At 56.4% G+C, this 138,302-nt stretch overlaps 1 protein-coding gene and 2 long non-coding RNA genes across 4 annotated transcripts; all 3 read right to left on the bottom strand.

Moving 5' to 3' along the window:
- Positions 1-115: 115 nt before the first annotated feature.
- LOC137453433 (uncharacterized) lies at positions 116-1,382 on the bottom strand. The gene is made up of 4 exons (XR_010990374.1): positions 1,267-1,382; positions 911-982; positions 363-558; positions 116-213 (listed from the first exon to the last, which is right to left on the bottom strand). It is a non-coding gene; the product is annotated as an uncharacterized lncRNA (long non-coding RNA).
- Positions 1,383-5,810: 4,428 nt separating this feature from the next.
- Positions 5,811-7,020, bottom strand: LOC137453432 (uncharacterized). Its single transcript, XR_010990373.1, has 4 exons — positions 6,905-7,020; positions 6,549-6,620; positions 6,001-6,196; positions 5,811-5,851 (listed from the first exon to the last, which is right to left on the bottom strand). It is a non-coding gene; the product is annotated as an uncharacterized lncRNA (long non-coding RNA).
- Positions 7,021-38,671: 31,651 nt separating this feature from the next.
- On the bottom strand, positions 38,672-131,941 carry FBLN2 (fibulin 2). Of its 2 annotated transcripts, none has more exons than XM_068162613.1 (17): positions 131,849-131,941; positions 99,653-101,106; positions 71,087-71,198; positions 68,951-69,080; positions 66,928-67,114; positions 65,031-65,237; positions 63,052-63,165; positions 62,550-62,651; positions 55,266-55,400; positions 53,600-53,737; positions 53,169-53,312; positions 51,696-51,824; positions 49,320-49,445; positions 47,053-47,169; positions 46,213-46,341; positions 40,827-40,950; positions 38,672-39,301 (listed from the first exon to the last, which is right to left on the bottom strand). In XM_068162613.1, exons 2-17 carry the CDS (start codon positions 100,989-100,991, stop codon positions 38,944-38,946), a joined length of 3,591 nt encoding a protein of 1,196 aa, XP_068018714.1. In that variant the 5' UTR covers positions 100,992-101,106; positions 131,849-131,941; the 3' UTR covers positions 38,672-38,943. The 2 variants fall into 2 exon arrangements, with proteins under 2 accessions (XP_068018714.1, XP_068018713.1); XM_068162612.1 differs by lacking the exon at positions 131,849-131,941 and adding an exon at positions 117,742-117,859.
- Between the last annotated feature and the right edge of the window lie 6,361 nt (positions 131,942-138,302).

Raw genomic sequence — 138,302 nt, 5'->3', positions numbered from 1 at the left:
GAGGCAGTGGAGAGCTGGGGGGTGATGGAGGGCTGGGAGGTGATGGAGGGCTGTGGGCTGGGTGGAAGCTGCACTGCTACTATCTCCAATGGCTGCTCTGGGATCTGCTCTGGGATGGAGCCTTGAGGTGTGTCAGGGCAGCTCCTCTGGTTCTCCAGGCGTGAGGAGGAGCTGCCCTTTTCCAGCTGGGCTCCTGACTCTGCAGAGCCTTTCCTGTGGAGAGAGGAGACTGCTGAAGTCCTCAGCTGCAGGTGGCAGCTTTTGCCCAGCCACTGCCCACAGCAGCCTGACTGGAAATGCTTCCTGGCTTTGAGCAGCCATGGAAGGGAGCAGTGGGGAGGACAAAGCCAAGACTCACTCACCCTTTGGCTTTCTTCATGAAGTAACAGCACACTACACAGCACAAAACAAATATAGATGCCATGATATAGGTGGCTGGTGCGTTGGCTACTGCTTCAAAGGTTAGAGCGCGCACGATGTCCTTCAGAGATTCCGTGTCCACGGCGGATGGGTTGTGCCAAGGGGTGTCAGCATTGCCACTTATGCCTGTGCCCGTATCTAGAGGAGCAATGGGAATGTTAGTCCATCCTGTGCACCACAGGCAAGTTTGCAGCACATTCTCTCTGCCAGGAAGTCCTCTTTTCGCCCAGTGCTGGTGCCTAGAGACACTCTGCCACCCTCAGGGAGGGTCACAGTTAAGGCAGAGTGAAGGGGATCCACCCTCCCTCCCTAGCCTCTCCCCAGTCCATCCAGCATTCTATGTAGAATTTCAGATGCCTGTGGTGACTTCTGTCCTGCCTCACTTGGGAGCTCTGCTCTTGGAGGAACTTAATGGGAACAATTTCACTGAGTTTAACACCACTAAAATACAGACAAGCAGTGCCTTGCTGTCAGGACAGCAGAGACTCACCCCTGGGATACCAGCCAGGCTGCAGTGGGAGAGGAACCTGAGCTGCTGGAGAACACCTCCGTGGGGGGACAGCTGTAAGCAAACACCCAGGGAAGATCCAGTCAGCAGGGACTGCCACCCCCATCTCCGTCCTTCCCTCTCTCCCTCCCTTGCCAGTGGCAGGGACCCAGGGCTGCTGCTGGGCCAATCACACAGCAGCTGCTTGAGACAGCAAGCAGGCAGCAAGGCCTGAAAGCCAGCAGGGCTGCTGGAGGCTGGGATCCAGCCCTTGCCCCTCTGCAGGCCACACTGTGGCCACACCTGTGACTGCTGCTGCTGCCCAGGCTCAGGGCTAAGGCAGAGTGAAGGGCACTCACCCTGTCCTCTCTCCAGATCCTCCAGCAGTTTCTTCAGGGTTTCCACGTCCTCTGGCAACTTCTTTGCTCCTCCACCTGAGTGTTTTCCACTTGGAGGACCTTAAGAGAAAGGTACAGCTGAGTTCCCCATGAATAAATCACACCAGCAGTGCTTGGTGTGAGGTCAGCACAGATTCACCCCTGCCATGCCCACAGGGTGGGAGTGGATGAGGCAGGCGAGGAGCTGGAGAAGTTCCCCCTGGGGGCACAGCTGTAAGCAAACACCCAGAGAAGCTGCAGTCTGCTCTTGTCATCTGCCTGGGCACAACTGAACCCCAGCAGCCAGCAGGAGCTCACCCAAGCAGAGGGCACCATGGGCAGGCCTGCATCCTCACCAGGCTGAGGTGCCTGGCTGCGAGTCCCGTGGGCTTGGAGCTGGCAGCTGCCAAAGGCAGGAGAAAGCCAGGACCTACCTGTGCCTTCTGCTGGAGCCTCAGTGCTGGAAGGCACGTGGGAAGCTGGGTGGCCTTGGCCTCCAGGCAAGCCTGCAAAGAAGCAGAGGGGAGAAGAGCTGCTGTGGCACAGCTGCAGACACTTCTGCAGCAGGCAGTGGCACTGAGGGGCATTCAGAGCCGGGCACCCCACGGCACTCAGCTCTGCCCTCTGCCCAGGAGCAGCCTGGCTTGCAGCTGTGTGAGGGCAGCTCCTCCAGGCTTGAGGCAGAGCTGCCTGTTCCCAGCTGGGCTCGTGCCTCTGCAGAGGCTTTCCCGGGGAGAGGGGAGCCTGCCCAGGTGCTGGGCTGCAGGGGGCAGGTTGTGCCCGGCCCCGGCACCTGCTGTAGTGTGAGGTGTCCGTGCCCATGGCAGGAGGGTTGGAACTCAATGACCCTTGAGGTCCCTTCAGACCCTGACAATTCTGTGATTCTAATCCCCTCCTGGCTTCAGTCTCCTTTCAGAGAGTTGTAGAGAGCTGGGGTGGGTCTAGTGGTACCAGGATGGATGAGGATGAACTAGAGGGCTCGGAGATGGTGGAGGTATTTGGGCTGGGTGGAGGCTCCACTGCTACTGTCTCCAATGGCTGCTCTGGGATCTGCTCTGGGATGGAGCCTTGAGGTGTGTCAGGGCAGCTCCTCCTCAAGCCTGGAGAAGCAGAGGAGCTGCCCTTTTGCAGCTGGGCTCCTGCCTCTGCAGAGCCTTTCCTGGGGAGAGAGGAGACTGCTGAAGTGTCTTCTTGCTGCCTCAGTTGGGTGCTTTGCTCTTGGAGGCAGCCCCCCCCACACCTTAGCAGCACAGCACTTGATTTATTTGCAGCACAGAAAGGAGGAGCCCCTGGCTGACTTGCTGGGCTCTCTGCCCGGGTGGCTCCTCCAGGGGGGAAACCAGTTCTTCTTGGGCCGCTTTGGAGCCATGATGGGCGTGTTGGGTGGCACCAAGATGGATGGGGAGGAACTGGAGACACTTAAGACGAGGGAGGGCTTGGAGGCAGTGGAGAGCTGGGGGGTGATGGAGGGCTGGGAGGTGATGGAGGGCTGTGGGCTGGGTGGAAGCTGCACTGCTACTATCTCCAATGGCTGCTCTGGGATCTGCTCTGGGATGGAGCCCTGAGGTGTGTCAGGGCAGCTCCTCCTCAAGCCTGGAGAAGCAGAGGAGCTGCCCTTTTGCAGCTGGGCTCCTGCCTCTGCAGAGCCTTTCCTGTGGAGAGAGGAGACTGCTGAAATGTCTTCTTGCTGCCTCAGTTGGGTGCTTTGCTCTTGGAGGCAGCACCCCCCACACCTTAGCAGCACAGCACTTGATTTATTTGCAGCACAGAAAGGAGGAGCCCCTGGCTGACTTGCTGGGCTCTCTGCCCGGGTGGCTCCTCCAGGGGGGAAACCAGTTCTTCTTGGGCCGCTTTGGAGCCATGATGGGCGTGTTGGGTGGCACCAAGATGGATGGGGAGGAACTGGAGACACTTAAGACGAGGGAGGGCTTGGAGGCAGTGGAGAGCTGGGGGGTGATGGAGGGCTGGGAGGTGATGGAGGGCTGTGGGCTGGGTGGAAGCTGCACTGCTACTATCTCCAATGGCTGCTCTGGGATCTGCTCTGGGATGGAGCCTTGAGGTGTGTCAGGGCAGCTCCTCCTCAAGCCTGGAGAAGCAGAGGAGCTGCCCTTTTGCAGCTGGGCTCCTGCCTCTGCAGAGCCTTTCCTGTGGAGAGAGGAGACTGCTGAAGTGTCTTCTTGCTGCCTCAGTTGGGTGCTTTGCTCTTGGAGGCAGCACCCCCCACACCTTAGCAGCACAGCACTTGATTTATTTGCAGCACAGAAAGGAGGAGCCCCTGGCTGACTTGCTGGGCTCTCTGCCCGGGTGGCTCCTCCAGGGGGGAAACCAGTTCTTCTTGGGCCGCTTTGGAGCCATGATGGGCGTGTTGGGTGGCACCAAGATGGATGGGGAGGAACTGGAGACACTTAAGACGAGGGAGGGCTTGGAGGCAGTGGAGAGCTGGGGGGTGATGGAGGGCTGGGAGGTGATGGAGAGCTGGGAGGTGATGGAGCACTGGGAGGTGATGGAGCGCTGGGAGGTGATGGAGGGCTGTGGGCTGGGTGGAAGCTGCACTGCTACTATCTCCAATGGCTGCTCTGGGATCTGCTCAGAGATGGAGCCTTGAGGTGTGTCAGGGCAGCTCCTCCTCAAGCCTGGAGAAGCAGAGGAGCTGCCCTTTTGCAGCTGGGCTCCTGCCTCTGCAGAGCCTTTCCTGGGGAGAGAGGAGACTGCTGAAGTCTCTTCTTTGCTGCCTCAGTTGGGTGCTTTGCTCTTGGAGGCAGCCCCCCCCACACCTTAGCAGCTCACAGCCATTTCTTTAGTGGCAGCATGATAACGAGCAGCCCACTGGTGCCAGGCTGCGGCACAGCACTGGCAGCTGCCAGGGGGAGACCATGTGGGTTGGGGCTGCCACTGGAACGTGCTGGGCTAGTCGGGTGGCACTAGGATGGAGAGGGATAAAGTGGAGAGCTTTGAGGGGGTGGAGAGCTGTGGGCTGGGTGGAGGCTGCAGCGTTAGCGCCTCCAAAGGCTGCTGCGGGCTGTGCTGTGAGACGGGGCTTGCAGCTGTGTGAGGGCAGCTCCTCCAGGCTTGAGGCAGAGCTGCCTGTTCCCAGCTGGGCTCGTGCCTCTGCAGAGGCTTTCCCGGGGAGAGGGGAGCCTGCCCAGGTGCTGGGCTGCAGGGGGCAGGTTGTGCCCGGCCCCGGCAGGGAGCGGGAGGCGCTGAGCCCCTGCCAGCCTCAGCGCGGGCGGCGCCAGCAGCGAAGGCGCCAAAGCCCCACACGCCCCAAGGCGCCTCAGGGCTGGCACCGCGCTCCGTGTGGCGCTGGGCGGCTTCGTGTGGCCGCAGCCAGGGCAGGGCCGCCAGGGGAGGCGGCGCCGCTCCAGGCCAGGCCCCGCTGCAGGCGCTGGGCTGCTGCTGCTGCTCCGAGCCCTGACCCTGGGGCTGCCCTTCAGCTGTGCTCCAAGCACCCCCCCGGGGCCGTGCTCCCCGGCTCCCCTCCAACGCCCTGGCAGCGCGGCGATGCGCTCCAGGAAGGGACATTGCAGAGGCCTCTGGGGACTTCTCTCCTGCCTCAGATGGGTGCTTTGCCCACCCCCACAAGCTCTGGGCTTACCCTTCCCTGGCCCTGCACAGCTGCTCAGCTGCCAGCCTCAGCACACAGAGACAAGCACCACAGCGCCACATGCCACACAGCACTTGATTTATTTGCAGCACAGAAAGGAGGAGCCCCTGGCTGACTTGCTGGGCTCTCTGCCCGGGTGGCTCCTCCAGGGGGGAAACCAGTTCTTCTTGGGCCGCTTTGGGGCCATGATGGGCGTGTTGGGTGGCACCAAGATGGATGGGGAGGAGCTGGAGACACTTAAGACGAGGGAGGGCTTGGAGGCAGTGGAGAGCTGGGGGGTGATGGAGGGCTGGGAGGTGATGGAGGGCTGTGGGCTGGGTGGAAGCTGCACTGCTACTATCTCCAATGGCAGCTCTGGGATCTGCTCTGGGATGGAGCCTTGAGGTGTGTCAGGGCAGCTCCTCCTCAAGCCTGGAGAAGCAGAGGAGCTGCCCTTTTGCAGCTGGGCTCCTGCCTCTGCAGAGCCTTTCCTGGGGAGAGAGGAGACTGCTGAAGTGTCTTCTTGCTGCCTCAGTTGGGTGCTTTGCTCTTGGAGGCAGCACCCCCCACACCTTAGCAGCACAGCACTTGATTTATTTGCAGCACAGAAAGGAGGAGCCCCTGGCTGACTTGCTGGGCTCTCTGCCCAGGTGGCTCCTCCAGGGGGGAAACCAGTTCTTCTTGGGCCGCTTTGGGGCCATGATGGGCGTGTTGGGTGGCACCAAGATGGATGGGGAGGAGCTGGAGACACTTAAGACGAGGGAGGGCTTGGAGGCAGTGGAGAGCTGGGGGGTGATGAAGGGCTGGGAGGTGATGGAGGGCTGTGGGCTGGGTGGAAGCTGCACTGCTACTATCTCCAATGGCTGCTCTGGGATCTGCTCTGGGATGGAGCCTTGAGGTGTGTCAGGGCAGCTCCTCTGGTTCTCCAGGCATGAGGAGGAGCTGCCCTTTTCCAGCTGGGCTCCTGACTCTGCAGAGCCTTTCCTGTGGAGAGAGGAGACTGCTGAAGTCCTCAGCTGCAGGTGGCAGCTTTTGCCCAGCCACTGCCCACAGCAGCCTGACTGGAAATGCTTCCTGGCTTTGAGCAGCCATGGAAGGGAGCAGTGGGGAGGACAAAGCCAAGACTCACTCACCCTTTGGCTTTCTTCATGAAGTAACAGCACACTACACAGCACAAAACAAATATAGATGCCATGATATAGGTGGCTGGTGCGTTGGCTACTGCTTCAAAGGTTAGAGCGCGCACGATGTCCTTCAGAGATTCCGTGTCCACGGCGGATGGGTTGTGCCAAGGGGTGTCAGCATTGCCACTTATGCCTGTGCCCGTATCTAGAGGAGCAATGGGAATGTTAGTCCATCCTGTGCACCACAGGCAAGTTTGCAGCACATTCTCTCTGCCAGGAAGTCCTCTTTTCGCCCAGTGCTGGTGCCTAGAGACACTCTGCCACCCTCAGGGAGGGTCACAGTTAAGGCAGAGTGAAGGGGATCCACCCTCCCTCCCTAGCCTCTCCCCAGTCCATCCAGCATTCTATGTAGAATTTCAGATGCCTGTGGTGACTTCTGTCCTGCCTCACTTGGGAGCTCTGCTCTTGGAGGAACTTAATGGGAACAATTTCACTGAGTTTAACACCACTAAAATACAGACAAGCAGTGCCTTGCTGTCAGGACAGCAGAGACTCACCCCTGGGATACCAGCCAGGCTGCAGTGGGAGAGGAACCTGAGCTGCTGGAGAACACCTCCGTGGGGGGACAGCTGTAAGCAAACACCCAGGGAAGATCCAGTCAGCAGGGACTGCCACCCCCATCTCCCTCCTTCCCTCTCTCCCTCCCTTGCCAGTGGCAGGGACCCAGGGCTGCTGCTGGGCCAATCACACAGCAGCTGCTTGAGACAGCAAGCAGGCAGCAAGGCCTGAAAGCCAGCAGGGCTGCTGGAGGCTGGGATCCAGCCCTTGCCCCTCTGCAGGCCACACTGTGGCCACACCTGTGACTGCTGCTGCTGCCCAGGCTCAGGGCTAAGGCAGAGTGAAGGGCACTCACCCTGTCCTCTCTCCAGATCCTCCAGCAGTTTCTTCAGGGTTTCCACGTCCTCTGGCAACTTCTTTGCTCCTCCACCTGAGTGTTTTCCACTTGGAGGACCTTAAGAGAAAGGTACAGCTGAGTTCCCCATGAATAAATCACACCAGCAGTGCTTGGTGTGAGGTCAGCACAGATTCACCCCTGCCATGCCCACAGGGTGGGAGTGGATGAGGCAGGCGAGGAGCTGGAGAAGTTCCCCCTGGGGGCACAGCTGTAAGCAAACACCCAGAGAAGCTGCAGTCTGCTCTTGTCATCTGCCTGGGCACAACTGAACCCCAGCAGCCAGCAGGAGCTCACCCAAGCAGAGGGCACCATGGGCAGGCCTGCATCCTCACCAGGCTGAGGTGCCTGGCTGCGAGTCCCGTGGGCTTGGAGCTGGCAGCTGCCAAAGGCAGGAGAAAGCCAGGACCTACCTGTGCCTTCTGCTGGAGCCTCAGTGCTGGAAGGCACGTGGGAAGCTGGGTGGCCTTGGCCTCCAGGCAAGCCTGCAAAGAAGCAGAGGGGAGAAGAGCTGCTGTGGCACAGCTGCAGACACTTCTGCAGCAGGCAGTGGCACTGAGGGGCATTCAGAGCCGGGCACCCCACGGCACTCAGCTCTGCCCTCTGCCCAGGAGCAGCCTGGCTTGCAGCTGTGTGAGGGCAGCTCCTCCAGGCTTGAGGCAGAGCTGCCTGTTCCCAGCTGGGCTCGTGCCTCTGCAGAGGCTTTCCCAGGGAGAGGGGAGCCTGCCCAGGTGCTGGGCTGCAGGGGGCAGGTTGTGCCCGGCCCCGGCACCTGCTGTAGTGTGAGGTGTCCGTGCCCATGGCAGGAGGGTTGGAACTCAATGACCCTTGAGGTCCCTTCAGACCCTGACAATTCTGTGATTCTAATCCCCTCCTGGCTTCAGTCTCCTTTCAGAGAGTTGTAGAGAGCTGGGGTGGGTCTAGTGGTACCAGGATGGATGAGGATGAACTAGAGGGCTCGGAGATGGTGGAGGTATTTGGGCTGGGTGGAGGCTCCACTGCTACTGTCTCCAATGGCTGCTCTGGGATCTGCTCTGGGATGGAGCCTTGAGGTGTGTCAGGGCAGCTCCTCCTCAAGCCTGGAGAAGCAGAGGAGCTGCCCTTTTGCAGCTGGGCTCCTGCCTCTGCAGAGCCTTTCCTGGGGAGAGAGGAGACTGCTGAAGTGTCTTCTTGCTGCCTCAGTTGGGTGCTTTGCTCTTGGAGGCAGCACCCCCCACACCTTAGCAGCACAGCACTTGATTTATTTGCAGCACAGAAAGGAGGAGCCCCTGGCTGACTTGCTGGGCTCTCTGCCCGGGTGGCTCCTCCAGGGGGGAAACCAGTTCTTCTTGGGCCGCTTTGGGGCCATGATGGGCATGTTGGGTGGCACCAAGATGGATGGGGAGGAACTGGAGACACTTAAGACGAGGGAGGGCTTGGAGGCAGTGGAGAGCTGGGGGGTGATGGAGGACTGGGAGGTGATGGAGAGCTGGGAGGTGATGGAGCACTGGGAGGTGATGGAGCGCTGGGAGGTGATGGAGGGCTGTGGGCTGGGTGGAAGCTGCACTGCTACTATCTCCAATGGCTGCTCTGGGATCTGCTCTGGGATGGAGCCTTGAGGTGTGTCAGGGCAGCTCCTCCTCAAGCCTGGAGAAGCAGAGGAGCTGCCCTTTTGCAGCTGGGCTCCTGCCTCTGCAGAGCCTTTCCTGGGGAGAGAGGAGACTGCTGAAGTCTCTTCTTTGCTGCCTCAGTTGGGTGCTTTGCTCTTGGAGGCAGCACCCCCCACACCTTAGCAGCTCACAGCCATTTCTTTAGTGGCAGCATGATAACGAGCAGCCCACTGGTGCCAGGCTGCGGCACAGCACTGGCAGCTGGCAGGGGGAGACCATTTGGGTTGGGGCTGCCACTGGAACGTGCTGGGCTAGTCGGGTGGCACTAGGATGGAGAGGGATAAAGTGGAGAGCTTTGAGGGGGTGGAGAGCTGTGGGCTGGGTGGAGGCTGCAGCGTTAGCGCCTCCAAAGGCTGCTGCGGGCTGTGCTGTGAGACGGGGCTTGCAGCTGTGTGAGGGCAGCTCCTCCAGGCTTGAGGCAGAGCTGCCTGTTCCCAGCTGGGCTCGTGCCTCTGCAGAGGCTTTCCCGGGGAGAGGGGAGCCTGCCCAGGTGCTGGGCTGCAGGGGGCAGGTTGTGCCCGGCCCCGGCAGGGAGCGGGAGGCGCTGAGCCCCTGCCAGCCTGAGCGCGGGCGGCGCCAGCAGCGAAGGCGCCAAAGCCCCACACGCCCCAAGGCGCCTCAGGGCTGGCACCGCGCTCCGTGTGGCGCTGGGCGGCTTCGTGTGGCCGCAGCCAGGGCAGGGCCGCGAGGGGAGGCGGCGCCGCTCCAGGCCAGGCCCCGCTGCAGGCGCTGGGCTGCTGCTGCTGCTGCTGCTGCTCCGAGCCCTGACCCTGGGGCTGCCCTTCAGCTGTGCTCCAAGCACCCCCCCGGGGCCGTGCTCCCCGGCTCCCCTCCAACGCCCTGGCAGCGCGGCGATGCGCTCCAGGAAGGGACATTGCAGAGGCCTCTGGGGACTTCTCTCCTGCCTCAGATGGGTGCTTTGCCCACCCCCACAAGCTCTGGGCTTACCCTTCCCTGGCCCTGCACAGATGCTCAGCTGCCAGCCTCAGCACACAGAGACAAGCACCACAGCGCCACATGCCACACAGCACTTGATTTATTTGCAGCACAGAAAGGAGGAGCCCCTGGCTGACTTGCTGGGCTCTCTGCCCGGGTGGCTCCTCCAGGGGGGAAACCAGTTCTTCTTGGGCCGCTTTGGGGCCATGATGGGCGTGTTGGGTGGCACCAAGATGGATGGGGAGGAGCTGGAGACACTTAAGACGAGGGAGGGCTTGGAGGCAGTGGAGAGCTGGGGGGTGATGGAGGGCTGGGAGGTGATGGAGGGCTGTGGGCTGGGTGGAAGCTCCACTGCTACTGTCTCGAATGGCTGCTCCGGGATCTGCTCTGAGATGGAGCCTTGAGGTGTGTCAGGGCAGCTCCTCTGGTTCTCCAGGTGTGAGGAGGGCTCCTGACTCTGGAGAGCCTTTCCTGTGGAGAGAGGAGACTGCTGAAGTCCTCAGCTGCAGGTGGCAGCTTTTGCCCAGCCACTGCCCACAGCAGCCTGACTGGAAACGCTTCCTGGCTTTGAGCAGCCATGGAAGGGAGCAGTGGGGAGGACAAGGACACGACTCACCCTTTGACTTTCTTGAGGTAGTAAAAGGCCACTGCACAGAACACGAGACATGCAAGTATCATGAAGAAAGTGGCTGCTAACACTTCTGCTCCACGGGCTAGAGTGTGCATGATGAAGTTCTTCAAATATTTAGTGCTGATGGTGCATGGCTGCTGCCAAGGAGTGTCAGCATTTCCACCTATGCCTGTGCCCATATCTAGAGGAGCAATGGGAATGTTAGTGCATCCGGTGCACCACTGGCAAGCGTGCAGCACATTTTCACTGCCAGGAAGTCCTCTTTTCCCCCAGTGCCAGTGCCTAGAGACACTCCCACCCTCTGGGACAGGTTGGCAGAGTGAAGGGCACCCAGCCTCCCTCCCTGACCTCTCTCCATTCCCCCTGCCTTATTTCAGTACTTTGCTCTTGGAGGAACTTAAGAGGAAGGATTGAGCTGAGTTTAACACAACTAAAATATAGACAAGCAGTGCAGTGCCTTGCTGTCAGGACAGCAGAGACTCACCCCCAGGATACCAGGCAGGTACCTGCGGGAGAGGCACCTGAGATGCTGGAGAAGTCCTTCCTGGGGGCACAGCTGTAAGCAAACACCCAGAGAAAGTCCAGTCAGCTCTTGCCATCTGCCTGGGCAGAATTGAACCCCAGCAGCCAGCAGGGGCTCACCCAAGCAAAGGGCACCACAGGCAGGTCTGCATCGTCATCAGGCCGAGGTGCCCAGCTGGGAGTCCCCTGGGCTTGGAGCTGGCAGCTGCCAAAGGCAGGAGAAAGCCAGGACCTACCTGTGCCTTCTGCTGGAGCCTCAGTGCTGGAAGGCACGTGGGAAGCTGGGTGGCCTTGGCCTCCAGGCAAGCCTGCAAAGAAGCAGAGGGGAGAAGAGCTGCTGTGGCACAGCTGCAGACACTTCTGCAGCAGGCAGTGGCACTGAGGGGCATTCAGAGCCGGGCACCCCACGGCACTCAGCTCTGCCCTCTGCCCAGGAGCAGCCTGAAAAGAGCTACAGCCTGCCTGCAGTGGCACCGTGCTGGCACCAAAGTAAGCTCTGAGCTCAGCCCCAACAAGCCTCCTGCCTTGGCAGCCAGCACCGGCAGCACCTCCTGCTCCAAGGGCCACCAAGAGCTTCTCAAGCCCAAGCACCACGGGGGCATCCCTGAGCCCCACTGGCTCCCTCCTTCCTGCCCAGGACTTACCTGTGGGGCTCTTCTCAGGCTGGAGGGCAGGGAGTGGCTGAGAAGTCAAGGAGCCAGCAGGCACAGGACTGTCACCACTTCCAGTTCTCCCCTTGGCCACACCTGCAGGAGCAATGGCAACGTCAGGCTGTCCTGGGCACCACTGCCAAGCGTGAAGCACTTTTGCTCTGGCCAGGAAGTTCTCTTTCCCCCCAGTGCTGATGCCTGCAGACACACTCCCAGCCTCTGGGACAGGTTGTGCCACCCAACAAAACTCAGGCAGCCAGAAGGAGAGCATGGGGCAGAGCTCAGCTGCCTGAGCAGTCCCTCCTTCAGGGCACCAGGACACAAAGCATGGCTGCAGCAGGGACTGCCACCCCCATCTCCCTCCTTCCCTCTCTCCCTCCCTTGCCAGTGGCAGGGACCCAGGGCTGCTGCTGGGCCAATCACACAGCAGCTGCTTGAGACAGCAAGCAGGCAGCAAGGCCTGAAAGCCAGCAGGGCTGCTGGAGGCTGGGTTCCAGCCCTTGCCCCTCTGCAGGCCACAGCGTGGCCACACCTGTGCCTGCTGCTGCTGCCCAGGCTCAGGGCTAAGGCAGAGTGAAGGGCACTCACCCTGTCCTCTCTCCAGATCCTCCAGCAGTTTCTTCAGCGTTTCCACAGCCTCTGGCAAGTTCTTTGCTCCCTCACCTGAGTATTTTCCACTTGGAGGACCTAAAGAGAAAGGTACAGCTGAGTTCCACATGAATAAAGCACACCAGCAGTGCTTGGTGTGAGGTCAGCACAGACTCACCCCTGCGATGCCCACGGGGTGGCAGTGGATGAGGCAGGCGAGGAGCTGGAGAAGTTTCCCCTGGGGGCACAGCTGTAAGCAAACAGCCAGAGAAGCTGCAGTCTGCTCTTGTCATCTGCCTGGGCACAACTCAACCCTAGGAGCCAGCAGGGCCTCACCCAAGCAGAGGGCACCACAGGCAGGCCTGCATCCTCACCAGTCCGAGGTGCCCGGCTGGGAGTCCCTTGGGCTTGGAGCTGGCAGCTGCCAAAGGCAGGAGAAAGCCAGGACCTACCTGTGCCTTCTGCTGGAGCCTCAGTGCTGGAAGGCACCTGGGAAGCTGGGTGGCCTTGTCCTCCAGGCAAGCCTGCAAAGAAGCAGAGGGGAGAAGAGCTGCTGTGGCACAGCTGCAGACACTTCTGCAGCAGGCAGTGGCACTGAGGGGCATTCAGAGCCAGCCAATGCTCCTTCCTGCCCAGGACTTACCTGTGGGGCTCTTCTCAGGCTGGAGGGCAGGGAGTGACTGAGAAGTCAAGGAACCAGCAGGCACAGGACTGTCACCACTTCCAGTTCTCCCCTTGGCCACACCTGCAGGAGCAATGGCAATGTCAGGCTGTCCTGGGCACCACTGCCAAGCGTGCAGCACTATTGCTCTGGCCAGGAAGTTCTCTTTCCCCCCAGTGCTGCTGCCTGCAGACACACTCCCAGCCTCTGGGACAGGTTGTGCCACCCAACAAAACTCAGGCAGCCAGAAGGAGAGCATGGGGCAGAGCTCAGCTGCCTGAGCAGTCCCTCCTTCAGGGCACCAGGACACAAAGCATGGCTGCAGCAGGGACTGCCACCCCCATCTCCCTCCTTCCCTCTCTCCCTCCCTTGCCAGTGGCAGGGACCCAGGGCTGCTGCTGGGCCAATCACACAGCAGCTGCTTGAGACAGCAAGCAGGCAGCAAGGCCTGAAAGCCAGCAGGGCTGCTGGAGGCTGGGATCCAGCCCTTGCATTTCTGCAGGCCACAGCGTGGCCTCACCTGTGCCTGCTGCTGCTGCCCAGGCTCAGGGCTAAGGCAGAGTGAAGGGCACTCACCCTGTCCTCTCTCCAGATCCTCCAGCAGTTTCTTCAGCGTTTCCATGGCCTCTGGCAACTTCTTTGCTCCTTCACCTGAGTATTTTCCACTTGGAGGACCTAAAGAGAAAGGTACAGCTGAGTTCCACATGAATAAAGCACAGAACAGCAGTGCTTGGTGTGAGGTCAGCACAGACTCACCCCTGCGATGCCCACGGGGTGGCAGTGGATGAGGCAGGCGAGGAGCTGGAGAAGTTCCCCCTGGGGGCACAGCTGTAAGCAAACACACAGAGAAGCTGGAGTCTGCTCTTGTCATCTGCCTGGGCACAACTGAACCCCAGCAGCCAGCAGGGGCTCACCCAAGCAGAGGGCACCACAAGCAGGCCTGCATCGTCACCAGTCCGAGGTGCCCAGCTGGGAGTCCCTTGGGCTTGGAGCTGGCAGCTGCCAAAGGCAGGAGAAAGCCAGGACCTACCTGTGCCTCCTGCTGGAGCCTCAGTCCTGGAAGGCACCTGGGAAGCTGGGTGGCCTTGTCCTCCAGGCAAGCCTGCAAAGAAGCAGAGGGGAGAAGAGCTGCTGTGGCACAGCTGCAGACACTTCTGCAGCAGGCAGTGGCACTGAGGGGCATTCAGAGCCGGGCACCCCACGGCACTCAGCTCTGCCCTCTGCCCAGGAGCAGCCTGCAAAGAGCTACAGCCTGCCTGCAGTGGCACCGTGCTGGCACCAAAGTAAGCTCTGAGCTCAACCCCAACAAGCCTCCTGCCTTGGCAGCCAGCACCGGCAGCACCTCCTGCTCCAAGGGCCACCAAGAGCTTCTCAAGCCTAAGCACCACGGGGACATTCCTGAGCCCCACTGGCTCCCTCCTTCCTGCCCAGGACTTACCTGTGGGGCTGTTCTCAGGGTGGAGGGCAGGGAGTGGCTGAGAAGTCAAGGAGCCAGCAGGCACAGGACTGTCACCACTTCCAGTTCTCCCCTTGGCCACACCTGCAGGAGCAATGGCAACGTCAGGCTCTCCTGGGCACCACTGCCAAGCGTGAAGCACTTTTGCTCTGGCCAGGAAGTTCTCTTTCCCCCCAATGCTGCTGCCTGCAGACACAATCCCAGCCTCTGGGACAGGTTGTGCCACCCAACAAAACTCAGGCAGCCAGAAGGAGAGCATGGGGCAGAGCTCAGCTGCCTGAGCAGTCCCTCCTTCAGGGCACCAGGACACAAAGCATGGCTGCAGCAGGGACTGCCACCCCCATCTCCCTCCTTCCCTCTCTCCCTTCCTTGCCAGTGGCAGGGACCCAGGGCTGCTGCTGGGCCAATCACACAGCAGCTGCTTGAGACAGCAAGCAGGCAGCAAGGCCTGAAAGCCAGCAGGGCTGCTGGAGGCTGGGATCCAGCCCTTGCCCCTCTGCAGGCCACAGCGTGGCCACACCTGTGCCTGCTGCTGCTGCCCAGGCTCAGGGCTAAGGCAGAGTGAAGGGCACTCACCATGTCCTCTCTCCAGATCCTCCAGCAGTTTCTTCAGCGTTTCCACAGCCTCTGGCAAGTTCTTTGCTCCCTCACCTGAGTATTTTCCACTTGGAGGACCTAAAGAGAAAGGTACAGCTGAGTTCCACATGAATAAAGCACACCAGCAGTGCTTGGTGTGAGGTCAGCACAGACTCACCCCTGCGATGCCCACGGGGTGGCAGTGGAAGAGGCAGGCGAGGAGCTGGAGAAGTTTCCCCTGGGGGCACAGCTGTAAGCAAACAGCCAGAGAAGCTGCAGTCTGCTCTTGTCATCTGCCTGGGCACAACTCAACCCCAGGAGCCAGCAGGGGCTCACCCAAGCAGAGGGCACCACAGGCAGGCCTGCATCCTCACCAGGCTGAGGTGCCCGGCTGGGAGTCCCTTGGGCTTGGAGCTGGCAGCTGCCAAAGGCAGGAGAAAGCCAGGACCTACCTGTGCCTTCTGCTGGAGCCTCAGTGCTGGAAGCCACCTGGGAAGCTGGGTGGCCTTGTCCTCCAGGCAAGCCTGCAAAGAAGCAGAGGGGAGAAGAGCTGCTGTGGCACAGCTGCAGACACTTCTGCAGCAGGCAGTGGCACTGAGGGGCATTCAGAGGCAGCCAATGCTCCTTCCTGCCCAGGACTTACCAGTGGGGCTCTTCTCAGGCTGGAGGGCAGGGAGTGACTGAGAAGTCAAGGAACCAGCAGGCACAGGACTGTCGCCACTTCCAGTTCCCCCCTTGGCCACACCTGCAGGAGCAATGGCAACGTCAGGCTGTCCTGGGCACCACTGCCAAGCGTGCAGCACTATTGCTCTGGCCAGGAAGTTCTCTTTCCCCCCAGTGCTGCTGCCTGCAGACACACTCCCAGCCTCTGGGACAGGTTGTGCCACCCAACAAAACTCAGGCAGCCAGAAGGAGAGCATGGGGCAGAGCTCAGCTGCCTGAGCAGTCCCTCCTTCAGGGCACCAGGACACAAAGCATGGCTGCAGCAGGGACTGCCACCCCCATCTCCCTCCTTCCGTGTCTCCCTCCCTTGCCAGTGGCAGGGACCCAGGGCTGCTGCTGGGCCAATCACACAGCAGCTGCTTGAGACAGCAAGCAGGCAGCAAGGCCTGAAAGCCAGCAGGGCTGCTGGAGGCTGGGATCCAGCCCTTGCCCCTCTGCGGGCCACAGCATGGCCACACCTGTGCCTGCTGCTGCTGCCCAGGCTCAGGGCTAAGGCAGAGTGAAAGGCACTCACCCTGTCCTCTCTCCAGATCCTCCAGCAGTTTCTTCAGCGTTTCCATGGCCTCTGGCAACTTCTTTGCTCCCTCACCTGAGTATTTTCCACTTGGAGAACCTAAAGAGAAAGGTACAGCTGAGTTCCACATGAATAAAGCACACCAGCAGTGCTCGGTGTGAGGTCAGCACAGACTCACCCCTGCGATGCCCACGGGGTGGCAGTGGAAGAGGCAGGCGAGGAGCTGGAGAAGTTCCCCCTGGGGGCACAGCTGTAAGCAAACAGAAGGTTGATGCCCCTCAAGGCCATACCCCAAGCGTTGTTCTCAGGCTCAAGGAGAGGCCAAGCTCTTGGGAAACTCTCAACCCTGAGAAGCTCTTAAGGCAATCTGTACATGAAGAAGCTCCTGGCACACTGTCGATGTTTGGCCCTTCCAGGAATGGGACATTGAGAACTCACCTCCAGGCTGCACCGAGGGCTCCACACCTATGTCCAGCTCAGGAGATGGAAGATGCCTGAGCTCCTGACCCCCAGCTGGAAGCAAGCAGAGAAGAGAAATGTTTCAGTGCATGTTGGGATCCACTCCTGCCTCAGGGAAATGCAGGCACTGCAAGGGGTCAGGCGACGAGGTGGCAGCCATAGGTGGCCAGCTCTGCCAAAGCTGCAGAGGGGCCTGGGCATCTCTTGGCTGGCACCTGGCAGCTCTCCAAACACACTTGCCAGCCCTGTGCAGCAGCCCTGCAGGAGCAGTGGATGGCCCTAGAGACGCCCCTGGGGGCTCTCTCCCCAGGAGAGCTCTCAGGCACCCAGAGGAGCCCTGGCTGAAGCAGGGGAGGAAAAGCCACCGGCCCCAGCCCAGGCTTCCCGGGGAGCAGAGGCAGCTGGCCAGGAAAGGCTGCAGCAGCGCCGCTCACTTACCTGCTCCCCACGCTTGCAGTGGAGCTGCGTGGAGAGGCCTGGCTTGGAGGGCCAGCAAGAGGAGGAGGAGGTAGAGCAGGGCCATAGCTCCTGCTCTCACACCACACCAAAACTGCTGCTGCTGCTGCTGCAAATGCCACCTCTGTGGTCTCTGCTGCCGCCGCTGTCGCAGTGCAGCCCAGGGGCAGTGTGGCTGTTTTTTAACAGCTGCTGAGGCACTGTGGGGCTTTGTGACAGCAGAGTCCCTGCTGTGACATCAGAACCCTCCTGTGACCTCCCTGCCCTGCTGAGATCCATGGGAGCTGCTTGCAGTGCATTCATGGAGAGCTGCTGCAGTACAGCTGGGCATCTGCCCTCCTGGGCATGGGAGCACATCTTGGTGACCAGCTATGAATGAGGTCACTCCTGCTCCTGTCTGCACCTCACTCCTGTCAGGGAAGGGTCTGTCTCTAGGGCTTAATGTTCCACAGGAGACAGAGGAGTCCTGTAAAACTTTATTGCTGCTGCTGCTCCTTGCTGCCCTTGAAAGACACTTTGTGACCTCAGGGATAGAGCCCTGTGGAGACATCGGTGATGAGGGTGCAGACAATTTGTGTCACCTGGAGTTTCCTCTAGAAGCCTTTTCCTTGGGAAAGACACAACTCTACCTTAATGCCATCCCTCCAGGTGCCTGCTTGCCTCACCACATGATGCCTGTACAGCTCTTGTGGCACCTGAGCAATGAGGCTGAGGCTTTCCCCCAAGCAGTTTAGGAACTGTTGGAAGAGGGACAGAGTTTTAGAAGAGCCAGGGGCACCCTCATCTTGCAGAGGACACCAAGCTGGCTGGGAGTGGTGATCCATTTGCTGGAGCCTACCAAGGCTCTGCAGACAGACCTGGACAGGCTGGCTCGAGGAGCTGAGCCCTACTGGATGAGACTGAACAAGGCCAAGTGTTGTCTATCTGGCCTTTGGAATAGCCTTTGGCACTGTTCCCCACAGAGCTCTCGTGGCCAAACTGGCTGCTCATGGCTTGGCTCAGCAATGCTCTCCTGGTTACTGAGCAAGGCCAAGTGTTGGGCCCAGCACATAGCTCCCAACATCCCCATGAATGCTTCATGCCCTGGGGCGGAGTGGCTGGATATTGCCAGGAGGGAAACACCCTGGGGTCTTGCATTGACACCTGGCTGAACATGAGACAGGCTGTGCCCAGGTGGCTGAGAGGCCACCAGCATCCTGGCCTGGATCAGCAATGCCCCTGCACTCAGCACTGAGCCACAAGTCCACCCCTTGAGTCCTGGGCTGCTGTGGGACCCTCACTCCCAGACCCGGCAGAGCCAGGCTGCGGTCGGGCAGGGCAGGACAGAGGCCAGGCGGCAGCTGGAAGGGTCACAGCAGACTTTAGTCGGTGCCAGACAGGGCAGTAGCACATCTCCAGGCAGCTCCATTCATTCTGCCACCTGTGGCCAGGTTCTCCCAGCCTCGGGGAGTAGAATAGCTCTCAGGAAGTGCCTGGGCAGAAGGGATGAGCCGCTCACCACGCAGTGAGCACCAGGTCCCTCTGGGTGCTGCACACAACGGAGCCTGAACTTTGGGACTGAGGCTTCTGGAGGCTCTCCTCTGTGATGAGCTGGAGAGCAGCATCCTAGGACGTCACTGCCAGGAAGTCCATCCCTCAGAGAAGAAGTGCTGGGCTTTGCTCAGTGGATGCAGCTGAGCTCGGGGCTCCTGGCAAGAGGAGCCTCCAGTCTTGCATGAAGTCATCACCATCTGGCATTGGATGGCTGTGGAATGCAGCAGAGCTGAGCTCCCCTGTGCTGGGACCTGGCCGGAGCAGCAGGAGGTCCGTTTGGCCTGGGTGAGTGCAGGGCTCTGGTGGACAGCAAGCTGCCTTTACTGGTTTGGAGCAGCCTGGCATTGTGGTGCAGAGAGGAGCCAGAGGAGTGGAGGATCTCTGGCTGGCACTTGTAGGGTGGGAAAAGGGGGCCAGGGCACTGCTGAGGGCTGGGCTGCCCCTGGCAGCAGCTGTGCCCAGGAGACTGCAGGTCTTCCGTCTGTGCCCAGCAGAACAGCGGTGATCTTCCATGGGAATGCAGCCTCTGTCGGTGACCTTGTGCCCTGATCTTTGGGTGGTGGCACTGCCCCTGTGCTGCCAAGATGGAGGCCAGCCCAAAAGATGGCAACTGCCTTCTGGGGCATAATTTTAATTGATGCTAAGGCCACCAAGCACCACTAGGTGACTTGCAGTGGGCCTGAGTTGTCTCTGTCTGCACTGTAAGGCCACCTTGCCCTGGGGGAGTGATGCAGAGTGTGAAAGATGCCTCCCTGGCCAAAAGGGCAGCATCTCTACAACTACCTGAAAGGTGGTTGTAGCCAGGAAGGGGTTGGTCTCTTCTCCCAGGCAACCTGCACCAGAACAAGGGGACACAGTCTCAAGCTGCGCCAGGGGAGGTTTAGACTCGAGGTGAGGAGAAAGTTCTTCACCGAGCGAGTCGTTCATCATTGGAATGTGCTGCCCAGGGAGGTGGTGGAGTCACCATCCCTGGAGGTGTTCAAGAGGGGATTGGATGTGGCACTTGGTGCCATGGTCTAGTCATGAGGTCTGTGGTGAGAGGTTGGACTCGATGATCCTCGAGGTCTCTTCCAACCTTGGCGATACTGTGGTACTGTGATACTGTGATCTCCAGACCCATGGAGGGACTTGACCCAAAGAGAGCTACTTTGGCTTGGACATTTCATGGGGATGCTCTACCCAAAGGACAGAGCCCAGATGTGGTGTGGGCACCTCCCTGGGAAGAGACCAAGGTTTCATTCCCTGTGCTGTGGTGGATTTCATGGGACTGGGCAGATCAGCTAAATCCCTCCTGCTCAGCTTCCTCTCCAAACGGATGTTGCTGTGCTTTAGCCCACACTGCAGGAACACAGAAGACCTGATTTGGTGGTTTTGTCCAGTGCTAGGAACAAATACATGCTCCCCAAGCACCTCCAGCACCTGGAGGCACCCATGGACCAACAGCAGTGGCAGTGACCTCTTTAGCTGCCACACAGTTCAAATGTAACCAGAGTCTTGCTGCCTCTGCTTGGATTCATTCCTGAAGAAGCCTCCTGCCCCAAGATGAGGCAGCACTGAGTGCTGCCAGCTCAGTGCCAGCCTGTTCTGGGCTGATGCCCAGCAGCATGGGCAGCAGGGGCAGGGAGGGGATTCTGCCCCTCTGCTGAGACCCCCCTGCAGTGCTGGGGCAGCTTTGGAATGCTCAGCACAGCACAGACAGGGACCTGTTGGAGCAGGGTCAGAGGAGGCCACAGCAATGCTGGGAGGGCTGGAAGCTTCTACTGTGAAGCCAGGCTGAGAGAGTTGGGGTTGTGAAGCCTGGAGAAGAGAAGGCTCCAGGGAGACCTTAGAGCAGCCTTCCATAATATGAAGGAGGCTCCAGGAGAGTTGGGGAGGGACTTATACAAAGGCCTGGAGTGACAGGACGAGGGGGGATGGCTTCAAACTGCAAGAAGCTGCCTTAAGATTAGGCATTAGGAGGAAATTCTTCCCTGTGGGGGTCGTGAGGCTCTGGAACAGGTTGTCCAGAGAAGTTGTGGAGGCTCCAAGCCTGGAAGCATCCAAGACCAGGTTGTATGGGGCCTTGACTACCCTGGTCTGGTAGGAGGTGGCCAAGAGAGCCAAAGGGACCGTGGGGTGCAGCAAGAAAAATGTGGCCAGCAGGGCTGGGGAGCTTCTTCTCCCACTCTGCTCTGCCCTGCTGAGACCACATCTGCAATCCTGTGTCCAGTTTGGGGCTCCCCAGTTCAGGAGAGGCAGAGACCTGCTGGAGAGAGTCCAACAGAGAGCTACAAGGACACTGAAGGAGCTTGGAACATCTCTGCTATGAAGAGAGACTGAGAGCCCTGGGGCTGTTTAGTCTGGAGAGGAGAAGGCTGAGAGGGATCTGATCAATGTCTAGCCATATCTGAGGGGTGGGTGTCAAGTGGAGGGGGCCAGCCTCATTTCAGTGGCACCTGGTAATAGGACAAGGGCTAATGGATAGAAACTGAACACAGGAAGCTCCACCTCAACATGAGGAGGAGAAACTTCCTTACTGTGAGGGTGACGGAGCACTGGAACCGGCTGCCCAGAGAGGTTGTGGGGGTGGTTTGGCCCTGGCTAGGGGCCAAATGCCCACCAAAGCCACTCTATGACTCCCCTTCTTAGCTGGAGAGGGGAGAGGAGAAAGTGTAAGCAAAGCCAGGAGTTAGATAGAAGCAATTTAATGACAGTGATGAGCAAAGCAACAGAGGGCGCGGCAGCGGGAGCAGAGAGCGAGGCTGGCCTCTGCTGGGCAGCAGCAGGAGGGCGGTTGGTGTCGGGCAGCAGGGCTCTCTGAGCTGCTGGAGGACAGACACCGCCGACAGATGTCCCCACACTGCCTTCTTTCACTCAGTTCTTGTAGCTGAGCTGAGGTCAGATGGCGTGGAACACCCCTTTGGCCAGTCTGGGTCAGCTAGCTCGGCTGTGCCCCCTCCCAAGATCTTGCCCACCCCTCGGCACACTCTTGGGGTGGGGAAAGGTTGGAAAAGCACAGCCTGGGTGCTGTGCTGTCAACACCATTGATCAGATCCCCTCTCAGTCTTCTCCTCTCCAGACTAAACAGACCCAGGGCTCTCAGCCTCTCCACAGGAGTTAGATGCCCCAGGCCCTTCATCATCCTCATAGCTTCTGCTGGACTTCTCCCCAAGAGTTCCCTGTTGCTCTTGAACTGGGGAGCCCAGAACTGCACACAGATGAGGCCTCAGCAGAGCAGAGTGGAGGGGGAGGAGAACCTCTCTCACCCTGCTGGCCACACTCTTCCTAATGCACCCCAGGGTCCCATTGGCCTTCTTGGCACCAAGGGCACATTGCTGTCCCATTCTTGTGGTGAAGGTAAAATCTCAGAGGAAATGTGGCTGATTGGAGTAGGGCTCCTAATTAACATCAGATCCTGGGCTGTATCAGGAGAAGTGTGGCCAGCAGGTCGAGGGAGGTGATTCTCCCCCTCTACTCAGCTCTGGTGAGACCCCACCTGCAGTACTGCCTCCAGTTCTGGAGTCCCTATTACAAGAGGGATCTGGAGGTGCTGGAAGGTGTCCAGAGAAGGGCCACAAGGATGAGCAGAGGGCTGGAGCACCTCTCCTGTGAGGACAGACTGAAGGAGTTGGGGCTGTTCAGTCTGGAGAAGAGAAGGCTCCCAGGTGACCTAATTGTGGCCTTCCAGTATCTGAAGGGGGCCTACAGGAAGGCTGGGGAAGGACTGCTCAGGATCTCAGGTAGTGATAGGACTAGGGGGAATGGAATGAAGCTGGAGGTGGGGAGATTCAGGCTAGATGTGAGGAGGAGGTTCTTCACCATGAGAGTGGTGAAGCCCTGGAATGGGTTGTCCAGGGAGGTGGTCGAGGCCCTGTCCCTGGAGGTGTTTAAGCCCAGGCTGGCTGAGGCTCTGGCCAGGCTGATCTAGTGTGGGGTGTCCCTGCCCATGGCAGGGGGGTTGGAACTAGCTGATCCTTGTGGTCCCTTCCAACCCTGACTGATACTATGATGCTATGAACATTGTGATGGCTGAGCTGTTGGCTAATTATCTTTGCCATCTGTGCCGACTTGAATCCTTCAGTGCTGGGATTTAAGGTTTGTCAACTTTTGCTCTCTTTCACTCTGAACCTGGACACTCCTGCCAAGGCCAACAGTGAAAGGAGCACATTAAGCTAATAAATCTCCAGTGAGCAGACTGAGTTATTTGTTTTGGATGAAGGAGGCTGCCTGTGAGAACTGGGGTGTGTTTTGGGGTCGGCTGGATACTGGAGGTGGGAGGGCTTCAAGAGTTTGAATGCTTTTATAACCAGCTGTAGTTGTGGGAATGTTTGAGCCTGAAACATGACAGAATGCAGAGCTTTCAAAACATGGGTGTGAGGAAAGCTGTGATGGAGTGTTCCATTGCCATGCAGGAAACAGCAAAGCTGTGCCTGAACCGAAGCACAGGATCCCAAAATGCCTCAGGTTGGAAGGGACCTCAGAGATTATCTCCTCCAAACTCCCTGGGCAAGCTTGGAGAGGAAAAGCCAGTGCCTTGAAGAGAACCAGAGAGTGGTTTGGGCTGGAAGGGACCTTAAAGATCGCCCAGTTCCAACCCCCTGCAATCCTGGAGCCCCTTCAGGTACTGGACGGTACTGGAAGGCTGCTCTAAAGTCTCCCTGGGTCTTTCCTCCAGGCTGAACAGCCCCAACTCTCCCAGCCTGTCCCCCTAGGGGAGATGCTCATGGCCCTCTTCTGGACCCACTCCAGCAGCTCCAGGTCCATCTTGTGGATGCAGAACTTCATGCAGCACTCCAGGTGGGGTCTCAGCAGAGAAGAGCAGAGCAGAGCAGAGGGGCAGAATCCCCTCCCTGTGCTGCTGCTCTCCCTGCTCTGGATGCAGCTCAGCACACAGCTGGCTCTGGGCTGCCAGGGACCATTGCTGGCTCCTGGGGAGTTTGTCACCATCTGACACCCCCAAGGCCTTCTCCTCCAGACTGCTCTGGAGCCACTCCTTGGTCAGTCTGGATTTATGCTTGGGGTTGCCCTGACCCAGGCTCAGAATTTTGCACTTGGCCTTGTTGAGCTTCATGAGGCTGGATTGGGCTCATCTCTGCAGCCTGTCCAGGTCCCTCTGGCTGGATCCCTTCTCTCCAGCTTGGTGTCAGCCAGGCCACACAGCTTGCTGTTGCTGGCAGACTTGCTGAGGGTGCACTCAGTTAGTTATCCTCTGCATCAGAAGATGTGCTGTCCTGTCTGCATGGTCACATTTCAGCCCTCCAGTCCCCATGTCCTCAGTGAGTAGCTTCCTGCAGCAGGGCCCAGGGGCTTTGGATTCTAACTGGGGGAAGCCTTTCTGGACTACATGTTGAATTTGGCTCAATTAAAATGTGATGAGTCTTTCTGTCTCCATTGCAGAGGCTGTAAGTGCTCTGGAGAAAGGCTGAAGCTTGGCCTGCTGGGTTTGGCTGAAATGTTGCTGGAAATATGCAATGCTCTGAGAAATCCCAGGGCTCCCCTGAGGTCAAACAGTCTTCTCTCCATGACAGCATTTCATCAAGCTGCCTGGTAACTTGTCTCTGTGCATCACAGTCCTGGCTGCTTGGAAACCCACCAGCTCTGCAACGAGCTGAGAGGCTTCACTACAGGTGCTGGGTGATGTGCTCTTGACAGAGAGGGCTGATGAAACTCTGGATTCAGGCTGCATTTGTGGGGCATGCTTTGGAAGAGATTCATTTAGTTACCTGAGTCTTTCCCTAGTCTGATTCCATTCACTGCAATGTTTTTCATCAATTTAACCTAGTGTAATATGTCAGGATCCAGGTCCTTAAGTCTGGGCTAAGGCAGCAGTTAGCTTGCAGAAGTATGCTTGGCAGGATTCAAAGCAGATCCTAACAATCCCTGAGCTGCTCACAGAGTCCCAGAATCCCAGCATGGTGGGGCTGGAAGGGACCTCTGGGGACTATCCAGTCTGCCCCCCCTGCTAAAGCAGGGTCACCCACAGCAGCTTGCCCAGGAGCACAATGTTCAGGGCTTTGGAATCTCTCCAGAGAAGACTCCACAGCCTCTCCGGGCAGCCTGCTCTAGGGTTCCAGCACCCCCACAGCAAAGAGGTTTCTCTTCTTGTTCAGGTGGCACCTCCTGGGTTCCAGTTTGTGCCCATTGCTGCTTGTCCTGTTGCTCAGGACTAAATCCCAGACACTGAGAAGACAATCCCCAGGTTACTCATTTATCAGAAGTGATGTCACTGCCTTCTGGCAGGTGCTTCTGGAGAGGTTTGTTCACGTCCCTTTTGCCTGGAATACAGCAGGACTGGGGCTCTGAGAGCCAGATCTTCCAAAGTGTTCTTGGAATTTCCCTTTGGATGAAGGGTTTGGCCTGGACAATGCTTTGGGAAAGAGTCCTGTGTCTGAACCTCCTGCAAAGCAATGTCTCTTGGCTTTCAGCCAGGGCCATGGGGCTGTGCAGAGGCTGGCTGTGAGCTGTGGAGTGCAGGCACGCTCAGACACAGCTTCCTTCCCCTGGGCAGAGCTTGTGTAAGGGAGGGGATTGGTGTGCTCTCTGGCAGGGCCAAGGGTACATTTTTAATGCATGATAGGACATGGAATCACAGAATGCCTCTGGTGGGAAGGGACCTCAGAGACCATCCACTCCAACCCCTCTGCCATGGGCAGGGACACCTCTCAACCAGACTCAGCTGCTCAAGGCCTCATCCAGCCTGGCCTTGAACACCCCCAGGCAGGAGGCAGCCACAGCCTCCCTGGGCAGCCTGTGCCAGAGTCTCACCAGCCTCACACTGAAGAACTTCTTCAGCTCCACTCTGAACCTGCTCTGCCTCAGCTCCAAACCATCCCCCCTTGGCCTGGCTCCACACACCCTCAGGAAAAGTTCTTCTGCAGCCTTCCTGCAGGATCCCTTCAGGTCCTGGCAGGCAGCTCTGAGGTGCCCCTGGAGCCTTCTCCTCTGCAGGCTGAACACCCCCAGCTCCCTCAGCCTGTGCTCACAGCAGAGCTGCTCCAGCCCTTGGATCACCTTTGTGGCCTCCTCTGGACTCTCTCCAGCAGCTCTGTGTCCTTCTGCTGCTTGGGACAGCAGAACTGGAGGCAAGATTGGAGGTGAGGTCTGAGCAGAGCAGAGCCCAGGGGCAGAATCCCCTCTCCTGCCCTGCTGCCCACCCTGCTCTGGCTGCAGCCCAGCACACAGCTGCCTGCTGGGCTGCAGGAGGGCACTGCTGGCTCCTGGGGAGCTGCTCAGCAACAGCATGACAGCATGAGCCAAATAAACTTATAGCCTTGCATTGATTCTGTCCTGATCAGGCACCAGGAGGGGGAACCGAAGTTATTGCTGTATATTCACTTTTTTGCCAGCTTACTGGTGGTGCTTCTCCTGCCAGGGTTTCACACTGGGTTGTTCAGCAGCTGTCCTGCAGCAAGCAAGGAGCAGAAGCCTGCTGGAGCTGGAATCCTGGTGCTGAGGTTGTGTTGGGCAAAGGCAAAGCAGAAGGAAAATCCTGCCTGACCAACCTGGTGGCCTTCTCTGAGCAGGTGACAACATCAATAGCTGAGGGGGGAGCAGCTGATGTTGTTTACCTGGAGCTGAGCAAAGCCTTCAACACTGTCCTGCCCCACATCCTGGTCTCCAAGCTGGTGACACATGGGTTTGATGGGTGGACCACTAGATGGATAAGGAACTGGCTTGATGGCCACACCCAAAGAGTGGCTGTCAATGGCTCCATGTCCCAGTGGAGGCCAGGGACAAGCAGAGTCCCTCAGGGATCAGTCCTGGGACCAGGCTTGTTCAACATCTTTGTGGGTGCCATGGACAGTGGCATTGAGTGCACCCTCAGCAAGTTTGCTGATGACCCCAAGCTGTGTGGTGCAGCAGACACGCTGGAGGGAAGGGAGGCCATCCAGAGGGACCTGGACAGGCTGGAGAGATGGGCACAAGCCAACCTCATGAGGTTCAACAAGACCAAGGGCAGGGTCCTGCATCTGGGTCGAGGCAATCCCAGGCACAAATCCAGGCTGGGCAGTGACTGGCTGGAAAGTAGCCCTGAGGAGAGAGACTTGGGGGTGCTGGGGGAGGAGAAGCTCAACATGAGCTCTCAGTGTGCACTTGCAGCCTGCAAAGCCAATCAGATCCTGGGCTGCATCAGGAGAAGTGTGGCCAGCAGGTCGAGGGAGGTGATCCTCCCCCTCTGCTCAGCTCTGGTGAGACCCCACCTGGAGTACTGCCTCCAGTTCTGGAGCCCCTATTACAAGAGGGATCTGGAGGTGCTGGAAGGTGTCCAGAGAAGGGCCACAAGGATGATCAGAGGGCTGGAGCACCTCTCCTGTGAGGACAGACTGAAGGAGTTGGGGCTGTTCAGTCTGCAGAAGAGAAGGCTCCGAGGTGACCTCATTGTGGCCTTCCAGTATCTGAAGGGGGCTACAGGAAGGCTGGGGAGGGACTTCTCAGGATCTCAGGTAGTGATAGGACTAGGGGGAATGGAATGAAGCTGGAGGTGGGGAGATTCAGGCTAGATGTGAGGAGGAGGTTCTTCCCCATGAGAGTGGTGAAGCCCTGGAATGGGTTGTCCAGGGAGGTGGTCGAGGCCCCGTCCCTGGAGGTGTTTAAGCCCAGGCTGGATGAGGCTCTGGCCAGCCTGATCTAGTGTGGGGTGTCCCTGCCCATGGCAGGGGGTTGGAACTAGATGATTCCTCTGGTCCCTTCCAACCCTGACTGATACTATGATGCTATGAAGGACAAGCTGTGGCAGCTCAAAAGTCCTAAGAGCAGCAAAATAGAACCCCACTGGGCAGAGGCCCTGGACTGTACAATGGAACTGGATTTCCCTGTCTCTCACCTTGGCTGTGCCTCTTACCACAAGAAGAACATAGAGGTGCCAGAGTGCATCCAAAGAAGAGCAACCAGCCTGAAGAAGGGCCTTGAACACAAGGTTTGTGAGAAACCTGAGGCATCTGGGCTTGTTCAGTCTAGAGAGAAGGAGGCTGAAGGGAGACCTCATTGCTCTCTACAGCTCCCTGCAAGGAGGCTGGAGCCAGGTGGGGCTTGGGCTCTTCTCACAAGCAACAAGAGACAGGATGAGAAGAAATGGCCTCAAGCTTTGCCAGGGGAGGTTCAGGTTGGATAGTAGGGAAAGCTTCTTCACAAGCACTGGACCAGGCTGCCCAGGGAGGTGGTGGAGTCATCACCCCTGGAGGTGTTTAAAAGCTGCATGGATGTGGTGCTGAGGGAGGAGGTTTAGTGGCAGTGGCTCAGCAGCAGTGGTGTCACTGTGAGCTCTGGGTGAGCAGCTGGCCTGGATGATCTCAGAGGTCTCTCCCAATCCCAACAGTTCTATGATGCCTCTAGTTCTGAAAAGGGGTGTCTGAGCTGTGCTCTGCCAGCTGCACCTCAGCAGAACTACTTCTGGTGTGTAAAACTGATCTCATAGAGCTACCAGGTCATGCCCTGGGCTTACCACTGTAACTGCAGTGTGGTTATTGGAGCCAGTAGTTCCCTGAGATGGGTGACTGGAAGGATGGAGTGGAGTGGTGGCTTGTGTTAAAGCAGCTGAGCTCTCTTAGCAAAGCCTGGCAGTTCTGGTGTGGAGCCTTTAGCTTGACAGAGGCTTCTCTGTCTTGGGCCTGACCTAAATCACCAGCACCAGAAATGAATTGAGCCTGGTCTTGATGCAGACTAAATCCCAGGGCTCTGCTGAGTGCAGCATGAACGGAGCCAGCAGTGCTGATGTCTCCCCTGCACACTGTCATCAATTGCATTTGCTGATGGCAGAGGGTGTAAATCTCAGCCTTTATCAGCACTCAGGCCAGACACCAGGCAGACAGCTGGCTGCAGTTCTGCCCTCAGATGGAGCTTGAACTCTGGTTTGGGGTTGAAACACTCAACAACAAAACAATGAGCTGCTTGGCTCAAGGGTGCAACCTGCTGCCAAGGCAGGTCTGCTGCCACCCACCTGGGGAGCAGCCAGCCCTGCCCTCTGCTGGGGACACTCCTGCCTCCCACCCTGTCCTGCTTACAGGGGAGGGAGGGTGAAGATGAGCGCTGCTGAGGAGGCTGCCCAAAGGCAGCAGCGTGGCTGGGAGGACTGGCAAGCAGCAGGAGCAGTGTGGCCAGCAGCAGGGACAGTGTGGCCAGAGCAGGAGCAGTGTGGCCAGCAGCAGGAGCAGTGTGGCCAGCAGCAGGGACAGTGTGGCCAGCAGCAGGGATAGTGTGGCCAGCAGCAGGGGCAGTGTGGCCAGCAGCAGGGACAGTGTGGCCAGCAGCAGGAGCAGTGTGGCCAGCAGCAGGGACAGTGTGGCCAGCAGCAGGGACAGTGTGGCCAGCAGCAGGAGCAGTGTGGCCAGCAGCAGGGACAGTGTGGCCAGCAGCAGGAGCAGTGTGGCCAGCAGCAGGGACAGTGTGGCCAGCAGCAGGAGCAGTGTGGCCAGCAGCAGGATCAGTGTGGCCAGCAGCAGGGACAGTGTGGCCAGCAGCAGGATCAGTGTGGCCAGCAGCAGGAGCAGTGTGGCCAGCAGCAGGATCAGTGTGGCCAGCAGCAGGGACAGTGTGGCCAGCAGCAGGAGCAGTGTGGCCAGCAGCAGGGACAGTGTGGCCAGCAGCAGGGACAGTGTGGCCAGCAGCAGGAGCAGTGTGGCCAGCAGCAGGGACAGTGTGGCCAGCAGCAGGAGCAGTGTGGCCAGCAGCAGCATCAGCATGGAAGGAATTGTCCCTCTGTAGTCAGCCCTGGTGAGGCCACACCTGGAGTGCTGGGTTCAGCTTTGGGGCCCTCACTCCCAGAAGGACACTGAGGGCTGGAGCAGGGCCAGAGAAGAGCAGCCTGAAGGGTCTGGAGAACAGGGCTGGGGAGGAGCAGCTGAGGGAGCTGGGGGTGATTAGTGTAGAGAAGAGGAGGCTGAGGGAGACCTCATTGCTCTCTGCAGCTCCCTGAGAGGAGGCTGGAGCCAGGTGGGGGATGGGCTCTGCTCCCTAGTGACAAGATGAGAGGAAATGGCCTCAAGTTTCAGCAGGGGAGGTTTGGGTTGGACATCAGAAGAAACTTCTTCCCTGAAAGGGTTCTAAACCAGGCTGCCCAGGGAGGTGGCTGGATGCCCATCCCTGGAGGTGTCTCCAGGAGGCAGAGCTGTGGTGCTGAGGGCTGTGGTTGAGCCCCAGCCCTGGCAGAGCTAGAGAATGGTTGTGCTGGATGAGCTGTGATGGCTTTTCCAGCTGGAACGAGCCTGTGGCTGTGTGGCTGCCATCCCTCTGCACACCCTGCTGCGCATCTCCTGGGCCTGGCTGTGCCTCACATCTGCTTCCTGGAGATGAGCTTCCCTTAACATCTGGCTTGCAACTTCCCCTCAGAAGGATGGGCTGTTTGCTGCCAGTTGCACAGAGGGGATTTTCCTGCTGCTGGGAAAAGCTGCCCTGCTCATGAGGTGCCCCTGCAGCAGGAGGGGTGGATGAGAGCAGCCTGCCCCTGCGGCAGCTCCCGGGGAGCCCAGGGCCCAGGGACGGCACTGCAGCCATGGTGCTTCACAAGAGCACAGGATGCCAGGGGCTGGAAGGGACCTCCAAAGCTCATCCACTCCAACCCCCTGCCAGAGCAGGGTCACCCAGGAGCACATCCAGGCAGGTTTTGATTATCTCCAGAGAGGGAGGCTCTACAACCCCCCTGGGCAGCCTCCTCCAGGGCTCTGTCACCCTCACAGGGAAATAATTCTTCCTCCTGTTTCCATGGAGCTTCCTCTGCCTCAGCTTCCACCACTGCCCCTTGTGCTGGCATTGGGCATCCCCCAGCAGAGCCTGGCTCCAGCCTCTGGGCACTCACCCTGCACAGCTTGATCAACAACGAGTCACCCTCAGGCTCCTCCTCTGCAAGCTACAGAGCCCTCAGCTCCCTCAGGCTCTCCTCATGAGGAAGATCTTCCACTGCCTGCAGCATCTTTGTGGCTCTGTGCTGGACTCTCTCAAGCAGTTCCCTGAGGTCCTTCCTGACCTGAGGGGCTCATAACTGGACACAAGATTCCAGATGCGGCCTCAGCAGGGCAAAAAAAACTAAAGCAAGGTCTTGAAATGTGGAGAAGGCAAAAGGCAGCATCCTCTCAATCTCCTGATTTGCTCCCACACTTCTAACTGAGGGGCACAAGCTCGCCTAGGATTGCTGTGCAGGAGCTTAGCCTGGTGACCAAGGCCAGCTCAAGAGCTTCCTAGCCAGCCTCTCTTGGTGATGCAGAAGGACTGGAAGCAGAAACTCCTTAAAAAGTCATCATGCAATGCAAATGAGTACCTGGAAGCACCCACAGCAGTGGCTGTGACCTCTTTAGCTGCCACACAGTTCAAATGTAACCAGAGTCTTGCTGCCTCTGCTTGGATTCATTCCTGAAGAAGCCTCCTGCCCCAAGATGAGGCAGCACTCAGTGCCAGCCTGTTCTGGGCTGATCCCCAGCAGCATGGGCAGCAGGGGATTCTGCCCCTCTGCTGAGACCCCCCTGCAGTGCTGGGGCAGCACTCTTTCTCTCTCTTTCCTGACTCTTTCAAGCAGCTCACTGTCTTTCTCGAGGTGGGGAGCCCAGAACTGGACAGAAGATTCCAGATGCAGCCTCAGCAGGGCAGAGCAGAGGGGGAGGAGAACCTCTCTCGACCTCCTGGTTGAGGGGGGCAGGGCAGCTCCAGCAAAGCTGCTGAGGAGAGCCTTTCTGTTAGCTCTCCAAGGCTTTTCCAAGTCCTGCAGACACCTTCAGCCATCTGCTCTTCATTACCCAACAACATAGCTGTCTTTCTGGGAAAGGAGCCCTTCCTCCTCCTGCAACTCACTGCTAAACAACACATTTGTAACTGCAAGGGGTTTGCTTTCAGGTGCCTGCAGCCCAGTCCAACTACAACACTCTTTGCTGTTCCACATCTATGTTTAGTTCCAGCTGAAAGCAGGCTTTTATCAGGGCTCCTGGGGTTGTTTTTCATTAACTGAACTCTTTGCCTCTCTCTGGATGGGTGGTGTGAAGCTCTGGCAGGGAGGCTGAGCCCCGTGCTGCTTCACGTACTGAGTGCGTTGGCAAAAGCCTTTTGTTTGCTCTCTGGAGGGAGAGCAGGGCCCTGCTGGGGGCTCTCCCCTCTCCCATCCCAGGTATCACAGCTAGTGTGCATCATTTAGACCCAAAGTGGGCAAATGTGGGAGCCTGGGTGGGTTATAAAATTAACCAGGTTGGAAAAGACCTTACAGAACATCAAGTCCAACCTCTCACCCAACACCACCTAATCAACTAAACCATGGCTCCAAGTGCCTCAGCCAGGCTCTTCCTAAACACCTCCAGGGGTGGTGACTCCACCACCTCCCTGAGCAGCACATCCCAATGGCCAATCTCTCTTGCTGGGAAGAACTTTCTCCTCACCTCCAGCCTGAACCTCCCCTGGCACAGCCTGAGACTGTCTCCTCTTGTTCTGGTGCTGCTTGCCTGGGAGAAGAGACCAACCCCCACCTGGCTACAGCCTCCCTGCAGGGAGTTGTAGACAGCAAGAAGGTCTCCCCTGACAATGTTTACATTGTCTCCCTCACTTTGCCCAGTTCCCCTCAGCTGCTCCTCCCCAGCTCTGTTCTCCAGACCCTTCCCCAGCTTTGTTGCCCTTCTCCAGAGCTGCTCCATCATGGGGGGGTCTCAAAGATGGCAGCATCCCTGTGGAAATGATGTTGGTGGAAGGAGAAGGAAGAGTCTGCCCTGCTGAAGGCTCTGCAGCACCTGCAGGCAGGGGCTGCACTGCTGCCCTCAGCTCCCCAGCCCAAACGTGCTCTGGGAGCGTCAGTCCTCCACGTGGCTGTGCTGAGCTCCTGGCCCTGTGCCACCCAGCACAGGACATTCTTGGCAGCAGTGCCGAGGGCACTTGTTCCACAGAAGGAGAGATCTAGGAACTGTTTTGTCTGGGCACTCTGGGAGCCAAGCAAACCTGCCAAAACTCAGGGGGCTGGACAGAGGAGGGAGGTGTGGAGGGGACCACAAAAGCCCCCAAAGAAGCAGCAGAATGAAGTTCTGCCTGTCTGCTGAGCCAGCTGCAGCAAAACCTCATTCTGGAGCAATGGTGATGCAATGCAGTGACACTGAGCGTGACAGAGCTGAGGAGAGACCTCAGGATGTTGATGCTGATCCAGAGAGGTTCAGTTTCACCTTCCATGCAAGCTTTCCAAACAAGAGCAGTGCCAGGAAGCAGGGGAGGATGAGCTTTGTTTCCCCTTTTCTGCAGTAAAACTGAACCCCAGGCCAAACCCCAGCCCCTGGTGCCCAGCTCCCCGTTACAAGCCGAGCAGTCTGCAGGACAGGCCAAGCAAAGGTTCTCCTTCAGCTTGCCTGTGAGACAAACCTGCCCTACAGCCCCAGGCTCCTCCAGCTCACAGTGAGGCCAAACCTGGGTGCAGAGTTTGGTCATGAGGGTGAGAATGAAAATTAGCCCAGCCCAGAGCCAGCTGGGGGCTTGGGAAACCACAACTGCAGGCAGGAACTGCTCTGGAGTCCTCTGGGGCCAGCAGGTAAGAGCACAGAAGGAATCTCCTTGGCTGCCTTGTGGCTGCCTTGTGGGCAGCTGAGGACCAGCCATGGCTGTGCTACTGCTTGCAGCCCTGACCCAGCTCTGGCTGTGCTGCTGCTTCCCACAAACCCCTCCACCTCTGCTGTCCTGGGCACTCAGCTGCAGCACCACTCAAACCCCAACAGAATAAACCCAAGCAGGTCTGCAGTCACAACAGGCCCAAAATCAACTCCACAACTTGAACAGCAGGTGTGGGTTGGGCCAGACACCACCAGGGCAATGCCCACCCAGCCTGGCACAAGCTGGTTCTTGTGCTGGCCCACAGTGAGGATGCTGCTGAGGGACATAAACACCTTCTCCAGGAACATGTCCATGGGGAACGTGTGAGAACAGCATTCAGCTCTGCAGTTACAACCCAGGTGTCAGGACAGGTTGGGGACTGACCTGTTGGAGAGCAGCATAGGGGAAAAGGACCTGGGGGTCCTGGTGGATGGGAGGTGACCATGAGCCAGCAATGTGCTCTGGTGGCCAAGAAGGCCAAAGGCAGCCTGGGCTGTGGTCAGTAGGTCAGAGAGGTTCTGCCCCTCTGCTCTGCCCTGCTGAGGCTGCATCTGGAATCTTGTGTCCAGTTCTGGGCCCCTCAGGTCAGGAAGGACCTCAGGGAACTGCTTGAGAGAGTCCAGCACAGAGCCACAAAGATGCTGCAGGCAGTGGAAGATCTTCCTCATGAGGAGAGCCTGAGGGAGCTGAGGGCTCTGTAGCTTGGAGAGGAGGAGCCTGAGGGTGACCTCACTGCTGTTGCTAAAGATGTGCAGGGTGAGTGCCCAGAGGCTGGAGCCAGGCTCTGCTGGGGGATGCCCAATGCCAGCACAAGGGGCAGTAGTGGAAGTTAAGGCAGAGGAAGCTCCATGGAAACAGGAGGAAGTTTTCCCTGTGAGGGTGACAGTGCCCTGGCACAGGCTGCCCAGGGGGGCTGTGGAGTCTCCCTCTCTGGAGATATTCAAGACCCACCTGGATGTGTTCCTGTGTGACCTGCTCTGGGTGACCCTGCTCTGGCAGGGGGCTTGGACTGGATGAGCTTTGGAGGTCCCTTCCAGCCCCTCACATTCTATGGCTCTGTGAAATGCTGGAGAGGATCTTTCCATCTGCAAGCAGTAACTCTGCAACCACAGGGAGGCAAAAGCCCTCTCTGGAATGCAGCCCAGTGGAGTCCTGTGCTGTGAGGCACTCTCACCCCCACAGGGAAAGGCATCTGCACCCTCCCATTCTCTCAGGGCAGAGGGAATGTGGCTCTCCATGGCTCTGTTTTGGAGGCATTTCCCTTGGCTCAGCTGTTGCTACCAATGTGTTTTGTAGAAGCTAAGGCACAGAGGACACTTTCATCCTCTGCACCTTTTGCTGCTGTTCCCAAATAAAGCAGGGCTTTAAACCCCACCAGGGGCAGCTTCATCCCTTGCTCAGTTGGGAAGAAGTGGTTAAACTCCAGCTCCTGCTGGCCCTCTCCATCACTTGGTGTTTCTCTGAGACTTGCTTGAATGCTTCAGTCATAGACTGGTGGCACTGAGCCACATCTCCTGTGTTCCCTGGACACAGCCAATTCCCATCTGCTTCTCATACACTGTGTGTAGACTAACCCAGCCCTGGGCCACTGGCATGTGCAGAGCATCTCACCTGAGACCAGTTCCTTACCTGGGCCAAACCCAGGGTTATTTCCCACTGGGCTGCTCTTGGCCTGTTAGATCAAGCCCAGCATCCCCAGTAGAGTTTTTCTAGCCCACATCACTACCCCAGCCCCAGCTCCAAGCAATCCAACCACCCTGCTGTGAATTTATGCACTTACCACAATCCTTGGCTGCTCCACAGAAGACTCCCTGCTCTACAAAGCTTCTTCCTCCCCTCACAGTATGCAGGCACTACAATAGAGCCCCCATCCCTCCAACTCCAGCTAAAAAAAGAAAATCCAGAGCAGATGTTAGAGTCTTTAGCCCCACCCTGATGGGAGCCTCAGCTCCAGGGAAGTCAATGTCACCATCTTCCTTGCAAAGCAGGGGCCAGGAGAGGCTCGGCACTGGGGTACAGCTGAGGGAAGCCATTCTTTGGGAGCTGGACTCCATCCTTCCAGGTTCCTTCCAACCTGAGGTGTTTCAGGATTCCCACACTGCCAGCAGTAAGGAGAAGAGCCCATGGGGGAGCCTTAGGACAAGGAGTGACACTGAGCTGTCCTGCTGCTGCCAGCCAGCTCCTCCAGCAGCATGTGCCAGGGGACATCAGTCACAGAATTGTCAGGGCTGGAAGGGACCTCAAGGATCAGCCAGTTCCAGCCCCCCTGCCATGGCCAGGGACACCTCACACTACAGCAGGTTGATCACAGCCACATCCAGCCTGGCTGCAAACACCTCCAGGCAGGAGGCTTCCACCACCTCCCTGGGCAACCTGTGCCAGTCTCTCACCACCCTCCTGGGCAACAGCTTCTTCCTGACATCCAATCTCAATCTACCCACTTGTAGTTTTGCTCCATCCCCCCCAGTCCTATCCCTCCCTGACACCCTCCAAAGTCCCTCCCCAGCTTTCTTGGAGCCCCCTTCAGATACTGGAAGGCCACAAGAAGGCCTCCCTGGGGTCTTCTCTCAGGCAGGAGCCCTGGAAGAGTGAGGCTTATCTAAAGGGCTGCAAGGCTCCAGAGCAGTCCTAGACCCTGGCTGCTGTTTATGGGGAACAAGCAAGCTGAAGAACTGTGCCTCAGAAGACAAGAGGCTCAAGGGTTTGTGCTTCAGTTTCACATCACTGTCACTGGGTGTAATTAAAGTCTGGCTTTCCTTAGCCACTTCAGAGTGAGTGTCTCTGATGCTGAGAACATTGTGGGGAGGGGGAAAGGGGAAGATACTTAAGATTTAATCTCAAAAATCTATTTTTACCCCAGAATCCTAATTCTCCCTGCTGGGACTTTCCCTTCCTGCTGGCAAGTGTGGGGGCAATGGAAAGATGAATGAAAAAATGAAAAGGAAAGGAAAAAGAAGGGGGAAGAGCAGCCAGAGCTGCAGAGAGGAAGGAGGGAGGCCAGGAATCACAGCATCTTGTTTGCTTGTAGCTGTCAGGAAGGGGTCAGGCTCCTTTCAGTGGTGTCCAGTGGCAGGGTGAGGCACAATGGGTACAGACTGGGGCCCTAGAAGTGAGGAGAAGTTTCTTTGGTGTGAGGGTGCTGGAGGCCTGGGGCTGGCTGTCCAGAGAGGTTGTGGAGTCTCCTGCTCTGCAGGCTTTCAAGGCCCACCTGGATGCATTCCTGTGTGACCTGCCCCGGGCCATCCTGCTCTGGCAGGGGGCTTGAGTCAATGATCTTGGGAGCTCCCTACTATTTAACCCCTATGATTGTGTGACAACATTATCACAGAATAGTGTGGTTTCCACCACAGGTCACAGAGTCACAGAATGTGAGGGGCTGGAAGGGACCTCCAAAGCTCATCCAGTCCAACCCCCTGCCAGAGCAGGGTCACCCAGAGCAGATCACACAGGAACAGAGGAGAAGAGAGGGAGACTCCACAACCCCCCTGGGTAGCCTGCTCCAGGGCTCTGTCACCCTCACAGGGAAATAATTCTTCCATTGAACTTCCTCTGCCTCAGCTTCCCCCACAGCCCCTTGTGCTGGCATTGGGCAGGGGGGTTGTGGAGTCTACCTCTCTGGAGATATTCAGAACCTGCTGGCATGCCTCTAACATTCTGTGATTCTGTGAAGCAGAGGAGATCCAGCTCAGAACTCTGGGTGTGCTCTTTTCTGAATGCCACCAACCTCATCAGTGTCCTCCTCTGGGTCACTTGGGAACACAACAAGAAGCCCTTGTCCTGGGGAAGAGAAGCAACTCCCCTTGTGGTTTACTTAAAGCTGCAGGTGATTCAGGCTGCCCAGGGTGATGCCACCACACAAGCCACACCTGTGGTGTCCCAAAAGGGTCCACCCAGTGGGTGGGCAAGGAAGCCAGATATTTCATCCCATAATGCCCTGCTCCCTTATAAGACATCAGTGAGGGGCCCTGCACTCTCTCTTTCTTCTCTCCCTGTTACCTGGCAATGGGGTGAGCCGCCTCGCAGCCTCTTGGGCCTGACTAGGCCCAAGGCTGGGGTGGGGAGAAAGAGCCCTGGGGGTTTTGGGTGTACCCTCAGGTGGGGGTGGGATGCTTCTGGGTATGCTTTGGGATCTCTCTTTCGTCACTGTGCTTGTGGCTCTCTGTAAAACTTCCACTGCTTTTCCATTTAAACTTTCCACCCCTTTTGCAGTCCCTTTGTCTGAGTCTCATTTTTGCCCTTGGTGGGGAGCATCAGCCTCAACCTACCACACCTTCCAACCCCTAACACCCTGTGGCCTCTGGTTCTCGGTCCGGCAGACGTTCAGCAGGTGAGCAGTCCCTCCCAAGCAAGACTCAGCCACAGGCTTTTCCACTGGTGGAGTTTTCCTTTATTTATACATATTTTTAGGCAACATATCATGAAAACTGGAGGGAGGGAAATAAAGTGGTAACATGAGGCGAGCTGCCCTGCCACACAGCATCGCAACATAGAGAGGCCTCAGAGAAGCCACGGGCTGAGCCAGACCGTCAGCTCGTGTCAGAAGGAGAGAGTGCTGCAGGGTCTTGGCGGCCCACTGCTGCCACGGGGATCCCCTTCCTCTCTGGTGCAATGCCCTGCAGCTGTGGCTGATGGGTGGGCCACTAGATGGATAAGGAACTGGCTTGATGGCCACACCCAAAGAGTGGCTGTCAATGGCTCCATGTCCCAGTGGAGGCCAGGGACAAGCAGAGTCCCTCAGGGATCAGTCCTGGGACCAGGCTTGTTCAACATCTTTGTGGGTGCCATGGACAGTGGCATTGAGTGCACCCTCAGCAAGTTTGCTGATGACCCCAAGCTGTGTGGTGCAGCAGACACGCTGGAGGGAAGGGAGGCCATCCAGAGGGACCTGCACAGGCTGGAGAGGTGGGCACAAGCCAACCTCATGAGGTTCAACAAGACCAAGGGCAGGGTCCTGCATCTGGGTCGAGGCAATCCCAGGCACAAATCCAGGCTGGGCAGGGACTGGCTGGAAAGCAGCCCTGAGGAGAGAGACTTGGGGGTGCTGGTGGACAAAAAGCTCAACATGAGATCTCAGTGTGCACTTGCAGCCCGCAAAGCCAATCAGATCCTGGGCTGCATCAAGAGAAGTGTGGCCAGCAGGGCAAGGGAGGTGATCCTCCCCCTCTACTCAGCCCTGGTGAGACCCCACCTGCAGTACTGTGTCCAGTTCTAGAGCCCCTATTACAAGAGGGATGTGGAGGTGCTGGAAGGTGTCCAGAGAAGGGCCACAAGGATGAGCAGAGGGCTGGAGCTGCTCTGCTGTGAGGACAGACTGAAGGAGTTGGGGCTGTTCAGTCTGCAGAAGAGAAGGCTCCGAGGTGACCTCATTGTGGCCTTCCAGTATCTGAAGGGGGCTACAGGAAGGCTGGGGAGGGACTGCTCAGGATCTCAGGTAGTGATAGGATTAGGGGGAATGGAATGAAGCTGGAGGTGGGGAGATTCAGGCTGGATGTGAGGAGGAAGTTCTTCCCCATGAGAGTGGTGAAGCCCTGGAATGGGTTGTCCAGGGAGGTGGTTGAGGCCTCGTCCCTTCAGGTGTTTAAACCCAGGCTGGCTGAGGCTCTGGCCAGCCTGATCTAGTGTGGGGTGTCCCTGCCCATGGCAGGGGGATTGGAACTAGCTGATCCTTGTGGTCCCTTCCAACCCTGAATGATACTATGATACTATGATCCTAGGAACCTCAAACCCATTTCTAAGCACAGGTGCCAGCATCCTCCACAAGGCAGGCACTGCCTCTCGGGCCCTTCCTCGGTCACGGTGCTCGGGCGGCGACGTCCAAGAACTGCCTCCAGAGAACAAAAACCCAACCCAGAGCAGGTCCCAATTAACTTAAAATTTACACAACCAATGGAAACAAAACAAAACAAAACAAAACAAAACGAAGCAAAGCACAGCAAAACAAAACAAAGCAAAACCAACCCAACCCAACCAAACAAAAATAAACCCCAAACCAAAAAAAGGTTTAAAGCAATGATAGAAAAATAACATCGAGGCTTAGAGCTACATTTAGATGCCAGTTCGAGAGGATTAAGCTTTGGTAGGACAGCTAGGGGAGCGTAGCACCAGGAGAGCCCAGGCTGAGGGCAGGCTTCAGTAGGCATGAGCTGTGATGAAGATGTAGATCTTGGCCAGGAAGGTGGTGTAGGTGCCCTGGCGCCACAGTTTCATCTCCACGTCCAGCAGGAAGTCCTTGGGCTCCTTGACTTGGCGCTGCAGGTAGACGATGCCGGTGTAGGAGTTGAGCCTGCGGGTGCTGAAGTAGCTCTCCTCGTTGCCCTGGGTGATGGTGAGGACGATGTTGTCGCCGGCGTAGGCGGGCGAGGGCCCGATGCGGAAGATGTGCGCCGGCACCACGATGTTGGTCTGGAAGTTGAGCTGGTAGTAGGTGATGCGCACCGGCGTGTTCTGGCAGTCCAGGTAGCTGAAGCAGCTGATCCGCTCGCAGCGCCTGCAGCGCGACACGGCGGGGCAGGGCAGCGGCAGCTCAGCCGAGGCAGCGCCGGCCGGCAGCCCTCGGCCGCCCGCCGCCCCGCCTGCCGCTACACAGCACACAGAGGCTTTGCAATGACACCACTCAGAGCGGTGCCACAGACTGCCCGCGGAGGTGGTTGTGGCTCCTCCCCTGGAGGTATTCCCGGTGAGGCTGGACAGGGCTCTGGGCAACCTGATCTAGTGGAGGATGTCCCTGCTGGCTGCAGAGGTGTCGGACTGGATGAGCTTTAGAGATCACTTCTATGATTCCATGATTCTGTGGTTCTATGATTCTATGAATCTGTGGTTCTATGATTCTGTGGTTCTATGATTCTATGGCTCTATGATTCTGTGGTTCTATGATTCTATGATTCTGTGGTTCTGTGACTCTATGGTTCTATGATTCTGTGGTTCTATGATTCTATGTTTCTATGACTCTATGGTTCTATGATTCTATGGTTCTACGGTTCTGTGATTCTATGATTCTGTGGTTCTGTGATTCTATGGTTCATGGTTCTGTGGTTCTATGGTTCTATGATTCTATGTCTTTATGATTCTGTGGTTCTATGACTCTATGATTCTTTTGTTCTATGGTTCTGTGGTTCTATGATTCTATGACTCTATGGTTCTATGATTCTATGGTTCTATGACTCTTTGGTTCTATGATTCTGTGATTCTATGATCAGGGACCTGGAGAGCTGTGTTGGGAAGCTCCACAGCAAGGCCAGATCCAGAATCATGCTGCTAGCAGCACAGGGCCTGGGAAAGGGCTCTGTGGTTCATCACCAGCAGCACAAGCCTGGGACAGTGCCCCAGGAATGAGGCACAAAAGCACTTTGAGGCAGCTAAGCCATGGGAATGGGAAGCCAGCTCCTCAGCTTACAAAGCTGCTCGGTCCTACCAGGCAGCACGAGTGTGTTTGAAGCCATAAGCAGCTCAAGATGCCCTCCCCAAGCACCAGCAGCCATGGGTGGGGAGGTGTGTATCCTGTAGCCTGGCAAGCTCATTATCCTCTGCCCCTTCAACACTTCAGCTCTGTCTGAGAAACTGCAAGCTGAATGTGCACCAGGCAGCCCCCAAGCCCCTGAGGAAGTGGTGCCTTGAGCAGCCTGCAGCCAGTGCAGTGACAGAAGCAGCACAGGCCAGCTAGGCTTTCTGCAGCTGAATCCTAAACACAGCCCTGGTAGAGCTGCAGTCAAGGCCACCTGCAGGTCCCAGAGCATCTCCTGGAGCTTTGAGCACTGAGACCTGACCACAAACCAAAGCACCACCAAACTGCCAGGGGAAGAAACCTCTTTGATGTGAGGCTGCTGGAGCCCTGGAGCTGTCCAGAGAGGCTGTGGAGGTCCTTCTCTAGAGAGCTTCCAACCCCACCTGGACGTTGTGATCCTGGGCAAGCTGCTGTGGGTGCCCCTGGTTTAGCAGGGGACCTGGACTGGCTGATCCCCAGGGGTCCCTTCCACCCCCACCACGCTGGGATGCTGTGTGCTGGAGATACTCACATGTCGGAGACCTTCCTGTAGTTGGAGGGGCACTCGAAGGACAGGCAGCGGAAGCTGCCCTGGATGTTGTAGCAGGTCTCTGCAGCTGAGCAGTTGTGGCTTCCTAGGGCACACTCATCAATATCTAACATGGACACACAGAAGGAAGAAGAGATGCTGAGGTCAGGAAGAAGCAGCAGTCACCGTTTACAGGCTGTGCTGAGCCTCTGTGTGCCTGAGGAGCAAGAGGAGCCTGGGGTCTGGCTTGGCAAGCTGAGGGCTCTTGTTGCCACCACTCAGCTGGTGTCAGCCCTGCAGGGCCTGTGGAGCAGGACTGTGAGAACCCTGGGGGACACACCTGGGCTGTGGAAGGCATGTTCAGGTGAGGTGTCTTGAGATGAGAAGGCTGAGAGGGAATCTGATCAATGTCTATCAATAGCTGAGGGGTGGGTGTCAAGTGGAGGGGGCCAAGCTCTTTTGGGTGGTGCACAGCAATAAGCCAAGGAACAACAGGTGCAAGCTTGAACATAGAAGGATTCACCTCAGCATAATGAGAAACTTCTTTATAGTGAGGGTGACAGCCCTGGCACAGGCTGCTCAGAGAGGTTGTGGAGTCTCCTGCTCTGGAGAGTTTCAAACCCCACCTGGATGTGTTTCTGTGTGATCTGCTCTGGGTGACCCTGCTCCGGTAGGGGGGTTGGACTGGATGAGCTTTTGAGGCCCCTTCCAGCCCCTAATGTACTGTGGCACTGCCAGGTTGTGCTCTGCACACAGACACTTGCTGGCATTTGGAGGGCTGGGGCAGATGCAGGGCACTCCAACTCCTGCTTTCTGTGGATCAAGATCTCCTCCCTTGAGGTCAGCAGGCAACAAGCAATGACAGCATCACTGGGCAGTGTCTGCAATGAACCAGGAGCCCACTCTGCCCTGCAAGCAGCTGGTGATGCTCTCCATGCTGTTGGATGGTCCTGCCCCTGCTTGGCAGAGTGTGGTCACTTGCAGCACCCAGCATGAGGCCAGGGCTGGGCTTTGCTGCAGGGCAGCTTTGTTTCTTCACCTGTGCTTGGCAGAGGTGGGCACACTGCTGTGGAGCCAGGTGTCCCCACTCCAGACACAGCCAGTGAAACACAAGGCTGAACCTCCAGGGAAGAATAAGACCTTACAGGAGCCTTCCAGTGCCTGGAGGGGTATACAAGAAAGCTGGGGAGAGACTTTTGACAAGGGCTTGGAGTGACAGGATGAAGGACAATGGCTTTGAGCTGGGAGGGGGGAGATTGAGAATGGAGAACTGTTGGGAGAGTTGGGGCTGTTCAGCCTGGAGAGGAGAAGGCTCAAGGGAGACCTCAGAGCAGCCTTCCAGTACCTGAAAGGGCTCCAAGGGGACTGGGGAGGGACTTTTGACAAGGGCTTGTAGAGGGACAATGGCTGTGAGCTGGAAGAGGGGAGATTGAGACTGGAGATGAGGAAGAAATTATTTCCAGTGAGGGTGGGGAGACTCTGACATAGGTTTTGCTCAGGGAGGCTGTGGCTGCCTCCTCCCTGGAGGTGTTCAAGGCCAGGCTGGTGGGAGGTGTCCCTGCCCATGGCAGGGGGTTGGCACTGGATGATCTTTAAGGTTCCTTCCAACCCAACCCATTCTATGAATCTCTGATTCTACAGTAAACAGGAGGAGGAAAAAAACAAACCCAAAGGATCCTCCACTTCCCACAGCAATAGATTCAAACTGAAGCATGTTTGGTTGCAGCCAAAGCTGAACAGTGGCCTGTGCTGCCAGTCTCCCTTGCTCCTGAGCTGGCAGAGAGGAGCTGTCAGTGACACTGGAAACTAAAAGTTCATCAACCAGGCTGACAGGAATCAGAACAAAGTCACTGGACAGCTGCAGTCGAAGGCAGTGGAATCCTGAACTTCTCAGACCCTGGGCATCCCTGCAGCAACTCTGGAAGCTCTCCACAGCTGTGCTGATTGAAGAGGGGTTTTTAATTGTCTCCTGCAAATTGTCTCCTCCTTTACAGCTTCATGGGTCAGTGGCACTCTCTGGAATCACAGTGCCATGCTTGCAGCTGGCCTGCACCATGTGAGGTGTTTCCAACCAAGCCTGGTGCTCAGATGCTGAGCTGGGGAAGTTTCTGGCTGGCAGCAGAGCATGTGGAGGGGATGTGCATGGTGCAGGCACTGCAGGCACTTAAGCACAGGGGACAGCCCCTGCTGGAAGGTGGCTACTGCTCTCAGACTCTTGTGGTCACAGTGGCTCCTTCTTCATGGACAAAGCTGTGGAGTGTCCCTGTATGCCAAGCAAACCAACCTTCTCCCAGCCTGCAGAGGGCCCTTCCCCAGCCAGAGCACACACAGCCTGTGGAGTGGAGGGACAGCCTCAGTCTGCCTGCACCTTAACCACTCACAGCCTGGTGTGCCCAAAGCTCTCCCTCAGGCACACACAAATCCCATCAGCATGAGGGGTGACCTCATTCCTGGTGATCAAGATGTGCAGGGCAGTGTGGGGAGGATGGAGCCAGGCTCTGCTCAGGAATTTCCAAGGGCAGGACAAGGGACACTGGGGGCAAGCTGGGGCAGAGGAGGCTCCATGTGAACATACAGAAAAACTTCACTGGGAGGGTGACAGAGCCCTGGAGCAGGCTGCCCAGAGAGGCTGTGGTCTCCTTTTCCGGAGACATTCAGTACCCACCTGGATGAGTTCTTGTGTGACCTGCTCTAGGTGCTCCTGCTCTGGCAGGGGGGTTGGACTGGATGAGCTTTCAAGGTCCCCCCCAACCTCTAACATGGTGTGATTCTGTGATCTGTAACCAGCCTGCACTAGCAGCCAAGAGGCCTCCTCCCTGCCCTTCTGAGGCTTGAGAAAGCTGGGCTGGCTCAGGAGAAGAATTCAGCTGTGCATGAGGGTGTGGATCCAAGCAGGGGGCAGCTACAACACAGAGCAAGCACTGCTGGCCAGCTGCAGGATGTGAGAGATGTAAGCTCCACCAGACTTAGGAAACACAGGAACTGAAGAACAACTCCTGAGAACAAGGCCACAGCTTTGAAATCTGACATCCAAATCCCTCCCTCTAATGAGAAGACAAACCCCCCCCCAAGCCTAACCACCCCCAAACAAATCATGTAAAGCTCAAAGGCACTTTATGGCCTAGAGCATAAACATGGTTACCAAAACAATCCATATGCACATACCCAAGCCATGGGCCTCAGAATGCTGAGAACCAGCTGCAACAGCAAGGCTCCAGCCTGAGCAGGAAGCCCTGGCAAAGGTCTCCCAGTCCCACTGGGTACTCCCCGGCGTCTAGACAAGGCAGGGAGGCTCTCAAGTGAAATAAATGCTAGCAGACAAAGTGTGGGGGCTGTGCAGGGCTCTGCCAGCTGTCACTGAAAGGAAACCTCCAACCCCTCCCAGCTCCCTGTGCTCCCCTGGGAGCAGAGCTGAGCTCAGACGCTGGCTTAAAAGCCTGGCAAAGGAAAAGCATCCAAGGGGAAGCAGGAGGGAATCAAAGCAAATGAAATCTCTTGCTGGTTCCCAGCAGTGCCCCTAGGTGAAAGAAAATGTCTTCCATATTGCAGTGGCAGCGATGAAAGCTCTGCCTGCACCAGCCTGGCTGGGCTGTAGAACACCTCCAGCAGCCTCTCCAAACACATCCAGATGTTAGGCCCCTGGTACATGAGCTCCAGCTCGTCTGCAGGAAGGAAGCTACACAGAATGTACCTCCAGTGTCTCCTAAGAACCTGCCAGGGGATGAGCAGCTGGACACAGAGCTTTAGGAGGAGGAGAGCAATGGCTTGAGTGCAGTGGTGAGTGGGGCTGGAACAGCTCTCCTGTGAGACCTGGGGCTGTTCAGTCTGGAGAGGAGAAGGCTGAGGGGGAACCTTATCAATATCTATCAATATCTGAGGGGTGGGTGTCAGGATGAAGGGGCCAGGCTCTGTTTGGTGGTGCCCAGTGACAGGACAAGGAACAACAGGTACCAGCTGAGACCCAGGAGGTTCCACCTCAACAGGAGGAGAAAGTTCTTTGGTGTGAGGGTGCTGGAGGCCTGGGGCAGGCTGCCCAGAGAGGTTGTGGAGTCTCCTGCTCTGGAGACTTTCAAGATTCACCTGGATGTGTTCCTGTGTGCCCTGCCCTGGGTGACCCTGCTCTGGCATGGGGGTTGATGATCCCCAGAGGTCCCTTCCAAGCCCTACCATTCTGTGACTCTGTGACTTCAGACTGCTTCTCTTTGTTTTCAGAGGGATCTCAACACACTGGCCCAGGCTGCCCAGGGAGGTGGTTGAATCCCCATCCCTGGAGGTGTTTCCAAGAGGCAGAGCTGTGGTGCTGAGGACCATGGCTTAACCCCAGCCTTGGTAGTGTTGGAGAATGGTTGGAGTGGATGAGCTTAAAGATCTTCTCCAACCAAAACCCTTCTATGACTCTCTACAATCCTGCCCAAACCTGTCACTACCAACTTGCTGAGCTCAAAACCAGACCCTGAAATGCAGCTCTAGGGTCTCCCTGGAGCCTTCTCTTCTCCAGGCTGAACAGCCCCAACTCTCTCAGCCTGTCCCCACAGGGGAGGTTCTCCAGCCCTCTGAGCATCTTTGTGGCCTCCTCTGGACCCTCTCCATCTGGTCCAGGTCCTTCCTGTGCTGGGGGCCCCATAGCTGGGCACAGCACTGCAGGTGAGGTGTCCCCAGAGCAGAGGGGCAGGATCCTCTATCTCTGGCCACATTGCTTTGGATGCAGCCCAGGCTGCCCTTGGCCTTCTGGGCTGCCAGTGTGCAGGGCTGCATGAGGAGTAAGAAAGGCAACCAGATCTTCAATCATCACCAGTCAGTGCCTCCCCTGGACATGGGGGCAGGATTTCACCTCAAAACCAAGCAGCTGTGCACCTGATGAAAGCCACCAGACACCCAGAGACCTTTGTATGCTTCTGGAGAGGAGGGTGTGTGTGTGTGTGAAGGACCCATGGCATTTACACTGACATTTGCTAACACCAACACCCTTCAGCTCAGGTGGCAGCCTTCTGGGTGTCCATCACAGCTCCCAGATTCACTCTGCCAGTTTTCTGGGGCAGGAAGCTGCAACTCCTGAGTCCCTGGATGTCCACCTCTGGCACCTCTCAGAGAACAGACCCCTCACCGCTGTGCCCAGGAACACACACAGCTCCTGCTGGAGACCCAGTGCCAGCCCTGAGGGGGGCTCCATGGAGACCATCAGCTCACACTGATGGCTGAGCTGCCCCAGCAGCTGTTCCACCATGGGATAAAGCTGACAGTGCAGAGAGCACTAATAGGCAGCTCTGTCATGTCTTGGCTTTTGAGCAGTGACGAAGGGAGCCTCGATGGAACAACCATCCTGGCTTAGCTCACTCCAAGGACTGGAGCTCCACAAGAGGCTGGCTGCAGCTCCTCAACTCCCCCTTACCTCGACAGGTTCTTCCATTTGCTGCCATGGTGTAGCCCTGCTCAGGACAGGCACACTGGTAGCTGCCAGGAACGTTGAGGCAGCGGAAGGTGCAAAGGATGCCTGCACTCTGGGTGCACTCGTCGATGTCTGGGGGAAGAACACACAGCAGCTAGCTGAGAAGGGAGGCTGCAGAGCACAGGGCAGCTCTCAGCTGAGGCACTTAGGTTCTCAGAGAAGACTGCAGCCACGGCAGTTTGGCACTGCTCCAGGCTGCTGGTGGCTCTTCTGAAGTGCTGAACACAAGGCTGCTCCCAGCGATGCTGGCTGCGGGCAGGATGGACTCATGGCAAAGAACAACTTCACAGCACACCTGAGTTTGGAGAGCCCTGCTACCTCTGCAGCTCTCCTAGGGTTGCTCTGGGGGCTTCCTTGTGCTGGGAAGCACGTGGGTTTGTTCAGCACTTCTTAAAGAGAGACCCTCAACATGTCAGTGTTGGGAACATGCAGAACAGAGGTGAACCCCTTCCGTTCCACTCTCATTCACCCACTGTGAGCAGAAGAGTGCTCCTGCTGAGTGGAGGCTTCCACTGATGCAATGTAAGGAAACATCTCTGCTAATGTTATCAGCTCTAGTCCCAGTGACACAACCACCTCCCCAGTTCTCTGGTCACACAGGTGTGTTCCACCCCAGGCAGGAGGCTTTGGCCAACAGCTGGAGGTAGCTTCTGGAACTTTTGCAGCAGGATGTAGCTCCCAATCACCCCCAGGCATCACGTGCAGCACTGGGTGCTGCTGAGAGCCAGGCAGCCCTGACTGCTGGAGGACAGCCCTGAAGTGACCCCAGAGCAGCAGCCTCACCTTTGCAGGAGTGCCCATCCTCTGCTAGCTGGAAGCCTTGCCTGCAGTAGCACTGGTAGGACCCATAAACATTGGCACACTCCTGGCTGCAGGGACCGGCGTCGCACTCGTTCACATCTGCAGCCAAAAACAAAGCCCCAGGCATCAGCACAGAGCTTCAGAGCAGCACCTCCCAGCACTCCCTGCCTCTGAGAGCAGCTACCAGGCCCTTCTGGTCAGAGGGAATGAGGATGGGCTAATGGGATCCAGGAAGAAGTTTCTGCTCCCCAGGCAGGTTGTCAGTGCAAACACAGACAGGTGCAGCAGCGGGGTTCAGACCTTAGATGTCAGCAGTGCCTGCCAGGAAGCTTGGAGGGCAAAAAACCAACCTCTGCAATTAAAAATCAGGGTTATTGCACATTCTGACAGGAACAAGTTCCATCCTTAGCAGCACTGGGCTTAGTTGTGTTCTCCTTTTCTCTCACCTGGATGGGAAGGAAAAGGTGAGTGAAGGAAAGGAAGGAAGAGCAGGAAGTGCTTGGCTCTCATCTGACACCTGGAGAGTTTGGCTGAGATCTGCAAACTGGAGCTCAGCTAAATTGTTGGCTTGCTGCATTGCTAGCTCACCTCAGCTCATTTTCTAAAGCCCCCAAGCTCACACTGCAACTTCCTGGCCTGCATTAGCAATAGTGTGGCCAGCAGGAGCAGGGAAGTCATTGTGCCCTGTGCTCAGCACTGCTTAGGCCACACCTGGAGTCCTGTGTCCAGTTCTGGGCTCCTCAGGTTAGGAAAGATGTTGAGATGCTGGAAGGTGTCCAGAGAAGGGCAACAAAGCTGGGGAGGGGTCTGGAGCACAGCCCTGTGAGGAGAGGCTGAGGGAGCTGGGGTTGCTTAGCCTGGAGAAGAGGAGGCTCAGGGGAGACCTTCTTGCTGTGTACAACTCCCTGAAGGGAGGTTGTAGGCAGGTGGGGGTTGGTCTCTTCTGCCAGGCAAGCAGCACCAGAACAAGAGGACACAGTCTCAAGCTGTGCCAGGGGAGGTTTAGGCTGGAGATGAGGAGAAAGTTCTTCACTGAGAGAGTTGTTAGCCATTGGGATGTGCTGCCCAGGGAGGTGGTGGAGTCACCATCACTGGAGGTGTTCAAGAGGGGATTGGATGTGGCACTTGAAGCCATGGTTTAGTTAGTCAGGAGGTGTTAGGTGGTAGGTTGGACTTGATGATCTCAGAGGTCTTTTCCAACCTGCTTATTGATTCTATGATTCTATGACTCTTCTGCGTGTCAGTGCTGCAAAGCTGAGCCACAGCACCATCAGGAACTGCCATGCTTTGTGCTATCTCATCAGGCTTTACAGATACCAATGCTGGGTGAAGAATGGCAGTTTCCTTCTCTCACATATTCACACACAGCCACTCCCCTTTGGCAACAACTGGGCAAAAGAGGTGGAGGTGCTTTCTGTAAATCATCTGTTTGGAATTCAGGGTCATTACGGAATGATCCTCAGCCAGTTTGCACCAAGCTGGGGGCAGTGTTGGTCTGATGGAGGGTAGGAAGGCTCTGCAAAGGGACCTGGCCAGGCTGGATGGATGGGATGAGTCCAGTGGGGTGAGGTTCAACAAGGCCACGTGCTGGGTGCTGCACTTGTGTCACAACAGCCCCATGAATGCTGCAGGCATAGGGCAGAGAGGCTGGAAACTGCCCAGCAGAGCAAGACCTAGGGGTGCAGGGCGGCAGCAGCTGAAGATGAGCCAGGCTGTGCCCAGGTGGCCAAGAAGCAATCATGTGGCTAGCAGCAACAGGGAAGTGATCTTCCCCTTCTGCTGTCACCAGGCCACTGCTGAGGCCACACCTTGAGTGCTGGGCTCAGTTTTGTGACCCTCACCCCAAGAAGGACACTGAGGAGCCAGAGCGGGTCTGGAGAAGGGCAACCAAGCCGGGGAAGGGTCTGGAGAGCAGGGCTGGGGAGGAGCAGTGAGGGAACTGGGGGTGTTTGGCCTGGAGGAGAGCAGGCTGAGGGGAGAGCTGGGGGTGTTTGGCCTGGAGGAGAGCAGGCTGAGGGGAGAGCTGGGGGTGTTTGGCCTGGAGGAGAGCAGGCTGAGGGGGGAGCTGGGGGTGCTTGGCCTGGAGGAGAGCAGGCTGAGGGGAGAGCTGGGGGTGTTTGGCCTGGAGGAGAGCAGGCTGAGGGGGGAGCTGGGGGTGTTTGGCCTGGAGGAGAGCAGGCTGAGGGGGGAGCTGGGGGTGCTTGGCCTGGAGGAGAGCAGGCTGAGGGGAGAGCCGGAGCGTGTGGTACCTTCACAGTGCTTCCCGTCGTAGGCCAGGCGGAAGCCGGAGGAGCAGCTGCAGTGGTAGGAGCCGGGGGTGTTCTCGCAGCTGTGCTGGCACAGGCGCCCGGGGTAGTTCCAGCACTCGTTGATGTCTGCAGCACAACAAGCAGGCCTTGGCCTGAAGGGTCACACCCCCAGACATGCCCTAGCCCAGACAATGGGCCTAACACCTGCCACTGTGCTAACCTGGGCACTTCCTGGGCTCCAGGTGAACAGCTACCACGTGTGATTAACATAAGCACCCCTGAATGTGCAAGCATGGGCACCTCCTGGGGTGCAGATGGCCAAGGCAAAGGTACAGCACGTGTGATTAACATAAGCACCCCTGAATGTGCAAGCATGGACACCTCCTGGGGTGCAGATGGCCAAGGCAAAGGTACAGCACGTGTGATTAACATAAGCACCCCTGAATGTGCAAGCATGGACACTTGCACCTCCAGAGGGACCTTGCCAGGCTGGACAGATGGGCAGAGTCCAACAGGATGGCATTCAACAAGCCCAAGTGCCAGGTTCTGCACATTGGCCACAACAACCCCAGGCAGAGCTACAGGCTGGGGTCAGAGTGGCTGGAGAGCTGCCAGGCAGAAAGGGATCTGGGGGTACTGGTGGAGAGCAGCTGAACATGAGCCAGCAGTGTGCCCAGGTGGCCAACAAGGCCAAGGGCATCCTGGCCTGCATCAGGAAGAGTGTGGCCAGCAGAAGCCAGGAAGTCATTGTGCCCTGTGCTCAGCACTGGTTAGGCCACACCTTGAGTCCTGTGTCCAGTTCTGGGCTCCTCAGTTTAAGGAAGATGTTGAGATGCTGGAAGGTGTCCAGAGAAGGGCAACAAAGCTGGGGAGGGGTCTGGAGCACAGCCCTGTGAGGAGAGGCTGAGGGAGCTGGGGTTGCTTAGCCTGGAGAAGAGGAGGCTCAGGGGAGACCTTCTTGCTCTCTCCAACTCCCTGAAGGGAGGTTGTAGGCAGGTGGGGGTTGGTCTCTTCTCCCAGGCAGGCAAGCAGCACCAGAACAAGAGGAGACAGTCTCAAGCTGTGCCAGGGGAGGTTTAGGCTGGAGGTGAGGAGAAAGTTCTTCCCAGCAAGAGAGATTGGCCATTGGGATGTGCTGCTCAGGGAGGTGGTGGAGTCACCATCCCTGGAGGTGTTCAAGTGGGGATTGGATGTGGCACTTAGTGCCATGGTTTAGTTGATCAGATGGTGTTGGGTGGTAGGTTGGACTTGATGATCTCAAAGGTCTTTTCCAACCTGGTTAACTCTGTATTTTGTATTCTCCTATATTCTGGGTAGCAGCTGAAGGGCCTGCTCTAGCAGACTACATCTGGGCCTTGTTCTTACCTCAAAAGAGACAAGAGCCAAATGCTGCTCAATTAGCAGCTGAAGAACCTGTCCCAACAGGCAACAACTACACCCAGGCCTTGTATCTGGACCAAGGAAGGAAGGGGAAAAGCTCCAAGAGAATTGGATCCCAGAAGAGGCTACAGCCTGGCAAGGGAGCACACAAGAGAGAGGCTCCTAGCCCTCTCTGAGCCAAGGGCAAGCTCCAGACCATGAACTGGGCATGAGAGGAGAGAGGCTCCTAGCCCTCTCTGCTCAAATGATAGCTACAGCATCTGGGAAGATACCAGGGAGAGGAGCAAGTTGTTGAGTCCCCAGCTAACCTGCCACAGAATCCCAACTGTGGGAAGCCCACAGCAGCTGTATTTCCAATTTGAATTGCTGTGTTGGCAGTGGTAGCTCTGTGCTTGAGTCATTTAGCTGTCCCTGCCTGTGCAGTGTATAACCCAGTGCTGGACAGAACGTGCAAATAAACTTTGTGGTGTTGGAAGAGAGCTCCACCCAGGATAGTAAATGATCAAATATACAAAAACATGCACTTTATTGCAGGTGTGCAGCCAGCTCAGAGACAACAGCACCACACCATGAAGGAGGACACTTAAAGAAGTGCCAGGGGCTGATCTGCAGAGCAGCAAACGCTGCCGGCTCAGGTGTGATGCTGCCTGACCTGGGGCGCAGCAGGGACACCACACAGAACTCTGCCATCAGGGCCTCTCAGGAAGAACCTTCTGGAATCCTCAGCAGGACAAATTCCTGCAGCTGCAGAAGCATCACCTCTGGAAGCACTTTGCAGAGTGACAAGCTGCAGCTAAACCAAAGCAGGGGCACCTGGTCTGGGCTCCCAGCGCCGTGGCAGAGCGCTGACAGCCGGTCTGTCGGAGCTGACCCCTTAGCTTTGGGAGGCCCTGCACTGCAGAACTTAACACTGCACACTCTGGGGGGGGCAGCTGCTGCCTGGGTGGCCAAGACTGAAGCAAGCACTCATTTTATCTCCCTCTGCCCCTCACATACCAATGCAGCTCCTGCTGAAGGCGTCGTACTGGTAGCCCGTCTTGCAGTCGCAGCGGTACGCCCCGGGCAGGTTGTGGCAGAGCTGCCCTTCACCGCAGCGGTGCACACCCGTCTGACACTCGTCTACATCTGCAGGACCAGGGAGAGCAGTTAGCTTCAGGACAGTTAGCTGACAATCCATGGGTATGAGGATTAAAAAAGGGAATTTATCATGAAGCAGCACTAGGAGCTGTTAGAGTCGTCCCCTGGACAGAACAAAGAATATCAGCTTCCCCCCCTGTGCTCCTCTGGGTCAGCTTCACACACACCAGGGGCTGGGCTGGGCTGGGCTGGGCTGGGCTGGAAGGGAATGGAATGGAATTTTTAGAATTAACCAGGTTGGAAAAGGCCTTTGAGATCATCAAGTCCAACCTCTCACCCAACACCATCTGATCAACTAAACCATGGCACCAAGTGCCTCATCCAGGCTCTTCCTAAACACCTCCAGGGATGGTGACTCCACCACCTCTCTGAGCAGCACATCCCAATGGCCAATCAATTCCAGACTGTTATTTTATAATTGTACCTCTCTCTTCTCCTCCTGCCTAATTTGCTTTCTCAACTGGGAAAAAGGGAAGAGAGGAGGCAACCTCAATCTGTTCCATTTTGGGCTTCTGGGCTCCAGGAAAAACCTTAAACCCCAACATGAGTGCAGCACCTTGGCCTGCAGGCAGATCACTGTGCTGTTGGGCCCAGCAGATGTAGCCAGAAAAGTCCATGTTCCCCAGACACAGCCAGGAGACTGGCCTGGATCAGGAAGAGTGTGGCCAGCAGGAGCAGGGAAGTCATTGTGCCCTGTGCTCAGCACTGCTTAGGCCACACCTGGAGTCCTGTGTCCAGTTCTGGGCTCCTCAGTGTAGGAAAGATGTTGACTTGCTGGAAGGTGTCCAGAGAAGGGCAACAAAGCTGGGGAGGGGTCTGGAGTACAGCCCTGTGAGGAGAGGCTGAGGGAGCTGGGGTTGCTTAGCCTGGAGAAGAGGAGGCTCAGGGGAGACCTTCTTGCTCTCTCCAACTCCCTGAAGGGAGGTTGTAGCCAGGTGGGGGTTGGTCTCTTCTCCCAGGCAGCCAGCACCAGAACAAGAGGACACAGTCTCAAGCTGTGCCAGGGGAGGTTTAGGCTGGAGTTGAGGAGAAAATTCTTCCCAGCAAGAGAGATTGGCCATTGGGATGTGCTGCCCAGGGAGGTGGTGGAGTCACCATCCCTGGAGGTGTTCAAGAGGGGATTGGATGTGGCACTTGGAGCCATGGATTAGTTGTCAGGAGGTGTTGGGTGACAGGTTGGACTTGATGATCTTTGAGATCTTTTCCAACCTTATTTATTCTATGATTCCAAGCTGGTTAATTCTGTATTCTGTAGCTCAGGCCCTCTGCTTAGAACAGAAATGTGTTTGCTCTCTGAGAGAGCAGCTGAGCAGAGCCGGAGCTTGGCCTTACCGACGCATCGCGTTCCCTCCTCGTTGGAGTGGTAGCCTCTGCTGCAGGTCAGCATGTTCCTTTGGCAGGTGTAGGACCCCACTGTATTGATGCAGTTGAATCCTGGCTTGCATGGCTCAGGGAGAGACGTGCATTCATTAATATCTGGGGGAGAAAAGGAATTGGGAGTGGTGAGAGCAGCTCTTTCTGCCTGTTTGCTTCCAGCTGTTGATTCCTCTCCTCCATTTCAGTTTGCTGTGCTGCAAAGGCAAGGCTGAGGAAGGGTCTGCTGTGGCTCCCCTTTCAAATTCAATCTGCAAGGACAGCACTGCTGAAGTTAAATTCACAGCAGGATCTGAGGACAGCTCCCTGTGGACAATGAACAGCCCCGGAGAGGCCAGGGGAGCTGGCCAGTGCTGCCGCACGTCCCAGACACACTGCTGGGCACCTACCTACACAGTTTCCCTCGGGGTCCTGTAAAAATCCATCCATGCAGCGCTGCTTCGACTCACAGTAGAAGGATCCTTCTGTGTTCTGACAGAGGAAGTTCACTTTGCAGCTGTGAGTTCCTCTCTGGCATTCATCAACATCTGCAAAGCAGATCAGAACACCCCGAGGTGACTGCTCAGCTGCCACCTTCAGCAACCTCTCAGAAAGGGGGCTGGGAAGTGTTATTTAAAGTGGGCATTGCCCACGGGAGACCTGAGCCTGAGGTGTGAGCCTGAGGTGATGCCTTGGACATCCAAAGGCTTTGGAATTTGTCAGGTTCTGCAGCAAATCTGATTCAGGCCCCCAGAGCATCTCTGGTAAACCACAAGTACTGAGACATCTGCAGGCTTAGAACCCTGAGGAGCCAAATCAGACCCAGGGCTGAGGTACACTGAGGTACACTGAATCATAGAATCAACCAGGCTGAAAAAGACCTCAGAGATCATCAAGTCCAACCTGTCACCCAACACCTCCTGACAACTAAACCATGGCTCCAAGTACCACATCCAGTCCCCTCTTAAACACCTCCAGGGATGGGGACTCCACCACCTGGTCTAGCGGTCATGGAGGTGTTGGGTAGAAGGTTGGACTGGGTGATTTTAAAGGGCTTTTCCAACCTTTATGATGTGTGACAGCTGGCCATAAAGTGAGCTTTCTGACCACTTCTGCTTCATAACCTTCTGTGTTCAGAGCTCAGTCCTCTCAGGCACCTCTCCCTCCTGCTCTGGAAGGCAGGACCTGTGTCGAGGTTGGACTCGATGATCCTCGAGGTCTCTTCCAACCTTAGTTATACTGTAAGACTGTGATATTGTCTCATGGACACCCCTGTGCTGCAGAGCAGCTTCTGCTGTGCTGAGACTCCCAAGGTCAGCTCCTCCATTAGACCTCTCTGTGCACCAAGAAGGGGAAGATGAAGAAGAACTTCTCAACCCCATGGCTCCTTCAAGTGTAAATAAATGCAGAGAGAGCTCCCAAACACAGGAAGGACCAGACCCAGTCAGAGCAAGGTCTGTTCAGGCTGTGGTCCAGTGTCCATCAGCCCCTTCAGAGCTGGGCAGAGGAGTGTGACAGGAAGTCCCCCATCAGTGAGATCTCCCTCACAGCTTCAAGACAAGGCAAACCCTAACTCAGAAGGTTTCACCCACTTTCCAAGCTACAGCCATCACTGGAAACCATTTCAAAGGAGAGAGTGGCAGAGCCAGGTGGGGCTTGGTCTCTTCTCCCAAGTGAAAGGACAAGAGGAAATGGCCTCAAATTGCACCAGGGGAGGTTTAGGTTGGACAGGAGGAACAATTTCTACCCCAAAAGGGTTGTCAAGGCCTGACCCAGGCTGCCCAGGGCAGTGGTGGAGTCCCCATCCCTGAAGGGGCTTGAAAGCTGTGGAGGTGTGGTGCTGAGGGCCATGCTTTAGTGGAGACCTGGCAGTGCTGGGTTAAGGCTGGCCTTGATTCTCAAGGCCATTTCTCTGACTGCATGCAGAGATGTGGCCTGGGAAGCCAAAGACCTCCCTGAGGATCAGCTTTTCTTCAGTCACAAGCCTGCCATCACAGACCAGCACTGAAGGAAGGCTTGGCAGGCCCTTTCCTTCCCGCTTTGGTACCAGCAGCAGCTGAACAACACTTGTCTTACCTACACATTCTCCATCCTTCAGCTCAAAGCCTGGCTGGCAGCTCAGCTCCTGGACACACCTGAACGACCCCAGAGTGTTGAGGCAGTGCTCTCTCCGCTGGCAGCTGTGGCTCTCTGCCACACACTCGTTCACATCTGCAAGGGACAAGCAAGTCAGTGCCTCCTATTCAGCAAGCCACCCTCCTGCCCTGCTGCAAGGAGCCTGTGGTAGCTTCAGGCTGTGCCTGCAACATTTTTCCACAGATCTTGAACAGAAAGTAGTAGAATGTAAATGAATTACCATTGGGTGTAAAAGGGAAAATGATGATAAGGGAGAATGATGTTATCTGTGAGGAGAGGCTGAGGGAGCTGGGGGTGTTTAGCCTGGAGAAGAGGAGGCTCAGGGGCGACCTTATTGCTCTCTACAACTACAAGAGGACACAGTCTCAAGCTCATGTTTAAGGTTTAGGCTGGAGCTGAGGAGAAAATTCTTCCCAGAAGGAGTCATTGGCCACTGGAATGTGCTGCCCAGGAAGTGGTGGAGTCTCCATCCCTGGAGGTGTTCAAGAGGGGACTGGATGTGGCACTTGGAGCCATGATTTAGTTGTCAGGAGATGTTGGGTATTAGATTGGACTTGATGATCTCTGAGGCCTTTTCCAGCCTTATTGATTCTATGATGCTAGGATTCTATGATTCTATCTCCATCTGATACCAGGCCAGCTGCCAGTCCACCAAAGCTCCCTTTTCACTGTACTAACCAGACCTGCCCCATTCTGCTCATCTTGCTGGCAGATTCCTAAAGGCTCCTGCCACAGAAGGAGCTCTCAGAAGACATGAAGCATCTCTCTCCTGAATTCCCACCTACCCATGTCACAAACCAGTCCCTTAGCATCACTGTGAGAGTGGGAAAAGGCATCTTTGGGAATGTGGTCCCAGTTTGAGCTCCTGCAGTGGCTCTGTTCAGCCCAGCCTGTACCTGGCATCATTTTGCTCTCCCTTATGGCATGAGGCAGAGGGCAGCGATGACTCAAATATGGTTTTACATACAGGACAATTCCATCTCCTTTTGGTCTCCCTGCTGATTAGCCACAGACACCAGAGGGTCCAGAACTTGCCTCACTTCATCCTGGCCACCAACTCAACAAGGCAGGAAGATGCTTGACGAGGAAAAAGCTGAGTTAGGCTTTCGGCCTGGCACAAAGCTAATGCCCAGCCCCGGATTAGCTGCGCTCTGCACCCACCGCAAGCAAGGCCGAGGCAGGGCAAGATTGGTTTCTCACAAGAGAGGAGTAAGAGGGAAAATAATCCAGGAACACATTAAAAACAAGTGCTGCAGTGAACTGTTGAGAAAGCCACAAGGTCTGTGTGTGTGGCCACAGCATTCCTCTCTGTGTGTCAGTGACAAGCAGAGGGAAACGTTGTCGTGCCAGAGCTCTCTTCTTTTACCCTGCAACTGTTGTTGAAAGCAGCAGCAGCACACAGAGGATCCCTGGGCACAGCTGCTGGAGCCAAGGAGCTGACATTTTTGCACACCAATCCCAACATTTACCTGCTGCTGGCTTTTTCACTAGGGAACTTCAACATTAAAGCTTCATTTTGGCCCTCATTTCATAAAAGCATGGAAACACATCCTGCCCTTTGTCCTGTGGGTGAAGTTTCCCCGGCTTCTTCCCCTCACCTTCCCCTGCTTCTTCCCCTCACTTTCCCCTGCTTCTTCCCCTCACTCTCCCCTGGTTCTTCACCTCACCTTACCCTGGTTCTTCACCTCACCTTACCCTGATTCTTCCCCTCACTTTCTCCTGGCTCTTCCCCTCACCTTCCCCTGGCTCTTCCCCTCACCTTCCCCTGGCTCTTCCCCTCACCTTCCCCTGGCTCTTCCCCTCACCTTCCCCTGGTTCTTCCCTTCACTTGCTCCTGGTTCTTTCACTTGCTCCTGGTTCTTCCCCTCACTTCCCCCTGCTTCTTCCCCTCACTCTCCCCTGGTTCTTCACCTCACCTTACCCTGGTTCTTCACCTCACCTTACCCTGATTCTTCCCCTCACTTTCTCCTGGTTCTTCCCCTCACCTTCCCGTGGTTCTTCCCCTCACTTTCTCCTGGTTCTTCCCCTCACTTTCTCCTGGTTCTTCCCCTCACCTTCCCCTGGTTCTTCCCCTCACCTTTCCCTGGTTCTTCACCTCACTCTCCCCTAGTTCTTCCCTTCACCTTCCCCTGATTCTTCCCTTCACTTTCTCCTGCTTCTTCCCCTCACTCTCCCCTGGTTCTTCACCTCACCTTCCCCTGATTCTTCCCTTCACTTGCTCCTGGTTCTTTCACTTGATCCTGGTTCTTTCCCTCACCTTCCCCTGATTCTTCCCCTAACTTTCTCCTGGTTCTTCCCCTCACTTTCCCCTGGTTCTTCCCCTCACTCTCCCCTGATTCTTCCCCTCACTTTCTCCTGGTTCACAGGATCACAGATTTAACCAGGTTGGAAAAGACCTTCAAGATCATCAAGTCCAACCTATCACCCAACACCATCTAATCAACTAAACCATGGCACTAATTGCCTCCTCCAGTCTTATTTTAAACACCTCCAGTGATGGTGACTCTACCACCTCCCTGGGCAGCACATTTCAATGGCCAGTTGCTCTTTCTGTGAAGAATTTCTTCCTAACATCCAGCCTAAACTGCAAAATTGTTTTAGAATCATAAAATTGTTGGGGTTGGAAGGGACCCCAAGGATCACCCAGTTCCAACCCCCCTGCCATGGGCAGGGACACCTCACACTACAGCAGGTTACTCAGAGCCACATCCAGCCTGGCCTTAAAAACTCCCAGGGATGAGGCTTCTAGCACCTCCCTGGGCAACCTGTGCCAGTGTCTCACCACCCCCATGGTGAAGAAATTCTTCCTCACATCCAATCTGAATCTACCCATTTCTATTGTTTTTTTCATTCCCCCTAGTGCTATCATTACCTGACACCCTCAAAGTCCCTCACCTGCCCCATTTTCCCCTCAAATCCCAGAGCACCTGGGCTCTGGTGGAGTCTCCTCCCACCCCAGGTGTGGCCACTTGGCCCTCCCCGCCCACTCCCCTTTTTAATTCCCCCCATGGAAGGCAGCAGCCCTAAGCTGAGCCCATCTGGGCTGAGGATCCTCCTCTCATCCCTGGTGAGTGCCCCTGGTGCACACTGGGTGATGGTGGTGGTGACAACAAAGGCCGGGGGGCCTGGTGGCCCCCCGGTTAGGTAGGAAGACAATTGACAACCACTCCAATATCCTCCACGGGTGCTGGCTGGGTATCCTTGCTGGGGCTGAGTTCCTCTGTGTGGTATGTTGGCTGGTGAGGGTCTTGCCCCTGGCTCTGGTATGGGTACAAAAATGGTGGTGGTGGAGCAGGAGCTGTTTAGTCATATGGCATTATGCTAATTACACTGTTGTTACCTGGAGGCCCCTTGAGTCTGCTCTCATCGTTCAGTAAATACAGAACACAGAATTAACACAGACTGGATGATCTCCAGAGGTCCCTTCCCTGCCAATCTGTGATGCAGTGAACACACACACACAAATCACACATCACCTGCTTCCACACAGAAATGACAAAGAGATGCTTCCCCTCACCTTCCCCCCCTGCTGCCGCTTCCCCTCGCCTTCCCCCCCCTGCTGCCGCTTCCCCTCGCCTTCCCCCCCTGCTGCCGCTTCCCCTCGCCTTCCCCCCCTGCTGCCGCTTCCCCTCGCCTTCCCCCCCTGCTGCCGCTTCCCCTCGCCTTCCCCCCCTGCTGCCGCTTCCCCTCGCCTTCCCCCCCTGCTGCCGCTTCCCCTCGCCTTCCCCCCCTGCTGCCGCTTCCCCTCACCTTCCCCCCCCTGCTGCCGCTTCCCCTCACCTTCCCCCCCCTGCTGCCGCTTCCCCTCGCCTTCCCCCCCTGCTGCCGCTTCCCCTCGCCTTCCCCCCCTGCTGCCGCTTCCCCTCACCTTCCCCCCCCTGCTGCCGCTTCCCCTCACCTTCCCCCCCCCTGCTGCCGCTTCCCCTCGCCTTCCCCCCCCTGCTGCCGCTTCCCCTCACCTTCCCCCCCCCTGCTGCCGCTTCCCCTCACCTTCCCCCCCCCGCTGCCGCTTCCCCTCGCCTTCCCCCCCTGCTGCCGCTTCCCCTCGCCTTCCCCCCCTGCTGCCGCTTCCCCTCGCCTTCCCCCCCTGCTGCCGCTTCCCCTCGCCTTCCCCCCCTGCTGCCGCTTCCCCTCACCTTCCCCCCATGCTGCCGCTTCCCCTCACCTTCCCCCCTGCAGATGGCTTCAGCCCCATTTGTTCTGTGGAACACATCTGGTCCATTCAGCCCCCTGGTGATTGTGCAGCCCCCATCCTGGCTCAGCAACAAACCCACCACTTGCTGCTTGCTCTGGCAGGAGGGCAAAGCATTCCCTTGTCAGCTGTGTGTGGGTGGTGGTGATGACTGCCTGGAGGTCACCAGGAAAAGCAATCCCCCTGACAACCACCCAGCCTGGCCCTTCTCTCTGGAGAGCATGGAGCTTTCAGGCCTGAGGGCATTTTCATATCTTCACCCAGTTACTCAGAACTGCTCTGTGCAAACTCTTGAACCAGCTGGTGACTCCTCAGTGTGCATGGGTGGCTGTCAGGAGTTCTGACTACCTGCTCCTGAGTGCACCTGGAATTCTCATCTCCCACAGCCTGACTCAAGGCAGTCCAACAGGAATAGGTCACCAGCTGCTATGCTGCTGTGCAGAGATTGCTCCTCCTGCCCCTGAAACATGCAAAGAGTGACAACTGGCAAAAGGAATCACCAAAGCTTTCCTCAGCCAGCTCCAGAAGGAGCACAACAGCAGTTAGGGACATCCCTTAGGGTGGCTGTGGCTGACACCAGGCAGCTCAACAGAAGAGAAACCACAGGGGGGTTGTGGCTTTCTCCTTCCACTGGAGAAGTGGAAAAAATGTTAAACACAGCAAATGTTCCCAGGGCAGCACCCCCAGAGCAGGGCTCCTTAGGGTAGGGAGCTCACAGGGGAGAGTCACACTGGAGATGAGGAACAAATTTGCTCCTGTGAGGCTGGGGAGATACAGAACACAGAATTAACCAGGTTGGAAAAGACCTCATCGAGTCCACCCTCTCACCCAACACCATCTGATCGACTAAACCATGGCACCAAGTGCCTCAGCCAGGCTCTTCTTAAACACCTCCAGTGATGGTGACTCCACCACCTCCCTGGGCAGCACATCCCAAGGGCCAATCTCTCTTGCTGGGAACAATCTCTTCCTCCCCTCCAGCCTAAACCTCCCCTGGCACAGCTTGAGACTGTGTCCTCTTGTTCTGGTGCTGGTTGCCTGGGAGAAGAGACCAACCTCCACCTGGCTACAACTTCCCTTCAGGGAGTTGTAGACAGCAAGGTCTCCCCTGAGCCTCCTCTTCTCCTGGCTAAGCAACCCCACTGGAACAGGTTCCCCAGGGAGGCTGTGGATGTCCCCTCCCTGGAGGTAATCCAGGCCAGGCTGGATGAGGCCTTGAGCAAGCTGGGCTGGTGGAAGGTGTCCCTGCCCATGGCAGGGGGTTGGCACTGGATGATCTTTAAGGTGCCTTCCAACCCAACCATTCTGTGATGAGGCAGCAGAACCTCCTCACCTGCAGCAGGAGTGGGAACAGCCCAGCCTGTCCTGGGCTATTGAGGCTGGGTTTGGGGGAAGGCTGTGGAAAGCTTTGGTCTTAACAAGGTGGACTATGGATCTGTGAATGTTTTTGGGGGGTGGTGTATAGCTGTGAGGCTGCCCTATTGGAGATGCCTGGATCAACAGGCCAGGGAGCCTCTGAGCACAAACAGCCTAAATGCCCTGCAGAGAGTGCAGAATGCTGCTGCTGTGCTGAGCAGCTCACACCTATCACCTTACCAACACACTGTGCAGGAGGAAGCCCTCTGCACAGAGCCCTGTGTGGCTGACACAGCAGAAGGATCCCAATGTGTTCACACATCATTGTCCTCTGGAAGAAGCCCTAGCACCTATGAGGCACTCATCCAAGTCTCTGTCAACACCTTGCAGCCAGAAGGCAAAAGCAGGACTCTAGCAGAGGCATTCCTGAAGGGAATCAACACTCCTTGCAGCCTGGAGAGGTCTAAATGAAGTGTGCTGGAGCTACCACATCAGCACCATGCTAGAATATATGGAGTGTTGTGCTGGAAACAGGGCTGGGCCAGAGCCTCAGAGATCAGCCAGCCCTGCTCACAGCCCTACGCTTCTGCCTCTCCAGACAGAGCTGCTCCTCGGCCCAGGCAGTGCACAGCCTGGGCAGGAGGCCTGCCCCAGGGCACCACCACCTCCCTTACCACCAAATACTTGGTCAGAGACACTCAGTGTCTCTTGCTTCAACACAGGCTCACTACTCCCACTCCCACTGCTGGGCCTTTGCAGCTCCTGGAGGGAAAAAACTGTGCCTTGAGATGCCCCTTTCGATCCTGACAGTAATGCATCAGATGAGCTTCCCCCACTCCTGGGTGAGCAATGCACAGTGAATATTTCACCTGGAGATATTAAGTCCCCATTTTCTTCACAGCCTGGCTGGCATTTCACACAGACCATTTGTTACTCAGGAAGGGCTGAGGTGAAGAGGGATGTGGATCACATCTGAGCACTCCTCAGCACCAGAAGCTGCCACCTGCCTCTGGCTGCTGGCTGGCACTGCTCCTGTCCTCACAGGCTGGTAATGAAGGCAGGTCACAACCCCCCCAAAGCTTTCCTGGGCACACATCCTTTGGCACTATCCAGGCCTCTCCATTTACAGTGGAGATGGTGGGGATGACCAGGACGCAGCTTTGGAGGCCTGAGCTTCAGCATCCAGTGGAGCTGGGCCAGCTCTCAGTGGCACATTCTGTGTGGCAGTGAGGCCTCACTGACTTCAGGCTTTCAAGGCAAGCAGAAATAAACCCAAACCCAACAGCTTGCAGGGCAGAGGACAGCAACCATGGCTGTGCCCAGCTAGGGGCTCTCATCCTCAGGAAGATGAGGTCCTGGGGAGGGGCAGCAGTGAAAACAGAAATCAGGAGGGCTGGGGAAAAGCTTGGAATGCCAGAGGCAAAGAGCAGACCTCCAGGCTTGCTTTCACCTGAAGAGCCCAGGTAACAGGCACACTGGACAGGCACACAGGAGGAGTTCTCTGGGGAGCAGACCTGGGGTCACCTCTACCAAACAGCCTCTGCTGCCCCTTGCAATCCATCCACAGCACTGAAAATGAGGAAGCCTCAGAGAAACACCCAGGGTTGGTTGAAGATCAATGAGAGCTGCACACAAGTGCTTGACCCACACCTCTGTGGTGGTCCTGAGCCACTTACCCTCACAGGAAGTGCCATCAGCCATGAGTGTGTATCCAGCCAAACAGGAGCACACAACTTCTCCTTCCACCACGCTGCAGATGTGCTTGCAGGGGCCATTATCTACAGCCAGGGGAGGTGAGAACAGCTTAGCATTGCCACCTGAGGGGCCAGCCCTCCAGGCCACCCAAAGACAATCCCAGCCCAGCAAGGGGGAATGCAGTTTGCAGCCAATCTGCCCTCACCACCACTTACAGCCCTCCCCTCAGGCACAACCCCTACCTGTGCTGCTCCCCTCCCGCTCTCCCCTGCCCCAGCCAGCAGTGTCTGGCGGCCCTGGACCCAGCTGGACCAGAGTCCAGCCTCAAGCTGCTCCCTCCAGTGTCCCCTGACAGCTCCTCTGCCTTGTGGCAGAGCTAACAGCCCCAGGCTGTGGGCTGGAGCCAGGCTGGGCACAGTTGGGTGGAATTTGGTGCCAGCTCTGAGCGTTCCTCACTCGCTGCAGGCTGCACCTCCAAGGTACCTTTGCACTTATCCTGCTCCTCTTGCAAGGACACAATGAGGATGGGCTGAGGAGAGGCTGCTGGAGGGATGGTGGCTTCTGCTTCCAGCCTTGTCACCTGTCCTCTGTCAGGATCTGTAAAGCAAGGGAGGCAGAGGTGGGTCAGGGCCAGCATCAGCATAGTCTGCCTGGACTGCAGCAAGGCCTTTGACACCATCCCCCCCCCAGCAAACTCCTGGCCAAGCTGTCAGCCCCTGGCTTGGACAGCAGCACTCTGAGCTGGGTTAGGAACTGGCTGGAGGCTGAGCCCAGAGAGTGGTGGGAAATGGTGCCACAGCCAGCTGGCAGCCAGGCACTAGTGGTGACCCCCAGGGATCAGTGCTGGGCCCCATCCTGTTCAATATCTTTACTGATGATCTGGAGGAGGGCATTGAGTCCATCAGCAGCAGATTTGCAGATGACACCAAGTGGGGGCAGGAGTTGTTAGAAGCTAGGAGAGCTCTGCAGAGGGACCTGGACAGGCTGGACAGATGGGCAGAGTCCAAGGGCAGGAGATTGAACACATCCAAGTGCCAGGTTCTGCACATTGGCCACAACAACCCCAGGCAGTGCTACAGGCTGGGGTCAGAGTGTCTGAGAGCAGCCAGGCAGAGAGGGACCTGGGGGTACTGGTTGATGGTAGGCTGAACATGAGCCTGCAGTGTGCCCAGGCAGCCAAGAAGGCCAATGGCATCCTGGCCTGCATCAGGAATAGTGTGGCCAGCAGGAGCAGGGAAGTCATTCTGCCCTGTACTCAGCCCTGGTTAGGCCACACCTTGAGTCCTGTGTCCAGTTCTGGGCTCCTCAGGTTAGGAAAGATGTTGAGATGCTGGAAGGTGTCCAGAGAAGGGCAAGAAAGCTGGGGAGGGGTCTGGAGCACAGCCCTGTGAGGAGAGGCTGAGGGAGCTGGGATTGCTTAGCCTGGAGAAGAGGAGGCTCAGGGGAGACCTTCTTGCTCTCTCCAACTCCCTGAAGGGAGGTTGTAGCCAGGTGGGGGTTGGTCTCTTCTCCCAGGAGGCATCCAGCACCAGAACAAGAGGACACAGTCTGAAGCTGTGCCAGGGGAGGTTTAGGCTGGATGTTAGGAAGAAATTATTCCCAGCAAGAGAGACTGGCTATTGGAATGTGCTGCCCAGGGAGTCACCATCACTGGAGGTGTTTAGGAGGAGACTGGATGGGGTGCTTGGTTGCATGGTTTAGTTGATTAGATGAGGTTGGATGATAGGTTGGACTCAATGATCTCAAGGGTCTCCTTCAACCTGGTCTCTTCTCTTCTGTCTTCCCTTCCCTTCCCTCCCCTCCCCTCCCCTCCCCTCCCCTCCCCTCCCCTCCCCTCCCCTCCCCTCCCCTCCCCTCCCCTCCCCTCCCCTCCCCTCCCCTCCCCTCCCTTCCCTTCCCTTCCCTTCCCTTCCCTTCCCTTCCCTTCCCTTCCCTTCCCTTCCCTTCCCTTCCCTTCCCTTCCCTTCCCTTCCCTTCCCTTCCCTTCCCTTCCCTTCCCTTCCCTTCCCTTCCCTTCCCTTCCCTTCCCTTCCCTTCCCTTCCCTTCCCTTCCCTTCCCTTCCCTTCCCTTCCCTTCCCTTCCCTTCCCTTCCCTTCCCTTCCCTTCCCTTCCCTTCCCTTCCCTTCCCTTCCCTTCCCTTCCCTTCCCTTCCCTTCCCTTCCCTTCCCTTCCCTTCCCTTCCCTTCCCTCAGTTTCAACCAACAGGGATATTCCAGGCAGCAGAAGAGTTCAAAGCAAAAGGAAAAAGCTCTGCTCCACCAGTGATCCACTTTGCCCTCAGCCCAGATCCCTGAATTCTTCCTTCTTTGTCTTTCCATTACCACCCTGTGCAGTGCCTACAGAAACTGGCCATGGATGCACACCCAGGAAACCCCTCACAGCAATGGGAGGAAACGCGGCAGATCAGTGCACGTGGCAGGAGGACCTCACCCTTGACAGGCTCTCCTGCCCACTGGCTCACCTGGAGAGCAGCTGATCCCATCATCCTGCAAGGTGAACTCTGGGAAACAGGAGCACTTGTAGGAGCCCACGGTGTTGACACAGAGGTGCTGGCAGAGCTCCCCGCCGTACAGCAGGCACTCATCCAGGTCGTCTCCAGGCAGGCTGTTGGACAGCTCAGCTTCACTGCTGATGGACAAAGCTTCATTGTGCTCTTCAGTCTCTGAAACTACAACAGCACAACACTGCTTGGTTCCCCAGCAGAGGGTTCAGCCTTAATTTTAGCCTCCTCAGTAAGGGGCTGTGGTGGGTTGAAGTTTCCCCTCTCCCCCAGCACTAACTTTGCCACAACAATGCAGTCAGAAGCAAATGAAGCTGTGCTTGCAAGCAGCAGTGCCAGGCATGGTGGCACTCCAGTATGAGCTGGAATCCAAAGGGTTATGCCACCACAGACTTTGCTAATGCTTTCCTGTAGCCAGGTGGGGGTTGGTCTCTTCTCCCAGGCAAGCAGCACCAGAACAAGAGGACACAGTCTCAAGCTGTGCCAGGGGAGGTTTAGGCTCGAGGTGAGGAGAAAGTTCTTCCCAGAGAAATTTGCCATTGGGATGTGCTGCCCAGGGAGGTGGTGGAGTCACCATCCCTGGAGGTGTTCAAGAGGGGATTGGATGTGGCACTTGGAGCCATGGTTTAGTTTGTCATGAGGTGTTGGGTGAGAGGTTGGACTTGATGATCTCTGAGGTGTTTTCCAACCTTATTGATTCTATGATTCTCTATTCCCATAGCAGAGGAATGCAGGCCTCAGTTTGCCTTTCCCTGGAGAGGAGTCCAGTACAGCTTTAACAGGTTGCCTCAAGGCTGGGTTCACAGCTCAAGCATTGGTCAGAACAAACTCCAGGGGCAGCTAAAGCTACCCAGAACAGTGACTCCAAGGAACAGTCACTCTGAGGACAAGAGCAAATGAACCCATCCTGAAGATAAGACCATTGTGCTAAGGGTCTACCACCTCCTCCTTCTGTGCAGCTGGAGGGACAGAAATTTTACAGAAGCCATTGAGAAGGCCACAAAAATGATTAGAACTAGAATTAACCAGGTTGGAAAAGACCTTCCAGATCATCAAGTCCAACCTCTCACCCAACACCATCTGATCAACTAAACCATAGCACCAAGCACCCCATCCAGGCTCTTCCTAAACACCTCCAGGGATGGTGACTCCACCACCTCCGTGGGCAGCACATCCCAAGGGCCAATCTCTCTTGCTGGGAAGAACTTTCTCCTCACCTCCAGCCTAAACCTCCCCTGGCACAGCTTGAGACTGTGTCCTCTTGTTCTGCTGCTGGGTGCCTGGGAGAAGAGACCAAACCCCACCTGGCTACCACCTCCCTTCAGGGAGTTGGAGAGAGCAATGAGGTCTCCCCTGAGCCTCCTCTTCTCCAGGCTAAGCAACCCCAGCTCCCTCAGCCTCTCCCCACAGGGCTGTGCTCCAGACCCCTCCCCAGCTTTGTTGCCCTTCTCTGGACACCTTCCAGCATCTCAACATCTTTCCCAAACTGAGGAGCCCAGAACTGGCCCTTTTGCTATGGGGACAGGCTGAGGGAGCTGGGAATTGTTCAGCCTGGGGAAGAGAAGGCTCCAGGGAGACCTTAGAGCAGCCTTCCAGTACCTGAAGGGGGTTACAGGATGGCTGGGGAGGGACAGGGTGAGGGACAATGGATTGAAGCTTGTGGAGGGCAGATTCAGGCAGGATGTTAAACAGAAGTTGTTTACTCTGAGGGTGGTGGAAGCCATTCCTGAACACAGGGCGAGCCTGAGAGGTCACCAGCTCACCTTCCCCACTGACTACTGCCACCACTGCCATCCCTACCTGAACCAGCCCTTCCCAGCCTGTGCTGATCATCTGGAGGCCTTAGCTGCACACTTACCCTTCTCAGGTGTCACAGTTGGCAGAGGCTCAGGATGTCTCTTGATCTCTGGGTGGATGAAGTGATCTCCCCCTTCACAGCAGGACAGCATCACGTGGCTGCAGGGGTAGCCCAGGTTTACGCTGGCCTCGCAGGTCTTCTCCTCCCTCCTCAGCCGCAGGCCCAGGCTGCAGCAGTCACAGCATTGCTGCCAGAGGAGGAGACCATCAGCACTGAGGGCTCCACACAGCCCCCAGCAGGGATGAGCCCACCCAGCCTGGAGCTTTAACCTGAAGTGAGCTGAAGGGGTCTGAGCTATCATGGCCTGACCTCCCCAGCACAGCCCTTTGGATGTTCCACTGACACAACAGCTACAGAATGCAGTCTCCTTCCCTCCACAGCACCTTTGCCAGCCAAGCCACCCAGCCCAGCAGCCCTCATGTCCACTTGGCAGCTGCACTGACCCAGCCTTTGCACCAAACGGAGCTCTTCCAGGCTGGGCAAAGTCTACAGGAAGGCCTCAGCCTTTCATCATCCAGACTGGTACCAGTGAGCTGTCAACAGAAAGTCCAAGGATGGAGCAGAGGGTGCTGAGCTAAGCTCTAGGAGAGAGATCTCTAACCTGAGGAGAGCAAATCCAGCAGCTGGGAAGGGCTGGACATGGCATGGGAATGGGAAGGAATCACCTTCCATGATGAACAGTCCTAGCTGGACATCCACCTCAAGCCAGAGTCTGGCTGCAGAGGGCACAGGGAAACCTGTCTCCTCACAGCTCCATCTGCAAGAGACTCCTCTCTTGTGGCCATCTTTGTGCCTCTGCCCTGAACTCTTTCAGGGAGTTCCCTGAGGCGCCCAGAACTGGACACAGTATTCTAGATGTGGCCTCACCAGGGCACAAGAGAGGAGAACCTCCCTCCACCTACTCACCACTGCCCTTTGAATCTACCCCAGGATGCCCTTGGCCTTCTTGGCCACAAGGGCTCAATGCTGGCCCATGGGCATCCTCCTATCCATCAGGACCCCCAAGTCCCTTTCCCCTATGCTGCCCTCCAACAGCTCAGCCCCCAACCTATCCTGCTTCATGGGGTTATCCTTTCCCAGATGCCAGGCTCTACACTTGTCTTTATTGGATTTCATTCACTCTCTCCCCACCCAGCTCTCAGCCTGTCCACCTCTGGCTGACTGGCAGCACAGCCTGAGGGGTGTCAGCACTGCTCTCATTTGGTGCCACCAGCAAACCTGCTGCCAGTGTCCCCTGTGCCCTCAGCCACAGTATCACAGTATCACAGTATAACTTAGCTTGGAAAGGACCTCGAGGATCATCGAGTCCAACCTATCAACACAGACCCCATGACTAGACCATGGCACCAAGTGCCACGTCCAATCCCCTCTTGAACACCTCCAGGGATGGTGACTCCACCACCTCCCTGGGCAGCACACCAATGACGAATGACTCGCTCGGTGAAAAACTTTCTCCTCACCTCGAGTCTAAACCTCTCCTGGCACAGCTTGAGACTGTGTCCTCTTGTTCTGGTGCTGCTTGCCTGGGAGAAGAGACCAACCCCTTCCCAGCCACAACCACCCCTCAGGTAGTTGTAGAGGGCAATGAGGTCTCCCCTGAGCCTCCTCTTCTCCAGGCTAAGCAACCCCAGCTCCCTCAGCCTCTCCTCACAGGGCTGTGCTCAAGGCCTCTCCCCAGCCTTGTTGCCCTTCTCTGGACACATCCAAGTGTCTCAATGTCCTTCTTAAACTGAGGGGCCCAGAACTGGACACAGGACTCAAGGTGTGGCCTAACCAAAGCAGAGTCCAGGGGCACAATGACCTCCCTTCTCCTGCTGGCCACACTATTCCTATTCACTCTTCAGCCAGGTGGCTGATGGATGTATTGCAGAGTCCTGGTAACACCATCACGTCCCTGCTACACTCCTGCACTCTGCCCTCTTGTGTGCTCCACACAAAGGAGGGAGGGCATCACAGCTAAGTGCAGGAAGGGAGGACACCCCACAGTGGGAACAAACCCCCCAGGAGCAGCAGAGCCACTCACCTTGTAGGCTGTCCCTCTGCAGGGGTCACTCTCCTCTGGGCCGCAGGTGTCCCCTTCCTTGGCAGCCACCATGCCAGCCAGGCAGCTGTTCTCCTGCACCGTGGAGACACAGCACTGCTTCTGGGCAACTCTGCAAAGGAGCACCCAGGTCAGGCCCTCACTGGCACTGAGAAGGCATCAGGGTAGGATACAACAACCCCCTTCCCCACCCTCAGTTGGAATCAGGATGCATCCCAGAGGCTTGGTCTCTCTTTGACACGGGTGACAACGTAATAGAGGTGGCAGCACTGGCCTGGGCAGGAGGTAGTTTCCCCTCTTTTCTCATAGAAAGATGAGAAATGCTGGAGAATTCTTGTTTAGGTCACTGCCTCTCCAAGTCTGGTCAGTGTCCTTCAAAGCCTGGTCACCAGGAGCCCTTACAGCTCATCTCTACCTGTGCGACCATCCTTGCTCCCCATGGGTTGCTTCTCAGGAGCCATCAGAAGGGTTCAGAAGGAGAAACCAGGCAGAAACCTTCTTCCCTGGGATGTGGGGAGACCCCAACCTGCCCTGGTGCAGGAGCCTACACTTTGCCCTGGCTGGACTCCATGAGGCTCCCAGAGCAGCAGCTCCTTTTTACAACTGCTGTCTGCCTTCTGCACTGAGAATCTTTTGGTGCTGCCTGGAGTCAGTGGGAGGCTCCTGGGGCTCTGTCACCTGCAGGCCTTCTGCACACTGAGGGGCACTTGAGGCTTGGACACTGCATGGTGCCCAGCTCTGCACCCTGGCACAGCTCCAGCAGGAGTGGTGAGATTCTGCCTGGGATGCCATGGGTGTGAGACCAGGAAGTTCAGTCCCTTCACTGGACACATTCCCTTCACACAGAAGATTTCCAGGGGGTCAAAAACCTCTCAAACAGAGCCACAGCTGAAACTGTGAAGCTCAGAGGACTGAACTCTTGACCCCTTGCTCTTTTAAACCCCAGCAGAGTCAGAGGGACTGAACCATCTGGGATCTGCCTTTTTCATCCCAGCCCAGCTTCAGATGTGCAGGTACAGCTCATCCATGTGCTGGATCTGCACCTCCTTAGCCCAAGGCTGGGACTTTTGAAGCTGTCTTGACCTGGTAGGCAGTTGGTGTGTGCCAGCCAGGTCATGCCAGATCCCAGCAGGGGGGAGCTCAGCCTCCCAGTAACCTCAGGAAGCTGCAGTGGTACCAGCTGTGGTAAAAACAATCATGCCAAAGGCTTTTAGTGCTGAAAATGTTGAGCTGACCCTTGGAGAAATCCTTCTGGATTCTCTGAGTCTCAGACAAGTGCCTCCACCCCTCCCTGAAGCCTGCTTCAGGCCAGGGTCAGGAGAGAGAAGGGACCAGCTGCAGCCAGGGTGACACCTTGTCCACATCCCCCTGCAGCCCCTTCCTCTTGTGCTGTGCAGCTAGGGCCTGGCAGCCTCCCTCAGAGCAGATGCTGCCCACACTAGCAGCACCATCAGGGCTGTGGTCACCCCTCCAGCTGAACACAGAGAGCAGGACCAGCAAGCCTTCACCTCATCAGTGACTTGGATGAGGACTGGCCAAAAAAGGTCAAACTGTGCCCTGCAGTTTCTCTGCAGCCCTGCAGATGGGCATCAAACTGGGACACAAGAATCTGAGCTCTGCCCACCTGAGAGAGGAAAAGAAACCTTCAAAGGCTTCTGTTTGGACTGTGGGGACAGGGAGGGGAAAATCTCAGAATCACAGAAGGCTGTGGGTTGGAAAGGACCTCGGGAGATCACCCAGTCCAACCCCCTTGCCAGGGCAGGATCACTTAAGAGTGAATCACCCAGGATCACAGTGTCCAGCTGGGTTTGGAATGCCCCCAAAGGAGGAGACTCCACAACCTCTGCGGGCAGCCTGCTCCAGGGCTCTGCCACCCTCCCGGGGAGGAATTTTTTGTCCTTATGTTTCCATGGACCTTCCTCTGTTCCAGTTTGTGTCCACTGCCCCTTGCCCTTCCTACCAAGCTGCCATGGCACACTGCCAGCCTGCCAGCAGCTCAGACAATGCATGGGACAGGCCCCAGGCTCCTGCACGTTCCCCAAGCTGTGCAATCATTTGATCTCTTCCAGGGGGCTGCTCTCGGGGTGGGTCCAAGCTGCTGCTCTCTGCCTTACGTACCTGCAGGTATCACCATCCACTCCACTTACAGGGATCTCACTGCACTCCCCGTGGGCTATAGCCCACTGCTGGCCAGCTCCACAGCAGCTCTCAATCAGCTCCTTTGTGGAACCTGCAGAGAACACACAGCCAGAGTGGTTTGGTATGGAATGGGCTGGGTTAAGCTCAGCTCTATTAATCACAGCTCTCAATCAGCTCCTTTGGTGAACCTGCAGAGAACACACAGCCAGAGTGGTTTGGTATGGAATGGGTTGGGTTAAGCTCTGTCCTAATCACAGCTCTCAATCAATTCCTTTGTGGAACCTGCAGAGAACACACAGCCAGAATGGTTTGGTATGGAATGGGTTGGGTTAAGCTCTGTCCTAATCACAGCTCTCAATCAGCTCCCTTGGTGAACCTGCAGAGAACACAGAGATCCAGAGTGGTTTGGTATGGAATGGGTTGAGTTAAGCTCTGTCCTAATCACAGCTCTCAATCAATTCCTTTGTGGAACCTGCAGAGAATAAACAGATACAGAATGGTTTGGTTTGGTATGGAATGGGTTGGGTTAAGCTCTGTCCTAACCACAGCTCTCAATCAGCTCCTTTGTGGAACCTGCAGAGAACACACAGCCAGAGTGGTTTGGTATGGAATGGGTTGGGTTAAGCTCTGTCCTAACCACAGCTCTCAATCAGCTCCTTTGTGGAACCTGCAGAGAACACACAGCCAGAGTGGTTTAGTATGGAATGGGTTGGGTTAAGCTCAGCTCTCTTAATCACAGTTCACCTAATCCAGGCAGGAGGCTTCCACCACCTCCCTGGGCAACCTGTGCCAGTCTCCCACCACCCTCATGGGCAACAACTTCTTCCTCACATCCAATCTCAATCTCCCCATTTCTAGTTCTGCTCCATCCCCCCCAAGTCCTATCACTCCCTGACACCCTCAAAAGTCCCTCCCCAGCTTTCTTGGAGCCCCCTGCAGATCCTGCAAGGCCACAAGAAGGTCTCCTGGGAGCCTTCTCCTCTGCAGACTGAACAACCCCAACTCCCTCAGTCTGTTCCTATAGCAGAGCAGCTCCAGCCCTCTGCTCATCCTTGTGGCCCTTCTCTGGACACCTTCCAGCACCTCCAGATCCTTCCTGGAACAGAGGCTCCAGAACTGGACCCAGAGCTCCATCTGTGGTCTCAGCAGAGTGGAATAGGAAGCTGCCAGCTGTGAGGATCTCCTGGCTCAGCCCAGGGGAAGCTGCCAGCTGTGAGGATCTCCTGGCTCAGCCCAAGGGAAGCTGCCAGCTGTGAGGATCTCCTGGCTCAGCCCAGGGGAAGCTGCCAGCTGTGAGGATCTCCTGGCTCAGCCCAGGGGAAGCTGCCAGCTGTGAGGATCTCCTGGCTCAGCCCAGGGGAAGCTGCCAGCCCTGACTCTCAAGCTCTAACATCCTTTTGAGAACAGCAGCTGCATAAAGGACCCAGGCCCTGAGGTGGCACAGATCAGCCACCCCACAGAGCTGGCTGGGAGGTCTCCCAGCCCAGCATCCCCTGCATGAAGCTGCCTGCCCCACATCAGGTTAATGAGAGCAGTTCCTGAATCTCCCAAGCAGCACCCCTGGTGGGTTACAGCTTTCCAGGGAGCAAAGCCTGAGCTGAGGCTGGCTCCTGTGGTACTGGAGTACATCAGCACCTCCCCACTCCTTCAGGGGGAGCTGCTGCTTGGCACAAAGGGTCTAGTGGGACAAATAGCTTTCACCTGCTGCCACTATCCTCACCCATCAGAAATGAGTGGAGAAAGAGCAGGAATGGGACAGAGCAGAGCAGGAGCAGCTCCCATCACCTGGCCCATGGGCACACATGGTCAGGGAAGGGATCAAAGTGCTGCTTTCCCTGCCTAGCCAGTGCTCAGGCCCTGTGTCCCACTGCCTCATAACAAACCCCAAAGCACCTTCACAAGATGTTGACATTTTGGTGCCTATCTCTTGGGCCTCTTTTCCAGACCTTTCCTTTCACAGGAAGGGGCACCCAGGCCTGCAGTGCAGCCAGCACCCAGGAGAAAGCTGCTGTGGCTCCTTATCCAACTGCTGCCTGAGGGCACAAGCCCATCCCTGATGGGAGCACCATGAAGAACAACTTCACACCATCTCTCCCAACACTGAGCAAACCCTGCCCCCAGTGGGTCCTGTTTCTGCTCCAACCTCTTCATCCTGCCAAGCTCTCCTCAGGAAGACAAAACCCAGCAGTGTCAATTGACCCTTAATAGGTTCTCATATCTTATCTCCAGCCTGGGAGGCTTCATTGAAGTCCCTTCTTAATGAGTGAAGGTACAGCAGAGAACATTTATCTTGGCAAAGGGAAGGGAGAGTGAGAAGCCAGCCCCAGAGCCTGCTGCTTTCACTGGCACTGAGCCACCACCGATGGCACTGAGCCACCACTGATGGAACTGAGCCACCACTGGTGGAACTGAGCCACCAGTGACAGCACTGGCACAGCTCAAGGGTTCCTCAGGACCTGTTCCAGAGCAGTCCACATCTGGTTCACTCTGTGCAGGTCACTGCAGGCTCCTCACAGTGTCCCATGGCAGGAGTGTGTCTGGCTGCAAATCTGTGCTGCTGGGGTGTTTCCATGACTGAGCCCCCACTTAGAATCACAGAATCAGTAAGGTTGGAAAAGACCTCAGAGATCATCAAGTCCAACCTCTCACCCAACACCTCCTGACTAACTAAACCATGGCTTCAAGTGCCACATCCAATCCCCTCTTGAACACCTCCAGTGATGGTGACTCCACCACCTCCCTGGGCAGCACATCCCAAGGGCCAATCTCTCTTGCTGGGAAGAACTTTCTCCTCACCTCCAGCCTAAACCTCCCCTGGCACAGCTTGAGACTGTGTCCTCTTGTTCTGGTGCTGGTTGCCTGGGAGAAGAGACCAACCCCCACCTGGCTACAACCTCCCTCCAGGGAGTTGTAGACAGCAAATACAGGCACAAATCCAGGCTGGGCAGTGACTGGCTGGAAAGCAGCCCTGAGGAGAGAGACTTGGGGGTGCTGGTGGACAAAAAGCTCAACAGGAGCTCTCAGTGTGCACTTGCAGCCCAGAAAGCCAATCAGATCCTGGGCTGCATCAGGAGAAGTGTGGCCAGCAGGTCGAGGGAGGTGATTCTCCCCCTCTACTCAGCTCTGGTGAGACCCCACCTGGAGTACTGTATCCAGTTCTGGAGCCCCTATTACAAGAGGGATCTGGAGGTGCTGGAAGGTGTCCAGAGAAGGGCCACAAGGATGATCAGAGGGCTGGAGCACCTCTCCTGTGAGGACAGACTGAAGGAGTTGGGGCTGTTCAGTCTGGAGAAGAGAAGGCTCCAAGGTGACCTCATTGTGGCCTTCCAGTATCTGAAGGGGGCTACAGGAAGGCTGGGGAAGGACTTCTCAGGATCTCAGGGAGTGATAGGACTAGGGGGAATGGAATGAAGCTGGAGGTGGGGAGATTCAGGCTGGATGTGAGGAGGAAGTTCTTCCCCATGAGAGTGGTGAAGCCCTGGAATGGGTTGTCCAGGGAGGTGGTTGGGGCCCTGTCCCTGGAGGTGTTTAAGCCCAGGCTGGATGAGGCTCTGGCCAGGCTGATCTAGTGTGGGGTGTCCCTGCCCATGGCAGGGGGGTTGGAACTGGATGATCCTTGTGGTCCCTTCCAACCCTGAATGATACTATGAAGAAGGTCTCTCCTGAGCCTCCTCTTCTCCAGGCTAAACAACCCCAGCTCCCTCAGCCTCTCCTCCCAGGGCTGTGCTCCAGACCTCTCACACTGGGGAAGAGGCTTTCACCCATGGGCCCCCAGCATGCTTTTAGGCTCCTCTGGTAATTGAACAGCAGCCTGCAGGAGAAATCTGTGCTGAGCTGAGGGTTCAACACACATCTCATGGCTGCAGCCCAGTGCTGGCTCCTTCTCTGCCCTTTCCTCTCCTCCTGCATTCCTGCTGGGCTGGCCTTGCCATGCCATCACCCCAGCAGCAGCTGCCTTCATCTGAACCTTCAGACAGCAAAGGCTTTCCCTGCTCTCTCCTATTGCCTGCAAAGTCACAGGCATCTCCAGCAATCCATCCCACCTCTCACCCAGGACAAGCTCCTGCTGCACTGGGAGGCATCTGGTTTGCATTTGGCTCTGCAAACAGGCTGCTTCCTCCCTTCTTCTGTTCTCATCCACTCCTCACGCTGGCTCGCTGGCAAAGCAGGGCTGTGTCTGCCCAAGGCAGAGAGGGAAACTCAGCATCCACCACCCCCAACCTCCTCATTTCCCTGAGCACACTGCACACCAGGGTCACACAGCAACACAACCTCAGCCAGCACTGCTTGGCAGGGCTCGCTCCGAGCGTGAATGAACAGCAACCTGAGATTCCCCCTGGCTTCAGAGCTGCATAATCCCTGGAAGTCAAACCTGTGCCAGAGGTCAGCACATTTGGAGTGTGTTTGGTGGTTCACGTTTCCATGACAGCCTCCTTCATTAGCCCCAGGCTGAAAGGAAGGGGCTGGGGGGATGGGGACAGCTCAAAAAACTTCTGGAACCTTTCTTTTTTGTTTCCAGCAGCTAAAAACTCCACCACTCTCTCTTCCTGGCTATTAAAAACCTGCCTCCTTTGGCTCCATCCTTCTGTCCCCCAGCTGAGCTGCAGCACTAACCCCGAGCAGGCAGCAGCTTCTTGTCCTTCAGCAGAGTCCTGGCTGGATTTTCCTCCTCAAGCTTTCTTTCCCCAGCCATTGCACAGAGGACTTTGATGCTGTCAGCTCACTTTCCAGAGAGCTGAGGCTTTGGGAAGCCTGGTTCCCATTTTCCCAGTAATTCCTGCCTGGAGAATTTCAGCCTCTCTGCATGCCCTGGTTTGTGGCTGGGCAGGCTCCTTCCTTCCCAACAGCTCTGCTTAAATGTCAAGGTACAATTCAGAGGCCCTTGTGGTGCTCAGCAGCCTGTCAAGAGCGCTGGGAAACTCAGGCAGGAGGAGGAATCTTCAAACTCTTCAGCTCTTGCTGAGCATTGCTCAGATCCCCTCTGGAGCTGCCCCTCTCCAGGCTCAACAGCTTCATCTAAGGCCATTCCTTCTGTAACTTAATTCCCATTCCACTCTCATCTTGGTTTGTAAGCAGCTCAGAGCACCCTGGCAGTTGTGCTGTAAGCAGGGGGTTGAGCTCAGCAAGAGCTAAAGGGACTGTGGGGGGCAAGAGGCTGGGGCCAGACTCTTTTAGTTGGTACCCACTGAATGGGCAAGGGGCAGTGGGCAGAGACTGGAACCCAGGAGGTGCCATTTGAAGATGAGAGAAACTTCTTTGCTGTGAAGTGCTGAAGGCCTGGAGCAGGCTGCCCAGAGAGGTTGTGGAGTTCCTTCTCTGCAGAGCTTCCAACCCAACCCTGGCCACTGTGCTCCTGGGCAAGCTGCTGTCATTGGCCCTGCTGGAGCAGGGGGATTGGACTGGATGAGCTCCAGAGGTCCCTTCCAACCTCACCAGTCTGTGATAAAGAGGCAAATGGATGTGTGTTTACATGACCCTTAATGCAACCCTTGTGCTCCCCCCACCTTTTGTGTGTTCAGCCACAGAAATCAGGTCCTTACTTTCCCCATGTAGCCATTCACCCCCCATGCAGTACTAGGGACACCCACTGAATCACAGAGCTGTCAGGGCTGGAAGGGACCTCAAGGATCAGCCAGTCCCAACCCCCCTGCCATGGGCAGGGACACCTCACACTACAGCAGCTTGCTCACAGCCACATCCAGCCTGGCTGCAAAAACCTCCAGGGATGAGGCTTCCACCACCTCCCTGGGCAACCTGTGTCAGCCTCTCACCACCCTCATGGGCAACAACTTCTTCCTCACATCCAATCTCAATCTACCCATTTCTAGTTTTGCTCCACCCCCCCCCAGTCCTATCACTTCCTGACACCCTCAAAAGTCCCTCCCCAGCTTTCTTGGAGCCCCCTGCAGATCCTGCAAGGCCACAATTAGGTCTCCTGGGAGCCTTCTCTTCTCCAGACTGCACAACCCCAACTCCCTCAGTCTGTCCTCACAGCAGAGCAGCTCCAGCCCTCTGCTCATCCTCCTGGCCCTTCTCTGGACACCTTCCAGCACCTCCAGATCCTTCCTGGCACAGAGGCTCCAGCACTGGCCCCAGAGCTCCAGCTGTGGTCTCAGCAGAGTGGAGCAGAGGGGCAGAATCCCCTCCCCGGCCCTGCTGGCCACACTTCTCTTGCTGCAGCCCAGGCTCTCTGGGCTGCAAACCATTCATGTAGCCATGCTGATGCTTTAAACTTCAAGAGTGCAGCAGTGAAAAAGCTCTTTGTTTTGGACTGGAAATACTGGTCAAGGACAACCCCAAGACACTGTGCCCTTGTGGAGCTCTGTGGCTTCAGAAGGGCAGACACACCTGAACGCTGCAGGCCACACAAAGTCATCCTCTGCTCTCACACCAGTGACAGCGGAAGCTGTGCTTTGATCTGAAGTCACAAAGCAGAGCTGTGCATTGCTGTCTGAAGGGGATCTTGCTCCCTTGGGCACAGACTGCAGGTTTAGACACCACACACCCCCAGCAGAGCTACCACAGGAACTTGGTATGAAGAGTCATGCTGTGGTCCACAAGGTGAAGCACCACAATATGGAAGCTGTGATCCTCGAAGCATTACAGTATAGGAATTGTGGTCCTCAAAGTAAAGCATCACAGGATGGAAACTGTGGTCCTCAAAGCATCACAGTATGGAAACTGTGGTCCTCAAAGCATCACAGTATGGAAACTGTGGTCCCTCAAAACATTACAGTATGGAAATCCAAGGGAGGGCTCCAAGGATGCTGAAGGGACTGCAGCACTGCCTGGAGAGGAGAAGGCTGAGAGGGATCTGATCAATGTCTATCAATAGCTGAGGACTAGGGGTCAACAGGGAGTGGACAGGCTCTGCTCAGCTGCACCCTGGGGTAGGACAAGGAAAAATGTATACAAACTCCAGCATAGGAGGTTCCACCTCAACATGAGGAAGAACTTCTTGACTGTGAGGGTCCCAGAGCCCTGGAACAGGCTGTCCAGAGAGACTGTGAAGTCTCCTCCTCCAGCCCTGTCTGGATGTGTTCCTGTGTGACCTGTGCTGGATCCTGTGGTCCTGCTCTGGCAGGGGGTTGGACTCAATGATCTTTGGAGGTCCCTTCCAATCCCTATCATCCTGTGAGTCTGTGGGGGTGGCCCAAGCCACTTCCTGACTTAATGTGAAGCTGGAAGAGGCTCTGCCCAGGGCTCTGTCATGATCCATGAACCCCAAGGAGGTTTCAGCTCTCCAGGAAGCACTCACCACCAGAGCACCTACTGCCAAGGAAATTCTATGGGATGCTGGAGTCAACAGCAACAGAACAAGCTTCCTTTTGTCCCTCACAAATGTGGGAGGAAATATGAACTTGGATGGGCTGCTGCTGATGTCCAGAGTGTGCCAGGGGAACTCAGCAGCCGCTAGCAGGGAGCCCAGCAGGAAATGTCTCTTCCCCATCCATCAGAACTGGAGAGGTTTGGGAACAAGGGGCTGAGTTCCCTAGGAAATCAGCCATTTGGGGTGGAAAGTAGGAAAAGGGAAGTTTGAACATCTACATGAAGCACCTTCTTGGATACTGTTGGTGTTATAGGTATTGGGTGACTCTTTCTGCTCATTTCCCCTGCAGACTCCAGCTCCAAATGTCTGCTCTGCCATGGAGCAGCTCAGGGTAGCCCCACTGAAGCCAGGAGAAACACACTGACAAGAGCTCTCTGATTCCCTAATGCCTCCCTGTCAGAAACCTGCACCACTCAGGGAAGGTGGGGTCTAGATGACTAGAGCAGAGTACTGGCACCCTCTCAATGGTGTCTGCAAGCCAAAGGGGAAGCCAGAAGCTCTCAGCACATCAGAAGTGAGTCCTCACCCAGCTCTGGAGAGCAGAAGAGAACAGAATACAACGGAACGGAACGGAACAGAACGGAATAGAATAGAATAGAATAGAATAGAATAGAATAGAATAGAATAGAATAGAATAGAATAGAATAGAATAGAACAGAATAGAATTAACCAGGTTGGAAAAGACCTTCCAAATCACCAAGTCCAACCTCTCACCCAGCACCATCTAATCAACTAAACCATGGCACTAAGCACCCCATCCAGGCTCTTCCTAAACACCTCCAGGGGCAGTGACTCCATTACCTCCCTGGGCAGCACATTCCAATGGCCAATCTCTCTTGCTGTGAAGAACTTCTTCCTAACATCCAGCCTAAACCTCCCCTGGCACAGCTTGAGACTGTGTCCTCTTGTTCTGCTGCTGCTTGCCTGGGAGAAGAGACCAACCCCCACCTGGCTACAACCTCCCTTCAGGGAGTTAGAGAGAGCAAGAAGGTCTCCCCTGAGCCTCCTCTTCTCCAGGCTAAGCAACCCCAGCTCCCTCAGTCTCTCCTCCCAGGGCTGTGCTCCAGACCCCTCCCCAGCTTTGTTGCCCTTCTCTGGACACCTTCCAGCAGCTCAACATCTTTCCTAAACTGAGGAGCACAAGAACTGGACACAGGACTCAAGGTGTGGCCTAACCAGTGCTGAGCACACGGCAGAATGACCTCCCTGCTCCTGCTGGCCACACTCTTCCTGATGCAGGCCAGGATGCCCTTGGCCTTTTTGGCCACCTGGGCACACTGCTGGCTCATGTTCAGCTGCTGTCAACCAGTACCCCCAGGTCCCTCTCTGCCTGGCTGCTCTCAGCCACTCTGACCCCAGCCTGTAGCACTGCCTGGGGTTGTTGTGGCCAAAGTGCAGAACCTGGCATTCAGTCTTGTTAAACCTCTCCTCCAGCTCTCATGCATCCATCACTCCAAACAAGCTCAAAGCCCAAGCCATGCCCTCCACAGGAAGGGGGTTTCTGCCTGTGATGCTGAGCAGCTGAGGAGAAGGAAGAGTTGGTGCCCCAGCAGCACTGGGCAGGCTTCACCACTCTGCATGCTGCACCTGAAACAGGCACAAGCTGGAGCTCAGCTGGAATCCCATCTCCTGCAGTGGACTCTGGCTACACTTCCCACTTGGAAACTCCAGAGTGCAGCCAACACCAGAGGAATTTGCATTCCTGAGCACATACTACTCTGGGAGCAGAGATGAGGAGAGAGGAAAGGGACTGAGTAGTGGAAAGCTCCAGCTCTGTGATTTAAATGTGGTTTGGAGCTTTTGGTATGAGGCTGCAAATTCTGATGATGGGTGGAGGCATCTCCTCATCCTCTCCAGCAGAGGCTCACTGCAGTTATGAAACAGGGGAAAACACTAACAGAGGCAGAACTTTCCATGCCACTTCACAGAATCACACAGAATCAACCAGGATGGACAAGACCTCTGAGACCATCAAATCCAACCTATTACCTAATACCTAACACCTACTCATTAACTAAACCATGGCTCCAAGTGCCTCATCCAATCCTTTTCTGAACACCTCCAGGCATGGTGACTCCACCACCTCCCTGGGCAGCACATCCCAAGGGCCAATCTCTCTTGCTGGGAGGAACTTTCTCCTCACCTCCAGCCTAACCTCCCCTGGCACAGCTTGAGACTGTGTCCTCTTGTTCTGGTGCTGCTTGCCTGGAAGAAGAGACCAACTCCCACCTGGCTACAACCTCCCTTCAGGGAGTTGTAGAGAGCAAGAAGGTCTCCCCTGAGCCTCCTCTTCTCCAGGCTAAGCAACCCCAGCTCCCTCAGCCTCTCCTCACAGGGCTGTGCTCCAGACCCCTCCCCAGCTTTGTTGCCCTTCTCTGGACACCTTCCAGCATCTCAATGTCCTCCTTAAATTGAGGAGCCCAGAACTGGACACAGCACTGACTGCCAAAGCTCAGCTTTGATTGTGAGAACTGCTCACTGCCATTCACTGCTCCAAGCAAAGATCACTCACACACAGCAGCACTCCAGAAGCCAGATAGGGGATTGATGGAGAACAGAAGTAACTGAATGGTGCCATGGTTCAGTTGATCAGATGGTGTTGGGTGAGAGGTTGGACTTCATGATCTCTGAGGTCTTTTCCAACCTGGTCTGGTCTATTCTATTCTATTCTATTCTATTCTATTCTATTCTATTCTATTCTATTCTATTCTATTCTATTCTATTCTATTCCATTCCATTCCATTCCATTCCATTCCATTCTATTCTATTCTATTCCACTCCATTCCATTCCGTTCCGTTCCATTCCATTCCATTCCATTCCGTTCCATTCCATTCCATTCCATTCCATTCCATTCCATTCCATTCCATTTTCTGTTCTATTCTATTATTCTATTCCATTCTTCTCTTCTCTTCTCTTCTCTTCTCTTCTCTTCTCTTCTCTTCTCTTCTCTTCTCTTCTCTTCTCTTCTCTTCTCTTCTCTTCTCTTCTCTTCTCTTCTCTTCTCTTCTGAGCAGGGAAGTGCTGCTAGTGCTCTGTCTTTAAAGACCAGATGACAGCTGAATGACCAAAGCATTCAGGATGAGTCCACTCTGGAATGTCTTACCCAGGGTTTCCAGCTGGTGACAGCCAGCTAAGGGCTGGCGATGAGCCTGCAGCCCAGCTCTGTCCTGAAGGCTGTGGATAATGAGCTCCATGCAAAGCACCCTGTGGTGCTGGAAACCTCTTGGCAGAGCTCAGAAAGGAGCTAGGTGTCTGTGCAGTTAAAGCCAGAAACATCTGGACACAGCTGCAGGAAGCAGAGAACTTACTGAGTCACTGCCCACGGAGCAGGGATCCGAGCGCTTGAAACACCAGGCCCTGGGTGGCTGAGAGGTTCTGGAGCACCACCAGCCTGCACAGGCCCATGTGGAGAAGCCCAGCTCAGGGAGGTGCTTAGGAAGGTCCTCTGCATTATTCTCAGAGCTGTAGATGATGGCATCACGAGCTCCATGAGCTGAGCTACACAACAGCGTCCAAAGGGACAGCCTTTAGGCTCAGCCTCCAGCACACTCATGCACTCAAGCTCTTCCATGTCCACATCAGTGCCACACTGAGGTTTTCCCTTCACCCCTCCCAACCCCTCCCAGCCCTCAGTTTCTGAGGAAAACTGACCACAATCCTTGCACTTTCACAGGCTCACAGGATGTTAGGGGTAGGAAGGGACCTCTGGAGCTCTTGAAGTCCAACCCCCCTGCCAGAGCAGGACCAGAGAATCTAACTGAGGGTGGCAGAGTAAAGACACAGCCACAGAATCACAGAGTCACAGAACCACAGTCACAGAATCACTGAAAAAATCCAGTTGGAAGAGGCCTCCCAGATCAGAGGATGTTAAGGGTTGGAAGGGACCACCAGAGAGCATCCAGTCCAAGCCCCTGCCAGAGCAGCATTGCCTAGGGCAGGTCACACAGGAACACATCCAGACAGATGTGTTCTGTGTGGAAAGGCTCCAGAGAAGGAAGCTCCACAACCTCTCTGGGCAGCCTGCTCCAGGCCTCCAGCACCCTCACAACAAAGAAGTTTCTCCTTCTGTTCAGATGGAACCTCTTGGGTTCCAGTTTGTGCCCATTGCTCCTTGTCCTATCCCTGGGCACCACTGAGCAGAGTCTGCCCCCAGCCTCTTGCCCCCACAGTCCCTTTAGCTCTTGCTGAGCATTGCTCAGCTCCCCTCTGGGGCTGCTCTTCTCCAGGCTCTCAGCCTCTCCTTGTAAGGATGCTCCTCAAGAAGATGTCATCAGAAAGGATGCTCTCTGCTGTTAGCTGACACCTACTAGCATCTCTCCTCCTCTATGGGGTGAAACCAGCCCTGAGCCCTTGATGGTGTTCCCATGAAGATGAAGCACAGCCCTAGGCTAGGCAGCTGTCTGTGTCCAGTTCTGATTGTTGGCTGCAGGTCTGTGGTTGGTGGCTGCTGGTGTCTGTAGCTTGGAGAGGAAGAGCCTGAGAGGTGATCTCATTGCTGTTGATCAAGCTGTGCAGGGTGAGTGCCCAGAGGCTGGAGCCAGGCTCTGCTGGGGGATGCCCAATGCCAGCACAAGGGGCAGTGGGGGAAGCTGAGGCAGAGGAAGCTCCATGGAAACAGGAGGAAGAATTTTTTCCCTGTGAGGGTGACAGTGCCCTGGCACAGGCTGCCCAGGGGGTTGTGGAGTTTCCTTCTCTGGAGATATTCAAGACCTGCCTGGATGTGTTCCTGTGTGATCTGTTCTGGGTGACCCTGCTCTGGCAGGGGGCTTGGACTGGATGAGCTTTGGAGGTCCCTTCCAGCCCCTCACATTCTGTGACTCTGTGACACTGGCAGAGGTGGGAAGCACTGAGGGCTTCATTCTGGCTGCACCCACTCCATTAAGCATCCAACACACAGAAGAAGAAACATCTCTACAGCAACAGAGGAAGTTTCTGGGTCTTCTTTTTGCTCATGAAAGCATTTAAACCCCAAGCTCCACAAAACCCCTCAGGCAGTGCCACAGCAGCTGCTGCCTACCCAAGAGACAACAATTTCCCCTTGTGAAACCACAGCCCTGAAGTGACAACCCAAAGTTACAGGGTGAGGGAGAGACCTGCTCCTCCCTCTCTCATCCTGTTGACCCAAACAATAAGCAGATAGTGAGAAAATGCCACTACATAAATCTCTGCAAGCCTCAGACCTCATTCCTCGCCTGTGTGCACAGTAAATACCAAGAGCTTGAGGTAATCCAATGTGCAAGGGGGCTGAATCATTTCTTGGCTAAAGAGGAGATCATTTAAAGCTTAACATAATCTCTACAGGCTGAGGTAACCACCTCAAGTGAGAGATATCTCTAAAGAGCCATATGAAGTGTGGCAAGGGCCCAAAACTCCTCTCTCCATCATCCTTCATTCATTGAAAGCAGCTTTGAACACCAGAACCTGTTGTAGCCATGGGAAGGAGAACTAAACATGACCTAAGAAGATTTCATGCAAGCCAGTAAGATGAGGAATGGGAAAGTCCATGAGAAGCAAAGCTCAGCTGCTCTCCTCCATGGCATGGCATGAGTGACAAGAGGGCAGCTCCAAGCAGCACTCCAGAGTGTGGGACTCAAGGCCCCACAAAACCAGCACAAAGCTTTCACTCACAGACCCCCACACTGCCTTGGGTGGGAGAGACCTTTACAGGGCATCTAGTCCAACCCCCCTGCAGGCAGCAGGAGGCAAGCTGGAACCCAGGAGGCTCCACCTCAACAGGAGGAGGAACTCCTTTACCAGGAGGGTCCTGCAGCCCTGGAGCAGGCTGCCCAGAGAGGTTGTGGAGTCTCCTGCTCTGGAGGCTTTCCAAACCCACCTGGATGTGTTCCTGTGTGCCCTGCCCTGGGTGACCCTGCTCTGGCAGGGGGGTTGGACTGGGTGATCTCTGGAGGTCCCTCCCAAACCTTCCAGCTCAGGTTAAGTCTTAGAAGTGTGACTGCAGCCAGGTCACTCCAGCAGCACTGAGGCCCTTTACCTTGGAGAGCAGAAGCCTGAGGGTGACCTCATTGCTGCTGCTAAAGCTGTGCAGGGTGAGTGCCCAGAGGCTGGAGCCAGGCTCTGCTGGGGGATGCCCAATGCCAGCACAAGGGGCAGTGGTGGAAGCTGAGGCAGAGGAAGTGCCATGGGAACATGAGGAAGACTTTTTCCCCTGTGAGGGTGACAGAGCCCTGGCACAGGCTGCCCAGGGGGGTTGTGGAGTCTCCCTCTCTGGAGATATTCAACCACCACCTGGATGCATTCCTGTGTGATCTGCTCTGGGTGCCCCTGCTCTGGCAGGGGGTTGGACTGGATGAGCTTTGGAGGTCCCTTCCAGCCTCTAACATGCTGTGACTCTGTGTCACCTGCAGCCTCCACTCCTTTAGCCCAGCCTGCAGTCAGAAAAGATTCTGCTGTAGAACCAGAGCTGGTAAATGTCTCACACCAACCATCCAGACATCAGGCCAGGCTTGCCCACAGCTCTGAGGGCTCTGAAATGGAATGAGCCAGGCACAGAACCTTGCAGACTCCTGCAGCCTCTCAGCTATGTGCTCCACAAGGGCTCCTCTGCACCCCACAGGTTTGGTGCTCAGCACAACTGAGCTCCCCCTGCAAAGGTCACTGACAGAACCTCAGTCCTGGTCACAAAGGTGCCAGCTGACAGGCACAGAACTCTGCAAACCCAGGCACCACCCACCCCTCCTAACCCCTTCAGGTAATGTTCAGCTGGAGCTGCAGGATGCCAGCTCACACTGGCAACTTGTGACACTGGCAAAGCCCTGCCAGCAGATTTTATGGAATCACAGAGCTGTCAGGGCTGGAAGGGACCTCAAGGATCAGCCAGTGCCAACCCCCCTGCCATGGGCAGGGACACCTCACACTGCAGCAAGTTGCTCACAGCCACATCCAGCCTGGCTGCAAAAACCTCCAGGCAGGAGGCTTCCACCACCTCCCTGGGCAACCTGTGCCAGTCTCTCACCACCCTCATGAGGAACAACTTCTTCCTCACATCCAATCTCAATCTCCCTATTTCTAGTTCTGCTCCATCCCCCCCAGACCTATCACTCCCTGACACCCTCAAAAGTCCCTCCCCAGCTTTCTTGGAGCCCCCTTCAGATACTGCAAGGCCACAAGAAGGTCTGAAGGGCAGGAAGCTTTGGCTCCAGGACAGACAGAGGGGAGGGCTCAGAGCTGCAGAGTCTGGCAGCCTGGGCTTCTGCTGCTTGAGACAACCTGAAAACAGGAGATGTGAATCTGTAACCTGAAATCCAGCTCTTGAGTTCCATTCAGAAGTGCAGCCAGCAGAACCATGACCAAGATGGAAGGAGAAGTTGTTCCTTAGTGATCAAAGGCTCAGAGGATGTTAAGGGGTGGAAGGGACCTCTGAAGATCTTCCAGACCAATTCCCCTGCCAGAGCAGGAGCAGAGAATCCAGCACAGGTCACACAGGAACACATCCAGACAGGGCTGCAAAGGCTCCACAGAAGGAGACTCCACAACCCCTCTGGGCAGCCTGCTCCAGGGCTCTGGGACCCTCACAGTCAAGAAGTTCTTCCTCATGTTGAGTTGGAACCTCCTGGGCTGCAGTTTCCATCTCCTGCCCCTTGTCCTGTCCCAGGGCACAAGTGAGCAGAGCATCTTCACAGCACAACAGCAAGGACAGAAGATGCTGTTGCTGAAGCAGCTGAGTCAGATCAGGAAAAGCTTGAGAGCATCTGCAAAGCAGAATGGATGAGAGCTGTGCTGTGCTGAGTCACCAGAGAGGGGCAGGAAATGAGGGCTCCTCCAAGCAGGAGTGGTTCTCAGAGCCACAGAATGGCCTTGGGTGGGAAATCAATGTTTGGTTCAAGTGCTGCTTGCTAGATGTAATTCCTTGCATCCAAGCACATCTGGTGCTCCAGCTCCACCTTGGAGACTTGGATGTGATCTTCTGCTCAGCTATGACCTCCCCCAGTCGCAGAAACCTCCTGAGGGATGAACTTTTCACCAGCTGGGGAGCTGGGTGGTCTGGGTTGGGTTTATCACACAGGACACAGTTCAGAGGGGCACAAACTGGGGGAGCAGCAGATAAAAGCTCTTTGGGAACAAACATTTATGTCAGTAAATGGGAGAAAAGATAAATAAGCTCTGTAAAGTCTTCCACAGGGCTGGAGAAAGGCTGAACCACCAAGAACATCCAGCTCCAGCCTCATCCAGCAATGTAAACAGTTTCAGGGGGCTGCTTGCCTAGCACAGCCTGCAGTTAACTAAGCCCTGACTCTCCCCCACCTACAGAGCAAGACACTGGAGAGGGAAGAAGAGGGAACATGCTCAGCATGCAGTGCTCAGGCTGGACTCAATGGCTGCATCCTCAGCATAGCATGATAGCATCGTTTGGAGTGGAAGGGACCTCAAGGATCAGCCAGTTCCACCCCCCCTGCCATGGGCAGGGACACCTCACACTACAGCAGGTTGCTCACAGCCACATCCAGCCTGGCTGCAAACACCTCCAGGCAGGAGGCTTCCACCACCTCCCTGGGAAGCCTGTGCCAGTCTCTCACCACCCTCATGGGCAACAACTTCTTCCTCACATCCAATCTGAATCTCCCCATTTCTAGTTCTGCTCCATCCCCCCCAGTCCTATCACTCCCTGACACCCTCAAAAGTCCCTCCCCAGCTTTCTTGGAGCCCCCTGCAGATACTGCAAGGCCACAAGAAGGTCTCCTCAGAGCCTTCTCCTCTCCAGACTGCACAACCCCAACTCCCTCAGTCTGTCCTCACAGCAGAGCAGCTCCAGCCCTCTGCTCATCCTCGTTGCCCTTCTCTGGACACCTTCCAGCACCTCCAGATCCTTCCTGGCACAGAGGCTCCAGCACTGGACAGAGAGCTCCAGCTGTGGTCTCAGCAGAGTGGAATAGGAAGCTGCCAGCTGTGAGGATCTCCTGGCTCAGCCCAGGGGAAGCTGCCAGCTGTGAGGATCTCCTGGCTCAGCCCACAGGAAGCTGCCAGCTCCACTCAGGACACAGTGAGGGGTTTCCAGTGTCAGCTGAAGGTGTCCCACCCACAAAGCAGGAGGACAGAGTGAAGTGCTTCCAGCTCCCTTCAGTGGGGCTCATCCATGCACCCAGGTCCTTGAGAAGACCTTCAGAAAAAAACATTTCCACTTTATTTGCAGAGGCAATAAGATGAGGAATGGGAAAGTCCATGAGAAGCAAAGCTCAGCTGCTCTCCTCCATGGCATGGCCACTGGCATGGCATGAGTGACAAGAGGGCAGCTCCAAGCAGCACTCCAGAGTCTGGGACTCAAGGCCCCACAAAACCAGCACAAAGCTTTGACTCACAGACCCCCACACTGCCTTGGGTGGGAGAGACCTTTACAGGGCATCTAGTCCAACCCCCCTGCAGGCAGCAGGAGGCAAGCTGGAACCCAGGAGGCTCCACCTCAACAGGAGGAGGAACTCCTTTATCAGGAGGGTGCTGCAGCCCTGGAGCAGGCTGCCCAGAGAGGTTGTGGAGTCTCCTGCTCTGGAGGCTTTCCAAACCCACCTGGATGTGTTCCTGTGAGCCCTGCCCTGGGTGACTCTGCTCTGGCAGGGGGGTTGGACTGGGTGATCTCTGGAGGTCCCTCCCAAACCTTCCAGCTCAGGTTAAGTCTTAGAAGTGTGACTGCAGCCAGGTCACTCCAGCAGCACTGAGGCCCTTTACCTTGGAGAGGAGGAGCCTGAGGGTGACCTCATTGCTGCTGCTAAAGCTGTGCAGGGTGAGTGCCCAGAGGCTGGAGCCAGGCTCTGCTGGGGGATGCCCAATGCCAGCACAAGGGGCAGTGGTGGAAGCTGAGGCAGAGGAAGTGCCATGGGAACAGGAGGAATTTTTTTTTCCCTGTGAGGGTGACAGAGCCCTGGCACAGGCTGCCCAGGGGGGTTGTGGAGTCTCCCTCTCTGGAGATATTCAACCCCCACCTGGATGCATTCCTGTGTGATCTGCTCTGGGTGCCCCTGCTGTGGCAGGGGGTTGGAGTGGATGATCCCTGGAGGCCTTTCAGGCCTTTCACCAAAACACTTCCACGTTATTTGCAGAGCCTTTTTCCCCTGGAAGACGAGGAAAGGCTTGGCTGCCTTCTCTGTCCTTAGCCACCCATCTGCCAGACCTTCCTGGGACAAGCAAACCCAAGTGAGCTGAGCAAGGGGCTGGCTGCAGCTGAAGCCCTGGGAAGCTGCTGCTGCTGCTTCGCAGCACAGTTCACATCCAAGCCCAGGAACCGAGCCCGGCCCCGGGAACGCAGCATTCCAGGGCACTTTTGCGAGCTCCACAGACCTCCTGGGGCAGCAACAACAACAACAACAACAACAACAAAGCAGCAGGCCAGCCTGTGAAGCATGAAGGCTTTTTCCCTTCCCAGAGTCCCCACGAGGCCGAAGCCTTGGTGGAGCTGCTGGGTGGCATCCAACACCCCCAGCCCCTGCGCGCGGCTGCGGCGCTGCCAGCGCCAGCTCCGGCCTGGCTCCTCCAACCCACTCAGGTTCCATCACCCAGGGCCAAGCCCTGCTTTGGCAGCCAGACTGAAGGCCTGCTCCAGACTCTGTTTCCAACTCAGACAAGTAGCTATGGCAACCACGGGGCTATTTTCAACCATTCCCACTAGCTGCCTCCGGGCTGAAAGCGAAGCAGAAGGCCACCCCAGCAGCCCCTCCTGCAGCAGAGGGGGGACAGCCCTGCCTGCTCCCCTCCCCTCCCCTCCCTGCTGAAAACTTCCCCAAAGCTCCAGCTTCCCTCTGCAGGGACTTCTCAGGGGCTCAGCAAGAGAAATGCCTCCATTTGGCTCCCATGCCCTGAGAATCCCTGCATGGTAGGGGCTTGGAAGGGACCAGGGAGGTTCAGGATGGATGTTAGGAAGAAGTTCTTCCCAGCAAGAGAGATTGGCCCTTGGGATGTGCTGCCCAGGGAGGTGGTGGAGTCACCATCCCTGGAGGTGTTTAAGAAGAGCCTGGATGAGGCACTTGGTGCCATGATTTAGTTGATCAGATGGTGCTGGGTGAGAGGTTGGACTTGATGATCTCTGAGGTCTTTTCCAACCTGGTTAATTCTGTATTCTGTGCTCTGCCTGAGGGGAGTCCCAAGGCTCAGAAAACCCTAAGGCCCAGAAATCCCCTGCAGCCAGCAAGGACACCTCCATCTAGAGCAGGCTGCCCAGGGACACAGCACCCCTGCCTGTGAATGTCTCCAGGGATGGGGCCTCAACCTCCTCCCTGGGCAACCTGTTCCAGTGCTCCTCCACCCTCACTTCTTTGTCACCAGCTGTGGCAGTGCTGAAGTTCTGGAGGCTCTGGAGCAGATTTGAGCAGCAAGAGAAAGCTCTCAGCAAGGTGGCAGCAAACCCCCAGCCAAAACAAACAAGCTGGGGGCTGCAAAACCTCCCCACTGCAGCTCTGAGGACAGAACCCAGGCTGTTCCAGCAGTGTGGTCCCCTGGCCACCCAGGAAATGGATTGATTCCTTCATCCTGCAGCACAGAGATGCGGATTTTGTTTCCTGACAGTAAAGAACACCAAGTACTGAAGTGCTGTGAAGGTTCCTTTGCTAGGACCAGAGCCTCCCCCTTCTGCAATCTCACCAGAGAGCAAGCCAAAGTTTGCTCCCAGAACAGCTGCCTGCTGGCCCAGGATGAAGGCAGGACAGAAGGACAATTCCCACACCAGCATGTTTAGGAGATACTGCAGAGTGGGTTCACAGAGAGCAAAATCATGCCCTGGTTTCTCTCTAATATCTGAAAGGCAGAATTCTGTTCCCCTACAGATCTGACCACAAGCCCAACAGTTCTGGTCAGGTGCAGGATTAGCTCCTGGGCAGTCTGAGCTCTCCAGGTCAGGTCTGCAGGATTAGCTCCTGGGCAGTCTGAGCTCTCCTGGTCAGGTCTGCAGGATTAGCTCCTGGGCAGTCTGAGCTCTCCAGGTCAGGTCTGCAGGATTAGCTCCTGGGCAGCCTGAGCTCTCCTGGTCAGGTGCAGGATTAGCTCCTGGGCAGCCTGAGCTCTCCTGGTCAGGTGCAGGATTAACTCCTGGGCAGTCTGAGCTCTCCTGGTCAGATGCAGGATTAGCTCCTGGGCAGTCTGAGCTCTCCTGGTCAGGTGCAGGATTGGATCCTGGGCAGTCTGAGCTCTCCTGGTCAGGTGCAGGACTAGCTCCTGGGCAGTCTGAGCTCTCCTGGTCAGGTGCAGGATTGGATCCTGGGCAGTCTGAGCTCTCCTGGTCAGGTGCAGGATTAGCTCCTGGGCAGTCTGAGCTCTCCTGGTCAGGTGCAGGATTGGATCCTGGGCAGTCTGAGCTCTCCTGGTCAGGTGCAGGATTAGCTCCTGTGCAGTCTGAGCTCTCCTGGTCAGGTACAGGATTAGCTCCTGGGCAGTCTGAGCTCTCCAGGTCAGGTGTGCAGGATTGGCTCCTGGGCAGTCTGAGCTCTCCTGGTCAGGTACAGGATTAGCTCCTGGGCAGTCTGAGCTCTCCTGGTCAGGTCTGCAGGATGCCATTGGCCGTCTTGGCCACCTGGGCACACTGCTGGCTCATGTTCAGCTGGCTGTCAATCAGCTCCTCTGGAGCCATTCCAAACCCTGATTCCTGTGACCTTCTCACCTAAAGCCTTGCCATGGCTCAGTGCCATGAGCTGAGACAACGCTTATCAGCTCTGCTCCAGAGCCAGCACAAGTACAGCTTCCATCATTACTACCCCAGACATGACTCAAGTCTGGGTTATCTGCAAGGGGAACAGCTCCTCAGAGCTGCTCTGTTTCAGAGTCCCTGTGGCTGGAATGCTGTAGGTCTGAGTCTGGAGCTGAAGAGCACCAGCAGTGCCATGGCAGGCATGGGCTCCAGCAGAGGGGAAAAGCCAGGCACGTTGCAGGGGAGGAGGACAACCACACTAATCTTCAGCTGCTTAGAGGCCAAGAACAAGATGTTTTATGGAGGGAGCTGAAGAATCACAACTGGGGCTGCTTGGGTTTCCAAGGGCCATCAAGTGACAGCATCTGGCAGAGCTGCTGGGGGGGTGTAAGGCTTTCCCTGCCACCAAGCACACAAGGGATTGCCTTAATACTCTTATCTGCAAGTCCTCCTCCCAGTGACTTCTTGCAATCCCTAGTGATAAAAAGGACTCCTTGAAGTGGTTCCAAGTTTCCCATTCTGCCTGTGGAGTGCAAGAGAGCTGAGCAGAAATGACCATCAGCTGCAGTCAGCTCCATCTCCATCACACAACCAGGTTTGCAGTAGCAAACTTCACTCCTTGAAAGGCAAACCAGGCAAGCCCTGTGCCTCCCCAAACACACCCCCTGTGCCTCCCCAAACACACCCCCTGTGCCAGGCACAGCAGGCTAGCTACCCTCACCTCCCAGCTAGCTGCAGAAGATGACACAGTTCCCACCTCACTGTTTGCTTCCCAGGAACTTCTGCTCCCCACTGAAGCAAGCTTGGAGTTCCTGGAATTCCTTTGCCATGTGCTGTCTATCAGGTTTGGCACCAAGTGTTAAGAAATTCCCTGGTGCCAACCACAGGCAGCAAACCAGAACTGTGTCCTAAGGCCCTGCAGGATGAGTCAGGCAAAGTGTGAACATGAGAACCACTTTTGTTGCTTCACTTCATGCAGGCTGCAGACTCCAGAGGAATGTGCTCTGGTGGCCAAGAAGGCCAAGGGCAGCCTGGGGTGGATTAGAAGGGCTGTGGTTAGTAGGTCAGAGAGGTTCTCCTCCCTCTCTGCTCTGCCCTGCTGAGGCTGCATCTGGAATCTTGTGTCCAGTTCTGGGCCCCTCAGGTCAAGAAGGACCTCAGGAAACTCCTTGAGAGAGTCCAGCCCAGAGCCACAAAGATGCTGCAGGCAGTGAAACATCTTCCTCATGAATAGAGCCTGAGGGAGCTGAGGGCTCTGTAGCTTGGAGAGGAGGAGCCTGAGGGTGAGCTCATTGCTGTTACTAAAGATGTGCAGGGTGAGTGCCCAGAGGCTGGAGCCAGGCTCTGCTGGGGGATGCCCAATGCCAGCACAAGGGGCAGTGGTGGAAGCTGAGGCAGGGGAAGTTCCATGAATAGAATAGAATTAACCAGGTTGGAAAAGACCTCAGAGATCATCAAGTCCAACCTACCACCCAGCACCATCTGATCAACTAAACCATGGCTCCAAGTGCCTCATCCAGGCTCTTCTTAAACACCTCCAGGGATGGTGACTCCACCACCTCCCTGGGCAGCACATCCCTATGGCCAATCTCTCTTGCTGGAAAGAACTTTCTCCTCCCCTCCAGCCTAAACCTCTCCTGGCACAGTTCCAGACTGTGTCCTCTTGTTCTGCTGCTGGGTGCCTGGGAGAAGAGACCAACCCCCACCTGGCTACAACCTCCCTTCAGGGAGTTGGAGAGAGCAAGAAGGTCTCCCCTGAGCCTCCTCTTCTCCAGGCTAAGCAACCCCAGCTCCCTCAGCCTCTCCTCATGGAAACAGGAGGAAGAATCATTTCCCTGTGAGGATGACAGAGCCCTGGCACAGGCTGCCCAGGGGGGTTGTGGAGTCTCCCTCTCTGGAGCTATTCAAACCCCACCTGGATGTGTTCCTGTGTGATCTGCTCTGGGTGCTCCTGCTCTGGCAGGAGGCTTGGACTGGATGATCTCTGGAGGTCCTTTCCAGCCCCTAACACTCTGTGAGTCTGGGCCTGATCTGTGTAACTTGGGCACAGAAGAGGACTCCAGCAAGCAGCACATGTGTGATGCCTTTCAAAACCCAGACAGAAAATAACACAGAAATAGTGAGAGGTGAGAAGAAAGGAAACTGAAGCCTTGCCAGATGCTCTTGTTACAAGGGCTCATTCATCTTCCTCTCAGTCCTGTGCCAGCTCCAGTCAAACTCCAGCTCCCCTTCTCCAAACACAGCTGAGGAGCAGGGGGAGGAGGTGAGTGCTCCTACAGCTCCATGCCAGGCTGCAGCCCTCACATGGCTGCTTCTTGCTCAAAGAAGCAACACCAAAAGCATCTTGGTGACACACTGAGACCAGAACCTATTGCATAAAATCAGCTTAGAGTTCCTCAGGCTATGTTGGGGGCCACTGTCCCCTCCTGGTGCCCTTCTGTCCTTTTGTCACAGCTCCTTAACAGCTCCTCTACCGGGCACCTGCCCTTGCAGCTGGGGGTTGGTAGCCTGCTGGCTTCCCTAGCACCACTGGAGGTAAGGTCTTCTTCCATTTCTTCCCTGCAGCTCTCCCAGAAGAGCTCCTGTGCTGGCCCTCAATGCCTGAGTGCCTGTGCTGGGCCACAGCTGCCCTGTCCTGGGCTGCAGAGTCCCCAGGCTGGGCTGCAGCCACCCAGCAGTCAGGGGCTGCCACTCTGCCTCCAGCCTGCAGCTTTCAGTGTCTCCCAGGCTGCTGATTTTAATTGCAAAGCCACAGAAGCCGGTTCCTAGAGGGCTGCAGGAAGGGGGAGGAGGAGACAGGCAGCAAACAAGGAGGGGAAAATCCCCAGGGAGGGCCAGCAGCAGCCAGAAAAAGCAGGGATGGGAGCAGTGCAGCACAGATGGCTGACAGGGCAGAGAAGATGCAAATTCCTCTGGAAATGAAATTTCTCCCCAGGGACCTCATGCAAAATCAGGCTGTCTTTAGCCCTCACTTCATTTCTCCCTGTGCCCACCTCAAAGCCCACCACACTGAGGGCAAACCTCCTGCTGGTGCAGCAGGAGACAGCAGCAGGACCTTGCCCTGTGAGTGGTGACAGCCAGGCTGGGAGGTTCCAGCTGGGGGTTTCCTTCTCTTAAGATGCACATTTCTGTTCAGCACACACTCTGCACATCGACTTCCACAGCAGCCTTTTCAAACCCTCCCTCTCCTGCAGGGCACTGCTGACAGCAGACCCAGACCCAGGGCAGTTGGAGCCATGAACATTTATCTCAGTCCCTGACAAATCAAACCCTCTGAGCCCTTCTGAATGCAACCAGCACCCCTGGGGGTCAGCCCAGGGAGGCAGGAGCAACCAGAGCTCACAGGAGCAAGGGGAAGGAAGGATTGCCCCAGGGGGTGTTTGGTGTCCAGAAGGGCCCAACGAGCTGCAGGCAACAGGAGCAGGCTGCAGAGGGGCAGGCAAGGCTCCTGTGGCCTCATCACACTGCTCACCATCCCAGCACAGACCAACAGCACATTACAGGTTGGAAAGGACCTCGAGAGATCATCCAGTCCAAGCTCCCTGCCTGGGATCACCCAGGGCAGGGCACACAGGAATGCAGCCAGGTGGGTTTGGAAAGTCTCCAGAGCAGGAGACTCCACAGCCTCTCTGGGCAGCCTGCTCCAGGGCTCCAGCACCCTCACACCTAAGAAGTTTCTCCTGATGTTGAGCTGAAACCTTCTCTGTTCCAGTTTGTCTCCATTGGTCCTTGGCTTATTGCTGTGCACCACCCAAAAGAGCTTGGCCCCCTGCCCTTGACCCCCAGCCCTCAGCTATTGATAGACATTGATCAGATCCCTCTCAGCCTTCTCCTCTCCAGACTAACCAGCCCCAGGGCTCTCAGCCTCTCCTCACAGGGGAGATGCTCAAGTCCCCTAAGCAGCCTCCTGGCTCTCCCTTGGACTCTCTCCAACAGGTCTCTGTTTCACCAGAACTGGGGAGCCCCAAACTGGACACAGTATTCCAGAGTCTCCCTTGTGCCCCCCAGGCTGCCTGCAAGGAGTGGCAGCAGCCCACAGTGCCCTCCTGAGCAACTGCTTCCACCTGATGAGCTGCCTGGGCACATCTTCAGCTGCAGTCACACAGCACTCCCAGTCCCTGTGCTGCAACAGCAAAACCTGGGGGCATCAAGTGCCCTGGCAGCAGATGGGGCTCAGACTGCACAGGATCATGGCACCAGCTGGGGGCAAGAGGAGCCTGCCCTGCAGAGTGACTTAATGAAGGCAGGACTAGCAAGACCTGAAGGAGCAGGATGCTTGTCCCACCTTGCACTGCACATCATCTCTGCTTGCCACGGTCCTGGGGGCTTCACAGCCTGATCTGCAAGGCCCCACTGAAGTGAGGAGCTCACATCTTCACTTCATGGGCACTCAGGAAGACGGAGCCATCTCCTCAAGCACCTCTGACTGCCAGGTGTGCTGTACTGGGGCTTAAAATGCAAAGTCCTCATGACCTGAGCCTTCCTGCAAGCTGCCTGGGCCTCCTAAAAACCTGCTTCTGCCTGCCTAGGACAGGTCATGCAGGCAGCTTGAGCAAAGCATGGGGCTGAGACCTGGCATTCTGCTTGCCAGGCTGCATCTGCTGAACTGCCCTCCCTACCTCAAGACCATCAGCTCCTGGTTTAAGCTTAAAACACTCTGCAAGAGCTCAGGACCAAGTTCAGCACCATAAAAGCCTGACACAAGGGTACTGCTAACCAGGAGCCTTTGGTCAAAGTCTGCATTTTAGCAAGGGGAGACACATGGTGAGTGGGAGAGGCCTTGGGCTCACCAGCAGGACTCCTGCACAGAGAGAATCATGCTCCAAGACCAGAGCCTGCAGCTTTGAGAGCTTTGCTGAAGCCCAGCCAGCTGGAAAACCAGCAGCAGTGACCTGAGCCATGGCAGCTCCCCAGACACAAGCAGGCAAGCAGCAGTCATGCAGAGAGATGTCCAGAAAGGTGACCATCTAGGCACAAACAGCCAACCAACACTGACCCTACCAGCATGCTCCTGGCAGTGGGCACAAGGCTGGGTACTCAATGCTTAGCTGCTGCCTGCATGCCTGGGCTGGCAGCTCAGACCCAGCCCTCCTCATCCTGCTCAGCCTCCTCAGGGGGCACAGTGCAAACACTTCAGAGAATCACAGCATGGGCTGGGTTGGAAGGCACCTCCAAAGCTCATCCAGCCCAACCCCCTGCACTCAGCAGGGACATCCTCCACTGGATCAGGTTGCCCAGAGCCCTGTCCAGCCTCACCTTGAAGATCTCCAGGCATGGAGCCTCAACCACCTCCCTGGGCAACCTGTGCCAGTGTTCCACCACCCTCATGGTAAAGTCATTTTGCAGGTCATAATTTACCCTTGGCTAGAATGTCAGGGGCTGGGAGGAACCTTGAAAGCTCATCCAGTCCAAGCCCCCTGCCAGAGCAGGGTCACCCAGAGCAGGTCACACAGGAACACATCCAGGTGGGTCTTGAATGTCTCCAGAGAGGGAGACTCCACAACCCCCCTGGGCAGCCTGTGCCAGGGCTCTGACACCCTCACAGGGGAACAAGTATTCCTCCTGTTTCCATGGAGCTTCCTCTGCCTCAGCTTCCACCACTGCCCCTTGTGCTGGCATTGGGTCCTGAGGTCCTTCTTGACCTGAGGGGCCCAGAACTGGACACAAGATTCTAGATGCAGCCTCAGCAGGGCAGAGCAGAGAGGGAGGAGAACCTCTCTGACCTACTGACCACAGCCCTTCTGATCCACCCCAGGATGCCTTTGGCCTTCTTGGCCACCAGAGCACATTGCTGGCTCATGGTCACCTCCCACCCACCAGGACCCCCAGGTCCTTTCCCCCTTCACTGCTCTCCAGCAGGTCAGTCCCCAACCTGTACTGACACCTGGGGTTGTTCTTTCCCAGGTGCAAGACTCTTCACCTTATTTCCACCATGAGATTAAAGCTGAGCAATCAGGGATGTGGGAGATGAAAACCCAGCTACATGGAAACCAAAGTGAGCTATGAGAGGGAGAAGCCATGGAGCCAAGTTCCTAAGGAAAAGCAGAAGGGATCCAACCACAGCTGAGGTCTGGTGCCCAGAGACAGCTCAGAGGAGGACAAAAGCAACACCCATCTCACTTGGGCTGAATTTTCAGAGGCAGCAAAGGTCTCTGTGAACCCTCCTGCACTTTTCTAAACCCTGGAGGAAAGGAAAAGACTGAAAAAGAGAAGAGAAGAAAAGCAAACCCCCCCAGTGCAATATCCAGAACGTCCCTGCAGTCTCAGACCTGCTTCTCCCAGGGGCTGCATGTTTCCAGAACAAAGCCATTCACACCAGCTCTTAAGGATCATGTTGATGGCTTCAAGGAAGGAAAACCTCAAACAAAGCCAACCCAGCCCTATACACAGGCTGGGGAGGGGCTCAGGAAACCCCCAACACTCCCTCCTAACCCAGCCTCCCCTCCCAGGCAGCTGGAGAGGCCCCCGGGCTGCAGGCACCTTCCCTCTGCAAGCACAGAGCATTCCTGGGGCCAAAACACCCTGCCCAAACTGGGAGACCTGCTCTGCAGCCCCTGCTGAGAGCCCACCCCTCAAAACCAGGGCTCCTGCTTCTGGCCAGGAAGGCCAGTGGTCTCCTGGGGTGCATGAAGAAGAGTGTGGCCAGCAGGGCAAGGGAGATTCTTCTGTCCCCTCTACTCTGCCCTAGTGAGGCCACATCTGCAGTCCTGGGTCCAGTTCTGGGCTCCCCAGCTCAAGAGACAGGGAACTGTTAGAGACAGTCCAGTGGAGTCTGCAAAGCTGCTGAGGTGCCTGGAGCAGCTCTATGAGGAGCAAAGGCTGAGAGCCCTGGGGCTGAGAGCCTGGAGAAGAGCAGCCCCAGAGGGGATCTGAGCAATGCTCAGCAAGAGCTTACTCAGGTGAGACAAACTGGAAAGCTGGAATCAGTTCCCTGCTCCCCTGGGATAAACAGCCCCTCACCCCTGTCTGGTTCCTCTCTGCCATGAGGAAAGGGGGTAGAAATGGAAGAGAAGAGAGCACAGAAGGTTTGAAGCACATTAGGCAGCTACTCAGTCACTTCTAAAGGTCTGCCCCTCCTAATGGCATCCCTCTGTGTGCCCAGCTCAAGGCATCCTGGTCAAGCAGCTGGGTCACTGCCACCATACAGGTGAGATTGGCTTTGCAGCATTACCCTGCTGAGTTCAACCACTCAAGGCCTGACTCAGGTTAGAGCTGCTGGCACCAACTGTGAGGTCAACATTTGTCACAAAAGCAGAAGTGTAAGGGAAAGGGAAGGGAACGGGCTGCCATCTCCAGTCAAGGACCTCCTACATCCTTTGGTTGGCTGCAGTGAGGTTGGGGTTGGCCTCTTCTCCCTTGTATCAGACCAAAAGGAAATGGCCTGAAATTGTGCCAGGGGAGGGTTAGGCTGGAGATTAGTAGAGATTTCTTTCCTACAAGAGTGGTCAGGGCTTGGCACAGGCTGCCCAGGGAGGTGGTGGAGTCCCCATCCCTGGAGGTGTTCAAGAAAGCTGTGGCCATGGCCCTTGGGGCCAGGGTTTAGTGGCCATGGTGGGGTTGGGTTGCTGGTTGGAATCCATGAGCTTAGAGATCTATTCCAGCCAAAACAATCCAATCATTCTGTAAGAGTCATGGGATGCTGGTGCTGGGACCTAGAGCCTCAGCTCCAGAGCTGCTCTGCTCCTGTCTCACTCAATCTTCTTGAGGAGATGGAGCAGGCAGCTGGAGCTGTTGAAGAGCTACCCAGGCAAGCCAGGAAGAAACTGCCCTCGTGGGAGCAATCAGTGCTCTCATGAGGACAGTTTGTGTCAGGGCTTGGAAAAGGAGACACTGCTCTTGATGTGATGAAAACTGGACTGGCAGTGGAGCTGCACAGGTGCTAATTGACAGGGATGAAGTCTGCACTCACTACAGCCAGGAGCCTTGCACAAAGCATGCAGCCAGCACTCACTGCAGATGTCAGAGCAGCCCAGGGGCAGAGAGGAAACTCCTTCACAGTACTTCACTTGGCCACAGCTGCTCACCAACATCAGCAGCCTCCAGCCCTCACAAAACACAAAGCAAGAGGCAGTCCTGCTTCTCCCTGCCACTCCTCAGGGGGATTTGAATCCATCCACCAAGTTCCTGCACACAGGAGCTCAGGCAGCCTTTCAAGCACAGGGTAAATATCACAGCAAGCACTGTAAATATTTTCCCAGCAGAAGCCCAACTGTTCCAAAAGCTCCACAGTGATTACATCCAGTTGGGAACTGGAGGATCCCAGCAGACAATAATTGACTCCTCTTGTGCAGAGGAAGATGGTTCTCCACCATGGCCTCAGAAAACAAAAACAAGTAGTGGAAGGGAAAAGTTGGGAGGTTAACAAATCATCACCTGAAGGGAGGCTAAAACACCACCAGAAAGCAAAGCCAAAGCAAGGCAGGCAGCAGTGACAAGGCCTCTGCTGTGTCACAGGCAACACAAAGAGATGAGAGCAGGCAGCTGGAGCTTTGCTTGCCCAGGTGGAGCAGCAAGAAGACAGAGGAGTGGAAATGCCCCCAGGTGGTTATGAGAAAATGCTCTCCAGCCAGGGGCTCTGGGAGCAGCTCTTACCTCCTGGTACCCTGGGGCTGGCGTGGATAGAGTTGGGGTCCCCATCCTCCTCGGGGTGGTAACGGTAAAGGGTCTGTGACTGCTTCTGGGACTCCTGGCTGTGGTCCTCCTTCAGAGCGAGGGGAGGAGAGGTGGTGGCACTGAACTTGACCTTGGGGAGAGCATTGCCCTCCTGCCTGGCATGGGGAGCTCTGTCCCAGCTGGGCTCGGTCAGATTCACCTCTTTCAGGCCCAGATCCAGGCTGTTGCCTGGCTCCTCTTTCCTGGCGTGCTTCTTGGTTTTCGAGTGGGGAGCTCTTTCCTGCTCCTGCCTCTCTCTGTCCCCTTTCTTCCCCTTTGGCCTCCTCTCCAGTTCCTCCTGCTGTTTGGGTGCCTCGGTGGTGGCCGCCGTGCGCTCCAGCGCAGCACTGGTGGTCGCTGGAGCTTCCTGAGGCGTGGTTTGCTGGAGGGATGCTGTGGTGGTGCGGGGCACCCTCCTCTGCTGGCTTCTGTCGGTGGCACTGTGGCCCTCAGAGGGCACCCTGGGCAGCGGGGTGGTAGCCGGGGGGGTCGGCTCCTCCGTGCCAGCATCGGCCGAAGCCAGCACCGAGGGAGCCACGCTGGCGGGCAGGTAGTCGTAGTCCTCGCTCTGCTCTTGGCTGAGGCTCTCTTGCTCCAGGTGGGATGAGTAACTCCTGTATTTCTTTGGAGACTCCACTTGGGTGCCGTCTCCCTCCGGCGCCTCCTGGTCGTAGCTGTAGGGGTCGTCGTAGTGCCTCTCGGGTTCGCCGTCCTCGGCGTCCAGCGGGCCGGCGGTGTTGAGGGCAAAGGAGTCGCAGTCCGGGAGCTGGTAGCACATCAGCTCCCCGCCGGCGTTGGGGCAGTGGCAGACCTTGCAGGGGGGCATGTGGAAGGTGTGCCCGGCCACGTACTTCTGGCCCTCGTGGAGGCAGCCGATCCTGCCGCACTGCGGGCAGCCGTCGGCCGGCACCACCGCGTCGATGCAGTTGGGGGGCAGCTCGGGGCACAGCATGAACTGGCAGCTGATCTTGCCCCCTCCCTTGGGGCAGGAGCACTCGGTGCTGCCGAAGTCCACGAAGTAGGACTGCCCCTCGGGCACCTTGCCGTTGAGGAAGCCGACGTTAACGCAGTCGTAGTACTGGTAGCCCTCGCAGGGGCAGCCCTGCTGCAGGCAGGTGGCGCAGCAGGCGCCCGGCTCCAGCACCTCCTCGATGCAGTTCTCCAGGGGCTGGCACTCGGCGCCCGTGCAGTCCCTCTGGGCGCGGGAAGCGCCGCTCCACAGCAGCACCAGCAGGGTGGCACCCAGGCAGCCCCGCTGCCAGCGCTGGGACCTGGCCATGGCCTTCCCCGGCGAGGATCCCGAGCTCCGCTCCGAGCCTGCGCTTTCCCCTAGACGGCTGCGGGCTCAGCTCCCAGTCTGCGGCGCTCTCCCGAGTTACCTTTGCTCATGGGTCCTGGAGTTATGAAAGAGAACTCTGTTAGAGGCTGTACTCAGCACATATCCTGTTAAGCATCAGAAGGCTTTAAAAGTTGGGACAAAAGCCAACATCTGGAAACCTAAGTAGGAAATTAATCATAATGTCTTCCAAGAATTGTAGGCGCTGCGCTTGGAGCTGTGTGCTGCCCCCCACCCCCACCCTCAGATGCAAAAGGAGGAAAAGAGGAAGAAAATGAGGAAGAAAGAGAGGGAAAGGGACAGATGAAGAGAGAGAGAAAGGGAAAGAAGAGAAAGGGTAAAGAAGAGAAAGAGAGCTGAGAGAGGAAAGGAGAGAGAGGAAGAATGGAACAGAAAGAAAGAAAAAGGAAGAAAAGAAAGGAATGAAGAGAGAGAAAGAAAAAGGATGAAAAGAGAGAGAAAGAAAAAAAGAGGAAGGAAGAGATAAAGAAAAAGAGAAAGAAAAAAAGAGGAAGGAAGAGATAAAGAAAAAGAGAAAGAAAAAAAGAGGAAGGAAGAGATAAAGAAAAAGAGAAAGAAAGAGAGGAAGAAGAAATAAAAAAAGTGAAAGAAACAAAGAAAGAAAAACAGAGGAGGAAGAGATAAAGAAAAAAGAGAGAGAAAGAGCAAAAGAGAAAGTGAGGGAAAGAAAAAGAGAGGAAGAAAGAGATAAAGAAAAAGAGCATAATAAAGAGAAAGAGGTAAAGAAAGAAACAGAGCAAAAGAAAAGGAAGGAGGGAGGGAAGGAGGGAGGGAAGGAGGGAGGGAAGGAGGGAGAGAAGGAAGGGAGGGAGGAAGAGAGGGAGGAAGGGAGGGAGGGAGGAAGGGAGGAAGGGAGGGAGGAAGGAAGGAAGGAGGGAAGGAAGGAAGGAAGGAAGGAAGGAAGGAAGGAAGGAAGGAAGGAAGGAAGGAAGGAAGGAAGGAAGGAAGGAAGGAAGGGAGGGAGGGAGGGAGGGAGGGAGGGAGGGAGGGAGGGAGGGAGGGATTTATGACTGTTCCCCTCTGAAGCCTCCCAGAACACACAACTGTGTCTCAGCCACCAGAAGCCTTTCTGATTCAATGTTTTTCTCTCCATCTCCCCAGCTGGCATCAGCCAGCCTGGCTGGCAGGACAGCAGCAGCCATCCCCTGCTTCCTCTGCAGGGCTCACTGCAAGGTAATTACCCTTTATATTTTCATGACAAAGACCCAGATCTTAAAGATCTTAGAAAAACTCAGCCTTGAGAGGTGAGAATTCGTCTGTCCAGACTTTAACTCCAAGCAGGAAGGGTTCTCCTGCCTCCTTCCACCTCCCAGCAAGCTTCACTTCAGCCTTCAGCACTGACAGTCCTTGCTTGGCCCCAGCGGCACTAAAATGGAACAGCTTTGTGTCCTGCGTGGTTACAAACCCTGCTAGCTCCCCTGGAACCCACATTAGAGGCTGGATCCTCAGCTCCCAGGAGCTGGCAGAGCTCCACAGCAGAACTGGAGCACACAGAGGGCTGGCCTGACCTCCCCAGAGTGCCAAATGTGTGTGCAGGGGATGCTAACAGCAGCTGGGGACAGGCCACCACCAGCAAGCACCACTTCTGCTGTGGGCACCACCAGAGATGCTTTATAGTAAATCCCTGCACCATCAGCAGAAGCTATGGAGAGACAGACAGACATCTACAGCTGGATGGAGGGAGGGGAACTGGTGCAGTAACCCTGGCAAAGGGCACAGAGGAAAGGAAAGCTGCTCTGTAATTACCAAACCTTTGGACCACAGGAAAATTGAAGGGTCAAAGTAAATCTGCTGCCTCCAGTTCTGCTGCCTCCAGCACAAGAAGGACCTGGAACTGCTGGAGAGGGTCCAGAGGAGGTCACAAAGATGCTCAGAGGGCTGCAGAACCTCCCCTGTGGGGACAGGCTGGGAGAGTTGGGGCTGTTCAGCCTGGAGAAGAGAAGGCTGCAGGGAGACCTTAGAGCAGCCTTGCAGTACCTGAATGGGCTCCAGGAGAGCTGGGGAGGGACTTTGACAAGGACTGGGAGTGCCAGGATGAGGGACAATGGCTTTGAGCTGGAGAGGGGAGACTGAGCCTGGAGATGAGGAAGAAATTTTTTAGAGTGAGGGTGGGGAGACACTGGCACAGGTTGCCTAGGGGGAGGCTGTGGATGTCCCCTCCCTGGAGGTGTTGAAGGCCAGGCTGGATGAGGCCTTGAGCAGCCAGGGCTGGTGGGAGGTGTCCCCCTAAAGCATTAGATGATCTATTCTATTCTATTCTATTCTGTTCTAGGATTCACAGATTCATGGAATGGTTAGGGTTGGAAGGGACCTCAAGGATCACCCAGTTCCATCCCCTGGGCCCTGGGCAGGGACACCTCCCACTAGATCAGGTTGCTCAGAGCCACATCCAGCCTGGCCTTGAACACTGGCAGGAGTGGGGCAGTTGAAGTGCCTCTTGAAGTGGTTTGTCTGCAAAGCAGTGTCACTGGTAGGTGCTCCAAAGGCCACACAACTAACGAGGAGGATGAGTTTCACCAGAGTTCCAGGCTCTCCCCACCCACACTGCAGAGAATTTCTTCCTCATCTCCAGACTCAGTCTCCCCTCTCCCAGCTCAAAGCCATTGCCCCTCGTCCTGTCACTCCAAGCCCTTGTCAAAAGTCCCTGCCCAGCTCTCCTGCAGAGTTACAGCCTACAGAATGGTGTAAAATTAGCGATGATTGTTTTGCCAGCAGCCCTCCCACCAGCCAAAACTACAGAGCCCCTCTGGCACTCCTCCAGGGGGTGCAGAGCAGCCACATCACCCCACAAACAATGAACCACACAGGCAACAGGAGCCCTGCCAGCAAACCCATTCAGACAGGCTCCTTCTCCATGGGCTCCCCCCAGCCTGCCCCAGCCTGCTGGAGAGCAGCCAGGCTCTAGGAGAAGCTGCCTGTTCCCATAAGATAGGGCCGGGCTGTGCGGGGAGTTCCCACAGCTCTGCCCTGGGGCTGGGGTCACTGCAGCATCCTGCAGAGCTACAGCTCCTGCAGGGGTGAGGTTTCCTACCAGGACCTGAGTGTAGAAGTTGTGTCTGCCCAAGGAGACTGGCTGGGAGGGAAAGAAAATTGTCAGGAAGTATGGAAATGGTTGGGAGAAACCCCCTTGTTCAGAGCTGCTCTCAAAGCAGGAGATTTCCCAGGAAGAAGAATCACAGAACTGTCAGGGTTGGAAGGGACCTCAAGGATCCTCCAGTTCCAACCCCCTGCCATGGGCAGGGACACCTCACACTACAGCAGGTTGCCCTGATGTGGAGTGTTTGGGTCTCACAGACCCAGCCCTGGGCAGCTTCTGCATGCACAGATAGGGCACATTATGGGTGAGGTGCTGGAACTGGCTGCAGAGAAGGAGCTGTGGTGGCTCCAGCCCTGGGGGTGTTCAAGCCAGGTTGGATACCCACGAAGTATCAGAGGGCTGGAGAACTTCTGCTGTAGGGACAGGCTGAGAGCGTGGGGGCTGTGCAGCCTAGAGAAGAGAAGGCTCCAGGGAGACCTTAGAGCAGCCTTGCAGTACCTGAAGGGGCTTCAGGAGAGGTGGGGAGGAACTTTGGACAAGGGCTGGGAGTGCCAGGATGAGGGACAATGGCTTTGAGCTGGGAGAGGGGAGATTGAGACTAGAGATGAGGAAGAAATCCTTTCCAGTGAGGGTGGTGAGACACTGGCACATGTTGCCCAGGGAGGCTGTGGCTGCCTCCTCCCTGGAGGTGTTCAAGGCCAGGCTGGATGAGCCCTTGAGCAGCTGAGTGTAGTCAGAGGTGCCCCTGCCCATGGCAGGGGGGTGGAGTGGATGATCTCTAAGGTCCCTTCCAACCTACACCATTCTGTGATTGCCTCAGTAGGCATCATCCCATCCCACCTGCATCCTCATCTGCACTCCATTTCTGTCCAAGGTTTGCTTTCTTGTCCAGGTCACCTCCAGTGTTCCACTGTTCCTCTCCTTGCTGCCTTGCCTCTCACCCACGGAGGGTGCTCCTTGCTCTCACATCTACTCAGTGCCTCCTTCACTCCCTTTGAGCCCTTTCTCCTTTCATCATTTCCATCGCCCCCAACTCTTGGTTTCTCAAGCTACCAACCTCAGACTGACACTGCTGAAACCCTTCTGAGCCCTTTTTCTGCAGGTCAGCTCAAGCTCTTTGTTGTGAGGGTGCTGGAGCCCTGGAGCAGGCTGCCCAGAGAGGCTGTGGAGTCTCCTTCTCTGCAGAGATTCCAACCCCCCCTGGCCATTGTACTCCTGGGCAAGCTGCTGTGGGTGCTCTGCTTTAGCAGGGGGGTTAGACTGGGTATCTCTAGAGGTTTCCTCCATCCCCTACCATTCTGTGACACTGCCTTCAGCCCTGGGGCTGTTGAGCCTGAAGAGCAGCCCCAGAAGGGATCTGAGCAAGAGCTAAAGGCTGGGGGTCAAGGGGCTGGGGTCTCTTCCCACTCTACCATTCTGTGATTCTGCAGCTGAGGGAGGACCTCAGGATGCTTCCTCCAGTTCCATGTGAGGCCACAGCCAGTGACAAAGGCTGGCATTTCTGCTGAACCACCTACTCAGAGCGATTTACTCCCATCAAAGCCAGCCCGTGAAGTCAAAAGGAAGAATGTTCTGACTTGATTAAGAGTTCAGCTGCAGGACTTGAAAAGGTTGATGAAAGCAGTGTGTTCCCACAGAAGATGCAGGCACTTCAAATGCCCAGCACCTTCAAATGAAAGAGGAGGATTTTACTGGGAGATTTCCTCTTTCCAGATGGTTTCATTTCAGTGCTGAACCAGAAAGCTTATTCTAGGTAAAGCAGAGGTGTCAGGAGGCACTTGCCTTCAAAGGCTTGACACAAATACCATCCTTCTGTGGGAAGGCTGCCTCAGAGAGGGCAGAACAAGGTGTGCAGCAGCTGGGGAGGAGAGAGAGCAGGACCAAAAGCATTCCTCCAGATGCTCTCAGAAGAAAAGAGGCAGCAGTTTATAAACAAAAAGCAACCCAGGATCACAGCTCACAGGGTGGGAGGGGTTGGAAGGGACCTCTGGAGAGCTTCCAGTCCAAGCCCCTGCCAGAGCAGGACCACAGAATCCAGCACAGGTCACACAGGAACACAGCCAGACAGGGCTGCAAAGGCTCCACAGGAGGAGACTCCACAACCTCTCTGGGCAGCCTGCTCCAGGCCTCTGGGACCCTCACAGTGACGAAGTTCCTCCTGATGTTGAGGTGGAATCTCCTGTGCTGGAGTTCCCATCCATTGCCCTTTGTCCTATCCCAGGGTGCAAATGAGCAGAGCAGAGGCAACAGAGGCAGAGCACAACACCTGCAGGAGAACCTCCTGACCTCCAGTGTCAGTCTGAGGTTGGTGGTTTGAGAAACCCAGAGTTGGGAAATGATGAAAGAAGGAAGGGCTCAGAGGGAGTGAAGGAGGCATTGAGATGTAGCTGCCATGAGAGCAGCTGCAAAGAGTTTTTAGATAGAACTGTTCTCTCTCCTGCCTCTCAGTTCCACACTGATGAGCTGCCCTTTCCCAGAGAGCCAAAACCAGCATTGCTGCTCTGCTGCACACCTTCTCCTTCTGAAGAGTGTGCAGGGCCAGATGCAAGCCTGATGTGGAAAGGGAAGGTAGCAGGGAGCTGTGTGGAGCCTCCTGTGCCATGGACTGGCAGGAGACTCCCTGCTGGCTGCAGCTGGGGCCCAGCCACTGAGTTTGCCCATTCACCAGGGGAGGATGCCTGGCTGTGCAGCCTGTGTGGCACAGCAGATGCAGTGGTGGCTCTCAGCCCCTGTGCACAAAGCAAGGTCATCAACACACAGAGGCAACAGGAAAGCTCCTCCTGGGCTCCCAGTGCCCCCCCAGTCCAAACTGGCCCTCCAGGCTCAGTCTGTACACAACCAGGGAGCAAAACCAGGCCAAGTCTATGATCACAGAATCATCACTTAGGTTGGAACAAACCCTTTAAGATCATCTGATCATCAACCCAGCCCTGCCAAGTCCACTCACTGAACTGCGTCCCTCAGCACCACATCTGCGCAGCTTTTAAACCCCTCCAGGGATGGGGACTCCACCACTGCCCTGGGCAGCCTGGGCCCTTTCAGGGAAGAAATTGTTCCTCATGTCCAAACTATACCTCCCCTGCTGCAACTTGAGGCCATTTCCTTTCATTCTATTGCTTGTTACTAGGGAGAAGAGACCAACCCCCACCTCAGTCCAACCTCATTTCAAGCAGTTGTAACTCTTTGCTCTATAGAGAGCAATGAGGTCTCCTCTCAGCCTCCCCTTCTCCAGGCTGAACACTCCCAGTTCCCTCAGCTGCTCCTCCCCAGCCCTGTTCTCCAGACCCTTCCCCAGCTTTGTTGCCCTTCTCTGGATCTGCTCCAGCCCTCAATGTCCTTCTTGGAGTGAGGGGCCCAAAACTGAACCCAGCACTCAAGGTGTGGCCTCAGCATGGCTGAGTGCAGGGGGACAATCCCTGCCCTGCTCCTGCTGGCCACACCATTGCTGCTGGTGGCCTTCCTGGCCACCTGGGCACACTCTGGCTCATCTTCAGGTGGCTGTTGACCAGCACCCCCAGGTCTTGCTCTGCTAGGCAGTTTCCAGCCACTCTGCCCCAAGCCTGGAGCATGTGTGGGGTTGTTGTCACCCAAGTGCAGCACCCAGCACTTGGCCTTATTGAATCTCACCCCACTGGCCTCATCCTATCAATCCAGCCTGGCCAGGTCCCTCTGCAGAGCCTTCCTACCCTCCAGCAGACCAACACTCCCACCCAGCTTGGTGTCATCTGCAAGGTGCCTGAGGGTGCCTCAATTCCCTCATCCAGATGATTGATGAAGATGTTACACAGAACTGGCCCCAGCACTGAGCCCTGGGAACACCACTGCTGACCATCCTCCAATTGGTTTTGATTCAATGCTGAATCTCTCCTCTGCCCCAGTGGTGAAGGCTCTGCAGGAAGCCCAGCAGCAGGCTGATGCCCAGCAGCAGGCTAAAGCCCAGCAGCAGGCTGATGCCCAGCAGCAAGCTGATGCCCAGCAGCAGGCTGAAGCCCAGCAGAAAGCTGATGCCCAGCATCAGGCTGAAACCCAGCAGCAAGCTGATGCCCCGCAGCAGGCTGAAGCCCAGCAGCAGGCAGATGCCCAGCAGCAGGCAGATGCCCAGCAGCAGGCAGATGTCCAGCAGCAGGCTGAAGCCCAGCAGCAGGCTGAAGCCCAGCAATAAGCTAATGCCCAGCAGCAAGCTGATGCCCAGCAGCAGGCTGATGCCCAGCAGCAGGCTGAAGCCCAGCAGCAGGCTGAAGCCCAGCACACTGCACACCACAGCTCACAAACAGCAGCAGCAGCTCCCCCCAGCCAGACCTTGCTGGTCTGCAGCAGCTGCCAGCAGCTCCTCAATGGCTGTGGCCATGGTTTAGAGTGAGGAAGGAAGAAGGGAGGGGACGGAAGGAAACACCAAGTGAAAACCAACCCTTCTGAGAGGCAAGAGAGAGGAATGGAAACCTGTGAGAAACCTTTTTGGTGTGAGAACCAGAAGGAGCCCCTGGTGCCTGGTAACTCCTGGTCCAGCCCACGGCTTAGCTCTTCCTTTCACAGCCTCTCAGGCTGGAAACTTGTGACCCAGCAGGCGCTGGAGGGCTTGCTGCTGGCGGCAGAGCTCACTCCAGGGGGTGAATGCTCACACCAGCAGGATGAATGAGAAGTGGGGATGGGTTCCCTTGGCTGCTCTTTGCAGCACACGGAGCCAGGAGTTCCCGCCCTGGATGGGTGCCTGCTGCAGAGCTGCTGCCAGCCTTCTCCTTGGGGCACCTCGGCTGGGGCGGGAGAAACCCCAGTGTCAATCCAAGCCCAAGGAGCTGCTCTTCCTTGTTGCAAGCAGAGCAGGAGATGCTTAGTCACTTCAGTGCTGTCAGCACTCCAGCTGCCGGCAGAAGGCAGGCTGCTCGCAGGAGTCCCGCAGGCTTTGGCAGGCGGGTCCCGCAGCCTCGCTGGCAGTAAGGAACCCGGTGCTGGAACCCCGCTTTGGATGGAACAGCTTCAACACTGGGCAGCTGGCAGTCTGGAGGGACTCTCTACTCCAACAGAGAACTCAAGTGCAGGGCAAACAGGGAGCAAGCAGCTCAGGCAGCGCCACAGCTCCCTCCCCAGCAGCAGCGGCCCCGGGCAGAGAGGCTCCCTCCAGGACGTTCCCCAAGCTCGGCTCCAAACAGGAACCTGAGAGGCTGCAGGGGTGGAAAAGCATCGCCCGAAGGGTTTCAGCCGCAGCAGCCAGGCATTAGCACAGCGAGCAGGCAGCTCCGGGCTGCGCTCCTCCGCAGTGTGCAGCTTTTGAAGCCGTCTGCGAAGCCCTGGAGAGCGAAGGCAGCCTGTGTCCAAGTGAACGAGAGGGCAGAGCCCCGGAGGGCAGAATCATCTTCCCGGGTTCACGGTGTCAGCTCTCCCCTCGCCCCAGCCCACAACAACAGGGCAGGACCTTGGCTGACTGCAGAGTGCAGCTCTGTGTCATTGGGAGTCGCCGCTGCAGCAGAGCCAAAGTGATTCAGAGGGAGGGCGGCTGCTGCAGAGGAGCCAGAAAGCAAGGGCTCACGTGGGGGACAGCAGGCAGAGAGACCCCATCCCACCCCGGGCACATGGGCCCAGCTCCCACACACCACCAGCAGGCAGCTCAGCAAAGGGGCTGTGCGTGGAGCAGGCGACCGGAGCAGCTGGAACGCACCCAGCACGCTGCCACGGAGCTTCAGAGGAGCCAGCCCAGGTTTGCTTTCCCTCAGGGCCATGGCAGCACAGTGCCCGTGGGCAGGAGGCTCAGCAGGAACCTGTAGCCACACCAGGGTCACAGAATCAATAAGGTTGGAAATTACCTCAAAGATAATCAAGTCCAACCTGTCACCACAGACCTCATGACTAGACCATGGCACCAAGTGCCACGTCCAATCCGCTCTTGAACACCTCCAGGGATGGTGACTCCACCACCTCCCTGGGCAGCACATCCCAATGGCTAACAACTCTCTCTGTGAAGAACTTCCTCCTCACCTCCAGCCTAAACTTCCCCTGGTGCAGTTTGAGACTGTGTCCTCTTGTTCTGCTCAGGCAGCTTGGCTGCAGAAGGAGCTAGCCAAGGTTTGCTTTCCCTCAGGACCACGGCAGCACAGTGCCCAAGGGCAGGAGGCTCAGCAGGAACCCTCAGCCAGGCCAGGGTCAGGCAGCACTGCTGCAGAAGGAGCCAGCCAAGGTTTGCTTTCCCTCAGGACCATGGCAGCACAGTGCCCAAGGGCAGGAGGCTCAGCAGAAACCCTCAGCCAGGCCAGGGTCAGGCAGCACTGCTGCAGAAGGAGCCAGCCAAGGTTTGCTTTCCCTCAGGACCATGGCAGCACATTGCCCATGGGCAGGAGGCTCAGCAGGAACCCTCAGCCAGGCCAGGGTCAGGCAGCTCTGCTGCAGAAGGAGCCTAACTCTCTCTTTTCAGTGCCAGGGAAGGTGTTGAGTATGGACAGGCTTTTTTTTCTGTCTCCTCTGTGACACCAGCAGGTTTCAGGTGCCTACAAGCACCTCACAAACACAAGGAAACAATGCAGCCATTTCCAGGAGAGCCACAGAAATCTGGGCAGGGATTAAAGCAAACTCAGCAGCAGCCACTCAAAGACAGTTCCCAAGGTGCAGCCAACACAAACTTGTCAGAGCTCATAAGTTCTGAACTCATTTGCACAGAGAGAGCTCTTTTGGCAGCAGGCAGGCAGAGCCTGTGGAGGCAGCCTCAGGGTAATGTGGCAGCACAGCTCCATGATGGACCTGCCCCTGCTGCCATCCCCAGCAGCAGGTGAGCACTGTCTGTGCTGGGAGCTGCTCTGGTGAGTGAAGGAGAGAATTTGTGCCCATCTACTTGAAGATGCACAGGACGTCACCCTGAAGTACTTCATGAACTGAATTTCACCTTGAAGAGCTTCATAGAATCACAGAATCATCACAGAACTGTCAGGGCTGGAAGGGACCTCAAGGATCAGCCAGTCCCAAGCCCCCTGCCATGGGCAGGGACACCTCACACTACAGCAGGTTGCTCACAGCCACATCCAGCCTGGCTGCAAAAACCTCCAGGCATGAGGCTTCCACCACCTCCCTGGGCAACCTGTGCCAGTCTCTCACCACCCTCATGGGGAACAACTTCTTCCTCACATCCAATCTGAATCTAACCATTTCTAGTTTTTTTCTATTCTCCCCCAGTCCTGTCACTCCCTGACACCCTCAAAAGTCCCTTCCCAGCTTTCTTAGAGCCCTCTTCAGGTCCTGGAAGGCCACATCAAGGTCTCCTCAGAGCCTTCTCTTCTCTAGACTGAACAACCCCAACTTTCTCAGTCTGTCTCCATAGGAGAAGTGCTTCACTTGAAGAACTTCACCTTTAAGATCATCAAGTCCAACTCTTAAGACCACCAAGTCCACTGCTCCCTTCCCTCTTGGGAAGAAGCACATCCCTAGCTTCCATGATGCTTCCCATCATTTAGATCCCTTCAGGTGAGAAACCAGGAGCTCAAGCAGAACACAGCCCTGCACAGCCTCATGACCTTGCTCCTCAGAGAGCATCCTTTCCATCCATGCACTACATTCCTCTCCTCCTTTCTTCTCTCACCTTTCCCCAGGACACTCAGGTCCTCTACCACATAGAATAGAATAGAATAGAATAGAATAGAATAGAATAGAATAGAATAGAATAGAATAGAATAGAATAGAATAGAATAGAATAAACTAGGTTGGAAAAGCCCTCAGAGATCATCAAGTCCAACCTCTCACCCAACACCATCTAATCAACTAAACCATGGCACCAAGTGCCTCATCCAGTCTCCTCTTATACACCTCCAGGGATGGTGACTCCACCACCTCCCTGGGCAGCACATCCCAATGGCCAATCTCTGTCGTGAGGGACTTTCCAGTTGTGAGGCTGAAGCTCAGGTGGTGCAGGGCCAAGCCTGGGAGCAGTTTTGCCTCTCAGAAGTGTGTGGCAGCTCCCTTCAGCCTGCCCCAGATGAAAACAGTCCTTAATTATTTCCAGCTTGGCAGAGGGCAGCAGGGAGGGCAGGAGAGACCACTTGCTGAGCTGGCAGTTGACAGCAGGCTTTCTTTGGCCCAATTTGTGTTCTAAGGGCCGGGGGGTGGGGGTGGGAATTTTCATTTTCAGCTCTTCCAAAAGGGCTGCCTGAAATAAGGCAGCAGTACCCAGATGGGCTTCTCTTCAATGCCCAGGGGAAGATCTGTGGTGCTGACTGGCATGGCCTTGGGCAGTGGGGGCTGGAGCCTGTGGGGCTAGGCTGGGAGAGTTGGGGCTGTTCAGCCTGGAGAGGAGAAGGCTCCAGGGAGACCTCAGAGCAGCCTTCCAGTATCTGAAGGGGCTTCAGGAGAGCTGGGGAGGGACTTTGGACAAGGGCTGGGAGTACCAGGATGAGAGACAATGGCTTTGAGCTGGGAGAGGGGAGATTGAGACTGGAGATGAGGAAGACATTCTTTGCAGAGAGGATGATGAGACACTGGCACAGGTTGCCCAGGGAGGCTGTGGCTGCCTCCTCCCTGGAGGTGTTCAAGGCCAGGCTGGATGAGGCCTTGAGCCACCTGGGCTGGTGGGAGGTGTCCCTGCCTAGGGCAGAGGGTTGGAGCTGGATGATCCTTAAGGTCCCTTCCAACCCAAACCATTCTTCTATGTATGAATCTATGAGCCAAAGAATACTGAATTAAGAAACCTAAAGCTTGCAGAAAGCTCTCAGTGGTCATTCCAGTGCGGAGAGAAAAAAAATGAGGTGAGGAGGTGGCAGAGGGACTGGAAGTGAGATGCTCAGGTTTTGCATGCCTCTGCCTCTGAGGTGGCAGCTGGGAATATCCTTGGTGGGAGGCAGCAGCAGACCTGCAAATGTGTGAGCTCTGGAGAGCACTGGGAAGGCCAAGAAGGCCAATGGCATCCTGGCCTGCATCAGGAAGAGTGTGGCCAGCAGGAGCAGGGAAGTCATTGTGCCCTGTGCTCAGCACTGCTTTGGCCACACCTTGAGTCCTGTGTCCAGTTCTGGGCTCCTCAGGTTAGGAAAGATGTTGAGATGCTGGAAGGTGTCCAGGGAAGGGCAAGAAAGCTGGGGAGGGGTCTGGAGCACAGCCCTGTGAGGAGAGGCTGAGGGAGCTGGGGTTGCTTAGCCTGGAGAAGAGGAGGCTCAGGGGAGACCTCATTGCTCTCTACAACTACCTGAAAGGTGGTTGTAGCCAGGTGGGGGTTGGTCTCTTCTCCCAGGGAATCAGCACCAGAACAAGAGGACACAGTCTCAAGCTGTGCCAGGGGAGGTTTAGGCTGGAGGTGAGGAGAAAGTTCTTCCCAGCAAGAGAGATTGGCCCTTGGGATGTGCTGCCCAGGGAGGTTGTGGAGTCACCATCCCTGGAGGTGTTTAAGAAGAGCGTGGATGAGACACTTGGTGCTATGGTTTAGTTGTCATGAGGTGTTAGATATTAGGGGATAGGTTGGACTTGATGATCTCTGAGGTCTTTTCCAGCCTGGTTGATTCTATGATTCTATGATTCCATGCCTGGGGTATCTGTGTGTGACGTCCTGAGAGCACAGGATTCAATCTTCAGGTTCCATGGCAGTTAAAATGTGGTTCATGCTGCAGCTGCCACCCCAGTATGTGACACTCACACACAGCTCCCACCCTGCCTTGCACACCCTGGTGAGAGACCCCAGGCAGATGTGAGCTGCTGTTTGTTGTTTCCTTCCATTTGCAGTGCTCAGACATGCAGATGTTTCACACCATCACCAAGCTGCTTGGGTTGGAAAAGACTTCTAAGGCCTGGCCTCACTACCAGCCTACCACCACCCTGCCCATCAAACCATATCCCCAGGTGCATGTCCTCCTGTTTCTGGCCACAAAACTCTACTGTGAGTGTGGATCACTGCAGTCCACATCAAACCAGCCTGCCCTTGCCATTCACACAGAGACTGCAGAGCAGGGCAGAAGGAGCCTGCCCCAATGATATCAACCAGACCCAAAGGCATCAGCAGTGCTGAACTGGGAGAAACTGGCACTACAAACCCTCTGCCCAGGGCAGAAGGTTGGAGTAGATGACCTCTGAGGTTCTGCTGGAGCCCACACTGCCTGGGGTGATGGGGACACAGAATCACAGAATGGCTTAAGTTGGAAGGGACCTCCCTAAGCACACTGCTCCCTAAGCACACTGCTTCCTCAGCACACTGCTCCCTAAGCACACTGCTCCTTCAGCACCCTGCTCCTCAGCACACTGCTCCTTCAGCACCCTGCACACTGCTCCCTAAGCACACTGCTCCTTCAGTACCCTGCTCCCTCAGCACACTGCTCCCTGAGCACACTGCTCCCTCAGCACACTGCTCCTTCAGCACCCTGCTCCCTCAGCACACTGCTCCCTGAGCACACTGCTCCCTAAGCACACTGCTCCTTCAGCACCCTGCTCCCTCAGCACACTGCTCCCTGAGCACACTGCTCCCTCAGCACACTGCTCCCTGAGCACACTGCTCCCTGAGCACACTGCTTCCTCAGCACCCTGCTCCCTCAGCACACTGCTCCTTCAGCACCCTGCTCCCTCAGCACACTGCTCCTTCAGCACCCTGCTCCCTCAGCACACTGCTCCCTGAGCACACTGCTCCCTAAGCACACTGCTCCTTCAGCACCCTGCTCCCTCAGCACACTGCTCCCTGAGCACACTGCTCCCTCAGCACACTGCTCCCTGAGCACACTGCTCCCTGAGCACACTGCTTCCTCAGCACCCTGCTCCCTCAGCACACTGCTTCCTCAGCACACTGCTCCCTAAGCACACTGCTCCTTCAGCACACTGCTCCTTCAGCACCCTGCTCCCTCAGCATACTGCTCCTTCAGCACCCTGCTCCTTCAGCACCCTGCACAGTGCTCCCTAAGCACACTGCTTCCTCAGCACACTGCTCCCTCGGCACACTGCTCCCTCAGCACCCTGCTCCTTCAGCACCCTGCTCCCTCAGCACACTGCTCCTTCAGCACCCTGCACACTGCTCCCTGAGCACACTGCTTCCTCAGCACCCTGCTCCCTCAGCACACTGCTCCCTGAGCACACTGCTCCCTCAGCACCCTGCTCCCTCAGCACACTGCTCCTTCAGCACCCTGCACACTGCTCCCTGAGCACACTACTTCCTCAGCACCCTGCTCCCTCAGCACACTGCTCCTTCAGCACCCTGCACACTGCTCCCTGAGCACACTGCTTCCTCAGCACACTGCTCCCTCAGCACCCTGCTCCCTCAGCACACTGCTCCTTCAGCACCCTGCACACTGCTCCCTGAGCACACTGCTTCCTCAGCACCCTGCTCCCTCAGCACACTGCTCCTTCAGCACCCTGCTCCTTCAGCACCCTGCACAGTGCTCCCTAAGCACACTGCTTCCTCAGCACACTGCTCCCTCGGCACACTGCTCCCTCAGCACCCTGCTCCTTCAGCACCCTGCTCCCTCAGCACACTGCTCCTTCAGCACCCTGCACACTGCTCCCTGAGCACACTGCTTCCTCAGCACCCTGCTCCCTCAGCACACTGCTCCCTGAGCACACTGCTCCCTCAGCACCCTGCTCCCTCAGCACACTGCTCCTTCAGCACCCTGCACACTGCTCCCTGAGCACACTACTTCCTCAGCACCCTGCTCCCTCAGCACACTGCTCCTTCAGCACCCTGCACACTGCTCCCTGAGCACACTGCTTCCTCAGCACCCTGCTCCCTCAGCACACTGCTTCCTCAGCACACTGCTCCCTCAGCACCCTGCTCCCTCAGCACACTGCTCCTTCAGCACCCTGCACACTGCTCCCTGAGCACACTGCTTCCTCAGCACCCTGCTCCCTCAGCACACTGCTTCCTCAGCACACTGCTCCCTCAGCACACTGCTCCCTCAGCACACTGCTCCTTCAGCACCCTGCTCCCTCAGCACACTGCTCCTTCAGCACCCTGCGCACTGCTCCCTAAGCACACTGCTTCCTCAGCACACTGCTCCCTGAGCACACTGCTTCCTCAGCACACTGCTCCCTCAGCACACTGCTCCTTCAGCACCCTGCACACTGCTCCCTAAGCACACTGCTTCCTCAGCACACTGCTCCCTGAGCACACTGCTTCCTCAGCACCCTGTTCTCTCAGCACACTGCTCCTTCAGCACCCTGCACACTGCTCCCTAAGCACACTGCTTCCTAAGCACACTGCTCCTTCAGCACCCTGCACACTGCTCCCTAAGCACACTGCTCCCTCAGCACTCTGCTCCCTCAGCACCCTGCACAGCGCTCGGTGAGCACACGCAGTCCTGCCCAACATCCAGCTCCTGCCCGAGGCACAGGGAGCTCCCTGTGCAGCTGTGCTGCCGTCCCCAAGGCAAGCCTGGGGCGTTTCCATGCAGGGAAAACCGTCAGGAGCTGTCACCCACAGACGGAGCTGCGTCAGCCCCCAGAGGCGTTCCCGGAGGCTAGCTGGAAGCCCAGGCAGCCTCGGCACCTCTCGGGGAAGCTTTCACGTCGCTGCAAGGCAATTCCCAGCAGCAAGGCGAGGGGAGCCGGACCGTGGCTGCTCCCAGAGACAATGCAGATGTTTTTCCATCCCATCAGATCCTGGCTGGTGGGGGAAGGGAAGGGTAGGAGCCGCGGCGAGGCAGGAGGGGGGAAACGCAACCGGAGAAGCGGTCAGTGTGTGTCCCAGCGTAAAGTGCCGGGAGAGCTGCTGCAGACAATCAGCCTTTATGAACCCCGGCAGCTCGGCTCCCGCCGCTCCCGTTCAGCCTTGTCACACCGAATCCTTGCTGCTGCTTGACCGCCGCGAACGAAACCAAGCCCGGCTCTCGCCCCGGGCCGTGAGGCACAGCGCTCCCTGGGCTCCCGGTCAAAAGGCCAGAAGCAGCATCAAAAGCAACTGGTGGTGTAAGGAGCTGACTTCTGAGGAGAAGGAGAAGCAGCAGCCCCAAAGCCAGCCCGAGAAGATCGATCTGACTAACGGCACCAACACGCTGGAGTGCCCTGCAAAAGCATCCCCTTGCTGCAAGCAGCTTTGTCCAGGAGCACAGCTTTAGCAGCCCTGACTAACAAAGCAAACCTGCCCTGCCTGCTGGAGCCTTTAAACTGCACGCAACAGCTGAGCTCTGACACCGGCTCCCGAGTGCGAGCAACAGCTCCGCAGAGGCGAAGGGCAAAGGCGCAGAGCGAGCAGCCGACGGCAGCTCCGCAGGGGCGAAAGAGCAAAGGAGCAGAGCGAGCAGCCGGCGGCAGCTCCGCAGAGGCGAAGGGCAAAGGAGCAGAGCGAGCAGCCGGCGGCAGCTCCGCAGAGGCGAAGGGCAAAGGCGCAGAGCGAGCGGCCGACGGCAGCTCCGCAGGGGCGAAGGGCAAAGGCGCAGAGCGAGCAGCCGGCGGCAGCTCCGCAGGGGCGAAAGAGCAAAGGCGCAGAGCGAGCAGCCGACGGCAGCTCCGCAGGGGCGAAGAGCAAAGGAGCAGAGCGAGCAGCCGATGGCAGCTCCGCAGAGGCGAAGAGCAAAGGCGCAGAGCGAGCAGCCGACGGCAGCTCCGCAGAGGCGAAGAGCAAAGGCGCAGAGCGAGCAGCCGACGGCAGCTCCGCAGCCGGCGCAACGCGGCGCACAGCGCGGCCGGCGCTCACACAAAGCCATCTCCCGCTTCTCCCGGGCCATTCCCAACACAGTCCAGCTAGGAAGGGTTTCTGCTCACCTGTGGCTGCAGCCAGGCTCCTGCCGTGAGCTCTCCTCTCACCTTTTGTTCCCAGCCATGGCAGCTGCGCCGCGCTCCCGGCGCTGCTTGCTCCCAAATCCCCCTTCCCAGCTCTGTCTTAGGAACTGCCCAGATTTTGTCCTGTAATCTGAGCAGGGAAACACCATGTGCCTGTGACATGGGGAATTCATGGCTCACCCCCCTGCAAGGCCTGAAGGAGCTGCTGCTCCTTCCAGAGCCCTGCCTCAGGCTGCCTGACCCCAGGTACGGCCAGGGCAGGGCTGCAGCTGCCTCCTCCACCCCAGTGGGGCCCTTCAGCACCTCTGTCCCACCTACAAACCCTGGGGTGGGGGTTCACTGGGCTGGTGAGGCCCTGGTCTCCCCTTTCCTGGCTACCCAGTGCAGAGGGAACACAGCCCTCACACTGGGGTGGGGGCAGCCCTCCTTGCTGGGCGTCACCCCTCCTTGCTGGGGTCACCACCACAGTGCTGGGGCCATTGCCGGCCCCATGGCCAATACCAAGGATCTCCACTAAGATAGCTCTGGGAAGGCCCAGTGAGGCCACTCCACACCAAAAGAGGTTTGGGCATCTGCTCTGGGATCTTTGGCAGCAAAGACATGACACAGGTGGGGCTGCAAGAGTCCCATCCATTGCTCTGCAGTGCTGCTGCCATCAGCCAAGTGGGAAACAATCTCAGTCTCTTCTGCCAATAGAAGAAGAAACCTTTCTACTCAAAGCCTCCACAATGCCTCCAGTTAATTCTCCTGATAACCTTCTTCCATGTTTCTTTATCTATTTCCCTTCTGTAGGCACAGACATCAAGGTGCTTAAGCATGGAGTCACAGAATGTTTGGGGTTGGAAGCTCATCCAGTCCAACCCCCTGCAGTCAGCAGGGATGTCTCCAGCTAGAGCTGGTTGCTCAGAGCCCCAGACAACCTGACCTGCAATGGTGCCAGGGATGGAGCAGCTCCCACCTCTCTGGGCAGCCTGGGCCAGGGTCTCACCACCAGTGTCAAACATTTCTCTTTTCTCTCCAGTCTGAATCTCCTTATTTTAATCCAAACCATCACCCCTTGTCCTGTCTTGGAATCATAGAATCAGTAAGGTTAGAAAAGACCTCAGATATCAAGTCCAACCTGTCACCCAACACCTCATGACTAACTAAACCATGGCTCCAAGTACCACATCCAATCCCTGTCACATCAGGCCCTGACAGTATCAGTCAGGGTTGTAAGGGACCAGAGGGATCATCTAGTTCCAACTCCCCTGCCATGGGCAGGGACACCCCACACTAGAGCAGCCTGGCCAGAGCCTCATCCAGCCTGGGCTTAAACACCTCCAGGGACGGGGCCCCAACCACCTCCCTGGACAACCCATTCCAGGGCTTCACCACTCTCATGGGGAAGAACTTCCTCCTCCCCTCCAGCCTCAATCTCCCCACCTCCAGCTTCATTCCATTCCCCCTAGTCCTATCACTACCTGAGATCCTGAGAAGTCCCTCCCGAGCTTTCTTGGAGCCCCCTGCAGATACTGCAAGGCCACCAGAAGGGCTCCCTGGAGCCTCCTGCTCTCCAGACTGAACAGCCCCAACTCTCCCAGCCTGGCCTCACAGCAGAGGCTTCCAGCCCTCCCATCACTGCTGTGGCCTCCTCTGGCCCTGCTCCCACAGGTCCCTGTCTGTGCTGAGCACTCTGGAGCTGGCCCCAGCACTGCAGGGGGGGTCTGAGGAGAAGACTCTGCCTCAGAGAAGAAGGAAATGCCTCTTCCCAAATTCTTGAAAGCAAGTTCCATCCAATCCCAACATCAGCTTTGTCAGTGTCTCAAACACCACCAAATCAAATCACACCAGCAGGCTGAAGGAGCCCCACATGGCAAGGAACAGGAGGTTTCTATTACTCCCTCTGCCAACTCTAGGCAGAAGGGGGGAGCAGCCAAAGCTGCTCTTAAACAGCTGGGGAAGGGCCCCTAAAAGAGCTTGCAGGGGAGGAACAGTCAGGCATCTAGGAGAAGGAAAGATGTAAGGAACAAAGGTGGCAGAAACCAGGAAAGCTTGGGAGAAACTTCAGCTCTTGGCCAGAGGAAAGCACAGTCAGGAGGTGTTGGGTGACAGGTTGGACTTGATGATCTCTGAGGTCTTTTCCAGCCTTATTTATTCTATGAGTCTATGAAGCAACTTCATGGGAGGACCCACCTGCTTTTGACACCCTGCACATAGCTGGGGTGAGAGCTCTAAGCACTGCAGGGTGCAGCTGCAGAGGACTCCCTTCTGCAAACCCTGGAGCTCTAATTCCACAGCAGAGGTGCCAGCTGCACCTTCCCCGCTGCATCGCTCCCCCAGCCCAGGGCTGTGTGAGCTCAGCTTCACGTGTGTGCAGTCCAGTGCACCATGCAGGACCAGTGGAGAGGCAAGCTGTCCACATTCTTCCCTGATGAGTTCAAGAGCTCAGCTCAGAAATTTAATCTTGATCAATTATGGCGATGATTGCTTACAGGAAAGGCACAGAAAGGAAATGAGCTCAAGGCTGGAGCAGCTCCCAGAGAGGGGCAGCGAAGCTGGCGAAGGGGCTGCAGAACAGGGCTGGGGAGGAGCAGCTGAGGGACCTGGGGGTGTTTAGTCTGGAGGAGAGGAGGCTGAAGGGAGACCTCATTGATCTCTGCAGCTCCCTGAAAGGAAGTTTGGGCCGGGTGGGGGTTGGGCTCTGCTCCCTAGTAACAAGTGATAGGCCTTAAGTTGCCCAAGGCGGGGTTTAGGTTGGACATGGGAAGAAACTTCCTCCCTGAAAGGGTTCTCAAAGCCTGGCACAGGCTGCCCAGGGAGGTGGTTGAATTCCCATCCCTGGAGGTGTTTCCAAGAGGCAGAGCTGTGGTGCTGAGGACCATGGCTTAGCCCCAGCCTTGGCAGAGTCAGAGAATGGTTTTGCTGGATGAGCTTAAAGGTCATTTCCAGCCAAAAGGATTCAGTGATGCTATGCTTCAGAGGTTAGGAATGGTGGCCAGCAGACTTCTCTCCTACAGCCTGCACCTCTGCCAGGCACTGCATCACCTCCTCTGCACCCTGGGCAGAGCTCAGTGCTCCTTACCCCACCACCATGGGGCTCTATGCTGCCCATCCCTGGCTCTCTGATTCCCCTGCACTCCAGGGTCAGGGCTGCAGGGCCAGGGCAGGTCACAGCCAGCTGCAGGAAGCCTCATTCCATTAATGCCTGCAGAAGAGGCTGGGAGCTGCTGAGAAGATGATTAATGAGATCTCATTTCTCTCCAGGGCCGTTAATGAACGGCCAATTAAGTGTCTCACTCATTCTCAGCTAACAAAGGGAGGGACAACAGAAGCCACTTCACAGCCCAAGCTGCATCACAGCAGAGGCCAGGCTGGCTGAAGGGCAGGAGGGCTGTCACTGGAAGGTCTCTTCACCCACATCACCACCCAGCCACAGCATTTGTACTGCTTCCCAACACCCAGCTGGAAGAGCCTGGCAGCCACAGCCTGCAAGCTCAGCAGGGCAGGGACTCTCTGTCTGGAGCTTCAAGTTCAGCTCTTCTCCAGACTCCAAACAAAGCCAGGCAGGCTCAGTTTTGATCAGAGCAACCAGGGGAAGATGAAGCTGTCAACAAACACAGCTCAGGGCAGTGCCCACAAAGCTCAGCAGAACCTTGGGCTTTGAAGCATTTCCTCTGTGGGGATTGTGCTGGAGCAAAGAATCCAAGACTTAGAAGCTTCCAAAGGGGGTGAGGGGGGAGGGGTGATGAAACTCCTCCAAGATTTCTCCAAATCACCAACATTGTGACTCCAAATGGATTTGAAACACAACAAACTTGTGCCCTGGGGTGGGACAAGGGGCAAGGGATGGAAACTGCAGCACAGGAGGTTCCAGCTCAACATGAGGAAGAACTTCTTGACTGTGAGGGTCCCAGAGCCCTGGAGCAGGCTGCCCAGAGAGCTTGTGGAGTCTCCTTCTGTGGAGCCTTTGCAGCCCTGTGTGGATGTGTTCCTGTGGGACCTGTGCTGGATTCTATGCTCCTGCTCTGGCAGGGGGCTTGGACTTGGGGGTCTCTGGAGGTCCCTTCCAACCCCTAACATCCTCTGATCTGTGATCCATGGTGGTGGTGGTGGGGTTGGAACTAGATTATCTTGAAGGTCCTTTCCAACTCAAACCCTTCTATGAGCCTATAAAACCCTTTCTCACCCCAGAACAGACACATTTCTGCAGTTTGTCCTTCTTTCCCCCCCAGGTTTACCCCCCAAAAGAAAGGTTTTCTAGAGGACTTGTGGAGGAACTTCTGCAACCAGCAATGACACTGCAGGGTTTTTTCTTTCCCCAGAAGAAATAGCACACACACACCCCACCACCACCACCAGAACAAAGCCCTGCCTTTGTTTCAGACAAAGAATCTCAGGAGAAACCACAAAATGTTCAAGCAAAGCATGAAACATTTGAGTTTTTCCACCCCTTCTGCCAGCAGGCTGAGTTTTCCCAGAGTGCTGAGAGCAGTGTCCACCAGGAAGGGTGGGAGGGAGGTCAGATGGAGCACAGCCACTCTCTGACTCCAAATCCCTGCTGATGGGCTGAGGAGGAAGCAGGATGGGCTGAGGAGGAGGCAGGATGGGCTGAGGAGGAGGCAGGATGGGCTGAGGAGGAGGCAGGATGGGCTGAGGAGGAAGCAGGATGGACTGAGGAGGAGGCAGGATGGGCTGAGGAGGAGGCAGGATGGGCTGAGGAGGAGGCAGGACGGGCTGAGGAGGAGGCAGGATGGGCTGAGGAGGAGGCAGGATGGGCTGAGGAGGAGGCAGGATGGGCTGACGAGGAAGCAGGATGGGCTGAGGAAGAGGCAGGATGGGCTGAGGAGGAGGCAGGATGGGCTGAGGAGGAGGCAGGATGGGCTGAGGAGGAGGCAGGATGGGCTGACGAGGAAGCAGGATGGGCTGAGGAGGAGGCAGGATGGGCTGAGGAGGAGGCAGGATGGGCTGAGGAGGAGGCAGGATGGGCTGAGGAGGAGGCAGGATGGGCTGACGAGGAAGCAGGATGGGCTGAGGAAGAGGCAGGATGGGCTGAGGAAGAGGCAGGATGGGCTGAGGAGGAAGCAGGATGGGCTGAGGAAGAGGCAGGATGGGCTGAGGAGGAGGCAGGATGAGCTGAGGAGGAGGCAGGATGGATTGAGGAGGAGGCAGGATGGGCTGAGGAGGAAGCAGGATGGGCTGAGGAGGAGGCAGGACGGGCTGAGGAGGAGGCAGGACGGGCTGAGGAGGAGGCAGGATGGGCTGAGGAGGAAGCAGGATGGGCTGAGGAGGAGGCAAGATGGGCTGAGGAGGAGGCAGGATGGGCTGACGAGGAAGCAGGATGGGCTGAGGAAGAGGCAGGATGGGCTGAGGAAGAGGCAGGATGGGCTGAGGAGGAAGCAGGATGGGCTGAGGAAGAGGCAGGATGGGCTGAGGAAGAGGCAGGATGGGCTGAGGAGGAAGCAGGATCTTTCTAGACCATCAGCTGGCATGTTACAGCTGGTACTGACTGCAGGCCAGGGCTCCATGCATGGGGCTGAGAAGCTGAGAAGAGGATAACATGACACACCACCAACTGGAACTGCTGTGGCCATGGAAAGTGAGCAAGTGAAGAGAAAACAAGCCTCAGCAGAGCTGGCAAAGCACTGGGCAAGCCTCAGCAGCTCAGGAAGAAAGATGTTCTCCTGCAAGAGTGACTTTAGGCTGGCACTGAACCCAGGGAGCCTCTTCCCCCATCTCAGCTGCAGCTGGGCTGCTGAGGAGACCTCCAGCTGTCCATCACAGAATCAACCAGGCTGGAGGAGACCTCCAAGATCATCAAGTCCAACCAGACCACAGCACTGAGTGCCTCAGCCAGGCTTTGCTTAAACTCCTCCAGGGACATCAACCCCAGCACCTCCCTGAGCATTCTCTCTGCCTGGGAAGAACTTCTTGCTCAGATCAAGCCTAAACTTCCCCCTGCACAGCTTGAGGCTCTGTCCTCTTGTTCTGTTGCTGGTTGCCTGCTCCCTTCAGATGTGGCTGATGGAGCAGCTTCTCACAGTCCTCCCTAAATCCCTTCAGGAAGCAAAGGGACAAGCTCCAAAGCCAGCAGGACTCTCTTCAACAGTCTAATTAGTGGCTTGAGATAATCCACTTGATTTTGCCTGAAGCACACTGGGAAGTGCTCCTGGGAACTGTGCAGCCAGCAAGAGGGGATTGGCTCCCTCCTGCCAGGGGGCAGGGACAGCAGTGGGAGGCAGCAACCTGGCACAGTCCTTACCAGGGAAAGGGGCTGGGAATGGTCAGCCAGGCTGGGGAGCTGCACAGATGCCCACCCTTCACCCCAGTCTCAAGGGGTTTCAGGAGGTGCAAGGCAGGCCAAACAAGCCTGCCCAGCAGAGCTGCTAGCACCTTCCCTGCCAGCTGCATGGCAAGCCAGGAATACATCTGCAAAGGCTCCAGCGAAAACCAAATCCACCTGGGCTTTGGTGTCAGAACTACAGCCTGGCAGCCTGTTCCCAGGCAGCCTCCATCTGAGTGATCCCTTTCTGGAGGGCAGCTGGAACACATCCATGATGTTTCATGACAGGGAAAAGCAAACCCAGAGCAAACAACTTGCAGTCCTCTGAAATGCTCCCGTGAGCAGCTGAGACCCTGCAGCGCTCTCACGTCCCAGCAGCTCCTCGGTCCTCAGCAGCTCAGTTGCACTTTGAAAGCCTCCTTACAGCCATGGATTTAAAAGAGCTTCTCCTGGGAAAGGTCTCAAGCTGCACACTTCAGAGTTTTCAATGTGTTTGGTCTTTCTCCTGTCTAAAGACACTACCAGCAGAACAGCACTTCACCACATTCTCTCTCTTTTCTTCAGTCACTTGGCCTCCAAAGCACAGAAGGGCAGAAGAAGAGCCCAGAAAAGCAGAAGAGAAGCCCCAGAAGCTGTTCAAGAGAAGCCCCAGAAGCTGTTCAAGAGAAGTCCCAGAAGCTGTTCAAGAGAAGCCCCAGAAGCTGTTCAAGAGAAGCCCCAGAAGGTGTTCAAGACAAGTTCCAGAAGCTGTTCAAGACAAGTTCCAGAAGGTGTTCAAGACAAGCCCTAGAAGGTGTTCAAGAGAAGCCCCAGAAGGTGTTCAAGAGAAGCCCCAGAAGCTGTTTAAGACAAGCCCTAGAAGCTATTCAAGAGAAGCCCCAGAAGCTGTTCAAGACAAGCCCTAGAAGCTGTTCAAGACAAGCCCCAGAAGCTGTTCAAGACAAGCCCTAGAAGCTGTTCAAGACAAGCCCCAGAAGGTGTTCAAGACAAGCCCCAGAAGCTGTTCAAGACAACCCCTAGAAGGTGTTCAAGACAAGCCCCAGAAGCTGTTCAAGACAAGCCCTAGAAGCTGTTCAAGACAAGCCCCAGAAGCTGTTCAAGACAAACCCTAGAAGCTGTTCAAGACAAGCCCTAGAAGCTGTTCAAGACAAGCCTAGAAGCTGTTTAAGACAAGCCCCAGAAGCTGTTCAAGACAAGCCCTAGAAGCTGTTCAAGACAAGCCCCAGAAGCTGTTCAAGACAAGCCCTAGAAGCTGTTCAAGACAAGCCCCAGAAGGTGTTCAAGGCAAGCCCCAGAAGCTGTTCAAGACAAACCCTAGAAGCTGTTCAAGACAAGCCCCAGAAAGTGTTCAAGACAAGCCCCAGAAAGTGTTCAAGACAAGCCCCAGAAGCTGTTCAAGACAAGCCCCAGAAGCTGTTCAAGACAAGCCCCAGAAGCTGTTCAAGACAAGCCCTAGAAGCTGTTCAAGACAAGCCCCAGAAGGTGTTCAAGACAAGCCCTAGAAGCTGTTCAAGACAAGCCCTAGAAGCTGTTCAAGACAAGCCCCAGAAGGTGTTCAAGACAAGCCCCAGAAGGTGTTCAAGACAAGCCCCAGAAGCTGTTCAAGACAAGCCCTAGAAGCTGTTCAAGACAAGCCCCAGAAAGTGTTCAAGACAAGCCCCAGAAGCTGTTCAAGACAAGCCCCAGAAGGTGTTCAAGACAAGCCCCAGAAGCTGTTCAAGACAAGCCTTAGAAGCTGTTCAAGACAAGCCCCAGAAGCTGTTCAAGACAAGCCCTAGAAGCTGTTCAAGACAAGCCCCAGAAGCTGTTCAAGACAAACCCTAGAAGCTGTTCAAGACAAGCCCTAGAAGCTGTTCAAGACAAGCCTAGAAGCTGTTCAAGACAAGCCTAGAAGCTGTTCAAGAGAAGCCCCAGAAGCTGTTCAAGACAAGCCTAGAAGCTGTTCAAGACAAGCCCTAGAAGCTGTTCAAGACAAGCCTAGAAGCTGTTCAAGACAAGCCTAGAAGCTGTTCAAGAGAAGCCCCAGAAGCTGTTCAAGACAAGCCTAGAAGCTGTTCAAGACAAGCCTAGAAGCTGTTCAAGAGAAGCCCCAGAAGCTGTTCAAGACAAGCCTAGAAGCTGTTCAAGACAAGCCTAGAAGCTGTTCAAGACAAGCCCCAGAAGCTGTTCAAGACAAGCCTAGAAGCTGTTCAAGACAAGCCTAGAAGCTGTTCAAGACAAGCCCCAGAAGCTGTTCAAGACAAGCCTAGAAGCTGTTCAAGACAAGCCCCAGAAGCTCTTCAAGACAAGCCTAGAAGCTGTTCAAGACAAGCCCCAGAAGCTGTTCAAGACAAGCCTAGAAGCTGTTCAAGAGAAGCCCCAGAAGCTGTCTCTATCAATCACTTGGGATGGGATTGCCACAGAAGCAGACACCGAACTGCCTCTGAGTTCAGCTGGGGACTCACAGCTCAGAGGCATCCTGGAAACCTCTGCCCAAGCCCCTCTGCATCCAGTATCATCCTAAATGTTTCATCAAGCCTCAGCTGAAGGAACAGGTCTGGATTTCAGGGCTGGAACAGCTGTTCCATCTGAACCACACAGACACCCTGAAGCTCCTGGTGGCTGCCCAGAGCAGCAGTGGACTTTGAAGCCTCCCAGAGAGATCTGTTAATGGGACCTGAGCCAAGCTGGGGCAGTAGTGCCAAGCTGGGGCAGAGGTGCCAAGCTGCAGTGCCTGAGGACAGCATGAACCTGAGTGTAGGTGGCACATCTTAAGCTGATTCTGTCACAGAATCACAGAGTGGTAGGGCTTGGAAGGGACCTTTGGAGACCACCTAGTCCAAGCCCCCTGCCAGAGCAGGGTCACCCAGGGCAGGTTGCACAGGGTGGTGTCCAGGCAGGCTTTGAATGACTGCACCATCCTCCTGGGCAGCCTGTTTTAGTACTCCACCACCCCCAGGGTACAGAGGTTCCTCCTCATGCTTACACACATCTTCCTGTGTTCCAGCTTGTGCCCCTTACCTCTTGTCCTGTCGCTGGGCACCAGTGAAGTGAGTCTAGCCCTATCCTGACCCCCACCCTCTGAGTATTGATAAGCATTGATCAGGTCCCCGCTCAGTCTTCTCCTCTCCAGGCTAAAAAGCCCCAAGTCTCTTAGCCTTTCTTCACAAGTCCCCTCCTCATCTCTGTAGCTCTTTGCTGTACCCTCTCCAGCAGCTCTCTGTGCCTCTTGAACTGGGGAGCCCAGAACTGGACCCAGTACTCCAGAGGAGGTCTCATCAGGGCAGTGGTCAGTCCCTTCTTCTGTCTACTGCAAACCTCCTTATTCTACTTCAGCTTTTCCAGAAGCTCCCTGATCATCCATGCAGGTCCCCTGTTTCCCTTGCTCTGAGGGATGCACTGGTCCTGAGCTTGGAAGGAATCACAGAATGGTCAGGGTTGGAAGGGACCCCAAGGATCATCCAGTTCCAACCCCCCTGCCACAGGCAGGGTTCTTATCAGCCAGCTCTGCTGAGTTCCCCTTCCTTGCAGAGGTCTAACCCATGGGATTTCCCCAACAGACTGCTGAAGGTGGCAAAGTTAGCCCTGCTGAAGGCCTCCTTGCTGTAGGCTTTGCCTGATAAAGGTGGTTAAGCTGATCCTGGGCAAATAGCTCAGCCCTCACTTGGGTAAAGCCTGGGGGCACAGGGATGGCCTCTGCTGGGTGTGCCCATGGCAGGAGCTGGCCAAGAATCAGCAGCTGGCTGTAGCCCCCCACTGCACATCTGGCAGGAGGACAGAGAACATCCTCTCCAGAGGTTTTGTGGCTACAGGAGCAAAGTGAGCTCCTTGGCTCCAAGGTGTGTCCACTGAAGGGGAGTGAGGAGGGAAGTCCAAAAATGACCCAGAAGAAGCTTCATGCTAGGGACCATAAATAAACAAACAAAGTCCTGCCAAAATGGTCTGTGAGGTGACAAGGGACACAAACACAAGTGTGTGATGGACCTCCTCCTGCCTTTGTGACTGAAGGGGGCTGCAGGAAGGCTGCAGAGGGACTGTTCCCAAAGGCCTGCAGGGCCAGGACGAGGGGCAATGGGTTGAAGTGAGAGCAGAGCAGATTGAGACTGGATGTTAGGAACAGGTTCTGCACCATGAGGGTGGTGGAGCACTGGAACAGGTTGCCCAGGGAGGTCTGGATCTGGAACTTTCCAGGTCTCTTGGCATGGGGGCTGTTCCTGAGCTTGCTGCAGCCTCCTGCAGCACCAGCTTCAAACTCATTAAATCACAGAGTCATTAAGGTTGGGAAAGCCCTCCAAGATCATCAAGCTTCCAAGTCCAAACTTCTACCCAGCACCACCATGAGCACTAGACCATGTCCCAAAGTGCCACATATGATGAGGGGCACTGGCTTCAAACTAAAGCAGAGCAGACTAGATGCTAGGAACAAGTTCTGCCCCATGAGGGTGGTGGAACACTGGAACAGGTTGCCCAGGGAGGTGGTTAGGGCCCAACCCCTGGAGATATTCAAAGTGAGGCTGGACAGGGCTCTGGGCAACCTGATCCAGTGGTGGATGTCCCTGCTGGCTGCAGGGAGGGTTGTCTAGATGACCTTTGGAGGTCCCTTCCACCCCAAACCAGTCTATGATTTTCCTCCCAGGGTGCCCTCAGCCCAGCCCAGCTCCAGAGCCCAGAGGCAGTGTGACCAGGCATGGCTCCTGGGGCTGGGCATGCAGCTGTACCACAGTGGGACCCCTGGGGCAGAAGCACTTCCCACGTTCCTCTCTCCACCCAGGTCCATCCAACAGTGCTGGGGTCCTGGCAGCAGTGGGGACAGCTTGGCTGCCACCCTGCCCCCAGCCAGGAACTGGAGCCCAAGCTGGCTCCAGTGCCCCCCAGCAATAACTGCCAGGGACAGCTCCCCCTCAAACATCTACTTCCACAGCCACCCCTACACAGGAAGCCTGGAGGTCACATCTGCACAATGAAACCATGGATCAGCCACAGTGCTTCAGCTTCTCCCTGACTTTGGATCCAGTCCACAGATTCATCAGCAAACAAGGCAGAGAGCAACCCTGCTCTGCCTTAAAGAGGACCAGGAGCTGGGAGCAACACAGCTTAGCTCTCATGAACAAGACATTAGGTCTGCAACACTAAGGCACAAAGAGGGAACCCCAAGGCTCTGCTCTTGCTGCAGTCCTCTTCAGGAGAAGGAGCAGATCCAGGCCACAGGTGAGCTGGGATGGCTTCTAAGTGGGATTTGTGCTTGTGTCGGCAGCTTCATTTGTTACAGAAAGACCACAGGAAGGTAAGCAGCAGAACACAAACCACTGCTTGGAAAGCCCCTTCCAGAGGTCTCTTTCTTCTAGCTCCTGGTAAGCAGAATCCTAGAATGGGTTGGGTTGAAAGGGACCTTAAGGATCATCCAGCTCCAACCCTCTGCCCTAGGCAGGGACACCTCCCACCAGCCCAGGTGGCTCAAGGCCTCATCCAGCCTGGCCTTGAACACTTCCAGGGAGGAGGCAGGCACAGCCTCTCTGGGTAACCTGTGCCAGTGTCTCATCATCCTCTCTGCAAAGAATGTCTTCCTCATCTCCAGTCTCTATCTCCCCTCTCCCAGCTCAAAGCCATTGTCCCTCATCCTGGCACTCCCAGCCCTTGTCCAAAGTCCCTCCCCAGCTCTCCTGGAGCCCCTTCAGGTACTGGAAGGCTGCTCTGAGGTCTCCCTGGAGCCTTCTCCTCTCCAGGCTGAACAGCCCCAGCTCTCCCAGCCTGACCCCACAGGGGAGGTTCTGCAGCCCTCTGAGCATCTTTGTGGCCTCCTCTGGACCTGCTGCAGCAGTTCCAGGTCCTTCTTGTGTTGAGGGCCCCAGAGCTGGATGGAGTAGGTGGGGTCTGAGCAGAGGGGCAGAATCCCCTCCCTGTGCTGCTGCTCTCCCTGCTCTGGATGCAGCTCAGCACACAGCTGGCTCTGGGCTGCCAGGGACCAGTGCTGGCTCCTGGGGAGTTTGTCACCAGCTGACACCCCCAAGGCCTGCTCCTCCAGGCTGCTTTCTGCCCAGAATGGCAGGAAATCCAAATTTCTAATGGAGGAGAATGAGGGGAAAAGCAAAACAAAAGTGAATGAATGAGAGCATATCACTAGATCAGAGCCTTGTTGTGAACACAGGGGCTGCTGGACACCGAGGAGGAGATAAGGGCCAGAACAGGAGTCAAGGTTCTTCCTGCCACTAGGGAGCTGCACACAGCTCATACAGCTCAGGCCTGGGACAGAGGAGGAGGAGGAGGAGATCCCTGCAGACACAGCCCCTTCCCAGGGCAGCCAGAGGCCACCTGAGATCATGGTTGCACTAAGGTCTAAGGCTCATGGAAGAGTCCTGGGCGCTGCACTAGACATTGGCAAGCAGTCCTGGGCATTGCACTAGGCACTGGCAAGCAGTCCTGGGCATTGCACTAGGCACTGGCAAGCAGTCCTGGACACTGCACTAGGCACTGGCAAGCAGTCCTGGGCATTGCACTAGGCACTGGCAAGCAGTCCTGGGCATTGCACTAGGCACTGGCAAGCAGTCCTGGACACTGCACTAGACACTGGCAAGCAGTCCTGGGCACTGCATTAGACACTGGCAAGCAGACCTGGGCATTGCATTAGACACTGTCAAGCAGTCCTGGGTGCTGCACTGGACACTGGCAAGCAGTCCTGGGCGCTGCACTAGACACTGGCAAGCAGACCTGGGCACTGCACTAGACACTGGCAAGCAGACCTGGGCGCTGCACTAGACACTGGCAAGCAGTCCTGGGCATTGCATTAGACACTGGCAAGCAGTCCTGGGCGCTGCACTAGGCACTGGCAAGCAGTCCTGGGCACCACACTGGACACTGGCAAGCAGTCCTGGGCGCTGCACTAGGCACTGGCAAGCAGTCCTGGGCATTGCATTAGACACTGGCAAGCAGTCCTGGGCGCTGCACTAGGACTGGCAAGCAGTCCTGGGCACCACACTGGACACTGGCAAGCAGTCCTGGGCATTGCATTAGACACTGGCAAGCAGACCTGGGCACTGCACTAGGCACTGGCAAGCAGTCCTGGGCGCTGCACTGGACACTGGCAAGCAGTCCTGGGCACTGCACTGGACACTGGCAAGCAGACCTGGGCGCTGCACTAGGCACTGGCAAGCAGTCCTGGGCATTGCATTAGACACTGGCAAGCAGTCCTGGGCGCTGCACTAGGACTGGCAAGCAGTCCTGGGCACCGCACTGGACACTGGCAAGCAGTCCTGGGCACTGCACTAGACACTGGCAAGCAGACCTGGGCGCTGCATTAGACACTGGCAAGCAGACCTGGGCACTGCAGTGGACACTGGCAAGCAGTCCTGGGCACTGCACTAGGCACTGGCAAGCAGACCTGGGCACTGGTGGTGCAGCTAGCAGCAGCCTGGTTTGTGCAGAGTGTGCTGCTGAAAAGCCAGAAGGCAGCTGCAGGGTAGCCTGTGCCCACTGTGAGTCTTTCAGCCACCACAGAAATCCTCTGGATAATTTAAGGGACACTTCTGGCTATGCAAGAAGCATTTACTGCCACCTCTTCCCCACAAACCAGGGGAAGAAACTCCCAGGCATGGAAAGATTTCCCAAGAGCAGCTCAGAAGGAAGACCAAGACTGCAAACATTTGCCACCCCCGGGAACAACGGAGAGCAGGCAGCTGGGGAGGGCACAGCTGGCAGCAGGCTGGGCCTGGTTTACACAGGGTGCAGAATCTGAGCACACTGAGGGGACAAGGAGGGACAGCCAAGGTACCCTCCAGACCCAGCAGCCTGCAGGCAGGCTTTGAGAGCTGAGAGCAGAGGCACTACAGCAGCGAGAGCCACAGGAGCCCTTACCTGAGAGGTTCCAAGACACACCACAGGCACAGAAAGCAGCTCGGGCACAGGGAGCCACAGCAGGGCACAGCCTGCAGGGGGGATGCAGCCACTCCCTGCTCCTGCACACCCTGGGGAGCAGATATCACAGAATGTTACAGGTTGGAAGGGACCTCCAGAGATCACCCAGTCCAACCCCCCTGCCAGAGCAGCATCACCCAGGGCAGGGCACACAGGAATGCAGCCAGGTGGGTTTGGAAAGGCTCCAGAGCAGGAGACTCCACAACCTCTCTGGGCAGCCTGCTCCAGGGCTCTGCACCCTCACTGGAAAGAAGTTTCTCCTCATCTTGAGCTGAAACCTTCTCTGTTCCAGTTTGTCTCCATTGTTTCCTTGGCTTATTGCTGTGCACCACCCAAAAGAGCTTGGCCCCCTCCCCTTGACCCCCAGCCCTCAGCTATTGATAGACATTGATCAGATCCCTCTCAGCCTTCTCCTCTCCAGATTGAACAGCCCCAGGGCTCTCAGCCTCTCCTCACAGGGGAGATGCTCAAGTCCCCTAAGCATCCTCCTGCCTCTCTCTTGGACTCTCTACAGCAGGTATCTGATCTGGGGAGCCCAAAAGTGGACACAGAGCCCAAAGAGTCCACAGGGGTGGAGCCATACTGGCAGGATGGAAATGCTCCAGCACTGCCTCTCCTGTAGGTCAGGATCTGCATATTCCTGCAGACAGCACACCAAAACATTTCCCAAAAGCACAGTGACAGAGCTCAGTGCTCTCCAGAGAGACAGCAGTGGAGAAGATGCCATCCCCCCTGTGCTGCTGCTCCACAGCCATCTGCCACCAGAGCCATAAGCCTGCCTGACTGGAGCACAGCCCTGTGAGGAGAGGCTGAGGGAGCTGGGGTTGCTTAGCCTGGAGAAGAGGAGGCTCAGGGGAGACCTTCTTGCTCTCTCCAACTCCCTGCAGGGAGGTTGTAGCCAGGTGGGGGTTGGTCTCTTCTCCCAGGCACCTAGCACAGAACAAGAGGACACAGTCTCAAGCTGTGCTGGGGGAGGTTTAGGCTTGATCATAGCAAGAAGTTCTTCCCAGACAGAGAGATTGCCCTTGGGATGTGCTGCCCAGGGAGGGGGTGGGGTCGACATCCCTGGAGGTGTTTAAGAAGAGCCTGGATGAGGCACTCAATGTCATGGTATGGTTGGTTAGTTAGGGTTGGGTGATTGGTTGGACTTGATGATCTTGGAGGTCTCCTCCAACCTGGGTGATTCTGTGATTCTGTGTGGTGAGCCTCATCTTGTGCAGATGTGGCAGCAAAGCTCCTCTCAAGAGCAGACTCCAGCTCACAGGCCTCTTCCAGTGGATCAACTGATCACAGAATGTTAGAGGCTGGAAGGGACCTCCAAAGCTCATCCAGTCCAACCCCCCTGCCTGAGCAGCAACACCTAGAGCAGATCACACAGGAACACATCCAGGAGTGAATATCCCCAGAGAGGGAGACTCCACAACCCCCCTGGGCAGCCTGTGCCAGGGCTCTGTCACCCTCACAGGATAAAAAAAGCTTCCTCCTGTTTCCATGGAGCTTCCTCTGCCTCAGCTTCCACCACTGCCCCTTGTGCTGGCATGGGGCATCACCCAGCAGAGCCTGGCTCCAGCCTCTGGGCATGATCCTCAGCTATGCCCTCCCAGCCAGCCCTCAGGCATGTGCTGCTCTCTCTCCCACACTGCCCACTCTGCATGCCTGGGTCAGACAGGAGGTGCTGATGGCACTGGAATGCCATCTGTAATGCCACCAAACAACCTCCAGAGGCTACCTACCTCTGGGGATGGTGACTTCACCACCTCCCTGGGCAGCCTGTTCCAGTGCCTGGGAACCCTGGCTGGGAAATTTTTCCTGCTATCCAACCTGAACCTCCCTTGGCACAACCTGAGGCCATTTCCCCTTGTCCTGTCACTTACTGCATGTGAGACCAACCCCACCTGGCTCCAATCTCCTTTCAGGGAGTTGTAGAGGGGTGATGAGGTCTTTCCTCAGCCTCTTCTGAAGAATGAACCACCCCAGCTCCCTCAGCTGCTCCTCATCAGACTTGTGTTCAAGGCCCTTCACCAGCTTGGTTGCCCTTCTCTGGACTCACTCCAGCATCTCAATGGCCTTCTTATAAGTGAGGGGCCCAAAAGTGAGCCCAGTGTTTGAGGTGTGGCTTCACCAGTGCTGAGGGCTGTACACCATCCAAAAGAGCTTGGCCCCCTCCACTTGACCCCCAGCCCTCAGCTATTGATAGACATTGATCAGATCCCTCTCAGTCTTCTCTTCTCCAGACTAAACAGCCCCAGGGCTCTCTGTCTCTCTTCATAGCAGAGATGCTCAAGTCCCTTAAGCATCCCTGGTCCTGCTGACCACACCATTCCTGATCCAAGCCAGGATGCTGTTGGTCTTCTTGGCCCCCTGGGCTCTCTGCTGGCTCATGTTCAGTAGCCATCAATCAACCCCCCCCCCCCCCCCCCCCCCCCGGTCTTGCTCTGCCTAGCAGCTCTGCAGCTCTGCAGCCACTCTGCCTCAAGTCTGCATGGGGCTGTTGTGGCCCAGGGGCAGCACTCGACACTTGATCTTGTTGAATCTCCTGCTGGCCCTAGCCCATCTATCCATTCAGCCTGTCCAGGGTTTCTCTGATGGCATGTTAGAAAACAGGAGGCACAGACCTTCTAGCTCTATTCCCTACTCATCACATGTGGGTGCCCAAAACCAAATGCCAGCATTAAACAATGTCTCTTCCTTCAGTACCAAAGGCTGAGAGAAAAACCTCCAGTGAGCTCCAAGGACCTTCCATGGGCACATCCCCACCTCCTCCAGCCTCACTCCCTGCCGGAGGCTCAGCTCTGGCTGGACCGAGGGGCTCCAGCCCCAGCCTTTGAGTGACAAGAGGAAGAGATAAGGGGAGGTGAAGGGGGCAGAGGGCAGGCTGGCTCCTGCCCAAGCCCTAACCCTGCCGGGAGCAACCCTGCTGCCAGGGGCTGGGTTTCTCCACGCGTCCCACCAGCCAGGTCCTCCCCTGTCTCCCCACCAGAGCCCCCAGTGCTCCGCTGCCCGCGGGGGTCCGCAGCAGGAACCCAAGCACGCCACCGAGGCAGGACAAAGACACTTTTCCTGCCTCTCCCATGGATCTTCTCCTCTCCTTTCAGCCTTCCCCTCGGTTTTGCTGCACTCACACGAGGCGGCCAAGCCAGCAGGGCCTGGAGAAGGCTTCCACGGGACAAGCTGGCCAGATCCCCCCACCCCCAGTGGTATTTGGGTCGCCAACGCACCCCCGGCGGTTGTTCCGCAGGGCACAGCCCTGGCACCCCCGCAGCCGCTCCCCGGCACAGCCCAGACCCCGCAGCCGCCGCGGGCCCTCCGCAGCGCCTTGGCCCCGCAGCCGGGAGGGGCTCTGGGTCGCCTTCCCGGCCCCGGGGGTGCTCCGCTCCGCCCGGCACCGGCCGGGGCCCCTCCGCGCCGCTGCCTTCCGCGCGGCTCCGTTCCGCGCCCCGCCGCCAGCGCTGCACTCACCGCCCGGCTCCGCGCTGCTCCGCGCCGCTCCGCGGGGCAGGGGCGAGGGGACCCCGGGAGGCGGAGGGAGGGACCGGAAAGCTGCGGCGGGGCTGCCCGGGATCGTCTGAGCCGGCACCGGGGCTGCCGCTGCCGTCCCGCTCCGCGCCGCGCTCCACTCCCTCCCGAGCGCTCGCCGGCCCCGGGAGCCCGCGGAGCGCAGCGGGGCTGGGCGGCCCGGGACAGGGAGAGCGGCGGGGACGGGAGGCTGACTGCAGAGGCAGAGGCTGACTGCAGAGGCAGAGGCTGCAGCCCGGTGCCTGGGGAGGGGCAGTTTGAAAGAAGCAAACAAACCAACCCCCAAAACACACGGGGGGGCCCCGAAAAACCCCGAACACCAAACCCCCAAACAAAACCCACACCGAAATGACAACAAACCTCTAACCTCCCCCAAAACTTCAACCAACCAAAGAATCCTCCCCAAACCAACCAACCGACCAACCAACCAACCTCCCCCCCTCCAAACCCCCTGGAGAAAAACAACCCTCCAAAGCAAGCCAAACAAAAGCACAGAAAACCCAACCCAAAGCAAACCAAAAAAGCACAAACAAGGCAGAAAAAAAAAGGCAAAAAGCACACACACACAAAAAAAAAAACAACCCCAAAAAAAAACCCCAAACCCAAAAAGACCAAAGGAAAACAAACCTGAGCCAAAGGCCAAACAAACAACAAATAAAAATAGAATTAAAACCAACAACCAAACGATGACAAAAAGCTAACCTGGAAGCGGGGTGCAGGTGGAGCTCAGCAGAGCTGGGGCAGAGCTGCCCAGGTCAAGCCCTCACAGTCAGTCCAAGGTGCCTTCCACGCTGGGCCCAGAAGTGTTTTCTCCTTTCAGCCCTGGATCTGCTTCCTGAGAGCCAAGTGGCCCCCAAGTGACCTCACTGTGAGCCGCCCTGGGAGCCTGAGGTCCCAATCTTTCCATCCAGAGGCTCTGGTTGTCACCTCCACGTGGCCATGGAGACTGCCCACAGAAATCCATCCTGGTGTAAATTGGAGGCAAGCCCAGGAAGAACAAGTCCCTGCAGCACCATGTCAGTGAGGAAATCTCCCTTGGAGGGGCTTCAGACCAGCCCAGGCTGCCCTGGGGAACTGCCCGCAAGCACAGGGGGCTTGCTCCAGCGCCTGGGCTTGGCCAGGGTGGAGACCTCCTGCTCCCCAGCTCTGGGGGCTCCCTTTGGGGCACCAAGATCAGCTCCCTGCATTTCTGCCCCTCCAGTCAAGCCCTTTGCAGCGTAGCTGCAAGGCCAGCTCTGACCATCTGCCCCCAGAGCAGGCAGCTCTGAGAGACCCAGCTGAGATGTTTGCACCCTGCAGAGTCCTTCATCTTCTGGGGCATTTAGTTATGGGATCAACCAAACACCCCCCAGCACGTCCAGGCCTCCCTGCTCATCCTGTGGGATGCCCACCAAAGCTGTCAGCAGAGGACAGTTCTGCCCAAGCCTAGTAAATGTCTATAAATATCTGGGGTCAAGAGGGAGGGGGCAGACTCTGCTCAGTGCTGTCTCCAACTCCCTGAAGGGAGGTTGTAGCCAGGTGGGGGTTGGTCTCTTCTCCCAGGCAAGCAGCACCAGAACAAGAGGACACAGTCTCAAGCTGCACCAGGAGAAATTTAGGCTGGAGGTGAGGAGAAAGTTCTTCCCAGAAAGAGCATTTGGCCATTGGGATGTGCTGCCCAGGGAGGTGGTGGAGTCCCCGTCCCTGGAGGTGTTCAAGAGGGGATTGGATGTGGCACTGGGAGCCATGGTTTAGTTAGTCATGAGGTGTTGGGTGACAGGTTGGACTTGATGATCTCTGAGGTCCTTTACGACCTTATTGATTCTATGATTCTATGATTCAGTCGTGCCCTGGGATAGGACAAGGGGCAAGGGATGGAAACTACAGTACAGGAGGAAGAACTTCACTGTGAGGGTCCCAGAGGACTGGAGCAGGCTGCCTAGAGAGGTTGTGGAATCTCCTTCTCTGGAACCTTTCCAGCCCTGTCTGGATGTGTTCCTGTGTGACCTGCACTGGATTCCATGGGCAGGGGGTGTTGGACTGGAACCTCTCCAGAGGTCCCTTCCAATCCCTAACATCCTGTCAGCCTGTGAAGCCTACATGGGGAGGGCCACAGAAGCATGGCCAAGGCTGCCAGCTCAGCCCTCCCCAGAATGCCTCCAAAGCTTTGCCTTGCCCAGCAAACAAGGCATGGAGCAGCATCTTCTGCTGCAGTCAGAGGTGGTAGCCCCCTCTACTGCTCGGTCACCTTCTGCTGTCACTGCCAGCCTGGGGCAGAGGCTCCTCACTGTGCCCTCCTCCTCTTGCCTCTCCTCATCTGCCATAGCAGCAAATGCAGCTGAGCCGAGCCTGTGGCAGCAAAAACGCAGCGTGGCTGCAGGAACCTCTGGGTGCCTCTGGCTCTCACAGCTCCTGGCCACAGGCAGGCCTGGAGTCTGCCCAGACAAAAGGTGCCTAGGGTTGGGGGAAAGGAGCAGCACAAGAGCTTCCCTGTGTGAAACCCGAGGTGTCCTGCCTGCAGCACAGCCCCAGCCTGGGCCGGCAGGGCTGTCCTGTCGCCTGGTGCTGCCCTGTGAGTGGGGAGGGGGTTTGCTGCTGGGCAAGAGCAAGGATACCAAATCACGGTGCAGCTTCAGCCAGAGGGAAAAGTGCTGTCGGCTCTGTGAGGAAACCATCAGCCCTCCCAGAACGATCCTGCGTGGTCTCAGATTTCATGGGAAGGAAAGAAGAAAGCAGAGAGAGGGAGCAGAGGAGGGGACTCCGATTGCTTTCTGCTCTTCTGAAGATGCAAGGCGAGCAGTGCTGCTCTGAAGGCAGCGTTTGGAGTCTCCTTAAATCATCTGGTGCCAGCACATGAGTGCCAGCCAGATGTGCCACCAGCAGACGGGCAGCAGCAGAG

Source organism: Melanerpes formicivorus, unplaced genomic scaffold, assembly GCF_026170545.1.
Source record: "Melanerpes formicivorus ecotype bairdi unplaced genomic scaffold, bMelFor1.0.p_v2 SCAF_66, whole genome shotgun sequence".
NCBI lineage: Eukaryota > Metazoa > Chordata > Aves > Piciformes > Picidae > Melanerpes > Melanerpes formicivorus.
Note: the sequence above shows the minus strand (reverse complement) of the source record. Positions and strands in the feature narration are given on the sequence as shown.

Coding starts and splice junctions, on each gene's coding strand:
- FBLN2 (XM_068162613.1), bottom strand. CDS start 100,991: ATGGCCAGGTCCCAGCGCTGGCAGCGGGGCTGCCTGGGTGCCACCCTG. Junction 71,199..99,652: donor CAGCCCCAGGGTACCAGGAG/GTAAGAGCTGCT, acceptor TGTTCTCTGCAG/GTTCCACAAAGGAGCTGATT. Junction 63,166..65,030: donor TGGGATCAGCTGCTCTCCAG/GTGAGCCAGTGG, acceptor CTTGCTTTACAG/ATCCTGACAGAGGACAGGTG.